The sequence below is a fragment of the Notolabrus celidotus genome, chromosome 4 (genome assembly GCF_009762535.1).
Source record: "Notolabrus celidotus isolate fNotCel1 chromosome 4, fNotCel1.pri, whole genome shotgun sequence".
Taxonomy (NCBI): Eukaryota; Metazoa; Chordata; class Actinopteri; order Labriformes; family Labridae; genus Notolabrus; species Notolabrus celidotus.
The window spans coordinates 20,491,600-20,635,778 of record NC_048275.1 but is presented as its reverse complement, the minus strand read 5'-3'; the positions used below and the strand labels follow the sequence as shown (position 1 = coordinate 20,635,778).

Below are 144,179 nucleotides of genomic sequence, written 5' to 3'. Positions count from 1 at the left end.
CTGTGTGGGCATCGGACTGGCGTACTGTTTCATATTTATACTGCTGGTGGCCAAGGCCTTCCTTCGCCCTGATGGAGACTCCTGGAGACGGAGAGAATGAGGTAACACGTTCAGGTAAACACAGGCTCATGTTACGTAACAGGCAGTGCAGTGATTCAATGTGAAGTAAAAAATTAAAGGCAGAGAGGAGGCAGTATTTCATTCATTATACATCTTTCGTAATGTAGCAAGTGTTTGTTTGTCTTAACTGATGACTGGTGATTTCAACATCCAGAAGAAGAGCTGTGTATTTGGTCACTGATGTCTGACAAATTCAGGGCAAGCTAAAATTTGTGCCCTCCTGCATTCCTCATTGTGAATTCAGCTGCAAAAATCCCTCCTGGTATTTCCTATCAAAGGTCCATGCTTAAGCCATTTTCGCTGTACTCAGAGATGTGCTCTGGGCCAGGGGCTAGCAGTCAAATTGGAATTTGGGAATATGCCACAGACCAGGTGATAAGAGTTATGGAATCAGTAACAGGGGTGTGTGTGTGTGTGTGTGTGTGTGTGTGTGTGTGTGTGTGTGTGTGTGTGTGTGTGTGTGTGTGTGTGTGTGTGTGTGTGTGTGTGTGTGTGTATGTGTGTGTGTTTGTACGTGTGCGTACATGCACAGCGCTCACCAGAGGACAGTGTGTGCAAAATGAGAACTGTCAGAAAGCCTTGTCACCGACTGCTAGATATGGAAACTAAACAGTTGGGGATGTTCCTGCCTTTTGTCTGCCCCCTCCCCTCTCCCACCAACAAATACTGATGGGTTTTAGTCTGCTGCGCGTCTGGCTACAAAAGCATCACACTGTCAGGGAACAGCAGACTGGTTCACCTGCTCGCTGTGTTGATACCACTGACGTACCCTGTCCCTCTTTCTGTTTGGCCTCCTTGGTTTTTTTGCCAGTTCTGTTCGTGTGATTTCGAAAGTGTCATTTTCCTATCAGGCCCATATGTATGTATTTGCATGGCAAGACATTAGACCTGAATCCGACATAAGGATCAGACGTTGGTGCATGTGTCCCTTCACAGACCAAGTGGAATGAAAGCAGCTAGCAGCGGTAAAAAGGAATACATTTTCTGTCTTTAAATCTGTCAAATTTATCTTGCTTCCCTTTTTCACTGCATGGATATAAAAAAAAGAACATATAACACACACCTAAACACACACACACACACAAACACACTTGTGTTATTATACTACAGAAAAATACCTTCTTGTCTCAGCTGTGAATCGAGCCCTGAGGATTCATCCTCTCATGCGCACAATGCCGAACAAAGCGGAGCAGCTCGCTCTCTTTCACACAACACCAGTTTGAGAGCACATATACATATACACATACACTCTGGCGTGTCCGGTAGATAAAGCGATACAAGCTCTTTACATTGCCCCGATTCCTGATGTCTTCACACACAAACACACACACATACACATCTCAGAGGCTTTGGCTCAGTGGGGAAAACTCAATCTCAGCCTTATCGCTGAGGACCGCAGGGTATTCATTCAAACACACACACACACACTTCCACACATGTGGACGGACACACATAGAGTTTGTATCAGTACAGTGAAAAAGCTGTTGGTGAGGTGGTATTAGGGAGGAAATATGTAATCTCCAAATAGACTGAAAATCTACAGGTCAGCCAACACCACAAAACGTAAATGGGTACATTGACATTTAGCATCACTGCCATATGAGCTACATTTAGCTTTTAATGAACTTTTTTTTTTATTTGATGAGTCAATATCATCTATTTCGATATGAGTAAGATTCATAAAGTGAACAAAGCCTGCTGCTGTTACAGATGCAGTCTTTGCTGGACCTTTATTTTGAAAGACGGGTCTTCTAATGATGCTGCACACTTGCAGTAGAGAGGTAGTCTATTCACACTCCGACACACTAGGTGGCAGTAATGCACCTTAACACTAGTCGTCACTCAATGACGAATTTTGTGAATTTGAGTTGCGATTGTCCTAAGGCTAGACCTGTTGAAAACCATTAAAGAGGGTTGAGGTTGACTCCAACATTCACCAGTACTTGTGCAAACAGCTGAATAAAATATGGTGGAGTGATTTCTACGCTCAGCTGCTCAAGTGCAATGCATCCTGGTACATGTAGGCAATGGCAGCACATGCACTTCCTTGGCCAATCTACTGCAGGATGTATTGCATCAGTTGATAAGATTAATGCTTTTAATGTTTTAATGTAAAGCACATTGAGTTGCCCTCGTGTATGAAATGCGCTATACAAATAAAGCTGCCTTGCCTTGCCTTGCCTTGCCTTGCCTTGCCTTGCCTTGCCTTGCCTTGCCTTGCCTTGCCTTGCCTTGCCTTGCCTTGCCTTGCCTTGCCTTGCCTTGCCTTGCCTTGCCTTGCCTTGCCTTGCCTTGCCTTGCCTTGCCATCAACACTGATTGATTTGACATCCAATTACTGTCACAACTTCCCTTTGAAACACTCAGACCACAAAGTGTCACGTCATCATTTCCAATCAAATGCTTTATGATACTTAAGTCAAGGCTCCCTAAAAACAACAAGCATGAACAACTGCCCAGTATAACTCCATGAAGCAGTTCTTCTAAGGCAGGGGTGTCAAACATATGGCCAAAACCAGCCCGCCAGAGGTTCCAATCCGGCCCCCGGGATTACTTTGCAAAGTGAAAATGTTGCAATTTTTCAATAAAAGTAACTGCTATCTCAGATTTGTCCTCTGGGGGTTGCATACAATCACAGTCCTGATGGAGCGCACCTGAACTTTGCTCCGGGACTTTTTTTCTCAAAGTGCGGAAAAAGGATATTTGCAGTTTGCATAATTTCGGTGGAAATTCCTAGACTTTTTAGAGCACTTCACGACCCAATTTTCCATTAATCCATTTTTTGCACTAAAACAAAAGGGAAAAATTTGGAGTTGTCATTATTTATAGGGTTATTATGTTATGATTTTACTGGTCTGGCCCACTTAAGATCAACTCGGGCTGTATTTGGCCCCTGAACTTAAATGAGTATCAGACCCCTGTTCTAAGGGAAACCTTAGTGTACATTTCAGTTTTGTCCTTCTTGTTCACCAGAATGTTTCGATCAATACAAATTTATTTCTATTTTTATGTGTCCTATGTTTCTAGGGATTTTGTAAATACTGCAGATGCATTGATGATCATTCAGCTCTCAACTTGCATGTTGTCATAATGTGGTGTAGTACGTTGTCTCTTTCAAAATAGTCATTACATGAAGAGGAGAGCTCAATGAAAAGACTTTGAATGTGTAACTGATTCATTACACATTCAAAGTCTCCTTTTTGATGTTAGCATTTGTGCTTTTTGGTAAGAAAACAGGCCGAGGATTTCAAGAAGTTCGACAAATGAGGTCAATAAGAGGATAACGGAGTAAAAGCTGAGAAACTCTGACAGACTTATGCTGCAACTTACAAGTGGCCTCAAATTGCTTTGGAAAACTTGCTTCTCTCCACTGTTTTTCTGCTGTTTTTGTCCTGCCTCTCCAAACGTTCATCATCACCCACTGTACAGCTCACCAAACCCTCCAATCCTCCCATCTCTCTCCATCTCTACCTCCTCGCTTCGTGTTCACACCAACAATTAAATTTAGAAAAAACTACTGAAGAAACCAACCGTCTGGCTAGCGAGGCCACTTGACATTTCGTGCTGGCATTTCAGCCTTGTCGCATTGGCTGGGAAACACAATGACATGTCATCACCACGCCGCCATCCTCAACTTGTCCAAGGAACAGCCCATCAGGTGGAAGGAAAGATGGGGAACAGAAGTCTCCCTCTCTACTTCTTATCTCTCTGGAGATTACACTCCGGCTATTATACTAAGCTAATAGCGCATGTAGACACATTATGAATGAATTTGCCAAATGCACCAAACACTTTAGAAGAGGGGATTTAGTTTTTTTTTAAAAAGAAAGAAGAAGAGGAAGAAAAGAGGGGAAAGGGGTCTTGAAAATAGGAAATACTTAAGGATATGCAAATACCCCGGTACAATAATGGAATAACCGTCTCACAAGATTTGAGTAGGGACAGCAAACAATGGAAATCTGCTCCATTTCCCCAGATGCTGCTTGTCAATCATTGTGTGTGTGAGTGTGTGTGTGAGTGTGTTTAAGAGAAAATGAGAAAGGTGTAGCAAGGATTAGGATGACTGGGACGTTGTGACAATGTGTAAAATGAAAAGGAAGGACAATACAGAAGTTTAATTTATTACGGAGGATACGACTATCAATATGCTCTCCCTTTGTGACCCAGAGACTAAATACCTGAGTGAGTGTGTGTGTGTGTGTGTGTGTGTGTGTGTGTGTGTGTGTGTGTGTGTGTGTGTGTGTGTGTGTGTGTGTGTGTGTGTGTGTGTATGGGGGGACACAGTGTGAGAGACAGGAAAGAGCGCACAGGAAAAGAAAGAGAGAGGATAAAGAAAAGGAGGGAGGGAGGGAGGGGTGATGGCTGTATGCTGCCCCCTAGCTGCTTCCCTGCACAGCTGCACAGTATCATTTCAAACAGTTAGCCCCAACTGTAACTGGCACACAACAAACCAGGCTACACGTCACAACACACATGGAAATGGCTAAAACATAGAAGCAAGCTAACCTGAAACCTACCGTCAGTTACTCTGTACGGTCTAAATATCTTTTTAAAATGAGATCAGAGGGCTGTGCGTTTTTGTTCATAATGTGTGTTAGAGTACCAGTCCTGCCCCTCTCCCCTGGTGCCAGCTGGCCCCGGATCGATCCACAGATGCTCCCCTGGTGGGGGGGCAGGGGTCAGGGCAGGAGGGGTGCCCGGGGGTCCTGCTGAATCCCTCTGCCCCAAAATGCCAATGGGACGGGCTCTGGGGGGGGGGAGAAGGGATGGGGATCCTTTTGTCGCTGATAGATGGATTAATTAGGCTGAGTGCTAAAAAGAAACAGCTTCTTTGTATAGGCCTGTTCTGACGCACATCCACACACATATGCAATGACAGAGTGGTGGTGTTAGCACCTGATGAACGAATAGAAAAAGCACTCAAAACACACACACACAAGCACTAATAAGCTAATGGCTTTTCAACACAGGTCACCCGTCAATTTGTTTCCAATTTTATCACGATCGATAGGTCAAACTGATCCATATAATAGAGGCACTTTAACAGTTTGAATATTCACATTATCTACTTTGAGACTGACCATGCTCTCAAATGTTGGTGTGACTGCAAAAACTTTTTAATGAGGACGGCTTGTGATAACTTTCTCTTCTTAATGGTGCATTTTGACCAAGAGATCCGGGGTCTTTTAGCCCCAAGAATTACTTTACCCGGAACTAAAAGGTTCCTGTGCCCTCATTGTTGTCTGAATTTCAACTGCAGACTGAAGTCCCAGATAGATTGTGCAAATCAAGCCAGCGATGTATGGAGAAAAAAAATTATATTATAAATATTCTTTTGAAATCTTAATAAAAACCTAAGCTAGTTTAGATTCCCAGGAACTCCCTCTGTGTTTCAACAACTGTGTTAACTCCACAAACACTGTTACATTCAACTGAAAGTCCCAGGACCTTTGAAAAGTACTAACTCCCAAGCAGGGGCTTTTCAGGGGGAGATTATCTACCCCTGATCTAAATTTAGACCTTGGTTCCTCCGGTCGAAACACACCTAGTTCAGGGGTAAAGTTCCTAGTTCTGGGGTAAAGTTCCTGCAGTCGAAAACCTTATGATACTTGTACTGTAGTTCTGTCATCGATGTGTTTCACGTAGGTGTCAATAAGTGAAGTGAGAGTGGGGAAGTTCAGCACATTGTTGAGGGAAACAGAAGATTAAAAATGACGCTCTAGTATCCCAACAAGGATGATCAGTGGTGAATCACTGGTTCCACATCAAGCAGATGATTATCTGATAACTTAAGCCTGCTGCCACAAAACAAAACAACCCTGAAGTGCAGGAAAGGGACAAGCTGAGGTCAGTTATACTGAGACAATGGACTACTTTAACCCTGCAGAAGAACTCTATTCCTCAAAGTTTGTTACAAGGGGTGAAAGAAAATATCAATACACCTTGGTATCATAATACATTACTTTAGTAGTTTTAATGAAAATATTTCTTGGAGTCCATCAACACTTTTACTGTATTGTAACCACATCAAGTAAGTCAGGAGGATAGAAGCAAATCTTGCTCAACTAAAAAAAATCTACGCTCACCTTAGACTTAATATATCTTTTAAAGCAACTTTCAATAAAGATGATAATCCTCTGTAACTGATCCCCATTTTTTGCGCTACACTTCCTTGTTGTTACACCATCAGCGTTAATGGTAACCAGCGTGTGTGGAAGATGATTACAAAATAAAGTTGTTACACAGAAGTGATCGATGCTGCCAAATCCCACTGTTTTTATTTGTCCACTGATGTGTTCATTTAAAAGTTGTATGCTAAAAAACCCTCAAACCAAAGCAGACAAAGACATGTGGGCTATAGATACTGGAATCTACAGAAAGCTATAAACAGGCCTTTGTAATTTGTATTCAAAGGTTTTAGAAAAATAAAAGCCTATCTCAATTTAACCTACACAATAACCCTGAGGTAGCACCGATTAGCCCTCCAACCCAAAATCAGCTAGCTCTGAATTCAGCAGTCAGCATATTGAAGGTTAGGGGGAGTGCGGCACACAGTGCTATTCCTCTCGCCTCAAGGTCACAGTTATTGGAAATGGAGACATCCAATATGCTCACATCTCTCTTTGAATCCTCACACAATGGAGTGATTCCTCTGTGTCAATTTGGCCTCCCCTGATAACTGATAAGGCCGGCCTTTTTACATACCACCTATGAATACTACACTATAGGTGTTATACACACACACACACACACACGCACACACTCAGATTAAGACCAATTTATTCATCTGCTACAATTATATGTGAGGATTTATTTTTTCCCCCTGAGCAATATGTGCGTGTATTTTTAAAGGCAACAATGGACATAAAAGGCATGCAATACTATCACAGCGGTTATGTGAATTACAATAACAATAGTCTTAATAATGGAATGAACTGTGAAAATGGCTTTCATGTGTGTTGTTGCATTCACACACTCACACACACACACTCACACACTCACACACTCACACACACACACTCACACACACACACACTCACACACACACACACACACACACACACACACACACACACACACACACACACACACACACACACACACACACACACACACACACACACCCATTGTCTCACACAACTAGAAAAAGGACCACCAGATTCCTCCTCACCAAGAACAGCTTGTGGATCAGATTAAACTCAAAACTCCCGATATGGAGACATGATCACAATCTCGACCTTCAAGGTGTATGTGCAACAACAACAACAACAAAAACATTGTTGACAAACAGTTGAGGCAAAGTGAGACATGGATGTAAATGAAGAGAGCAAGAGAAGAGTGATCAGTCACAACGAGAGCAGGATTAGGCTTGTTTCACAGGAAAGGGCAGCAGATTACAGCACAGTGTGAGCTGGTGGTTTTGGCTGAATATGGTTTAAAAAGACAATAAGCTCCAGACATGGAGTCCCTTTTTGTACAACAACAACAAAAGCTTGATGTGGGATAGACTGGGAAGGTATAGGCAGGATCAGTACGACAACATCAACAGGGGGAAAGAGGAGCAGACTGATCATATGTGACTTTAATAACAGATTTTTCATGTTTGGGTTTCTGAGAGAAATAGGCACAATATTACATCTAGTACACCAAGTCAAGCTCAGCCATTTTGCAGCTGAGCTGACCTTTGACCTTATTGTGGAGATAAAAGACCTTTTGAAAAAAAGGCAGGAAACTTTCATTAAAAGGACAATTTATGGGGCGGCGTTGGCCTGGTGGTTTGAGCGCGTGCTCCAGGTACAAAGGCTGTATTTGCTGCATGTCTTCCTCCCCCAGTCTCTGCTCCCCATATTTCCTGTCTCTCGTTAGCTGTGCTATCAATAAAGTCATACAATGTCCACACAAACAACTTCAGAAGGAAAAATGTCCAATTTAATGATCAACGTTTCAACTATAGCATTTCAATTTCCAACATTTGAAGTGAGAGACGATGATAAAGGTATATACTGCAGACAGAGATACACAAAAACCACTAGTAATACAGATACCCAAAGATCCAATTGGTGAAGTTTAGTTAGCTGTTTGTGTTTTATTTTTGTTTGCTTGTGCATAAAAACAATGGAAGAAGATGGAGGGGGTAGAAAGAGAGAGAGAGAGAGAGAGAGAGAGAGAGAGAGAGAGAGAGAGAGAGAGAGAGAGAGAGAGAGAGAGAGAGAGAGAGAGAGAGAGAGAGAGAGAGAGAGAGAGAGAGAGAGAGAGAGAGAGGAATTCCTTTAAAGCAGGGTTGCCTCTGATGGCACAGATGAAAGGAGGGGAGTCACAAACCAAAGGGTCCTTAAAAGGTCTAATCCTAACTGGGAGAGGAGGCTGATTATTGGGGACTAATCTCCTGCTAGCTTCCAGCACCAAGCAGAGCACACACAGACACAGGCTCAAGAGCAGCCATATTCCATAGGTTCAACAACATTAATACAACCTCCAGAAATACAAGCCAGCATCTTTACTCTTAAACAGCCGGAGCAGAAGTCAGCAGACTTAAGGAAAGCTGCTCTGAACACTAATTCATCCCACTTCTTCAGCCTTTCCACCAAAGTCACTTTGACTTGAGCTCATGTTTGCAGTTTACGACGTGCTGAGGTTGTAGAGGTCCATCTGACACACACTTAACACTGACTGCATTGTTACAGCAATGCTGTCCACATTAACATTTAACACACCCATCAATATTTAAAAAAAAAAAAAAACCTTCAAAGTCTGGAAAACTGATAGCAGGAGAGGCAGACTCTTAAAAGCAATTTTGCAGCATGCTCATGAAGCAAATTGACCCCATATAAACCTATTTAAGATCAGATCTAATCTATGGAGAGCTGCAACTAAGGATTATTTTTTAATATCGTATTATCTTCCAATTAGTTGGATGATTAATCGTTTTGTCGTTTAGCCCGAAATGTCAAAAAAAAACTGTGGAGCCCACAATTTCCCAGAGCCCCAAGAAATATCTTCAGATTTCTTTTTAAGGCTAAAACCCTGAACCATTTTTCATTTACTGTCTGAGATATGAAAAAAAAAACATATCCTTACACTTTAGTAGCTAGGAACAACAAATGTTTGACATCTTAGGTTAAAATGTGACTTTAATGGCTTAATCATTGTACGGAAAAAATGTGAGTGATCAATTTTCTTTCAATCAACTATTGATCACCGACTGATTGTTGCAGCTCTTATGAATGCAACCTGGTGATGCAACAACTCATTTTACTATCACTTCTTCCTGTTTTATTTGAGATCAATCTTTTAATGACTAGTAAACGGGCTCAATGTGAAAACGGACCATTTATGTGTCAATCAATGACTGATAATCAAAACTGCTATCAGTTCATTTCTTGAATACTAGGAGCTAACAGTTTACACATCAGTCAGTAATCGTTTAACTCCCCTTTTCTAATGAGTCTGCACTGAATTCTTAACCAGTGAAAATGCTTAGATGGACACCCAGCTAGTATCTCATATCCTCTCTGTCTTCCTTCATTTCTGCCCCCCTCCTCCTTCTCCCTCGTTCTCTCTTCTTATCAGTGTGTCCAGGGTGCCCTCCTTTCTTCGACTCCCCGGGTCTCTCTTTTGGGTGGCCCTCAGTGCCCCCCACACACACTCAGACCCAGAGCATGCACTTCAGACAGGGGGCTAATGGGAAAATAAATTACCAGCAGGCAAAAGCCCTGGCTCTGCACTTCTGCTGGAGAGAGAGAGAGGGAGAGAGAGAGAGGGAGAGAGAGAGAGAGAGAGAGAGAGAGAGAGAGAGAGAGAGAGAGAGAGAGAGAGAGAGAGAGAGAGAGAGAGAGGAGGGGTTTGGAAAGAAGGGGGTGGTGGTCAAGAAATGGAAAGAGAGAAGGGTTCAAAAAGACGGAAATGAAAGACAGAGGTGGATAAGTGAGGAGAGTGGCACAGAGAAATGTAGAAAGAAGAGAACAGATGAAGAAATTAGGTAGAGAGGGTGATGAAGAGAGGAGGATGGAGCCAAAAGGGGGAGGGATGGCGAGAGATAGGTCGTCAGGATTATAGCAGGAGTTCATTCCTAGTCTGTGAAGTGCCTGCTCATCACTTTTCCCACCATTCCACCATGTCTGGCCATCATAGAGGCCTAAAACTGACAATAACATCACCACACACACAAGCAGCCACTGAGCCAATTGATTTCTTATGTACGCAAGCATACTGTTCTACACTAAGGTGTATAAGAATGAATTAAAAGTATATAGAATTTAGGAGCTTATAGGTAATAGAGGAGCATATTTGATGACATGTCCCTCTTGATAAGCCATCATAACCGTGCTGGGCTAGTACTGTGCATCTCAATGTTGACTGAAAATTTTCCATGAAACATTCCTTAAAAAGTACTGTGATGACTGTATGAGGATATCCTTCCCATCCTGTTTCAGCATCATCACCAGATAACAAAAGAGAGAGGATGCTAAGAAGCTTTTAAGGGTTTTGGTAGATAAAAATCCCTGCAGGATTCCAGACCTGAGAGGAATCAAATCAAAAAATCAAATGTTGATTTCCAGGTAACGACAACAACACCAGCATTTGAATGAGATTCTCGATATCCACTCAATTCTCACTCTAAGGATCTGTTTGTTTTAGCAGTTTTAAGAAGGGTGCTGAGATCTGACAGAGCTATGATAGGGCTCTAATCCAGAGCAAAGCTGATTTGTGTAAGGGGGGGGGGGGGGGGGGGGGGGGGGGGGGGGGGGGGGGTTAAGATGGCCTGTGACAAGAAACAATTGCTTCAAGTGAGAGTCTGCCTCTCTCCCACCCTGCTCCATGACAAAGGTGTACTCTCCATGCTAAGTGACAAATCTGGGGAGACAAAGAGCATTAGCAGGGTGATGCTCTGCTTCACTGCCTCTGATTGTGGCCAACTCAAAGAGAATCTAATATGGATTTTAAAAAGAGGAGAGGGAGAGATTAGAATGAAAGAGAAACAATGAACACCTTCTACCAAGGGGGAATTAGTGGAGGGATTGGATAAGGAGCTGGTGTGCCTTGGTGTGTGTGCATGTGTGTGTGTGTGTGTGTGTGAGTGTGTGTGTGTGTGTATGTGCATGGGTGAGCGCTTGTTCTTTGAAATTCCTTTTCCACGAAGGAACAATAGGGTTCCCAAATTGTTAATGTGCATTTACATTTAAGACAAAGTGGGGGAAAAAATAAACAGATGCAGCTCTCAGTCATATCTAAATGTTTACATTGCAGATGAGTCGCTAAGTCTTCAAACGTTCTGGCACGACTGGAAGAGGAGAATAAGCCTTCATTTTCAGGTTCATAGTTGACCTATGAACAATAAAGTTCAAGAAGGGGCACCATACTGCCGCCAGAGGGATTTTACTCTTGCTAGAGCAAGCTTCAGAGGAGACAAATACTGTGGAAATGTTGCACATTACCAGTTTCCCTTCCTTGAATACAGTTCAGTTGAGCGACACACAGAAAATAGCCTGACGAATAGAAATGGTTAGACTTCATTGGCTATTACAGGTATCGGTACGTTTTCTAATATCTCCCAACATATAAACTTACAATGCTGGACGCATTAACTGAACACTAGTGTAATTTCGCTTTTTGGCCTAAGACTTTTATCACCAAAACAAACCGCGGCCAGTACACGCTTGTCTGGATAAGGGCCAACATGTCTGCATCCATTATTCCTTTAATTGCAGCACTAAAGCGTCTTCTAAGCAAAGAGGTTGAGACGGACCAGGGAGTGAAAACAATAAAAAGTACACTCTTAGAGTCTGTCAGCACATGTTTCACTGAGATCTATTCGGATCCTCTGCACTTCATCGTGACTGTACTTGATCCGTGTAATAAAGATCATTACTTGGATGTGGGAATAAAGCAGAGCGCACTAGAAATGATCCAGGCCGTGATGGATGTGGAGAACCCACTTGGAAACGGAGAAGAAGCGCACAGCGCAGGAAGGAGAAGGAGAACAGAGTGCAGAAAAAAGGAATCGTCTCTCTGAACCAGATGAGGGGCATGCACCCTCGTTGTCTGATATGTTCAATGGGATCCTTGATTTTAGTGAGGTTAGTACACAGTCATAGCCATAAATGCAATGGTAGGTTCCACATATTGGCGCCAGAGTTTCAAAACCTTGCTATCGGTATAAGTGTGATTAGCTGCCGTTTTAGACGACAGTAGTGTAACCTCCTCCCACAGCTCCACAGTTTAATATCTTTCATATACTCTTCTTTCTGTCAGTGTATCTCAGTAAACAGGTAACAGGTCTAGATACTTTCATTGCATGTATTACAGGGAAATAGTACCAACAGATTCACACATTTTCAACTCGCTATAAGTTCCTCTGCTGCTTCATCACTCTGTCTGGTGTCTCCTTTGTCCATGCTGTCACTTCTGCGTAATGTTTATGTAGCCTAGAAAAAAATAGCATCAGGGACAGTTGTAACATTTTTGACTTTTATGTCTCTAACTTTGAGCTCTTTTAACCCAGTGTGTTCAAACTGCTATACAAACTAGCTTCAAGTGTGTGCTTATAAATGGCCTAGAAAATGTCTGTGCAACACAAACAGAAAATGCATGGCCTACTTCCTACTAATAATTGGCATAATAATTTATTTCGGTGTTTTGGTTTTCAGCCTTGGTTTCCTGATTTTCAGTTTTCAGTTCTGGCCAATAATTTTCAGTTCGGTGCATCCCTAGTAAATATTAGTGATCATATTCTGCAACAAAACACAGCCATGTAAGTGTTCTTGCATGTTCATGTTGTTGCAATATCAATGGCGGATTTAAATACTTGCAGTCCAACTCAAGAATTCACTGTGTTGATCGCCGAGTCAGTAAGCTATGACATTTTCTCTCTAAACTCTGTATCTGTCAGTCTCAACAATCACTATATCATCACCCCCTTCATGGTATGAAACGTGTCCTTTACCACATCCTCTCAACACCCATAGGTGTACTCCTTTACTGCAAGCCTCCTCAAGGTCCTGACCCCATCCTCTCTGGGTGTGGTGCTCAAAGTACTGATTTATATCCCAAACAGACATGTTTGGGGATCAGTCTAACTGTCAGTGGCCGGCTTAGCACTGGCATCAGAGCACATCGCAAGACCCTATTCATTGCCACTTAGCAGAACAGTTTCCTCGGTTTGCAAGTAAAGTTTGTGTGTGTGTGTGTGTGTGTGTGTGTGTGTGTGTGTGTGTGTGTGTGTGTGTGTGTGTGTGTGTGTGTGTGTGTGTGAAATGCTCACACACAGACACACACTTGCACGTACACGTTGTGGGTGGATCTTGAGGTGAAAATGTCAGATGCGTCACCTAAGAGAAGTTTAACCTAAGTTCATCAAAATCCTCTCTGTATGTACGCGTTCATTTTCTTTCGCCACCACCACCGCCACCGCCACTCACACACATACACATTTTTTTCGAGCAAACCACCCGCCCACGCAGGCCCAGCAGGTCAAGCTTGTGGATAAACAGGGGGATTTGAGGAGGGCAGTGTTTTGCGGGCCACACAGGCCTGTCTCCATCGCGGGCAGCCATCTTAAGTCGCACACAGGAAAAATAAATAACCAAGAGATAGAGATAATAGCTGTTCCGCTGTCATCACACCAGAACTGTCTGACCACCCATCTTCACCAAAAACAAGGTGAGATGAGGACGAAGATGGGGAGGGGAAGTCTGGTTAGAGAGCAAGGGGTGTAAGTGACGCCATTAAGTGATAGAGGACGAACTCAAAGATGACTGATAACGGAGGGTGTGGCGACCAATAACGTACGACTGAAAGCTTCCTGTGAGCTATTACAACTGCAGCCAGGAGAGATGATTTTTTTAATGGAGAACTGGGACACCTGAGCAGGAAAGAATGTCAACACTCACAAACACACACAATTATTTGAAGAAAAGTGACATGCAATGAGTGTCACTGCATTTCCAAATACACCTCAACGAACAAAAGTATCTCAGACTACATCATTCCTCACTCCACTGTTGCTCGTTCATGGTCTGTTTTACACCGACACCCCTCAAAACACCTGATACGGTAGACACCTCTACTGAACCTTGCCAGCCTGCGTGTGTGTGTGTAAGTGAATGTCTGTGCGTGTTTATGAGCGTGTGTCTTCTGGGTCAGCTTGGGGACAGGAGGCAGTAACAGGAGGAGGAGGTGTAGCCTGTTTTTTTAGTACAGGACCAGCCAGTAAATAGTAAGCTGGCAACCCATGCAGGGTACAGACGAAAAAAGAAATGAGCTTCCAATGAGTTATATTCTTCTTCCTGATATTTTGTTGAAAAACCCATCAATGCTAAAAAACTGAAAGTTGGAATGTAATTATTTTTGCTGGCTGGAGTCGAATGACAGAGCCTGACGTTATGTAGATTGCATCATATGCAGTGAGGAGACCAGTATGCCTAAGTTTTGCTTTCATTAACACATAGTATCAGGATCATAGACAAAGAGTAGACTACTACCTATTGGCACTGAGGAGCCATGGGGCCGCCATCTTGGTCCGGTTACCCACTCCACTCATTGTAATCTGTTTGCCAGGCGCAATTAGGTGTCAGCGCATTTAATCAATCATAACTCGTTGAATACTAAACTGATTTTCATGCAGGTTTTTTTTCTTCTGTAAACGCCATACATGTAGGTATGATACAGGACACATGGCTCGGCATATTTTAATATTCAAAGTGGGCTTAACAGTAATAGAATATTCTGATATGTGATATATGTGATGTATGATACGTATTTTGCCGCACAGTGCTTTGGCATCTGGAAGTCTCTGCTGCTTCAGTTTATGTTTACAGGTAAGATCATGGGTAGGATGACCGGACCAAGATGGCGGCCGTATTTCTTGCGCCCCAGAAGCCAAAGCGGCATCTACTCTTTATATGTCTATGATCAGGATGGTCCTAACTTGGAAGATAACACATAAAGTTAGCCATGAGTGCTAGCTAGCTGGCTTGTATCTAACCAAGTTTGATTTGTTTATTTTGCAGTAGCCGTTACTTGGCTTTGTGATTCAAACTTGAAGTTATTTCGGTAGATAGTGGTGCAGTTACACAAACAGATCTGGATGCATAGCGTTCACCTGTCAGCCTAAAGGTCTTGCCACCGAGATATGACCCCCCTACCTTGTTTGGACCTGCTATGGTCTCACTTCCTTTTGTGTGTCAAGTGTATTTTTCTCAGTGGTGAGATTCATAAACATCCATTCAAGTTCTTTCCAAAACATTAAACACACGGTATAATCTGTAGTTTGTAACATCAACATTGCGAGCCAAAACACACACGCACTCACTCAAGCTTCAAGGTCTGTCATGTGAAGGCCACACAGGTGGGGAAGCGGATGTTTCCCAGGTGACACTTGTGTTTTGATGTTTATTTTGGGGTCAAACGTCACACTGTATGAGGCAAAACAAAAACCTGTTTGCGCTGGTTTGGACTCTGCATGTGTGTGCGAGTGTGTGTACAGACTAGAAATGTATCTGTGTGTATTTGTATGAGTGAGAGGTGTATCTGTGCACATAGCGTGAGCCTGTGTTTGTGTCTATGTTGAAATTATGACAGAGGCGCTGCACATGTGACTGTGTGTGTGTGTGTGTGTGTGTGTGTGTGTGTGTGTGTGTGTGTGTGTGTGTGTGTGTGTGTGTGTGTGTGTGTGTGTGTGTGTGTGTGTGTGTGTTTGTGTGTGTGTGTGTTTTTGGTGTTTGTGGCAGTGTCTGGTGACATCTGCTGCGTTGTTGGCTGGGAGCGGAGCACAGTGGGCTGCAGGAGCCTCAGACTAAGGAGATGAAAGCCGAGGTCACAACCCGGACCAGTGGGACAAGACACACTCGCTCACACAACACACAAATACAAAGTCACACATGCAAACATAAAGACGTACACACAGACTGTAGGCACATGGCACTCAGACACACACACACACACACACGGTAAGCATATGTCTCTCACAGGCACACACACACACACACACACACACACACACACGCAGGGGGGGATACAAGAACACAAGGACGAGATACTAAATAGGGCAAAGATAAAATAGTTAAAGGAGACAATATGAAGAGAGCTGAATACCAGATAGTATGAAAAAGATGAAGCAAGCAGAGAAGCAAGGCCTCACTTCACCACATCACATCACCAGGGGCAACAGTTTAATCAAGACACACATGCATGCAGGCAAAAACACACATATTGATAGACGATATGATGCACGCCAAACAACAGTGTGCCAAAGCTACAGAGCAAGTTGTGCCAGTCTGTGTGTATACAACTGTGTGAATATAGGGTAAACAGCAAATAAAGGTAACAGCATGCACTATGAATACATGGCGGGGTTATAGGCCTCTATGAAACTATAGGTACATTTCTAAAAGGCCTCCGTGAAAGAATATAAACCCCACGTTCGCTGTTAGAGTTCCACAGCAGCAAGTAATGTCACTTCTACTGTAAAAATATCATGATGTCTATAATGTAGTGAAGAGAGAAAAGCAACAGATGGTCATGATTACAGAACGTAATTTGGGGATTTTGACTCCCCCTGTGGACAAAGCATAGGCTGTATAAAATATGGACGTAGTATCCGTGACGTCACCCATGTGTTTCTGAAGCGCTGTTTTGAGGCCAATCGGCGGCGGCAGCCATATTGCTGCTGTCGAGCCAGTGTGCTTAAAATAAGCAGGCTTTGAGCCTCCTAGCCAATAGCTGCAGTGTTCCCGCCTGTCAATCAAGTCAGCTGTGCCTTTCATTGGAAGACTCGTAATCTAAATATCTCTGAAATTGCCGCATTAGAAAAAAAATCACCCCCCTACAGTGTGTTCCGACTGAGAAATGAGCTATCCAGACTACACTTGTCTTTTGTACCAGGCTGTAAACATGTTTATTTCTGCTGTAAAGATCGTCTTTTTTGAATTGGTGTGTATGTGGTGTCCGGTACTTCCGGAGCCAGCCTCAAGCGGATCCTTGATGAACTGCAGTTTTTAGCACTTCCGCATTAGACTCATATTTCTAGACCAGTGGTTGCCGCTTGGGACAAAGTGATGTCCTATTTCCTTTTGCTCATGAAGTAGCAAAATAAAATAATTCCTTCAGGTAATTTTCAAATACATGTGCTCAAACACACATGCACACCAAATGAAAATTAGAAACACAAACTGTCCCGATTGGACACCACCCCACTCACACTCAGACACAGATTTGGTCGCACACAAACAGGACACCTGCACAGAGTGCTGGTTAAAGACACACTCATGGTGGTGGTGGTGGTAGTAGTTAGTCAGCAGACCAGTCATGTGACAGGGTGGTGTGGTGTGGATTAGGGGCCAGTAAGCCTATTAGGGTGACAGGAGGGACCACCCGGCCTCCACAGCCACCTACAACCCACTAACACACACAAACACACACACAGAGTCCTAAAATATAACAGACTAGACTTATGCACCCTATTGTATTGTTCTTCAGACACAGGTTCAGCTTCTAACCACAGATACGCACACACACACGCACATGCACGCACACACGCATATACAAAGACACACACAGACACAAAATAAGACTGAGCTACACCAATGTTTCTGAGCTGAAATGTGGAAAGTAATTTGCTGTACACTATTGTAGATGTGTGTGTGTGTGTGTGTGTGTGTGTGTGTGTGTGTGTGTGTGTGTGTGTGTGTGTGTGTGTGTGTGTGTGTATGTGTGTGTGTGTGTGTGTGTGTGTGTGTCTTCATTTTCTTATTCACTGAACAAAAATAATAGATGTTAGCAGCATAGTTACAGAAATGTTCAGAATTCTGAGTTGTAATAGTTGTGTGTTCTTGCGTGCACCTACTGTGTGTCTGTGACATGTGTGTGTGTGCATGTGTGTGTGACTGCTTAGGGAGGGGTCCAGTCATGGGGGGTAATCGCCAGCATCTGTTGCCTCTCCTCAGGGCGATTAATTAGATTAAATAATTTGGAAAGCGTGTGTGAATGTGTGATCCCATACTAAGAACCAACACCCCCCCTTTCTGCAGCAACACACACACACACAAATTTACAGCCTAACCGCTTTAGACTATAAAGCATTTATCATTTAAAATTAGCACTATGAGCACACACATATTGTCACACACACACTCCTCTTTCTGACACAATAAATTAGGCCTTTTGAGTTCTCCAAACTGTTCAGGAAATGAGAACGAGCAAAGGTGAAAACTTTGGAGACACACGCATGCACACGAGTGCAAATTAATCCCAATTTGTCGTCCTCGGCACGGGAGAAACTTTTGGGATTTCATACTTCATACCAGCTTTTGTCACCTTTGCGTGAATAGCCGAGGGCTGAAATAATTGTGTTTTTCTTCCCAGAGGCCCAGTCAGTGCTCACAAGCCACTGGCCTACGTAATGTGTTCCAGACAGAAAGAAGGGAAGGGAAGGGAAGGGAGGGGAGGGGAGGGGAGGGGGGGGGGGTGGTATACACACCATGGCTATGGGTACGATACAGAGAGAGGGTGTGTGTGTGCGTGTTAGAGAGAGTGGGAGGAAGGCTGGCCTGTAAGTGTGTGTGAGTGAGTAGTTGGGTGTCATGGTTTTTCACTGTGTGCCCGTTGAGATGAGTGTGTGTCAGTATGTGACGGTGTGTGACTGTATGAGTGTGTGCAAGTGGGAGGTATGTGGCGTGGAAATGGCCTTAATGGAGTTGGATGTGGTCCACAATAGACAGGACATCAGCCCAGAGAGAGAGGGCTGAAAGAGAGAAAGGGATTGAGAGGAGAAGAGAGAGAGAGGGGGGGGGGGGGGGGGGGGGGGGGGCAGTGACAACATGTGCAGAAGGGGGTGACCGAAACATTATCATAAGCCATGATGAATAATTCCTAAATATATTGCGATCAAAATAAGGAAATATCGGTCGATAATTGACTCAGAAAATCTGACAGATGTTTTTAGTGAGTGCCAGGAGACAAAATATATAGTTTCACATGCTTACTTTGGTCCAAATACCACAATTCAACCTTTGGACATGTGGCTTTATATAACAAAAAATCATGTTTAATATCAATGTGTCTCATTAAACGTGAAAACTTGAGTGGAATAATGTAACAAATGTTTGTTAATTACAGAAAAACTTTTTAAAAAGTGCTAACTTTGCTGTTTATTGTATAAGAGGAAGAACATCACAATTACAGTCACATCTACCAGGCCCCAAACAGTAATGATGAGTGTGACAGGGTAGCACAGCTCTAGATAGTATGTCTGAACCACCTGAGTCAGATTTAAGAGGTAGAAGCCACAGGACTGGAACTTCAGTTGTCACTGAACGCTGAGCTACTGAGTGCTGTTTTATCCATCGAACTCCTTAGTTAGCTACGTATGCTCAGCAGTCATCTAACCCAGGGGTTCCCAAACTTTTCAGCCCGCGACCCCCAAAATATTGGTGCCAAAGACTTGCAACCCCTACTGTCCCGCAACGTAATTTAATGTGGCTTTATTTAGCTGGTCTGCAGAAAATTTGCCTACCTATATGAGTACATTTTCTATTTTCAAGGTTTTATTACAAGTTTAGCTACTATTTTTGTCGATATTTTTATTAGAATGGTTAAAATTGACTATTTTTAGTTAATTAAAAAAAGAAAAACCTTTGACTCGGACACTATATCTCTGTTGACAATTCTTTTGTTTCTGGCCTAAAAAATGTATTTTGCTGTGGTGGTCTACTACCCAGGCCCAGGTTGACATGTGGATATCACAGATCTCTGCTCTTATTCCTCTTGAGAAGTTGACTCATGACCTTAATCCAAAACTAGACAAGTTCTGGAGGATCTGGGAACCACTGCACTCCTTCTTGCTGAAGATATAACTTATCATCTGTGCCTGGAAGATGAGGACTGTTTGCCCTTTCATTTATTTCTTGTATGTGCTCTTTGTTTACCTGTCTCCTGTCGTCTTTTCATTTACTTATTTGTGTTAGTTTGGGGTGGGACTTTTTATGTTTTATGTGTGTTTTCTTCTTTCTTTTTTTATTTTGTTCTAATGTTTGTGTTTATAAAATTGAAAAATCAATAAAAAAAGAGTATTATAAAAAAAGAAAGAATAACATTCTGGAAGACAGCTCACGATCAGCCATTTGTGTCTTGCAACCCCACAGGGGGTCCTGACCCACACTTTGGGAATCCCTGATCTAACCCATGTTATAATAGACTTTAATTCTTTCATTGACAGAACACACTTAACTTGTGAGCAGACTGCTCTCGACATTCAGTCCCTAAGGCTCTGAATAACGTAACAAAGATTGTTTAACTTCTGCATGCTTGTTACTGTGATTGTCTTGTGGAGTTATTCATCAAATGCGGTTGTTCAACTTTTGTTGTATTTATCTTTTTTTAAGTGACAAATTCTTCCTGTTTGGTCGGCAGAAATATTACCCATAATTCAACAATGCTGTATTTGAAACATAAAAGGTGCCGATTCAAAATCAATACCTAAAATGTGGAACTTTAACAGTCAACATGTTAAGGTGTTTATTTGGCAGAGCAGCCACAGATTTGGAAATGCCTTCCTACTGGATCGACATCTATTTAATGTGAATGGAAAAGCTGAAGTATGACTTGGAGGGGGGAGAGATGAGGGGGAGGAGCAGGGGTGAGAGTGTATATCACTGTATATTCAATGTATTCAGACATGATCTTCGCCTGCTTTAAATACAACAGTCCCACGTTTGTGTGTGTATGCGTGTTTTATTTAAATCCTAACACAAAGCTTTGAAGATGATGGGAGCTGGTCATCTCCAGCTTTGGTTGATATGCAAACGCACAGAGAATACACAGAGATATACATACACACATTAACCCCCCCAACATGCACACACACACACACACACACACACACACACACAAAGGAGCCTGTCAGCACAATGCCTTTAAATATAGCCGTCCAATCTTTTGACTCTCAATTTGCCCACCTTTTTGATAATATGCACCTATTTGAAAAAGGGTGAAAGGCAAGGGTAGCATGCAATTTAGAGATACTACTGTGTAGCCATTTTCAGCCTGCCACCTCTCCATCGCTTTCTCTTCCTCGCTCTCCCTCTCTCTCTCTCTCTCTCTCTCTCTCTCTCCATCTTTTGATTATGCGATTCGCCTTGGCAGACGAACAAATAGAGGAGAGAAAAAGGTAGTGTTTGACACTGCCATTTTCAATGACAAAATACAATCTAACCAGGGCCAGTAATTCGACGGGGAGGGATTAGCCCAGTGCAAGGTTGGGCCCCCAGATTAAGACGAAGCCACAGCGCGGGGATCTTGAATTTCATCATCTCCGGCGCTCGGGCACAATGGCGTATTCTTCCCCTTTCTCCTCCGCCGTCTGATGAGGGGTCAGGAGAACTCACCTCTCCTCATCGTCTGTTCCTCCTCGTCCTCAGAGCAACACTCACTGCCGCATTCATTCATCCTTCCTGACTTTATATTAGCTTAGATACTATAAAGGTGGGGGTGGTGAATGAGCAGGGGGGTCTGAGCTGTCAGTCCTCACACACTCAGAAGAAGAATGTCATTTAACATATACAAACATTCAATATGTCTGGATAAAACGATACCTTTTACACTCAGACATCAATGCACACTGACAGTACATGCGTAAAGGGCTGCATAGTGACACCTGACACACATACACACTCACACACAGACATGCAGGTGACATAAGGCAGTGATCAAACAGATTTAAGGGTGAATATTTGAGAAATAATTTTCACAGATCTTGGGGTGGACTGCCCTCTTGTGGTAAATTTATATAGCTCCTTAGCTTCAATTCACCTGCTCTCTGAAAATCTAGGAGCTGGCAGCAGTGTTTAAAATAATCTCATTAACTGAGAGAAAAATAGGCCTCCTTAAAGATTACTGCAAGTCTGAGGTGGGACATTCATGCTCAGTTAACGATTTGTTTTATCATTAGGAAGAGGATGTTTCTCCTTCAAATTATCTATCTGCTTCTTTCCCTTGTTATCCAACATTCAAAGTTAAGTAGAGTTATTGTTTGTTGCTTTGACAAAAACATTCAGAGGCCACAGTCCTCGTCGCAGGAGTCGCCGGTTCGATTCCCAGACGGTCGACCATTTCCTGCATGTCTTCTCCCACTCTCTCCTCCCCACATTTCCTGTCTCTCTTCAGCTGTCCTAGTAAATAAAGGCAAAAACGCCAAAAAAATATAACTTAAAAAAAATAAAAATGTGCATTTATATGCATTATTAAAATCATAAAAGGAAAAAGAATGAGAATGTATCATATTATCAGATCTATTGTCTTGAGATGTACTGATGTTTTGAGGTAAAATACAAGGTAATCAGGTAAGTATCTTTTGGATAAAAAGAGGAACTTCAAAAAGGTTGTAATAAAAAGTGCTGGTGTTTTAGTACTCGAAACCGGTCTTGGTCTCGAGGCCGCTTATTTAAGGTCTCGGTCTTGTCTCGGAATTGAAAGCAGTTTTACTCTGTCTTGTCTAGGTCTCGGACTGGGCGGACTCCGTATTTTGTATCAAGACCAGTCGAGACCATCACTGATGCACTGTGTCCCTGTCATTACTGTGATAAGAGAAAAAACTAAAATTAAGGAGTCATAAGAAAGGCAACAAAGACAAAACCAAACCTTGTTAGTTGCTGTCAAAAGTATTCAAAGCAAACTTAAATAAAATAAACAGAAGTCTTTTATTTTGTTAACTCTCATAATGATTTTTCATTGATATGTATGGCCTTGGTTTTGTCTCGGTCTTGCCCTGCCTTGGTCTTGGTCTTGACTCAGTCTCGATCCCTAAGTGTCTTGGTCTTGTCTTGGCTAAAAAGTGTTAACCTAAAATTCCAAATTTCATCATAAAAATCATGTAGAGGTGAAGGAATAAAAACTATGAGCAATATTCTGACAAGACTAATGAAAGAAAAAAAAGGGGGTAAAAAACTTAAGATTTTCATGACAACAACATGTGTGATACACTTTTGATTCTAACGGGTTAAATAGGCCTTGACCAAAAGGAGTGTATGCTAGCAGATGTAACTTCAGCAGCACTTCATAATGTCAAATCAACTTTATAGCAAACTTTCAACCCCACAGTATTTCTCTCATTTTGGCATTTGCTATCATCTCACTTTCATCCCTATTCTCCATCTGAGCATGTGAGGGTATAAAGTTGCTTCTCCCCCCCCCCCTCATATTTCTCCTCCCCTCTCTGTGCTCTCCATTCCTGCTGTCAGGGCCCTGTTTCCCTTTGATCTTTCTGTGATTAGTCAGGTATGCACAGAAGCAGGCAAACCCACTAACTCTTCCTTTTTCTCTGCCTTTCTTGCTCTCCTTTCGCTCTCTCCCACGCTCTGGCCAGAGAACACCGGCTGACCTGCTTGTCTTCTCGGCTTTCTATCAAAGAGAGAAAGGTAGAGAGCCGTTTCTGCTGTCGTTCCTTTGAGTTTGACGTGTACTGAAAGTGACAGTGGCAAAGCACTCAGTCGGTTCTCTTAAAAAAGAAGGTCTCAGAGGTCTATCCTTCCTGATTACTGGAGACGCACCGCGCTCTCCACAGTCAGGCAGTTAAGACCAGAGCATCAGCTCTAAGGGCGTAGTCATACAAGATTTATTTGCACATCCTGGTCACTTACACTCTTAAATGTCATTTCAGAACATCTTTAACATCACTGAAGTTTAAAGATGAGCTCTCTTCGATGTAACAGCTTATGTTTCTGAAAAAGAGAGTACACCTTTTACTAGTTTGTGTAGGACAGCCGTAACTTTATACGTAAAACAATAAAGCTTCTACACCAGGGGCTCAAACTCATTTCATTTCAGGGGCCACATACAGCCCAAGTTGATCTGAGGTGGGCCGGACCAGTAAAATCATAACATAACCTATAAATAACGACAACTCCAAATTTTTCCCTTTGTTTTAGCGCAAAAAAGTACAAATACATTCTAAAAATATTCACATTTAATGAACTATCTTTCTACAAAAACAGCTGTTGTATTTTTGCCATGATGAGTCTCATAGTGGGCCGAATATTTTACTCTTTAGGCCCTGAAACCTGCTGCGAACACACCAAACACACAGGTTACCCATTCACCTGACACAGAGTGTAATGTTTACAGCAATAGAACAGAGATTGTAATAATGAAGAAGGTAAAGTTGACTATTTTGGACCCCTCATCCCCAGCAGGAACAGTTTGCTTGCTGGACAGTGTTGTATGTTTTATGTATATGTGTTCTAAAAAAGTCTTTGTGAATCTCAACCAGATTATGGAAACAGCAAGTAATCTAAAAGCACTGTTCAGGTGCGCTCCGTCAGCACTATGATTTTATGCGACCTCCAGAGGACAAATTTGAAATAGTAGATACTTTTATTGAAAAATTGCAGTTAATGTCTTCGCTGTAATTTTTTTCACTTTGCAAAGTCGTTCCGCTACGATGGGAACCTCTGGCGGGATGGTTTTGGCCCGCTGGCCGCATGTTTGACACCCCTGTTCTAAACTGACAAGGAGAGTAAACTTTGACTTTCTGTGAGAACTGTCCCTGTCCCAGGACCAGGACCAGGACCAGAACCAGAACCAGGAGCAGGAGCAGGACCAGGACCAGGACCAGCACCAGGACAGACTGCATGGACCAAGTCCGCATGATCACAAGGCATTGCTTTGTAGTAAATATTGACCTTTGACCTTGCAGAACCAAGGATTAAAAGAAACTATGATCATCTGTTTTATCACCCTGTCAGCAACTGATTTTGACACAGGCAATATTTGGAGCTTCTACCACTGACAGTATTAGTCGTCTTTTCTGCAAACGTCTACATATGTAAGCACAAAGACGTCATTTGTCCAACTTGTCTTTAAGTCTAAAGCCCAACAGGTCCCAGAAGTGTCTCCAGTAGGTTTATGAAACACAGAAAATCACTTCAGAGCAGCAGGTTTCCAGTTTCCTGGCAGAGCACTGGTGAATGTAAAAAAAAAAATCTCTCTCTTCCTTTATTACCCTCACTCTCTTTCCCCTCCAACTTTTCCACACTGCGCAATCCACTCCCCTTGCTTCTCCACCTTCCCAAAGTTTGGTTCTTCACAGTGAGGCCAGGTTTCCATTCAGTAGTGTATGGCATGCAAACAGTCATTCTTTCCTCTGCTTCTGTTTTTTTCAAAAATCCCATAGCCGCCGCAGTCGTTCAAATACATGAACTATTTCTCCTGTAATGACTATGAAATTAATCTGTTACAACTTTGCAGATCAAAACCCCAAATTTGACAGGCACATCTAAAGTATTAAACTGCCTTTAGACACACAAACACGCACACACACAAATCAGAATCAGAAGAAGAATCAGAGAGAGTCATTCATGTGTAGCAGCATTTTGCAGGAGAAGAGTTGTTTTCTCTGTATGGAACCAAACAAGCTGAGGGAGCATGTAATAGCAGGAGCTGACCCCATGGTGGCAGAACTTGCACATGAAATCATGTGATGTAAGAGACGTGACCTGGAAAACATCACAGAAAGACTTATTTCTTTCTTTTCTTGTTTAACTCTGGAGTTGTCATCACCAGTCATCCTTTAATACAGTCTGAGTGCTTTTCAGCAAGGCACCCAGTCCTGTTATTCCTCCACCACCCACATTTTTTTTTAATCCAGTACACTTTAACATAACGAGAAAAAAAAATAAGTGCAGAAGAGACTAAAGGACAAATTTGTAATTGTTTACTCACATTTTCGATGACAAACGTCCACTCTTTGTCTTCAAACTCTTCTGCATGGGGGTCCTGCAAGAAAGAGGGAAAAATTAATGCTCTGGTACAGGGGTTCCCAAAGTCTGGGTCGGGACACCTTGGGGGATCGCGAGACATAAATGGGGGTCGTGAGAAAAAATTCTGCTCGTCTTCCAGAATTTTTTTTTAAAGTTATCTAAAAATATGGATTATTATCATTATCATTATTATTATTTTCTTTTTATTTATTTATTTATTTTTTACCTTATTTTCTTATGTTTATCTTCCTTTTTGTTTGTACTGTTAATTAGTATTTGTCTATTATTATTATTATTATTATTATTATTATTATTATTATTATTATTGTTATTGTATTTTTTTGTATTTATTTATTTTTTCTTTCTTTGTTGGTTTTGTATTACTTTTATATAATTTGTTAACTTGTGGGGAACAAAGAAATACTGAAAAAATGCAATAAAAAAGTTGAATGATAAAAGTTATCTAAAAAATTGTAAATTGTATCCATTTATAGTAAAAAAAATATGGACAGAAATAGTAGCTAAACTTTCACCTCTCCTCCGAAATGCTTCTTCAGTTCTGACCAGATTGGGGAAGAGCTCGAAGATATAAGCCACCAACAGTTGTGGGTGTGTCCAGGAGTCACAAAGGGTCCTAAGTGGGGTTGTTACGACTGTATTCAAGAATTTCTACCAGTCCAGTTGCCTTACAGATCAAGCTTTGGATTACCATGACCTGGATGACTGAGAACCTTCACAGACAGTAGCTTAACTTGAAATAAAACCTTGAAAATAGAAAATGTGATGAGTTTTCTGTCTTTCTTTTTGTCAGATGACAGGCATGCTCATATAGGTAGGCTAAATTTCTGCAGACCAGCCAAATGAAGCCACATTAAATCACTTTGAGGGACAGTGGGGGGTCGCGAGTCTTTGGCACCTATATTTTGGGGGTCGTGGGCTGATATGTTTGGGAACCCCTGCTCTAGTACACAGAATACAATATACTGTAGCATACATGTAGACTCACTATGGTCATTGAAAAGTGCAACAAATCTGCACAATTGAAATAATGCGCATCACCTCATCATTCTATGTTGATCTGTTCACCCACTGACTGGGTTCCTGTCCTCTCCACTTCTCAGTGTTTTATGAATAAATCAGGTAACTTTGGATCAGATTTAAAGAGCTGCTTATGCCTTCTCTACTTCCTCTAGAATGATAATACAGCTGAAACAATGCTCCTTTAAAAAGCATGAAAAGAGAGAGATGTATGAACTTCATGAAGCTTGAATATACAGCAGGACGGATGTACTTTTTTGCATTACCTGCAGCATGGTGTACTTAATGATCTGTAATGTATCCATGATAGCTACATAGCATAGTAACACTCACTGCCTTCAAGGAGCACAAACACACAGTTACATATCAGTTTTAGGAGCATACAAAAAATGTGTTGGTCTAACTTAATCAATACCCTGAAATAGGGAGTAAAAACACAAAAACATTGTGCCATTTATTAAACATTGCTAGTCTATTGTTTCAGACATGAACATGCACACAAGAAAAGACATGCACTGATGGCCTTCCTGTCTGACTGCGTCTGTGACACACCCCTGGAAATCAATATTCCTGCAGTCTGGCTTAGCGCTGGAACACAACACCCACATGGGCTCAAGTTTTATAGACAACCTCATCCTTCAAACCATATTGTTCACTGTTTCATAGACTGCTTTCATAAGCAAATAGACCATTAATAAAGTGTTAGAGTAACGGTTGGTCATTGGTATACAATTTTCTGCTAATCATCTGTGTTATGAAAGATTCTGTCCACAGAAAGAGCAATCAGGAGTCTGCTCAGTTCAGTTACTTATTTATTTCACTTCTTTCTTGCCGTTAACTAAGTTTAGCTGAGGGCTCCTGCTGGAGCACATGTCTCTGAGGTACAGGCTTCAATACTGCTTAGCTAAGCCCTTTAATTTCAGACCTTCAGGCCAGACAGGGTAGGAAATCTTCTCCACATCACTGCTAGATTTATCATTTCAGTAAACAGTGTAATAATGTCTACCTTGTAACTTATCATAGAGTTTGATTTTATGGTTCACATAGACATTAAGCTGTAGTTTTGATCATAAAACGGGTACTGCAAGAGTCCTGAAAGACAAATGGTAAAAAAAAAAATTGTGGTAGAGGTTGTCATATCTTTACTTTAAGTAAGGATCATGCTGTAAAAACTCAACCAGAATCATCCTGTAACCCAGGGGTTCCCAAACTTTACCATGCCAAGGCCCCCCAAACAGCATTAGCTTCTGGCCAAGGACCCCCTTTGCAAATCCACAGACAATGCTTCAAAATATGTAAAGAAACATCAACTTTTGGAATGTATTTTCCTACTCTAATTCACTTTTCAATAATTATTACATTTGATTAGCATAGGTAATTATTAACAAACGTGCTGTAAAAAAGAAAAGAAAATGATAATTATAATAAGTTTCTATTTTTTTCCCTTCCCTCCAATTTTCTGAGGCCCTCCTAGTGACCCCTGGCAGCCCGCCGACCCCACTTTGAAAAACACTGCTGTAACCTGTCCTTTCTGAGTTAACTTTTATTTGGAAAAACAATTAGGCTACAGCATCCTTTAAAGGTACAGTGTGTAGAAATGGGAATATTTGGCAACATATAGCATTCAGATTGTAGCAAGATACAAGAAGATCCTGAGTGCATGCTAAGTATGACCCTGCATTTGAAGTCCTACTCATACAAATTATTTCACGTACAACTACTCTCTTGTCTTTTGTCTTCACACAGCTACATTTTTGGCGACCACTCTCCAAATAAAAACAACATGTAGGGTTCATTCTAAGTTAACAAAAAACAAAAACATTTTATATTTGGGGATTAAACACTAATTCAAACCTACTTATTAATATTAATTTCAACCAAATCTGTTCTGCTAATTACTTCACACTGTACCTTTGAAAATGTATCTCATGGCTCCATGATTTGTAAAGTGTTCTTCAGTTGGGGTTATGGTCAAAACATTAAAATATAAGACCAAACCAAGACCAATTCCAAAGTGTACCAGGAATTCGTCTCCAACATATTAAGACCCAACACCAGACCAGTGGAGTCCCGCACTTGATGACAGTCTCACAATAAAATGTGAAACATGCAAACCACAGACACTCCTCACGTTGATCTGAAAAATAGTCTCACATTAAACACCCACGGAAAACAACTGAGATTCTTCAGCTTCACCTCTTTCATTGAAAAAGTTAAAGTAGCCATCACAGTATGTTTAATGATACCATGAGAAAGGTCTTGATTAATAATGAAAGGCATTGAAGCAGTGGATTTTATTAGCGAATAAACACTGTGGAGATGAAAACAGCTAAATCATCTAGAATGAACATTCATCCGCCATATTTCCCTGCCAAACTAGAACAGTTACTTCTATTTAACACTGCTGTAATGACAGTCAGCTTCTGAGTGATTGATTTATCTCGTTCACTGGGTTGATATGCATTTTTCTTCATGCATGCAACACCCAGTGTAGTGTGGGAATCGAGTGTGAATTAGTGAGCCAGAGCGGCTCAATACTTTTTAAACACACAACACCAGGGTTTGGCTTGGTAGGAAGATTTATGTTTGATCAGCAGCTGTGCATTCAAACTCAAAATTAGCCCTCTTACAGTGATGAGTCTGTGCTTAAGGCAAGACAGAGCAGCCAATTCATTATGTACATTTTTCACTGAGGCAGAGGAGCATTACTCAGTCTCTCTTTTCCACTGCCGTGTCTCTGTCTCTCTCCCAAGTGAGGGAGCTATAGGAAGGCTTGGAGCGATTCTTTTCATGCTGACATTTGCTAATGTAGATGTAATGTAACTTTGTGTAAGTAAGCTACATAGCTTTATGTGGCCTGCTTTGCCGTCATTTATGGGGACTAAAAATGTAACGAGGGAAGAACAATTAGACACCACAAATCCTCACAATCTTGCCTCTGGTGAACACTGGACAAAGCAACCTTCTGGCAAAATAAACACTCACATTCAGTATTTATGTCCAGAGTTTGTAGTGCCAGAATCAGACCTGAATTGCAGTCAGTGTCAGTCTTTATAAGTGAAATGGTCAAATATATAACTAGTATGTTGTGTTTCAGTAATACAATGCAAACACAATAGCTGTTTGGCATCTGTGTAAATAAATAGAGGTAGATAGATTGATGTACTTTTTTGATCCCAAACTGGGACATCGAGAAAGCTGTTCCAACAAAGAAAAAAAAAAGTGTTTTTAGATTGAAGGCGTTGTAATTTAATTTGTGGTTTTATCCAGGATGTGCATGTTAATCAGGCCTACAATGGCTTTACTTTGTGTCTCACTACAAAACCGGCTTTATTACCTCCTCTGGGACAGGAAGTGGAAATGGGCCCAGAATGGAGTGACAGTGAGATATACAGCAGTGCTTCACACGCAACCTGGGAAACTGAGCCTGTACACATAAAGTACACCTTTAACTAGTGTGCCATATGTCTTTTTACAAGGTCTGGAGGCAGATCCATTCTCTTTGCGCCTTTTATTGTGCTGAGGTCCACATAAAGCATTGTATGCAACCATGGGATGTTGCATCTCTGCGTCCATGTCAGAAATACAAAAAGTACCCAGGTCTCCACAGAGAAAGGCAGGAGGATGTCAAAGACAGTCAGGAAGGTAACAAGACACTGAGCTCTGTGCTAGTCTGTCAGCACAGAGGCCCAGCATGTTTAAGTAAGCCAGGCACTGTGACAGGAACTGTCTGTACACGTGTGTCAAAAACAGTACAACTACACATTTATGAAAAGCTTCCCGTTAAAACATACTACAACTTTTTGGATCGATGTGTTAAAATGAGTTTTCTGAAAAACATCTGTATTCCTTTTCTGCACGTATCATAAAATACTTGTTTTTACTCGTCTGTGCTACATCAGGGATAGCCCACCTTAAACAGAGTGACAGTGATCTCAATGTTCTCTGGTACAGGCCACACCACCACTCCTCTGTAGGGATTTTTGATGCCAGGTTGCCAGCTATGGGCCTGCAGGACAGGGGAGAAAAAGTAAAGAAGAGTTTATATTTAGAACAGTTCCTTTGTTTTATTTATATTGTATCAGAATGCCACTCATCAAATACAAACCTTGGAGGATTTCCGCCGGCTCCTGCGTGTCCAAACCACCACCAGTTTGTCAGGTTGCCTGAGAAGGACAGAGAGAGAAAAGTCAGATGAGTGGAAAGTCATTGGCGTTTATTTTTTTCTCTCTATGCATTCATAGACCTACACATTAACATGTCAAGATCGCCAGACCAATTAATAACTTGTGTCTGTGTGTAACTCTGAGTCTCTAAATCCTTATGAGCCTTCTGGACACGCAACACCTTCAACACATACACACACCTGCAGTCACTCATGGTTTGAATAAATCATGAGACACAGAAAAACGCAGGCCTTGTCTGGACTGCAGCATACCTGATAGCACACACGCAATCACACACACAAGGTTAGTGTGACAGGAAAATAAGACTGACGGAAGCGACCCAACCCAATCCAGGTCAAAGTGACACTGACAACTCGACCCAACAGTCGAGAAGGAATCAGATTTAATTTAAACTGGAAACGAGTGGGCAGAGGGAGATTACTCCACCCCACAGACAAATAATTGCAGACAACCTTTATGTAACTAAGACAATATCATTCATCAAGGTGCACCTGTATGTCCTATAGAAGAATCAATGTGCTTGTTTACAATATGTCATTGCATACGAACACTTTAATGATGCCATTAAAGGTGTGTTAAGGCTGGTTGACTCAGAGAGACTTTTATACAGAAAAAGTACTTTATTATTCAACATGGGGAGATTCATTTTTTTCACTCCGGTGTTAGACACACAGTCTGATGTACACTCTCATGCACAAACAGGAGCCTATGGACATGCACTAATGGAGAGATGTCAGAGAGCTGCTGCGGACCAGCTCCCTCTGATCCGGATGTTCGGTGCCACGCTCAAGGCAAGGCACCTCAAGGCCAAATTCCACCAGGTCTGTCTCCGATCCGTCACTGCACCAGATCTGGTAGGTTTCTATTCTAGTCAATCTGTTAACTCCCACTGGATCCGCTCCTTTGCGTTCCGGCTGTGTCTCTGATCCGGTAGGTCGGAATGCAACGGATCAGACTTCTATTTTTGCCGGATGCCGGAGCACGACACATCAATTCAGCACAGAGCAGATGGAGCGGGACAGGATGTCAGGCACCAAAACAAAATAAAAACCGGTTTAATTTTCAGAATAAAACACTCTGTGTTATCGTTAGATCGTTTTTAACTTAACTATGACAAAAAAATGTCATTTAGAGTGGAGACAGGCCTGGAGTCATCAGGTCCGAGGTTTTCAGAGGCTGATAAGACAGCATGGATGAGGATTCAGTGGGAAAACCGCTGTGGGAAAACCTTGGTCACATGACTCCAGCTGTCCGGCGGTCCTGCTCTGTGCTGTGTTCTGAAAACGCAACCAGTGATGGATGAGAGAACACAGAGACGGACCGCAGCGGATCAGAGACGGACCGGACATGGATCTGGTGGAAGTCCTGTGTTAGCAGTGCCTAGGAAATAAGCTAGCATCCCTCCAGCCACCAGTCTAAACTTGGTCCATAGCGGGACTTGAACAGACGGCCATCCGGTTCCCAAGCCAAGTCCCTATGGACTGAACTACTGCTGACCACAGTAAGTAAGGTTTTGTATTATTAAAGGGGTATGTCACTTAGTGGATGTTTTTTATGTCATTGTTTGGAAAATTTGGTTTATCAAAGATGCTAACTTAGCAACACAGTGCATAAAAAAGGTAAAGCAGAAATGTAGAACTACGTATCTGTGGTGTTACCATTACCAGTGACATGAACAGCAGTTTGCTAGTACAAAGTAACATATTCTTTTCTGTATGTCTCTGTTATCAGAACATTAAGTGCCAGCTGTATGAACAAAGTCAGTCTATCCGCTATGAACATGTTGAACAGGGAGACTGTGAAAGTTATTAATAGTCTCCCCAAAAACACTATATTTCTTAGTTTACAGTGTGTTGTCTTTTATGGGACACAGCCTCACAGTGAATTTGGTGTAACTTTATAGCAGACACAGTCCTGTCTGCTGCTAGAACAGTGTTTCCCATAGGGTAACTCAAACTAACTTTTGATGTAAGAAATCAACTGTAAATATTTCAGTTACACACACAGATACATTTCTTACAGAAAGTTGCTTTACCAACACAACCACACACTGAAAAATTAACAGACTCTGAATAGTAGAAGTATAAAACTGTGTGGCGTTGTCTAATAAATTACAGATGACCTGCTTCTCTACCTTAAAGTGAAAAAGCAATGTAAAAAAAATTGGCATTGTAAATAGTTATTTTACTTATAATCAGCCTGAGATCCAAAACATAGCAGAGGCAGTGAGCTAGCTGGCAAGTCTGGACCTGCTGCCTGTCACTCCTGCTGCATGTGTTTATCCTCAGTGTGTGCATGTGTGTGGTGGAGGGCGACAAAGCAGTTTGTCGGATGTTTTTACACATTTTACATTGTCATAGTGTATTCTAATGAGCATGGCTGCCCAGGAGTGATATCATCCATCTGTTGGAAGAGTCACATCCGTCTCTGTGCTATCTTTTCCTACATACAAGTTTATTTCTATTCCAAGAAGCAAACTTATTTGTTGTAGTTGATCAGCACTTGGAAAAAGAAGAACAGGTGGGATCAGGTCATCTTCATTCAAGTAAAAACCAAACAAAGTTTTAATTCCCCTCCCTGGATTAGCTTGTCAAAGTGACCAAGCGGCAACCTCCGGTCTAAAAATATAATTCCAGTGCGGAAGTGCTAGAAACTGCAGTTCATCGAGGATCCCCTTGAGACTGACTCCGGAAGTACCGGAAACCACATACACACCAATTAAAATCTTTACAGCAGAAATAAACATGTTTACAGCCTGGTACAAAAGACGAGTGTAGTCTGGATAGCTCATTTCTCAATCAGCACACACTTTAGATTACGAGTCTTCTAATGAGAGGCACAGCTGACTTGATTGAAAGGCGGAAACACTGTAGCTGTTGGCTAGGAGGCTCAAACTCCACCTCTTTACGTCACAATTGCTCGACAGCAGCAATATGGCTGCCGCCGACGATTGGCCTCAAAACAGCGCTTCAGAGACAGATGGAGTGATGTCACGGATACTACGTCCATATTTCACACAGTCTATGTTCATGACATCCAAAACTATAGCTAACATCAAGTATTTTGCTTTTTCAAAGACAACAGAGCAGCACGGAAGGAGATGCCGGTCACTATTGTGTGTCAGTAGTAGAGTCTACTAGAGCTCTAGTTACTGAGCAGACACTAAACCTGAATGTAACCTCTGACCTGACATGGAACTAACACTAAATTGCCCCACAGGGACCAATTAAAACAATTTTATCTCATTGTGTCAGGCTCTGTTACAGCTCAACCTATACTTTGTCCAGCACTTTAACTGGTAGATATATCAGTATCAACAATGAACTAAAAAAAATACAAAATATATAGTTAGTGTTCATCATTTATATCATTAAAGTGCCTGTTATGTGAGTTACAATCTTCTAAAACAAGTCTTAGTGCTGACTGTATTTCTACTTGAGCCATCCTCCAACTCCAATTTCCCTCCCTTAGCTCCTCCTTGTGATGCCTCCTTAAAATGTGCCTGTTGTACTTAACTGTGGAGAAAACAAGTGTGATGAATATATGATTATTCATTTATATAATAATGAGATTACTTCTGACAAGTCAATGCGTGGTACGCAATGTTGAATCTTTCTATTTGTGGTAATACTCCTGTATCAGCCTGTAGATGTGGTTCGTGCTCAACACTGGAGGTTATGTGTGCATGTGCACTTATGTCAAAGGACTCTTGAAGAACATCAGCAAAGCAACCATTCAAGCAAAAGAATGACTGACTGTGTGACGGAGAGGCAGAAAAGACAGGAAAGAAGAAGAAGAGAGAGACAGAGAGGGAAGGAGAGAGACAAAAGAGAGGAGAGAGGGAGAATGACGGCAACATTTTCAGCCTTGAGGAGAGGCTGAACATAGAGAAGCTATTGTCCAACAACACAGACCATATCAGAGAGCGAGCAGACGCACACAAACACCAAGCCCTTCTTTTTTTTCTGTGTACAGAACTTGCTGTGCTATGAGAAAAATTCTAACCATTTGCCTGCAGGCTGACTGACTGGCTTCTTCACACTTCTCGGGAGTCGTTTGCCCTTGTGTCTTCAGGCCGCATCTTAATTCTCTGCTTAGCAGAAATCAATGAGCAACCAGAGAGGAACTACAAAACAAGGGAAACAAATGGGATGGAGTTGGCCACAGAAGATAGACATTTAGAAGGGAGTGTTTGTCATGACATGTGATCCAGAGCTCTCATTAGAAGCTATCTTTAACACGAAAGCCTTTGTTGTACACTAGGATTGAAGCTTAGTTTGAGTAAGGGTTGCTTTATATTTAGAACTAGGGTTTATGGTACTGCACGTGTGTTTTTAATTACCTGGTCATCATTTCATTAGTTTGAGTTTACAGGAGCTAAGATGAATATTCCTTTATTTATTAAGTATATATCAGTACAGAGGAGGATTAGGGCCACTGGAAGAAAGAAAAATTAGGTCAACATTTTTTTATTATTATTATTCTGAGAAAAAAGGAAGAATACTGAGATTAAAGTCAGAATTCTGACTTAAAGTAAGAATTCTGACTTTAATCTCAGAAACGAAAATTAAGGTCAAATTTTTTTAAATTATTATTCTTAGAAAAAAGTCAGAATTCTGACATTAATCTCAGATTTCTGAATTTAATCTCAGAATTCTGACTCTTTTCTCAGAAAAATAATAATACATTTAAAAAAAAAAAAAGTATCTCTCCGGTGGCCCTTATCCTCTTCCGTACATCACCTTCTATGTTGAAAAGCTAAAACTTGTTTTGAGTAATCTAAGAGGAAAATGTTAAATTCTCTGAATTCAGCTTCATTTTCTGGTTTCCACACACAAAAGCCTTTTTGTATTCTCAGTATCTGTTTCTGCAGTGACCGTGTGAGCTGCTCTTACATTTATTAAAAGTCATGTAAAATGAAAGAGAAAAAATCTGAAGGTCTGTATGAGCTTGGATGTGAAAGATACATTGTATTACCGAGTCTAAATGTTCTGGAACAGTTTAATTGCTCTGATATGATCAAATCAAAATGAATAAAATCATGCAAAATAAGGATTTTAGAGAAAAGTAATGAGTTTGAAGGATAAATAAAGAGTCTGTGATAGTGTGTGTGACGGGCTGATAAGAGTGAAAATGGGTCAGCAAGCCCAGCAGGAGCTGAGATGGGACTGGGAGAACCAAGATTGACACAAAACACACAGTTAAACCTTCTTACCTTTACATATAAAAGTGTTTAGCCACAGCTCTAATCCTGACAAACCTGCAATTAGTGAGTTTCTGGGCACTTCTTGTTTTTCTCTCAGACATTTTAGCGTCACAGCAGGTGAAAGAAAAACAAACTGTTCTGAGAGCCAATCACCCTGAAGTTACTGTAGACAACATGTTTTATGTTAGTGACCTGACAGCTATATCACCACAGACAGATTGTTTTCAGAGTTGTGATTTTTTTGCCACATTTAACGCTACCTTAAAGTTTTTGATCAGCTGGATAAGTAACTATGAGATTGTGCAGAATCAAAATCAGGAATACTTTATACTTTTATTGGGGCTGGGATTCCTTCAGTGTTCATTGTCCAGATGGATTTTACTCAAGCTTGAAAATTTGCAGTGGTCTCCTGACGTCAATTTTAATGATTTTACTTAGGGGCGCATCGAAAAATTTGGCCACCGCAAATGTTCGGCCCAAAAATGGCCCAAAATTGCATTTTCGGTTTTCAGCTGAAATACTTTTATCACCGAAACAACACGGCCAAAACAGAATGTTGTGATGACGCAAGCAAAAACTGCAGCCAGTACGCGCTTGTCTGGATAAGGGCCATCATGTCTGCATCCATTATTCCTTTAATTGCAGCACTAAAGCGTCTTCTAAGCAAAGAGGTTGAGACAGACCACGGGAGTGAAAACAACGAAGAGTACACTCATAGAGTCTGTCAGCACACGTTTCACTGAGATCTATTCGGATCCTCTGCACTTCATCGCCACTGTACTTGATTCACATTCTAAAGATCATTACTTGGATGTGGGAGTAAAGCAGCGCTCACTAGAAATGATCCAGGACACAATGGATGCGGAGAACCTGCTTGGAGACGGAGAAGTGCACAGCGCAAGAGAAGGAGAACAGAGCACAGAAAAAAGACTTGTCTCTCTGAACCAGATGAGGGGTATGCACCCTCGTTGTCTGATAAGTTCAATGAGATCATTGATGTTAGTGAGGTTAGTAGTACACAGAGCCATAAATGCAATGGTAGGGGAGACCGGGGACAGTTGTAACATTTTTGACATTTCTGTCTATAACTTTGAGCTCCTTTAACCCAGTGTGTTCAAACTGCTTTACAAACTAGCTTCAAGTGTCTGCTAATAAATGATTTTCGGCCTCGGTATCCTCATTTTCGATTTTCAGTTTCGGCCAAGAATTTTCATTTCGGTGCATCCCTTGTCACCATCCATTGTTCTGATAATTTGCCTCTGATTGGTAAAGTATGACGCTCATGTAAAGAAAGAAACAGCTGAAGTTTCTTATTGAACAAATCACAGGAGTCTCAGTTGGGTACAGCCTTGCATATCACTTAGAATAACATAATATAATTCATAACTTCACTCTTTGGCCTCAGTGTCAATTCACAGAGACAGTTTGCCATTTTGCAGTCAGCCTCATGCTGCTGAGATGCGTGCATGTGGTTTACACTTGGTCTACTCAGTGCAGTGAAAGCAGCGTATCAGCTCAGCCACAGCACTGCTAAGCACTCTGGAGTGTTATGGCTCAACTCTTTACAAAGGCATGTGCTAATTGGGCAAAATTATGGGGGGAAAATGGAGTAAAAAAAAACACTGGGCCAAGAGTTTCACCCCATCATGATGAAATAAAGCAGGGTGGGGGTAAATCTGTTTCATCTGATGGATATCAGAAGGAGTGCTTACAACTTTATCTTCACACAGCTCAAGGGAACACAAGGGTTGTCTCACAAAAAGGAATTCATCCTGGGACTTGTAGCCCTTGGAGATATTGGGTGCCTCCAAAAACACTGCCTTAAGAATAAAGCTTGCTCATCAGAAACATTCGTTTGGCAGCTTAGATTTACTCCTGATAAGATGCACACTGCGTGGCTGGAAGAGCAGGGCGGGTCAGGATGTTGCAGCTGCCCTATCTTTCCTGTAGGCAAGAGGAAGGAACCACTTCACTTCTGATATCACGTGCCCGACACAGACACACAAAAACTAGACAAGCAGAGTATTACAACCTCACATGAAGTTGTGGAGCTCCATTTAGCACTGCAATGAGAAAACATTGAATATTAAGCCTAAATAATCTTTTAAAAAAATCACCCTAGCCTTGTATATATCATCCTGAATAAATGCCGACAACTTCCGAGAGAGGGTTTTGTTGTCTGTCTAACTGTCTGTCAATCACAGATAATAGAGGGAATGTAGATCTGTTTGTGCTGTAATACAGGAATTTTCAAGGATCAAACCTCACAGACTACAGCACTGCAATGCATACTGAAACAGACACTCTGCTGCAGTACAAGCACACTGATATGTAATCTCCCAGACTAATACCACAGACTGCAGCACTGCAATGCATGAGTAGGGCTGGAGACTACTATGTGATGCATGCAAACAAGCCAATAGACTTTCGGGGGATGAAGGTGGTACTTCAATGTCAATGTTTTGTTTTTCTCTCCATTCAAAAATATCTTTAGTTGAGGTGTTTTGTAAAGACTATAAACAGTAAAACACTCTCATATGATTTAAATAATACTTCATTTTGAACCACAGCTGACTGAAAGAAAAGATTACAATTTAAAGCTAGGGTTGGTAGTCAGGGAAAACTAGCATCAATTTGAATGTAGCATGTCCTCAGGACTTCATCTAACCCCTCCCCTTGGAGCTCCTCCAGAACAATACCCCAGCTCACATGCACGAGCGCCGCTGATTCGCAACCATATGATGGTGACTGATTGACTGATTCAAAACCGGTCCTCAGCACATCGTTTGTGTTTTGCACTACGTCAACTCATGTCTCACTCAGCGGTAAGAAAACACCAAAACATTATCATAGTGAAAGTTAAAAACACAAACAAACATGGCTACTGTCATGCTAGCATTATCCAGTTGTACCGGTGACACGATATCAGGAGAAAAGCTATAATACTACATATACATTTTTTGTAGGACTTACTGAATGTCATTAAAGTTTTTTCTTGTCAGAGCTTCTTAGACTCTGATCCGGACTACAGTCATGAGCAAAGCACCTCATCGGGTCAGAGGGGACAGGCCCGATGAGGTGGAGCAAGAGGGGCAGTAAATAGAGGCAGGGGACGGGGAGTGCACGCCAGGGAAATGAAGGCACATGAGGCGGGCAGAACGGCAGGACGGGATTTGATTGGTTTCCCAAATTGGACCCTAAAGGCAGGGATTGGTTGGTGTTTTCCCAGGTTTACCCCGGCTGTAGATTTCGCTCTTTTTTAAGAACACATAATGTATTGATTGCCACCGGGACATAAAGATCATTTAACCAGTATAACAAAAAGTGTATCTAAATCTGACTACCAACCCCAGTTTTAAGGACATTGTATCTTCTCCAGCAAAACCCTTAATCTGCAGTGCTTCAACATCAAAGCCACGGCCCCTTTTTGCCAAAGATGCAGTCAAAACGTTGACAGCACAAATGCTTTCATACTGTTTACTGAGAAATGTAACAGCCCTGTCATGAAAAGCTTAGCTCAAAATGTTTTTCTTTATAACTGACCCACTTGGCAATTCCTGATTCAGCGAAAAACAGCATCAAGAGGATGTAGAAAGTGGAAAGAGACTGGTGACAGAAAGGGAAAAGAGGAGGACAAGAGCAGAAAGAGTGAGTGTCTCACTTTGCTCTGCTATCAGTCAAGCTGTGGCCTTTACTACCTGTACTATCAGGGCAGATGAAGCAGTGCAAACACAATCTGTGTCACTGTCACATCCCGGTCTGTCTGACACACTGTCCAATCACAACGTGACCAGCATGTTCAAGGTTTGGATCTACATTACCTCCATGTATTACAGTGTTGACATGCTTTGATGAGCAAGACAAGGCAAATTGTCTTTCTAATTGAGCCTCTGCAGTTGACAGATTTTACTGAATTCCTTTATCTACATTTCACCACACTTAATATTTGTTACACGTTAAGTCCAGTGAAAGATAAAAAGCTGGATCTTCAGCCAAAGAAGTTTGCTGAGCATAAAGGGGAAGTGGATTCTGCTGTGTTAGTGGTTTGAGAAGTTTCAGGTGCCTTTTTTGTTCATACTCAAAACTTCCAAAAAGGAACATGACAGTCAGTTTGAACTTTGAGACACAGGGATTCAATGTATTCACAGTTCCCTGACCTGTAGTTACAGAACAGTCAGTGAGTGTGTATGTGGTAACTAGGAGCTAGGTCAATGACACAGAGTTAATGCTGACAGCACTAAAACCAGACTGAAGCGTCTGGAATAAGAGTTAATCAAGCTTGCTTGACTGTGTGTGTGTGTGTGTGTGTGTGTGTGTGTGTGTGTGTGTGTGTGTGTGTGTGTGTGTGTGTGTGTGTGTGTGTGTGTGTGTGTGTGTGTGTGTGTGTGTGTGTGTGTGTGTGTGTGTGTGTGTGACTGCAGCTGTAACTTCAGCCAACGATTTTCAAGAAAACTGTATTGAACTCAAATTTAAAATAACTTATTTTATTTCAATTCTCAGATATGCACAGTTGCAATATATATTTCATCTCTTATATTTATTTGTAAACAAAATAATCCTTTTTCATTTTTAAGGTGTGTTGTAACTCAAATAAAACCACTGCACACTTTTTTTCCCCAACTTGCAAAAAAACTAAAATCACCATACAAAAATACCTTGTTGGAAAATTTCATAACAATTATAGAGAAATGGAAAGTGAAAAATTCCCAAATCAAAGTATTAAATATTAAAACAAATAAGGTAAATCTCTTTAAATTAGGGATGTAAATTTCAAATATTGTCCTTGATCGATCTTTGGAAATGTTAACGATCAATTATCGTTTAATCATTAAAAAAAAATGTATCTTTTCCATGTCAAAAAGAATGCCAAATGTGTTATATCCCCCTAAATCGAAATTTTCCTTCATGGCACAGTATATATCATTGATGGTATTAAACAGCTACGGATCATATTGAGGTGTTCAAAATGTTAAACACACTGAATATCAACGTGAGGAGCAGGCTTATAAATAATCTCTGCGGACGCATGCGTGAAGACTCAGACTTCAACATGTGGATTTACTGCAACAGGACAACTGAACAGGATCATATTATGGACTCACAGTGTCCAGTTTTCTCGTTCTTATTGAAAAAAATAAGCATGTCAACGTGGTCATGTGTCAGCCGGGGGCGAAACCGGGTCAGAATCAGTCCAGCGGCAGAGAAAAAAAGCACTCATGGAGACCTGTCACTCAGCTGCAGCCCCCAGCTGAGCGTCTCCGCTGTGTGCAGTCAGCTGATTCACATCAAAACATGCTTTAAACTTAAAACACCTCCACTCAGTTAGTGACGAGAGAGCAGCGCAAGAGACTTAATGATGTTGAACAAGCGGAGTATAATGCAGATAGCGCCTTCAACTGTTTTAAAATAAAATCCCGATACAAATTTCGTTGATTTGATTTTGATCCACCCTTATTTGTATCAATTTTTTACCATCTTGAAATATATCGTTACATCCCTAGCAACTAATGTACTATAACTCTAAAAGCTACAGAACTTGGTGAGAATCTGGACTTCATGATCATTTGCAGTCTTCATGCAGTGATCACAGGGCTGAAGGGAGACTCACACAGAGCAGTGAAGCAGGTAGAATAGACGGGCATAAGTGAAGGTCAGAGGCTCCACCTGCCAGCACGGATGGAGGTCAGGTAAGTGTTATTTAAATCCTATCCTCTGGGAGAGCATAGGGAGTACAGAAGAGGTTACTGTCAAGATAGACAGCTCTAAGTATCTGACTGACAGTCTGGAGAAGAAAATAGTGATGCTATAGCGAGAGGAAAAGTCTCCCCATAGAAGAATTTTGAGAGCTGCTGCAACATTAGTGTCAATGTGTTAGATGCTACAAGAGAAGTGTATACTTTGGGAATTTGAGGCCACTTTTCATCTTGTTGCTTTAGTGAACTGGCTTATCTCCAATTTGCTTTCATTCCTCCCTTATCACTTGATTTCTGCAGTGTTGGGGGAGTCCACATTAACTGTATGTTAAGCCTTTGAGGCTGTGTCAGGGAAAACTCAAAGCATCACATTTCCTATGCAAACTAATTGAGTCTTTGCACAGTTTAACTCTCATGAGAAAGAAGCAAGTCTGATAAACAGAAGCAAAACTCTCACACAGACTTTGGCTTCTATACAGGCAGACAAAAACACAGAGATAGATGATGAACATTGAGTATCTCCAGAATAAAAGGAGGGAATGTGAAGAAGCTGCCTATCTGGTGGGGTAAATTTGATTATAAAATTTCCCCTCCATCAATTTTCTCTCTACAACAGCTTGCTAATGGCCTGAGGGGGAGACCGAGACAGCAGGAATCAAAACCATGATGTGTTGAAGAGCACCAGCAGCAGGGAAACAAGGCGCCCTGGTGAGGACAGCAACATTGATTTCTTAAGGCAACAATACATGAGCAGTAAGCTGATCGTAGCTTCAGCTGTGATCTAATTTCTTACTAAGTTTTTCTGACAGCAACAATGTTTCTTGTTTCTTTCATTTTTTTCCATTAAGCCAGCATTATCTAAAGTAAAGTTTGCAGTTTATGTCTGAAAGCTGAAAGAGAAGGAAGTATGATGTGCCAACAGCAAAATAATAAGTTTTATTTTTGCCTTATCTGCGAGTAAAGTTAATAAGACATGATGAGTGTTTTCCCAAACAGGTTGTTTATGTCAGGCTTCTTACATACAGGGGCCTATCGACAAAATTCCACCGGATTCGTGGTCCGGTCTGTCTCCGGTCCGTCACAGCACTGGAGTTTATGGGTTTCTATTCTCTTCAATGTGTTAACTTCCGTTGGATCCGCTCCGTTCGCCAGATGCCGGAGCATGACCATAGACTGTATAAAATATCGACGTAGTATCCGTGATGTCACCCATCTGTTTCTGAAGCGCTGTTTTGAGGCCAGACGGCGGCGGCAGCCATATTGCTGCTGTCGAGCGAGTGTGTCGTGAAGAGGCGGGCTTTGAGCCTCCTAGCCAACAGCTACAGTGTTCCCACCTGTCAATCAAGTCAGTTGTGTCTCTCATTGGAAGACTTGTAATGTCAATATCTTTGAAATTGCTGCGTTAGAAAAAAATTCACCCCCCGTACAGTGTGTTCCGACCGAGAAATGAGACATCCACTAGGGCTGAACGATTAATTGAATTTGCGATAAAATCGTGATATGATAAAACGCCAATGTGACTTGCGAGGGTAGCGTAGCGTAGCAGAGCGTAGCAGAGCGTAGCAGAGCGTAGCAGAGCGTAGCAGAGCAAAGCAGAGCAAAGCAGAGCAAAGCAGAGCAAAGCAGGGACAGAAGTCAACGTTGCGCTTTACCCTGTCACACATTGGCCCCAGGCTCCACAGAAACTGATACTTCAGAAAGTTTAGTACCAACGAGGGGCAGCACGTCAGTTGTGTGGATTTACTTTGGCTATAAAAAAAAGAAGATGCTGCGCAACGACAGGTATTGTGCAGAACCTGCGAAGGTTTTCAATGTCAAAAACAGTGCCAAATGTGTTACAAATTTCCTTCATGACACAATGTATATAACTGACAACATTAAACAGCTAAAGATCATATTGAGGTGTTCAAAACGTTGACACGCTGAATATCAACGTGAAGAGCAGGCTTGTAAATAATCTCTGCAAACGCGCAGAGTGAAGACTACAACATGTGGATTTACTGCAACAGGACAACTGAACAGATTCATATTTTGGACTCAGTGTCCAGTTTCTTCCTACTCATTCTTATTGAGAAAAATAGCATGTTTATGTGGTCAGGTGTCAGCCAGGAGCGCAACCGGGTCAGAATCAGTCTGGCAGTGCAGAAAAGAGGAGACTTGTCACTCACCCGCAGCCCCCAGCTGAGCGTCTCCACTGTGTGCAACACCTTCAGTCAGCTGATTCACATCTAAACATGCTTTAAACTTAGAACACATGTTTGGCAGAATTTTGTTAAGTAGTTGTGGTGAACGCTTACAAGACTGCAAGTCAAAATTTGTAGTAAGTTTACAACTATAATTCAAGTAGATAAATAAACCGTCTTTCATATTAATTCATGCTTCATTTGCCTTTATCTTAACATTTAAGAATGAACAATTCAGTCTGATATTGTTTATTGTAATACAGATTGATTTATTGCTTGTGTTTGTTGAAAAATACATTAGTAGAGGACCTTGAAAAAATAATAGCATATTAAATCGCAATCGCAATATTCAGGAAAAAAAACGCAATTCGATTATTTTCCCAAATCATTCAGCCCTAATATCCACACTACACTCGTCTTTTGAACCAGGCTGTAAACATGTTTATTTCTGCTGTGTGAATGTGGTTTCTGGTACTTCTGGAGCCAGCCTCAAGTGGACGCTTGATGAACTGCTGTTTTTAGCACTTCTGCATTGGACTCATATTTTTAGACCGGAGGTTGCCGCTTGGTGTAAAAGAACCAGCTTTCAATCCTCTTCCCTATAGGCATGAGGATAATCCTGTGTTGTAAGATCTAAAGAAGTACAAAGATAAGACAAAAACAAGTTCAATAATATAGTAAAATTAAAATGATGAAATCAAAACTGAACCAGTTGAAATGTATTACAGTAACAGATTTATGTGGCTTTTAGAAAGACTATAAAGTACACAGAGAATAAAATTCACGTTGTTCATCTGTACAGGAAATCTAAAAGTATCTAGGAAAACTTTTTTAATCCAAATGTTTAAATAGTAGAACATAAATGATATTGCAACGTCAGTTTTTCATGTATTGTTCAGCCCTGCTATTTTTCACCAGCACCAGTTATATTCAATACAAACAGCTCTCTAAAAATATAAAACCAGTGGACTACATTTGGTTCCTCTGGTGCTTTATCCTGCCATGACACACACATTCAGCACACCTCTACCAGCCTCAGATGCTGCTGCAGCGCTCTGCAGGCTGATAAATGATGAGCATTCTCCAGAGCCATGTGTTTCTCTGCCTGACAGCAGCAGAGACGGACTCACCAGCAGATTTTTCATCACATTTAACACTCCATTGACTGCTTCACAACCCTGCAATGTTTCATGTCTCTTGGTGTGTGTGTGTGTGGGAGAGGGGGTGCGTAAATGCCTGTTTGTGTCCGTAATTGCAGTGCAGAACAAGTACACTTGGGTGGATTCCACTGCAAAGCAGTTAAAGTGACATTATCAGGGAGAGGAGAGAGAGAGAGAGAGAAGTGAGGGGAGGCGGAGAGAGGAGAGATCAAGTAGCCAAGGAGGAGACAGAAAGAGAAAGAAAGATACAGCAGAAAATAAAAAGAGGAGAAGTGATGATAGTGTGAGAGCTGCTCCAATTGACAGCAGAGGATTTGGTGCAAGAAAACAACTGCAAAAGAGGAGGAGATGATGTGCTGCATGCTGTACTGAATGAACAAAACTATCTGCAGAGTTAAATAAAAAGTAGATGTTATCCATTACAAATTAGAACAAAGCAAGTATCAACTATGAAAACACTCCTTTCTGCTCACCATGATTTAGTTTAGTTCAAACCCTCAAACCACTAAAAGACACATGAGCAGTCATTTTGAGGCAAATCTGTTCCTTACAATCAAACTACACAGAAACACTTAAAGAAACCAAAGACATGTCACAGAGCGGGTTATTCAATCCCAAACTAAGAGGTTTATTATCCTCAAAACATCATAATGAATGGTTACACAAATTGTTCCGTTTCATCAAGAGTTTCTGCACAACAGAAACGTCGGAGCACACTATCACCTGGCAGTGAACCCATCTCCTGTTGCCAAACTTACTGTCAGGAATGTGTCAAGGTCTCTGAATTTGAATAGAATGGAGAGCCACGTCAGACGAGTTGGCAGGAAGCTGTTTCTCTGGCAGAGACGTGATGGACACTCGCCAAAACGCACACATGTTCAACAGAAGACGACATGTCACAGCCTGACACCCGCCAGTCACATCCAGTGAAACAGGGAGTCAGGACTCGACTGACAGTCTTTCAGACATTTATGCTTTTTTTTTCTTATAACACAATGAGTGAGTGAGTGGAGATCCTCTGTTTCGCCCAAGGACACAGTGATGGGATCATGCAGGTTAATGAAAAGCTACCGGTAGTTGCGAGAATCAAATCCTTGGAGGCTTTGCCTGTCAAGGTAAAGTACTCTGTCTGTCACTCTTTATTACAAGTGAATGGGCAACAACAACAGAGACAACAGACTGTCTATACACTAACTTAAGGTGTATCAAAACTGCACAGCTGGGAAATCATCCTCTTTCAGAAAGTAGCTGTAATCACTTGCATCTGAAGTTTTAGTAGGGCCCTATGAAATCCGTTTTATTTTTTCCATTTTAATCTTTTAGAATTCTGTCTTTTACCCTTTTCACTTAATTTACCATCATATACTGTGAGCTACTGGGGTCAGTGAATAAAATGTAGGTGAATGAAATGCAAAAATCCTTAAATTTATTGATGCAACACATCATTGCACAATTTTGCCCAGTATTTCTTTTTTTTGGGGGGGGGCTTTGTTTTGCCTTTTATTTGATAGGACAGCTGAAGAGAGAAAGGAAATGTGGGGAGAGAGTGGGGTAAGACATGCAGGAAATGGTCGCGGCCAGGAATCAAACCGGCGACCCCTGCTAAGAGGACTGTAGCCTCTGTATGTGGAGCGCTTAGAACACTAGGCCACCAGCACCCCCATTTTGCCCAGTATTTCAAGTCAAAACCATAGACTGTATAAAATATGGACGTAGTATCCGTGACGTCACCCATCTGTTCCTGAGCGCTGTTTTGAAGCCATTCGACGGTGGCAGCCATATTGGAAATGCGGAACTCAACCAGGCAGAGTGTGACATAAAGAGGCGGAGTTTGAGCCTCCTAGCCAACAGCTATGTGTTCCCAACCAGGAGTCACGTCAGCCATGTCCTTATTTGGGCAAAAACTTGTAATCTTAGTATCTTCTAAACCGTCACGTTAGAAAAAAATTCACCCCCCGTACAGTGTGTGCCGATAGAGAGATTAGCTACGTAGAGCCAAGTCGTTTTTTGAACCAGGCTGTAAACATGTTTATTAATGCTGCAAAGATCGTCTTTTTCCCATTCATGTCTATGTGGTTTCCGGTGTTTCTGCAGCCAGCCTCAAGCGGATTCTCGATGTATTGCAGTTTATAACACTTCCATATGGGCTTCATCATTTGAGACCAGAGGTTGCCGCTTGAGTAGCACTAGCTAGTCCTTGTGAGGTACCATCTCTCTCCATTTACGTTTCCCACCACCAAGTGATATCACGAGGAGAAGGAACATTTGTTTGGGGAAATGTTTCCGGGGATCGCTTATTCGTGGCACCACCCGTGCATATCATCACAAACATTCACCCGCCCCCTCCTGAAATAAACAACATGTCTGAGCGGCCACCAGAGACACCGGCTAGAGAGATTTTTAAATCCCTATGAAATGACTGATGTTTGTGTGCCTTCAGAGTTACTGCTCAGTCCTGGATTGATGTCGGCTTCTTCCTTAAAGCTCCCAACCCTGCCTTCATGTCATGTAGCAGTGAGGGAAGCAGTCTTGATTAGCCATGCTTGTATGGAGTCTGATAGAATTACCATGTAATCAATAGCGTCCCTGTGCTGTTCCAAGTGTGTGATTCTCATCCTCGCCATTCCTGTCAACACACCCGTCAGCAGAAGTGACACTCTTTGCTTTTGATGGTGTTGTCAGACTTCATTTTACCAGGTTGACTAAAAACATATTCTTGCTAAAGAAGCTCCAGCTAAGAGGAATGCTTACGGAGTGACTGAATGTTACATTCATTGGTTGACTGAGTTTCCTAACACTGTAAAAGCTCATCATTATCTTACATTCCAAGTCTAAAATATAGTAATGTAACAGGGGCTACATAATAGTTACTTAACTCAGTCATGTGCCACCCAACAGAGATTTGAGAGAACACTGGCGAACATGAAAGTATGATCCTTCTATTCATGTCCTCACCAGTGATAAGTAAACCTACCAGTCTGATTAATGAGCTTTGCCCTTTTCTCTGATTTCAAGCTAACTTTTAGAGATGACAGTTTCATTTTCCACATGAAGAACAATGTACAACATCAGCCCCAAATAGTCTGAGTGTGAAACATGATGCTGTGCCTTCTAGAGCTGTTTCAAAACTGGATGCTTGACAAAATGCAATTCTGATTTTATCCCACATAAACTAATTTACAAGACAAAAACAGAGGTTAAACAGGGTAAAAAGTTGAGTTTTTCTAAGCATAGACAGCAGCTATGAGCTTTTTCTGGTCTTTAATTTCCATCATATTTTGTCAATGCATTATATCATGCAGGACAACAAAGTGTAGTGCACCTGCATACACATTTTACAACCTGCTTTGTGACTTACAACATCCATATATTGAGTCTGACACTGAACATCCTTCTCATCATATTCTCATTATATAATTGTTATTTGTTGATGTATGCGAAGGTAATGAAAGCACCACTAATGGCAATTAAGAAGTCAGTCAGGCAGTCACATGCACAGTCAGCCAGCTGGCATAAGTACAGCAGTCACACAGTGTAGAAGGCACTCAGCTACTCTGACAGCGAGTCGGGCGGGCAGGCAGGCAGGCAGTGACGTTATCATGAGATTAACCAAATAACAGCCAAGAAAATATCAGGGGGACTTGCATGCAAGAAGGGCATCGAAGTGAGGCGTAAACACCAGAAAGTCCCCAGATTACACATGTTGTTGATCCAAACTACATTACGATTATAGTCCACACCAGCAGTGAAAAACAGTACAGATAGAAGCTTGTGTGCAGGACGTTCCATTATGAGATTTGACATTATAACTGGGGCTGAGGTGGGGGATCCCTTAAACTATAGGTTGAAAAATTGCAGCGCATCACTACTATCACCAAACTTGAATTGATGTTGTTATTATCACATGCAGCTCAAAAGCAGCTCATTTTCTTAATCTAAGATGTTACCACGTTTGAAAGGGGCAGTGCTGCAGCTCTGTGAGTGGTGCTTCATTTCACTGGCAAACACAAACACTGAACTCATTAATGTTTTAATGGCTAGTCTGAATTGATTCTGCAGAATGGGGTGTGTGAGAGGAATGCTAACTCCCTCTGCTCCACAGAGGAGTGGGCTACAGCAACTACGGCAACTGATGAAGACCAAAACTTACTGTATGGACCTAAAATATGACAGAAAACTCCTCCAATCCTACGCTGCTTACCTGTCAACACTTTCCTACCATGGCAGGGATGAAAATGATAATGCTGAGTAAAGTGGCCACTAAGCTGACAGAAGAAAAAATGGATGGAAAATTACACAGTGACTTTCTCCTAAGTGTTCAAATCTTTGATTTATGTCAACAGTTCAGCAAGCTTACTTGCTGATTAGCTCATGATGAAGGCAATCTTGTGTAAATGCTGCCTTCTAATACCAAAAATACTTCAAGCAAGTCTTCAAATTATGCTCAACGACAAATCAGCAGTGCCGGTGTCTGCCTTATGTTATGTCAGGGTAATTAAAGCTGCAACACTTTCTATCCAAAGACGCCATTCCTCTATTCTTTAACCACCGGACTTTTATTCTAGGCACGAGTATGGCATATTGTGCTTGGTTTAGAGACACTGTTTCTGTAAGTGCTCTGTGTTGTAGTGTTGTTCATCAATGTCAATTCAACTTAAGACGTAAAAAAGGGATAGGATCAAGCGGCAACCTCCGGTCTCTAAATATGATGCCCAGTTATAAACTGCAGTTCATCAAGCGTCCGCTTGAGGCTGGCTGCAGAAACACCTGAAACCACATACACACCTATTCAAAAAAGACAATATTCAAAGCATTAATAAACATGTTTACAGCCTGGTTCAGAAAGCGGTTTAGGTCTAAGTGGCTCATTTCTCTATCGACACACACTGTACGGGGGGTGAATTTTTTTTTAGAATGCAACTGTTCAGAAGATATTAAGATGACAAGTCTTGCCCATTTAAGGACATGACTGACTTGAATGACAGGCGGGAACACATAGCTGTTGGCTAGGAGGCTCAAACCCCACCTCTTTACCTCACACTAATTCGATCGACGTTAGGTTGAGTTCAGCATTTCCAATATGGCTCCCGCCGATGATTGGCTTCAGAACAGCGCTTCAGAAACAAATGGCTGACGTCACGGATACTGCGTCCATTAATTATACAGTCTATGTATAGAACCTGTGCCATTTGAAATGAATACAATCCAAAGAAAGACATTACGATTCAAAACCACCCAAGACAATCACACAACATTCAAGCACTGAAATGATTCTGACTGGATGAAAAGCTCACATCCCCCATGAGACAAGATGACGGATATGTTCTGATAAAACCAAACTTCTTGAATCTGTAGCCCTCTTCAAAGTTTTTCTGTCTGTTTTTATCACCAAATGCACCTCTGTCCTCATATTCAGACACTATTTCTCCCCCTCTGTGACTGCCAACTTTGCACTCTCCTTATAAGTGCAGCTTTTCACAATTGGTCAGACTGCTTGTTGTACGCTCAGAGTCTGATTGAGAAATCCCCACCCTTAAGGCACAGGAGTCGCACAATTAAACTTCTGACCTACAAGTTGTTTCAAGCAGCCAATATTATCTTGATCTCAGAGATTATTATACCAAGTTCTTGAGTGTCAGCCAAGTTTACAAAATGCTTTCAATTTTCACACAATGTACATTCAAAGAACCCACAGCTGTATGTGCGACCACACATTCACAAGTGCACAGGCCGTGTTTAGCCTTTCTTCCTGTGACTGCTTCCAGAAATGAAAGAGCTGTTGCTTTTTCAAAAAAAAATCACTTCTGAAGGCTTCAGGATTTGAAATCCACTTGAGCTCAGGGGGACTGTTTCCAGTCTGCGTAGATGGAAAGTTTCCACTGCAACAATAACATACCGTACTGTTGAAGTCCAAGGAAGGCAGAAACGGTGCGCCAACACTTTATTGCGCACTTTGAGGCATGAAGGCGTGCACATTAACCACTTGAAGATGAGAAGACATCCTGGGGCTACACAGTCATTCATTGGAATTTAAAGCATCTCTGATATCAGAATTTAGTCAAGCGTTAGTTTTTTTTACATTAAGTTGTCTACATTTAAAATCCCAGCAACTGGTGATCCCTTTGTAAGAGTCATGTCATCACCATGATCACAAACTACAACAGATAAGGACTATATCATATATCAATGAATGGCTGTTTATATGCATTCCTTGTATTGATCCAACATCAAAAACCCTGCTCAGATGGTAAAACAAAGCAGTTACTACGGAGTGTGCTGAGCCCACCCACCCTTTGCCCTGGGAAGAGATGTACATTTTTCTCATTCCATTCTCAAACACGTTAACATCTGTCCCAGGTCTAAGCTCTGTGGGGCTGTGTTAGTCATGCCTACGGCAAGCTGCCCGGGAATCCATGTCTGCAGGCTACATCTTTGTTTTACAAGTCCTCGCTTTTCACTCATTACAGGACACATACCTGCAGGCTTAAGTGTAGTGTAGCATATATTTACCACCATTCTCTCCACCTATCTTCACCTCTGGAGAACACACCCAATAGCTTGTCCACCTCTTTGCATTGTATGTCATTAGGCGTTTTTCCACCGCAGGAACTTTACCCCGGAACTAGGGACTTTACCCCTGAACTATGTGCGTTTCGACCGGAGGAACCAGGGTCTAAATTTAATTCAGGGGTTGATAATCTCTCCCCTGAAAAGCCCCTGCCTGGGGGGTAGTACTTTTCAAAGGTCCTTGGACTTTTGGTTGAACTTAACGGTGTTTGTGGAGTTAACACAGTTGTTGAAACACAGACAGAGTTCCTGGGAATGCAAACTAGTTTAGTTTTTTTATTAAGATTTCAAAATATTATTTAATATAATTTTTTTCTTCATACGTCACTGGCCTGATTTGCACAATCTACCCGGGACTTCAGCCCGCGGTCGAAAACGCAGACAACAATGGGGGCACAGGAACCTTTTAGTTCCAGGGAAAGTAGTTCTGGGGACTAAAAGACCCTGGAACTCTTGGTCGAAATGCACCTATTCATTCATTCTTTACTATTAAATGTGTTAGAGCCAGAAACTACAAGAGCCACTTTAAACTTCAAAGTGTCCCTGCCAACAAAATAGCTCCCTGCATTGGCAGTACATAAATGTACCAACAAAAATGTTTGAAGTGTGAAAAGTGAGCTGCAAGAAAAACTAACAAGAGTGTCTCTTCCCCATTTTGAGGAAAAACTACAAACTTACAATTCGACCAAGCTCCTGTTTTACTCCCTACACATCATCAAGTGCTGATATTCTTTTGGAGAAAAAGTTCTAATTTGAAGATTCAGTGTCTTATACTGATGCAGGAATGGATATTTTCCTGTGAAGCTCTTTGTGATTTCATTCTGTGAAAAGTGCTATACTAAATAAAATGTACTTACTTACTTACTTATAGCTGCCTAGCTTGCAGTGATGTCAGAGGTCAGATTCTAAACAGCATCACTAGACCTGGTAGGTATTTAGGTGAATTGCTCAAGGGCATTTCAGAAGAGTGAGTGAGGGCAGCTCATGCCCAGTCCTTCAGACTGAAGGGGACTCCTTCTGCCAGCCACCCTCTTTACTCAACACTCAACCTAAACAAATTCACCATTGCTGCACAAGAAAGAAAAAAAGGAAAGAAACATAGCAATTTTACAAGGCAGCTGGCCCCTCCCAGCATGCAGACATGCCTGCACACCAAGGAGACTGAATGTGTGAGTGTGTGTGAATTATGGCCACCAGGAACGAGCACAGCATTCCAGCACAGACAGAGACACACAGTTTTCATGGGGCTTAAATGACAGCACTGTGGTCAAGTCAAAAAAAAAAACTCACCATTTCTTAGTGCATTCCACCATCAGCTCCTGATAGGAAGCCACAAACTGGAATTTGGAAGCATGCTTGCCCACACGTTGCAGTCTTTTCCAAACCGAAGCCATGTTTCTTTGGGAGCGGGGAGTTTCTCTGCACCTATCCCGCCCTGGACTTCCTTCTTTTGGGGGCTCCTTCGCACAGATTCACACTAAACGTTTACAGATATATGAGCATATCCAACACGAGGAAATTCATAGTTAATGTTTCACCGGGAGCACATTAAAAAAAAATGACAAGATTGCACACCCACTCGGGGGGGCTGCTGGTCTTTAAAAATCTTCACGATAAATCCAAATGTGAGGACACGGAATCTCTGCAGCAGGAGTAGTGGACGAGGTCTGATGTGACGGCGCGCATGATGTTGTGGAGAAAATTATTCCATGATCACGAAAAGCAGAATGATTAATCCACTGGGTGTAAAAATCCCTTCTCCACCTGGTGACATTCCTGCAAAATATCAAAAACAAAAGACAGTCAGTAGAGGAACAGCCTCGACACTTCTGAGTATCCTCGCTGATTTCTGATGTCAAAGTAACTCCACTGAACGTGATCCGTCTCTGAACAGGGATGCTTTGTCTGTGTAACAGCTTCTCTGTTATCCTGGGCTGTAGCAGTGTAGATGTTAAAACAAACCCAGTGTATCTGTATCGCCAATGAAACACTTTGTTCACGTGTAAAGAGTCGAAGAGTCCAGGAGCACCACCGCTGCTGCTGCTGCTGCTGCCAGCACGGCGTGCAGGAAGAACTTGGCGTGGCAAGCTAACTTGGGAGATCTAATAACAAAATATGAATGTATGCATTGAAGCAGTGATGGAGGAGCAATGACATGACACACCGTGAAACCAAGTCACGTTAGACACACACTGAATGAATCCTGCTTTAAAACGTGACACCCAAAACTAGGACTCAAATGAACATGTTGTAAACAGGGAATATTTTGTGATATCTGAATCCAGGGAATAGTCAGAGCCGGAATGATTCAGCTGCTAGGCTAACGGTATTACATGTGAAACTAGGTTAACTGTACCGTGACACTCACCTTACAGGGGGATCCAACTCATTATCCGTGATGTGGACTGATCAGCAGCGTCAATAAAGGGAAAAGTGTTCACATTTAACCAGAAGCCGAGTGAACGTAGCCCTCTAGCAGGCTAATAGTCGCCCTCCTTGCACTGCAGCACTATCAAACACAGCCATACAGCTAGCTAGCTAACCCACTAGCGTCTAGCCATCACAACACCGCACCAACACATTTACTCCACAGGTAAGCTCAAGGACCGAGTCAGGACCTTTAAGTTAAGTCTGCTCGAAAAGGAGAACATGAAGATTATTCCATCCCGAGGTGAGAATTTTGTACTCCAGAGTTGACCAATTGTTACTGATAGTTTGACCGCTCTGTTCTTATGGAGTCTGTCAAGTTATCCAACGTGTGATGTGAACATAACACCGTGCAGGGGTATTTAAACTGAGAGCAGAAACAAAGACAGGCGGATAAACGTGGCATGTATTGCTAATTAACATTGTTTGTCAGTGTATCTGGGTTAAATCATTTTTTGTTCTATTATAAAGTCGAATTTAAAAAAAGACTATGGATATGTTTTCAACCATTCTGGGATTCAGTGACTATTATGTTTTATTTTGAAGGCTAATCTTCATGTTTCCGGTTTCCTTCTCCCATTGTCTGTGTCTTGACGCAGCTTCGTCTCTCCATCATTTATTTCGCTCGCTGCCTGGATGAGTGAAGGCTGAAGAAACGCCCCCGGGTATTAGCAATTGGTGGGACTCTTACAATTCACAGATGTTTACAGATACATGAAATGTTGTTGCTATCACATTCGTTAAATTCAAAGACGTTTAATCCTCGACTTTGAATGTGTATTAAAGGCTTCATGGCTTTGTTTTGACACGGTCGCTGCTGTATCAGGATCTGTTAACCCTCCTGTTACCCTCAAATGTACTAACATATTTTATCCTTGGGGTCAAATGATTGTTACCCAGGTTTATGTGTCAGGTACTTTATGTTTCTTTGTTGACTATCTAAATAGTCAACAATATATATTTCAAGCATAAAAACAATTTACAGCATTTAGAAGGACTTTATTTGTAAAACAGAACCTCAAACAGCTGTGAGTTTGTCATGCTCTCGTTGGCCCTGCCTTGCTTTTATGTTATCAAAACGTATGAAACAGGACACATCATTGAATGTCTTTAGAGACATGGTGGCTGTAAATATTCTTTCTCAACAATGTAAAGGTTGGCAGTTCGATCCCTGCTCCTGCAGTCACATGTGAAAGTGTCCTTGGTTATAGTGACCTCAATATCATCCAAAACAACCAAAATAAATGTGTGTTAAATGTTGATATTTCTTATGTGATATACAGCTATAACAGCATGGGGTCAAATTGACCCCAAGGAACACAGATTTGACTCTTTTTTTGACAGGAAATTGGAACATATCAAAATTTTAATTTTATGTTTCCCCAGTTGTCCCCATTAAATTAGGAAAAGTCATGAAATATGAAGCCAAAAAAACTGATCTTAGTCATTAATTTAGAGACATTAAACATTGAATGGGGTCCGATTGACCCCAAGGATAATAGGAGGGTTAAATAAAAGTAAGAAAAATAAGAAGGATATTTTTGAAATCCCAGAGCACAGAGTTGAAGCCAAATGAAATATCATTCAGAAGGGAACTTTATGTCTCCAAATAGATTTATATGGCTAATGAAGGGATGGTTTTCGCGGATACAACCTAAATAGGAAAGTTATTTCAGAGATTTGTGGTGAAAACAATATATTTAGTTCCTCCCAAGGACTTCAGAGAATCTAACAACTCCTCTAAGGTTCGTGCTAATGAGGATGACACTTCCATTTCCTGCTCTTGTCAAATGAATAAGTAAGTGTTAACCTTGTTGCCCTCCATGCCAGAGGAGGGCTTTTTCACATGTTGCGTGGAAATAAAACACCTACCACCTATTAGGGATCAATAACCCCTCTTCTCTACACACACACAAACACACACACAGAAGGAGAGAGAGAGAGAGAGAGGAGAGAGAGAGAGAGAGAGAGAGAGACGTCCACAAGCTCTTACTGCCTGGTTGTGACTCTTAGCAGGCAGGGGAAGCAGGAGGAGAGACGCCAGCACAGCAGAGGAAAAGAGGGGAAAGACAATATGGGGCAGATTAATTTAATCTAAAAAAAAAAAGATATGGCCCTAATGACAGGAAATTGATTTTTCATCCTTTAATATGTTGCTTTGGGTCATATGCTCCAAGAAAGATGGTGGATTTGATTATGTTTTCTCTTTCTTTCTTTCTTTCTTTCTTTCTTTCTTTCTTTCTTTCTTTCTTTCTTTCTTTTGTTTTTGTTTTGTTTTGAAGGGTCAGAATGGTAGAGGGTCTGAAATCAACAGAGAGATGAACAGAATATAAAATAACACAGAGCCAGCTTCTACGGAGCATTTCTAATAGTTATATACACTTATCAAAGAGCCATATTTACTATTCTATTGATCCCAAAGATTTATTTCAGAATACTGAACAATGCAACGTTCCAACAAAATTCCCAGTTCAACCTCATTTCTGACTGTGTCACAAACTGTATAAAAAATCGACCCAGCAACAACCCAAAAAACAAAATTTGAACTTAATGCACTCCTCAATCAGGCTTTAGATTAATTGTGCTAAAAAGTATAATAGAAAGAAAGACAGATTCAATGTTTTGAGGTCATTTCTTCATGCTTATCTCAACATAAAAAAACACAAAGCAGTATTTCACATTCACTGTTATTCAGTTGTTGACTGAGAAAATTTGGGGGGTTAGGGTCAGAGCCGCTTTGACAGCAGGGGGCCCGCTGATCCTGCTGCTCTCTGTCGCCTGTTTACATTTTACTCTGACAGATTACAGCAAGCCCCCTCGGCGAATCCAGGAATGCTTTGATGTGACAAATGACCCGGTGCTAAATGACGCTTTGTGTGTCTGCCCACATGTCAGCAAAAGGCCTCATTTCATACATAACACAGGAGAAAGGACAGGCCTCCCTTCCAGTGTGTGTCTGCATGACAGGAAGAGTGTAGTATAGAAAGACAGTGAGAAAAAGTTGCTAAGGTCAAGTAGAGTCCTGTTTGCACACATCCTTCCTTGTTGTTCGCCCGATTCCTGAAAACAGAGATATTTTGCTTCCTTTGTTCCTGAATGATGATTTCTATTTTTATTCAGCTTTAATAGCTTGACTATTGGGAAAGACAGAGGAGGCCGATCTTCATAATCTCTCACAGCAAAAGTGATTTTATCCCTTAATCACTCTAACAACTTTAATGCTGCACCAGGGGAACGTTTAATGTGCAAATACATTCCTCTCAGCCTAAAACACAAGGCTGGGCCGCAGTACAGAAGAGCGCTATACCCCCAACTGAGATGTGCCCTATTTGGCCCAAATAGATTCTGTCTCTGGATACTGTTCATTTTCCAGCTAGAGGAGATGATGCATCCAAAATGAAGCGACACACAGAACTGTTGATTAACATTTACATGATACAGTGCAGTTTCATAGAGGTCATCTTTCCTGCTTGAGCATTTTTCTGAAACATTTTTTATTCTTGGTTTGTGTGTTAATTTTGCATGCTTTGCCTGCTTCCATAAATCATTTTACATCTCCAGAAATCACAAACCCACCTGAAAAGGGACACGGCTACATCACAAACAGCAATTTGCTTTCCCGTGTGAGTGGGCAGAAGTAGAGCATACAGCCAAACCTGGCAGGGGTGAGCATCAGAGCAAAGTGGCTTCTCACCCTGGCTCTGCCCTGTCCTCTTTGTAACACCCTTCTTCTCTTTTTTTCAGATTGCCTAACACTATGAATCTCATTGCCTTTTCAGCCCTATAGGACAGATGGAATTTATCAGCAGCAGCAGAGTGGTTCTCATTTTAAGCTTCATATTGATTGCAATATTGTCTCCAACTCAGTGCACAGGGTGGAAGTTTCACGCCTTACTTCTCTCTCTGTTTCCCTCTCTGGAGAGCCAACAAAAACACGTCCCCGTCCAGGACCGGAGCCAGCTCTTTAAGCGCAGAGACTCTGGCGTTATGTGTTAGACCACTTGAAAAGAGCTGTTAACAAAGCAGAGTTCTTTAGATATAAGCCAAGTGAGTCTGAACCACTTCAGTGGAGCACAGATAGCTAAAAGTATCACTGCTGACAGCAGCAGGAGGAGAGCCTTTTTACTTTACTGCTTTCTGAGGGCTGGAAAGTGTTGTGATTGATCAACTCTTTTCTTTTTTTTAAACCCATTTAAGCTCCTCAGTGGCTTTCATACTGAACAGGTATTTGTCTAAAGAAATAAACCTTCATGTCTTAAAAGTGTGTTTGTATGGAGAAGACTGGACACAAAACTAATCTTAATTTTAAAACCAGTGAAGTAAAAACTTCACTGCGAATGTGACAGCATGCAGGCTTAGGATGAACTGGAACATTTAACAAACTATAGAGCACAAAATGTGTATTCATCCACAGCCAAAAATAGTACCAAACACATTCACTTTTCCCACTATTTGGAGCTATGTTTGCCCAAACTACAGTACCCAGCTTCTTCAGAAATGACTCAACTGAAAATCTGAGACTACTGAGAGATTGACTTAAGTTGTTTTAGTTTTGGTTGGATTCAACTGATGTCTCCTTCTTTAACTACTATCTTCAATGATTACCAGAGCCAGATGGCTGGAAAAGATGCCTAAATGTTTGTAAGTGGAAAATATTCTGATTGTAACTAGGAGAATATGCCAGAAAGGTTTAGCCCTCATCCGTTTACAAGTCAAACTATTTAAACAAGCATAGATATACCCTGTACCTGATTGTATCAGGCAGCTTTGGTCATCAGGCTATATTCTCCTCCTTCTTTCTGTGCTGGGGTCTCTGTTGAAATGTGAGTGCCATGCTTACAGTGCCCGATAGCAATCTTTTGCTTTGAACTGTTCCACACTGACTCACGGCAGATTGTATGCTGGTATCTGCTGCTTGCCGCCCACTTACAGGAAGTCTGTGCGTTGCCGGGTGGATGACTGGTCTAAAAGATGGATGAAGGGCGTGGTGATTTCCTCTTGGATTGCTGCCATCAAAACCACAGCTGGGTAATATGGATTTGATTTATATTTGATTGAGTGAAACGTTTCAGGTTGGTCATATGATCTGAACCTCCTCCCATATCCTGTTATATTCAAGCTTCGATCACCTCAATTACAAAGTTAGGCCTGTTACAATAATTAGATGATAAATTAACAATGACTGATTGATCGATTGAGTGGTAGTGCTGTCACTTCCTGGTACCAAGGCAGGGGCCTTTCTGTGTGGGTTTTGCATGTTCTCCCTGTGCATGTGTGGGTTCCCTCCAGCTAGTCCTGCACAACTGGTTGTTTGTTGATATGTCAGCCCTGTTATGGGCTAACAACCTGTCCAGGTTAGCTACCCATTGACAGCTGGGATTGGTTCGAGCCCCCCATGACCCAATGGGATAAGAGGTATAGGACATGAAGGGTGGATGTTTAAGTGGTGTTTCAAAAAAAAATGCCACAGATTTGATGGTTCCACGTTTTTCTAATGTAAAAATGTGCACTTTTCTAGACTTACATGCTAGTGAATTTAAGATTTTGGAGATTTTGGAGATTTGGAGTGGTAGTGGGACAAAAAAAAAATCATTTATTTGAAGATGTTGCCTTAAGATTTGGGACATCAGTCTGGGTATTTATCTCTGCCTTTTGTTCATGGACTTAACATAACCAAATCAATGGATGCAGCCTTAGCTCAAAACTTATTATCTTGGTACTACTATAGTATTTGTGTGTAAGGGTCTATTTGGGTCTTTGGTGAGCCAATGGTTAAAAAAGATACATGTTTTAGAGATCTACAGCATCAACGCTAGCCTTCATTTTTTAGTGTCAGTCTTTCACAATCAAAAAGCAAATAGTTATTTGACAGACTGGGCTCATTAATGTAGACATCTTTCAATGAAACCACAAGACTCTTTACATTTCAATAAGGGACTCAGGTGCAAATGTTAAAATATGCCAGAACGCTCACCGTTTACTGGAAGTCCCAACAAGCTCAAACCTGCTCTATAGGAGCAGCCAAATGTGTTCTGGGGAAAAAAAGGGGTTTATCAACTGAAGTTAGAAAAAGTCCAGTGGAAAACAGTAGAGAACATCAAAATGTGAATTTATATTAACTTCTTCATAATGTTTAAAAGGATCTCAAAGGGATATTTAGCAGTGTGAAAGTGGATCAGAAGAATGATTTTTTCATTTTAAGGTGTAAAAAAATTCAGTGCCAAGAATGTCTATTAAGAAACATTGCCTGTACTAAGAGTTTATAGACACATTAAGCTCAGTCACAAAGGTCTTGACAGTATTACACCACCGCAGTCCAAGCACTCCAACCCGTATATCACTCTGAAATGAGAATTTAATTAATTGATTTTGCCTCTGCTGCTGGGGAATGGCTTTTCAGGGAGAGCAAATCACCCATTTACACTCATCTGGGCTGTTATCAGATCCTCGTCTGTGTGAAATTAAACCCACATTCAACCAGCGGAGAGCCTGAGCTATGCACAAACTGAAGCACGATCCCTGGTTTGAAGAATCACTTTTACTCTGGAGGAACATGCTGCTGATTTCATACAGCTTGCTGGCTGCTGATAGTGAAAGGCAAAATATCACATTCACATTTTATGCTGACTGTGAGAGCGGTACATATATGCAGGGACCAGTAGTGCTTCACAAAGATTACAAAATAAATGTTTACTCAAGCTGTCATGGTTTGAAATCCCATCGTTTGCTGAGTGCAGGGGATCTGAATTATTTGAATGACATGCAGTGAGGAGATTGAGGAACTTATTGTCCGAAGTATTACTGGAAGAAACTAAATGCATTTGCAAATCTTGTGAAATTTCTGCACTTTGTCTTTTAAATTAATCAGTATTATAATGTATGAGCACAATAAGACAATACTGAATAAAGTTGGAGGCTAAAGCTTTTCGTTTGGAAGCAATTTACACTCCCATGCTTCAAAATATGGAGGTAAAGGAGAAGGGTCAGAGAAATTCTAATAACTTGAACGCAAATGAGTGAATTCACAGCAGTGTATTCCTGCCCTGCTAACCTTCCCATGTTATAAAAGAAGACATAAAGAGAACAACCCAGAGAGATGTCACCGGATCAGCACACTGCTGCAAGATCATTAGCGAACAAGCGTCAGCCAGTATCAGCTCAGTGAATGAACAGCGACAGTCCAGCAGACAAATCACTCTCCAGTTACTCTCCCCGAGAGAGAGGGAAGAGAGAGCGAAGAGAGCTCTCCACTTCCATTCACACAACCTGAACAAAGGATAAATTAGTCCCTGGATGGCTGTCTGGGGGCTTTTTGGAGAGCTCAGTCAGGCGGGTCGAGTGCAGAATGACTTCCTCGTGAGCTCCAACACCACCAGCCTAGATGAGACACTTCCGCCTGCCTTTTTAAATAGCTTGTTAATCAGCAGCAGGGTGGCTGGATGTAGTCATTAAAGGCTTCACTGCAGGAAGTAATTCATCAACACCACAGGGCCTGTTTAATATGCTGAAATCAATACAGATCCAGCTTCTCTGTGGTGGTCCTTATTGGTTTACTTCATGTGGAACAGTAGCTGATATGCTACAAAATTGGAGACACACTCCGGATGTTCACTTGACAGTTTAATGTGGTCATTTCCTAATTTACTATCAAGACTTAAACCATTATTTGAGTGATGACTGGCTGTTGGTGGGCCAGTCCACAAGATTATAAGTGGCAGGATTTGAATATCTCAACAGGTGGATGGACCACCATGACATTTTGTACAGAATTCATGGTCCTCAGAGGATAACATTTTTCTGACTTTTCCTCTAATGCCATTGGCAGATGAACCTTTTCAGCTATCCAATGAAATATATAAGACAAGATAAGAGAAGATAAGATGGTCCTTTACTCGTCCCACAACGGGGAAATTCAAGTGTCACAGTAGCAAAGTAGACTGCAAAAAAATATAAAGCAAACAAGAGCCTATAAAGTAACAATTATTAAAAAGTTATTAGCAATTAAAATGAAATAAGTAAAAATAAGCATATCTTACAATATATATATATATTATTGATTATAGAGTCTGACCACTGCAGGAAGAAAAGACAAACTTCTTCACTGCGGGTGAAGAAGTCTGTCACTGAACGAGCTACCTAGTGTTGTTATAGTCTCCTGGAGGGGGTGTGACATGTTGTCCATCAGAGAAGATAGCTTTGCTATCATCCTCCTGTCAGCCACCACCTCCACAGGGTCCAGCGGGCAGAGCTAGACTTCTTCACCAGTCTGTTCAGCATCTTCCTGTCAGCAGCAGAGATGCTGCTTCCCCAGCAGACCACTCCAAAGAAGATGGCTGATGCCACCACAGAGTCAAAGAAGGCTTTCAGAAGAGCCCCCTCCACACCAAAAGACCTGAGTCTCCTGAGCAGAAAGAGTCTGTCAATATCTACATGACGTAGCTCAATCTTTGTTCAGTCTTGGCCCTAGAGGACAACAGGTCTTCAGGTGGAAAATTCAGTTTCTCCAATTCTTTAGTTTGTTACTCAGTACTCCCACACACACTCCTATCAGCCTTAGCCTCACTATTAGTGTAATGATAATCAGAACATGTTACACTGATGACAAGCTAAACTTAGATGGAGAAAAGATGGTCAAAAAGTCTGGGCACATCCCTACATGTAATACTCATCACTATACATACTTGGTAAGCTTCAATATCAGATCATCTGTGACAATATGAACATGTTTTTCCTGGGTAATGAAAGGCATAAAACATGAGTTTGAATGTAAGGGCAATCAATGTGTGTTCATGTGAGCGTCTTTGTCATCCGGATTTTTCACTCATCATTCTTCATTATCTGATTTGTTTATAGTCCTCTATCCTTTTAAATTAGCCTGTCTCTGTGTGGTAGGTCAAGTATAACACAGCAAAATTTACACTCATGGATGGAAACACGTGACACTTTGACAAATATCCTGCATTAACGCCAGCTATTAGGGGTTTAACTGAAACGCATTCAGATGTGTAGATCCTGACTGACACTACAAGGCCCTCAGGGCTTGTTAATGGTCTTTTGTCTTTAAGTACCAGCAGTAAATGATGACTGGGTGCACATTCTGTTTGAGGAAGACATCTGTTCATATCAGCTTGTGGAGGCTTTGATTGTGATAGTTATGGGAGGTTTCATGTTTCTTTTTAGAGGAGAGGAAGTGATACCGGTCTCACTTCCACCACCCAGATTTTCTGCTGATGCGCACTGGCCCATTTCCCCCCTATTTCTTTTCTTTCCCTCGATGCAAACACACGTTTATAAAGCATTAAAGGATCAACACTTTAAGTCGGAGGCGTTCCAGTTATTATCCTCCTGTGTTTGTTCATCACTGAGCTCAGACACTGCGAGGTGAGAGGGTTGCTGCTTGAGGTGAGACAGAGTTTAAAGCCCCCATGCGTAGACTCTCTGAGGTTCAAAACAGAGCAGCAGAGGGGAGAATCACAAGAATCAGATGTCAGCTGTGTTTATTTATTGCTTGGATGTCAGGCTTGGCGCAGGTGGCTGTGAATTCCCTTTTCTCTTGTTGCAATGAACTGAATATAAGACTTGTTCAATGTTTCTCCCCCCCGGCTGGTTTGTCAGAGAAATATGCACACAGGAAGAGAACTTAAATTTCTCCCCGGTGTCAACAAAGAGATAAGAGCAGCATGTGTCTGTGTAGCATTAGCCATAAAGCATTATTCCAAGAGACAGGGAGCAGACAGTGATTTATGATGTTCTGCAGAGGGGAAACAAATCGTGTCTGTGCTGCATACAAGTCGAATCAAAGGGAATAGATATGAACCAACAGATCAGAGCATTTTCCCCTTTTCCATGGTTTCACAACAGTTGTGAAACATGCTGGCTTGTAGTTTCAGGGAGCAGCTTGTTTGTAAGGTCAGAAGATCACTGTGAAACATCTGGTTGACAGTTTCATTTCATGAGCATGCTTCTTTATATTATGTATAACAGATTTTATTCTGTGACACCTCCATCTGTATCTTTATGAGAATGTTCGACAGCCTGCTATTACTACAATTACACATTAGGAAATTAAGCTCCCAAATTTGTTGCTGTAAGATAACAAGGCTGTTTAAATGTTAGTAGTCTTTCATTTTGACTCACCAGGAAAAATAAAAAAGTCAATTTAATTTATTTTTATCTACACATATAAACACAAAGTGAACTAATTTAATATTTTTGCATATTTTTGTAATAGAAAAAAGATTGGAAAAATGTATCAATTTGTATGGATTTTCTATTATATGCTGATGAAACAAATAAATACCCTCCAATAAGATGTTCCATAATGTCTGACTGACTTGCTAATTCACTATAAAAAAATCCTGCTTCTCTTATGCTCAGTCTGCAAAATCATAAAAGTTGCTGATCTTGAGTGAAAAGCACCCCCTCATCTCTCTCTCTCTCTCTCTCTCTCTCTCTCACACACACATGCAAGCATGCACACACACACACACACACACACACACACACACACACACACACACACACACACACACACATGCAAGCATGCACACACACACACACACACACACACACACACACACATGCACACACACACACACACACACACACACACACACACACACACACACACACACACACACACACACACACACACACACACTCAAACACACAAACACGCAGACATTGGCACAGGGATAATTGATTTGTTCTGGAGTTTATTATCAGGAGTTTTTTCTCCCTGGCTGTCCAAACATATTGAAGGCAGGAGTGAGGGCTGGAAGGCTTAATAGACTTGGCAGTGTTTCTCCACAGAGAATGGGGAAGAAAAGGGGAAAAATATCAAGTCTGACTTAATGCGTTAAAGAAAAAAAAAAAGTTTTACTAAGGAAATGAGGAGCAAAAATAAAAGCATAATAAATGGATTGGGCTACAGTCAATTGAGACCCCTTTACTGTCAAACTGCTTTGAGCCAGACACTCAACCCAGAATCAGAAAATCCCTCCCTATCAAGCTCCCTTTGATGAGGTCTAAAATAAAAATAATAAAAACATGGAAATAAAGCCAGCTGGAAGTAAAGTATAAGAGAAAGAAAAAAGACAGATAAATACAGAAAGAGTTCAGCACTGAGTAGCCAAATACTCTCTTCTGGTTGATCTCCAGTGCGCAGAGGAGCTGCTGGCCCACTCATTGCTTGCAGGTGTAATAACACACACTGATCCAGCGCTCCTGCAGCTCACAGAGCAGATATTTCTGCACCCCTCTCGTCCCTCTCATCTCAAAAACAGCAGCTCAAAAATCATTCCAGGCAGCTCTGCTAGTAAAATATCTAACTCCTCCGTCTCTCTCTCTCTAACACAGACTGTAGCCATTAGAGAGATGAGCCTGCACTCCAGTCCTGTTTTATTATTCCTGTTATGGCTTTTCTGCTGTATTCAATCATGTTCAGTGTCCTCATTTGGAGTTGAAGCCATAAAATTGCAATCACATGATCTCTTGAGGAGCTCTGATGGGCAATATTGAAAAAAACAAAACACATTTTGAAATCTAATATTAGTTGAGTGGAGGTTTAAAGTCCACACTTATTAAGGTTGAAGCTGCAGATATGAGGAGATTAATGATGATATTTTCACATGTTGTTCATTGCAATAGGGGATTTCAATCCTCCACTGTAGCTCAGAGGTCAAAGGTCAGATTCAACGGTTCATTGTGTTGTTTTGAACCATTTCAGCTGCACAGATTAACAATGTGTTCTACATAGATTGCAGTAACAGTGTTCCTTACTGTCTATCACAGCATGTGCAAGTTATCTGTGTACCTTCCCCTTTCAATCATTACCCACAGAAGGATGAGTATAATTCTCTGCACTGAGACAAAGTCTACACTCAGCACAAAGGCTAATACCAGAGCGTCATTTCAGCACATCTCAAATCTAAGTGTCTTGTTTCTAAAATAACTCAGGCATGAAGAGTTAAAATGTGACTCAAATCAGATAACCAGTGAAAAAACACCAGAGGAAAATTTAAACCAGATGGTAGTTGTCTCTGGTCACTGTGGCAATAGTTTCTCATAGCCAGACCTTCCCTCACACTGCACAAAGGTAATAAAAAGCTCTGGGATCTTCAAATTTGCTTGCAAATAACTGTAGTTAGGGAACTTTATTAGTCAGGTGGTGGGCCCTGGCAAAAACATTGCTAAATGATAATAAATAAAACACAGCATATAACATTAAAATATATTTACAACTTGTGACCAGAGGACAGAGTGCCTGCCTTTCCCAGCGTTGAGTCCTTCCCATAGATTTGTTGTTTTACATAAGCCCTTTTCCCATGAGCAGATCTGGAAATTTCTAGAACATTTCAGAGAAGCCTACCTCCAATCCTTTCAGAGTTGCTTACTCACTCATGTGAGTTACATTGTGATGTTTTCTGCTGTTGAATGGGGGGGGTTATCACAAGAGGCAGGACGACGCAGTGGTCATCATGTTGAGTTTTTAAGATATCCAGACTGGCATTTAAAGCACAGTCTGATGCTTTGTTGGCAGTTTTTTTACTTTTATATCAATGCTTTATGTGATTGAGGACATTTAACATACTGGTAAGCAGTTGATCATCCCGTCCCACTTGCTCACGGTAGCTTTTACCTTCGGCATTCTCACATCAGCTCATCTCAACTTCTTGTGGTTCATTTATTTTTAGGGGGCTTGTGGTAGAAAAATTGTAATAAAGCTGGGTTGAAAATGTATCATTTGGCATTTGCACATGCAGCATACCCCAGAAAATCCTGGACATTTTCAAGAGTTTAGTGCATATGTGAATACAGCTAAAGTGATGGTGATATGGTGAAGTTAACTTACAGAGAGAGTAAGAGGAGCAGAACTCTGTCTGACATACACAACCAGTAGTTTAAACGCAAAGTTTATACACAAATGAGACCACTCAATGACTGAGTTTGAACCTTTAATATAGAAGCACCAATAGGGCTTAATAATAGTGTAAAAAATCAAAACATGATTTTGTGCCTGGTCATCAGCTGGCCGTTATTCTTGTAGAAGTGCAGAGTGTGTAGGCAGCATCTTTCCTACTGTATGCTCAGACATTTAATATGATGCATGCTCTGAAATGGTCAGAACAACATCTTATCTGACCCTTACATTTGTCATACATAGTGTTTTAACAATGTTTTACACACAGCATAGAGCTGAAAAACAAAAATCAGGCATCAGGTTTTTGCCTCCATCAATAATGCATAAATGTTGGTTCCTCTTTTAACTCAGTCCCACAAGACTGAATTAAAAGTGTAATCAGCTGCTAACTGTTGTCTTAACAGCCTGTTTGTTTTAGGCATGAATTCGATCTGTATCATCAAGAGGAGCAATTTGATACAAGGTCTGACTATTGGACATAGAAATCATGTTGCCATGTGGCAGGGTGCCTCAGAACCATGCTGCAGATTTTGGCATCACAAGGACCATGTTTGGCCAAAGACACAACCTCACCATCTGACCAATGTTTGCAAGGCTTCCTCCTTTGAGTCAGATTGCTTGATGCTCATCCAGGTTGCAAGGCCATTGGAAGACAGATGTTATGAGATAAAATAGTTCCTACCAATGCTACTTTTGGCAAATAACCTCCATGATCAACCCACTCAACGCACATGGTTCCAAGAGCTTGTGTTTTAGATTGTGTAAGTTTAGCTTCTACAGTCTGGTAGCACACTAGTTTGACTACTTTGCTCATTATGTAGCACAGTGATCACACAGGTCATCAGCACACTGTGTATATTCACAGCTGGGCTACAGTGGCTGTGTCCCCAATTTAGCACTGTTTAAAGACTGTGAGGAGCTTTAGGTTGATTTTAAAGCCACAGAGTAAATTCTAAGTAATTCTAAGCGACAAGACTGGTTATTTCTTTTGGCTGAATTTTGCCACGTTTAGAGCTTCGTGGTAAAGTTTGACAGTGAGAGGGAAGTTAGAAAACAGGAGGATGTTTTTTCATTTAAATTATTTTCTTTGTATTCATGGTTGATACTGGGGCAGGTTTAGAAAAAAAGACAAATGATTTTCTGTTAAAGTATCGTTTTAGACTTGGATCTCCACAACCAGTGGTTTGCTAGTTAAAAAAAAAAACTAAATGGTTAACAGGATTTAATGTTTACCCTGGTGTGAATACTTCAATGCTCTTCAAGGACAAAAAGTCTTAAACCGTGTTCACATTTTTGTTATTTGGACATCATTTGGGATGACAAAGCACACACAGTGACACCAAGGCTGTGACCATCAATGTTTAAAAGATACATCTGATCACTTTTTGTAAGCTAACTCATGATGATAAATCAAAGTTTTGTAGTTATTTTACAAATAAATATTTTAAGAAGCTACAAATCAGTACATTACAAAAGTAGTTTTAACTCTCCTGTTACGTTTGTTTCTCTGGAACAGCAATAATGTTCCTGGGTCAATTTGACCCGGGGCATATTCAATTATCCAAAAGTGTCAAAACCCCTAAAAATCCTGCTGAACATTTTTTTTTAAATCGAATCCTTAACTCCATTACTAACCATTTAAATCAAGATTTAGTGCATTGGTATTCTTTAACGCTCATAGATCATGGTTCAATAAGGATAAGTCACTCGTTTTTCATTAAAATTAATGTTAAAACTTTTTTTTAATGTGCATTGGAAAGCCCTAAATATAAATACAATATTGCCTAAAATAGACTTGGAAGACTCTGGGTGAAGGTGCTCATGGGAAACGCAGTTCTCATGCTCAAAAAGACTACCAACTTGAACTAACGGGGTCATCAGAATCACACAACATGAAAACTCCTCACAGTGCCTTTGATTCACAATCTCTCCATTTTTAATATGATATGAGTGTACATGAAGCAGGATAAAAAGTAGTTCTCCAGAGTCTAACAGACTTAGCACACATTGTTAGACAAAAATATTACATTAGTGGTCTCTTTTTGTGAGTCATGATCACTCTGTTATGGACACGCATTATTAAATAAGGGGGGCTGAACAGCTCCATGCTTTTATCAGTTTTATCAGAGAGTCTCTGAGATCCAAGTGATGCTACAGAGTCACTGTGCTTATCTATCAGTGTGTGTGCATGGAATACTAGTATATACACTAATACACTTTCATCTTGAAAAATGATACAAACCTTTTAAAGCAGCACTTATTGAGCTGCAGACTTCCCTGCCTCACCTTGTGTTCCTCTGAGGAACAACAATTGAAGCACTGCAGACAACAAACCAACACAATTAAGTTCAACGAGCAGCGTCCTCCTGAGTAACTCGATCAGAATAATTCAATTCATTACTTCTCCAAACAGTCTGCTCTGCTGTAAGTGAATTTAAATCAGTTTACACAACGTTATCAACAGACTGCCGATACAAACTTGAAACAAAGTTGCCTTTAGTGTCACTCAGCAGATGCTAATGGTACACAAAACACAACACTGTAAAACACAGAGAATGTAGTTTGACTTCAAACAGGATTTTCACATGAGCAGAAGGTTGTTAACTTATTTTATATTGTAGTGAAGGGATGTCCATTTAGATATACCTCTTGCAGAAAAATGCAACAGTTTTCATAACTTGAAATTTAAATAAAGTACACATTTCCATCCATATGTCATTGGAGTGGGCCCATAAAGGCTTTGGAGCCTTTCAGCTAATTATGAAAGAGACTGAAACTAATATCCATGTCTTTATAACAGTTGTTCTCAAAGTGGGGTCCTGGGACCCCTGGGGTCCGTGGGGGTCCGTGAAATAATTTGAATACATTTCTAATAAATTATATAATTGTGCTGGGTCATTACAAAACTGCATATACACCATTGTTATGATACCATTTGGTGGCTCGAGGGGATATGTGAGTCTTGCTACTGTTAATTTTCTGAAAGCGTTTAAGATCAATTACTTGAAAAGTATAAATGTTGTCATGTTGAGTCCACAAGGAATGAAATGACCCTCTGTTTTAAAGTATACAAGTGGTATTTACTTGATTCAAATTGAAGTCTTATCTGTTTATCACTATGGTACAGGTCTGAAGTATTTACATTGATACGTTTTACAATAAAAATAGTTCCAAGGGCAACTAGAAATGCTAATGGTAGTAAGCATGTGCTGAAGTGTTGGGAAGTTCGGCTCTTTTCAGAGAGAGCCGGCTCTTTTAACTCGGCTCCCAAAAAAGAACCGGTTCTTTTGACTCCCGAACGGCTCTTAATGTGGGATCTTTTGTAGCCGTATATTTTACCTTAACTTTGCAAAAAATAATGGTTTGTCTGTTCAAAACCCTTTTACCTACAGTGTTTTTATGAGAAGCCTTAAAATTGCCCAATGTTGTGCATTTATTCTGTTACAAAACCATTCTTACCCTAAAACCTAGGATTATGGTTAGGGTTAGGGTTAGGGTTAGGGTTGTGATTAGGGTTAAGGTTAGGATTAGGGTAAGGATAAAGGTTAGGGTTAAGTATAGGGTTAGGATTTGGGTTAGGGTTAGGATTAGGACTTGGGTTAGGGGTACGGTTAGGATTAGGGTTAGGGTTATGATTAGGGTTAGGATTAGGGTTAGGGTTATCATTAGGGTCAGGGCGAGGGTTATGATTAGGGTTAGGGTAAGGGTTAGAACCAGAACTGAACTTAAGTAAACCGAACCAGAACCAAACTCATGCAAACAGAACCAGAACCAAACTCAAGTAAACAGAACCAGAACCAAACAGAACCGTGACCAGAACCAAAAAGAACCAAAAAGAACCAGAACCGAACCACAATCGAACCAGAACCCAACCAGAACCGAAACAGGACCGAAACAGGACCGAAACAGGACCGAACTGCATGAGAAGTCTGTGCTGAAATCCGGTTTTCCATTTGTGATTCCGTGCCATCACTTTCCTTCATAGCAGCAAAAGAACCAGGGCACTGCATGAGAAGTCTGTGCTGAAATCCGGTTTTCCATTTGTGATTCCGTGCCATCACTTTCCTTCATAGCAGCAAAAGAACCACATCTGTTTTTACTGAGAGAGATTTAGATTCAGCTCACTTTACTGTGTTTGTTTGCTTTGATACAGTGAGAAGGCTGTCTGACGCAGGTGGAGCTACGCGATGAGAGAGCGATGGCAGGACAAACAGTCCTCACAGCCAGCAGGTCAGACCATCAGAGGGAAAGAGTGGAGAGAGGAGAGAGGGGAGGCACGAGGTGAAAATAAACACAGGATGGCTGAAGGGGTTCAAAGAATTTCACTCAGGAGGAGGAGAAGAGATAAGAGGTGAGAAGAAAGAGGAGAGGGTTTACTCTGGCAATAATATACTGTAGATGGAGTGAGATTCAGGGAGTTGTGCTGCAAATTAGAGATGAATAAAGGTGGAAATTACACCAGATTATGGACAAGACTCCTTTGCTTCGCATAAGATGTCCTGCTCACCCTGTCTCTTCTTTCATAACCACCAGCTGCTTATACATCATCCCTTACTTATGGCGTGACATGTGATGAGCAAAGTCTTCAGATCCAGTATTAAAAGCTAATGAAACATTATCTTGACTTTGCCCCAAAATAATTCAAATGTATCTCCATTCAAGGTAATTATACAGAATAAAAGCCACAAACAAGTTCCCAATGAAATTAACAGATTGGACTGATAGTGAACCAAATATTATTTATCTGAGAGGGAGATTATCATTCTGAAATGAACATGGATCATTGCTCGAGAGTGTCTGAATTTCTCCAGGCTTCCATCAATCTCATTAAAGAGACTCAGATGTTCACAGAGGCTAAAGAGCTACAAGTGCTTACTTTCTTACCCTAGTAGAACCTAAATGCAAACTGCACACTGCAGGATGACTTCGGAGATTTGTGGGGAAATAAAGGCTTACAGGTCAATCTCAGAAAACCCAGGCTATCATCTGACAACCATAAAGCCTCTGGGAGGCCGGTTTTGGGTGGCTTCCAGTGTAGCCAGTGGTTTTTGGGGATAAGGGATCAAAGGTTTGTGAGGCGAAGGCTTCCTTTTCTCATTCCTTATAATCGTTCATTTTCTGTGTAGCAACTTGAGATGTGAGAAATGTGTGAGAGTAAAAGTTAAGAGACATCTACAAGTAGATTACTAGGTGCACTAACATGCATATGTTTGTTTATACAGATTAATATATTGCTTAATTACACCGCGCCTCATCTACTTTCCATAATGACTGTTTTCTTGCATACAGCATTCAGATATGCTGGAGGATGATGCTTCCTGGATTACAAGAGGTAACCAGAATGCCTCTGACACTTTCCTAACCCAGGATTGAGGGATCTGTTTTCATAAATCATTTTTAGTGCAGTTGGACCAGAGGGTAGGAAAACAGGTAGCAGTTAATGGTGTTGAAAATATCATGAGGTAATTGGCCAATTATGGAACATGGGGAATGACGGTGATGAGGAACTCTGGGTGTTGGATGATTGCAATGACCTGGCAATGGTTATTAGATATCAGAACAAAGAGGAGGAACAGGAAGATAGACTTGGACATGGAGATGACAATTGCGATGAAAGCATGTACGGAGCATTTCCCCACGTGATACATTTCACCCGTGTTTTGTCTTTAGAACATGTCATCAATCATGAGCGCATGCCCACAGTGTGAGGTTAAATCCGTTCTTGTTCTTGTGCTTTTCATTAGTAAAAGAATATTTTTTGATAAGAAGAGATGCAGTTAAATGACAATTTTCTGTAAGCTTTAAACATACCGGAGTGTTTAACTCACCCGTGTGCAGCAGCAGGGTGGAGCCATGCCAGGAGCACATTGGTAGTCTGCATTCTGTGCTGCAGCAGCACTTTGAAATGCAATTTTGCATTTTGATATTTTTTTCCTCAACATGTCAGTGTGATGATATCCTCATCTACAACTCTCCAGGGCTGCTAGACTCATTTCCTTCCTCACACTTCCTCCCCCCTTTCCTCACTCTCTCTCCACTCTCCATATGCCCTGGATTGATTTGTCCTGATTTGTGCTCCTTTTTTATCCTTTTTTTTCCTCTTTCCTACATTTCAAAGATTGCTTAGTTCCTCTACTTTGTTGCTTTTTGTTCTTTTGTTTTAGCATTCTTTTTTTGCCCTTCCCTTCTCATTTTTCTTCTCCCTAAAGGATGCAGAGAATTAGAGAACAACTTCCTACCTTAGACTGGAGGAGCCGTAAGCTATCTGATCATTAAAAGCAGGAGTAAGATCATCCATCACATCTCCCTTCACCTCCAGGACCCTGTTTCATCACTGTAGTGGTGGTAAATTGCCCATCTTTCTGTGTCCTTCTGTGAGGAGAAAATGCTGATTTCAGAATCAGGTACCACTTGGCAAACAGTGCTGAGTAAACAATATATATCCCAAGGGGTTTGTACTAAAACAGGATATTTATTTTTATGACTGCCACCACTTAAACAGTTTTTGCCTTTTTAATCTCTTTTTTTGTGTAAAATATAATGGGACTCACTGTCTTCAATTTTCAAACTTACATCAAGGGTACCCTCTTTTTTTAGACAGCTGAAATCAAGTATAAGGTTTGATTCCCTTGATGGAATAATGGGTGGATCAAGTCACCCGAACAGGCTAGCTTTGGGGTATTTTGGGTATCGTGTCGTATCGTATCGTATTGTATCGTATCATTTCCCATCGTATCGCATCTTGCCGTATCTTATATTATCTTATCGTACCTTATCTTATCATATCTTATCATATCTTATCTTATTGTATTGTATCATAACATATCGTATCGTATCATAACGTATCGTATCTTGCCGTACCGTAACTTACTATCATATCGTATCGTATCGTGTCGTACTGTATGGTGTTGTATGGTATAGTATCTTATTGTATCATATCGTATTTTATCGGGTATTGATTGTATCATATCACACAGTACCGTATCGTACCATACCGTATAGTATCATACCGTATTACATTGTATTGTATTGTATTGTGTTAGGGGATAGATATGTATAGAAAGAAAGGGGATATTAACAAAGGAAAGAATCAACATCATTTAAAAGAAAGATTTAAAAAGACAATCAAAAAATGTATTAACTTATTATATTAAGATTAAATGTCTGAATTACCTATATCACATGCATGCTATTATACACAATTATATTTGCTATCAATTCTCTACTTTAATATTACCGATATATTGCTCTGCACATCACTGTTTTTGTGTGTCTTATTGGATTTTGATTATGATTTCTCAGACAGACCTTGTACTTTGTGCATATGTCGTTTACTTGAATCCAGTCTAATTGGACTAACCTGGCATCTTTATTCTTTGTTCTGGTCAAAAACAAAATCCCTTGACATTTTTAAAGGATTGTGAATAAACTTGTGAATAAAGTCAGATGCTGATCTGAAACAAAATTTCTAGCTAGGTCATGCAAACATCTTCAAAGAAAGACTACCTGCACTCTGGTGATGTAGCTGGAAAGTGAAGATTTGGCTCAGGGCGATGACTCACTGCCTCCATGTCACATCCTTCACCAGGAAAACCTCCAGGATTACTGTGTCATTGTTTCCTCCACTTTCCTTTCCCTGTGTGGAAGAAGAAGAAAAAGCTATAGGTTTCAAATTCTGAGGCTCAGTATATAAACTTTAAATGTCAAAGTTTGCTGACAAACAACACATGATATTTTTTAAATGTGAAGAAATGCAAGAAAAAAAAGTATGTGGAACATCAGTATGTGTGTTTTTTACATTTTTATTCAGTATCAGGTATGAACATTTCCTGTATTTATTTTGCTTTTTGTATCATTTTATTTCCTGTCACTAGATGTGGAGAGACATAACTGACTAATGTAGGACACATTCCTTCATAAAAGTGCTGTGAGACATGGAAACATCCGGCCCAAAGGACTCATCTTCTTTAATCTTCAGGCATCAGAGGCTTTCTAAAAGCTTTTCAAGTATGTTTGTGTGTGTGTGTCAGTGTGTGTGTCAGCGTGTGTGTCAGTGTGTGTGTTTGAGGTGGACAAAAAGCAATAGGTGCAGCATCTTTTCCCAGAGAACAGGAGAGTTTAAATTTGTTTCGATGATAGATGGGGTAGTGAAGCATCCAAGGACCCTGAGGAACAGATCAGCTCATCAGTGTGTGTGTGTGTGTGTGTATGTTTGTGAGTGTGTGTGTGTGTGTGTGTGTGTGTGTGTGTGTGTGTGTGTGTGTGTGTGTGTGTGTGTGTGTGTGTGTGTGTGTGTGTGTGTGTGTGTGTGTGTGTATGAAATGCTGCTCCCATCAATTTCCGAGAATAAAAGCTCCAGTAGTTGTCGTCCCGGCTTCCTGGCAGCATGCTGATGATGTCATCTTGACTCAGGATGCAGTCATCTCATCATTGTGCTGATTTGATCATCGACTGCTGAAGTCACATTTTTTTCAGTTTTTTATCCAATCATATATAATTGAAAATCTTAAACCTGTTTTCTTTTTACAGCTGTTAGACTCTCTGTGTATTTTGTTATATTTTTTGCCTCACTTAGATCAAAAATGCAATCCCTGATGAGGTTAGCTGTTTATGCTTTCACATGTCATCTCTCTCTTTCTCTCTGGATCCCTCACTATTTTTCTGGACAGCATACGGTACATAGACATTGTATTGCTAATGGAACATACTCTGCTATAACTGGGCACTGCTGCAGGGGAATGGTAATACATAATGATTTATTTCAATGGATCTCTTTGTAGAATTTGTAAAATATTTGCAGTTTCCCCTCTGTGCTGCAAAACAACTCCCTTTTGGATTAATTAAGTTCTTTAGCTGGGTTATTACCTCAAATCTGTCCCTAGATACATCTCATGATGGTCCCCCGCACTTTGAATTGCTCTTTGTATGGATGGTGCTTTATAAATAAAATTGCTTTGCCTTACTAATACTGAAAGTATCCAAAAGGGGTTCTGTTCCTTTGCACTTTCTTTTTTAGTTTAACAAGTGCCAATAAATATGTTTTGGAAGTTGGACAATGTGCAGTATTTTTGTAATTTTGCTTTAAAAAGTAACCCAACTGAGTGGCAACATTTAAATCTTTTTAGATTTAATCTTTAAGGACCAAACAAAATATATAGAATAAGATACAAGGAATACAAAAACATTGTACTCAGATTTATAGATACATTTTCTCTACTTTTAAAGAACTGTCAGTATTTTACATCAAGTGTAAGACAGTTGTAACTGATGAGTAAAACAAACCAGACTAAAACTAGAACAGAGAGAAACTTTGCTTTATGGCAGCGTGTAACAAAACCAAGCAGAAGGTTAAATTCCAGTAATTTAGTCAAAAGTTAAATGTGTGCTGGAGAGTAAAACGGAAAACAGCTCAGTGGTCAGAGTGACTCAGCTGTCACTCTCACATTTAGACCTGGATTAGAGAGCAGTTACACATGATTCCTGCTGTTTCTTTTACACTCTAAAGCAAACCAGGTGGGTGGGGTTTGTTCTATATCCAGAAGCTTTAGGCACTTTCACTCACAGAGGTTGAGAATGTATCAACTCCTTATGCTTTCTTGTGACAGAAGTACTGTGCCTTAGAGTGCCTCTGTTTTTCCACCTCTTGTCTCAGTTGGAATATCCTATAACCCTGCACTTTCCAAAGAGGGTTTGAAGAACAAGAGTGAACCATTTTAAAACTCTGGTTTTAACTCTGGTTTGAAAAATCATTTGCAGCCTGGAAAATCTACATTTTCTGAACTGAAGCTTTAACCACAGCATGACTTTGCATCAAGGATGTGTAAATGTCATCACTGTAACACATTCTAACTGGGGAAATGTATGATCTAATGTATGAATATACATAATGAGGGGCGCTGGTGGCCTAGCGGTCTAGGCGCCCCACATACAGAGGCCATGGCCCTTGTCGCAGGGGTCGCCGGTTCGATTCCCGGCTGGTCGACCATCTCCTGCATGTCCTCCCCTGCTCCCTACTCCCCACATTTCCTGTCTCTCTTCAGCTGTACTGTCCATTAAAGGCCAAAAAATATAACTTAAAAAAAAAAAGAATATACATAATGAGTATAAGTAGTATATAGTATAAGTATAAGTCTAAACGTAATCCATTTTTACTTGCCTTGTTTACATACTTGCATCTAAACGAGAAAAGGAAGGGGGACATCCTCTCATCTGCGTTTTCATGGAAATATAGCATCTTATGGGAGGGTGAAAAGAGCCAGGAGAGCTCTATACAGAGCGAGTGTGTTTTATTTTCCGATATGTAATAAAACCACCTACACAGCAGTTTGAAACTGTGTAGTAAACTGTAGTATTCAAGAGGAATATTTGTGTGTTTATCTATTTTTAATACAGCTTATTAAGGGTCATAGACTTTATCTGATAAAGTGGATGTTAGACACTGTCTCAAGTCTGAAGCTTCACGTTCAGTTTTTTGACCTGGCCTTATTATTTTGTTGGAGGAGGAAGCTATGATAGTTAGCAGACAGAGGTAGAGCACACAGCCTTACCCTGCCGTTCAGCTCTAGGCTACTCATCCTGGCTCTGCCTTTCCTGTCCTGGCAGCTGTGGTGGTGATTTGTCAATCAAAGGAAGCCACACCCTGCTTTTTTTTTGCTGATTCCTCTTTATATGTTATGTTATATAAATGATAAATATCTCAATGTATTACAGAAGATATAAGACTAGTCAGAGAGGACTTAAAACACAGCAGGCAATTGTTTTCTGAAAAACTAAAGCAGCTGAGAAGTTGGCTCATTTCCCCCCTTGCTTCCTACAATTCACCATTCTTTTTGAAACCAGCTCCCCCAGCTGGTCATTACAGAGAATGCAGGTTTATGATGCTTTTGTATTGGCTTCACTTTTTTTTTTTTTTTACATCCACGTCTAATGTACAGTCTCTGATATCAATACTTTCTGTTTCAGACTAATGTAGAATGCACATTTATAGAGTCAGTATCTTTCTGCTTGACTTTAAAAAAAAAAGACTGTTTATGAGTTAAAGCAGGATGTCAAGACAGGACATGACACACACAAGCAAGGAACATTAAAAGTTGGCAGAGAAATACTGAGATACTTCATTTTGAGATGCTACATGTGTTGAAGTCTTGCTCTGGATACATTTCTGCCAACAGGATACAATAGAGGAGGCTAAAAAGGAAAGGGAAGTAGTTTTTCAGGGTGGAAACCTAAAAATACACCAAAATACCACAGTGCCACATCAGCCAATGAGACAGCTGTGAGGATTTAGATCAGTCGGATAATCTGTGAACTCTAAGTAAGAATGACGTAGTGTCAAAGATGACTAACATGTAAGTCAGCTTGTTAAGTTTTAATACAGTGAAGCTGATGTAAGCTGGGTATGTTCACTCACAGGCTTTTCATGAGAAATCAGGTTAAAATGTGCTCTTATTCAAATAGATCAACACATTAAGTGGACATTGGATGACACTGGCTTAATATTATCATCCATCTGTTTGAAGCAGACGCTCACAGGGACCCAGAGTTTAAGTTTCTTTTGGTTCAGACTGTCTTAAAACATGGATTATGTGTCTCCTCTGGCAACAAAATAGAATCATAATTGGTAAGTCAACATTGTACACTCTCTCACACTCGCTCTGTATAGTGCTCTCCTGGCTCTTTTCACCCTCCCACACCTGCACCAGATGCTGACGACCACTGCCTTAGAAACATAGTCGTCATGACTACCATGTCCCATGTTGAACAAGAGGAGTGCGAGCACTCAAGAGAAAAGGGCAGGGAGTTTGTCTCTTGAGTGTGTGTGTACTCTTAGTCAGCTGGTGAGGGTCTTAAGGTGTGTGTGTGTGCAGTAAGTGCATTGATTAATCACAGAGACTCCACAGAGAGACCCACTAATGGTTCCTCAGATTTAATACCTTTCTCATGTTTTATATTTGCTGAAACTTACAGGTGTGAGCAGCTCCTTTATTCACTTAGTGCATTGAACTATGGGAGAATAGTGTCAGACAGCATAAAGGCTGTATTTAGAGGACACTGAGTATACTTTATGTGATCACTCCTCTAGAGTGAACACACTGCAGACTAGAAACCTGCATCGAGTCTGTGCTGTATGGAGTTAGGAGGTTCATATGTTAACTCACTGCTGCCCTCTGCTGTTTAATTACTTTCATTGCTTTTCATTACATTTCTATTTGTTCCAGTTATGGCAATGTACATGTAAAAGTTCTCCATCAAAAAATCACTTTTCCCTGCCACAATGAGTCCAAATCATGTGTGCTTTGATACAAAACTAGTTGAACCTAAATCTAAAATTGTTTCTTCTCTCTCGCTTAAATAAAAAAATCTCCTGCTTTATGTGTCACCCAGGAAAAGTGTCATGTAATCATTACCATGGACTACATTTAGAGGTCACAAAAGTAACATAGAATCCTATTTTTTCTGTTTTTGCTTACTTTCTGAAAACTTTAACAAACCTCATCAAACCTCTTAAAATTTTCCAAATGAAAGAAATCAAATAGGATATTCCTGTTCAAGTGGGGATTGCTTGTTCACAAATCAATATGTGGTGTCATAAGTAGCCATGACTTCATTATCTCATCAATTGAATTTTTTTACCAAAAAAGCAAAAACTGCTGAATTATTTACAAAAGCTAAAAGGAAACCATTCTTCTCTTTCCAAACCCTCTTGACTTGTGCACTTGCCTTCAAAATCTGTCCTATTCCACCACTTGATCCAACCCTCAGTCCCACCACAACAGATGGCTGCTGTTTACAACCACAATCATGCATAAAACATTATGCAATAAACTCTGGAAGGTTTTATGATAGGTGGCAATCCTTTTTGTCCTTCTTAAATACTCAGATTTTTTTTTTTTTTACAAATTAGTATTTATTTTTGATTATTAATTAATTTTATTTAATTTAGTTTTATTAATGTATTACTATTATAACATTACTACTATAAAAAGTAATTTTTTGGGAGATTTGGGTTTTTTTTTCTCTATGCTGATTCAAAAAATTAAAATTTGTATTATTTTTGTACTTCAATACTTGGGATGCACCGTATTCCGTTGCAATAGTCACTCACTATACATGTCTGCTTTTGTGACTTCCGATGTTGATCTGTCATTGTAAATTTGCCATATTTCTCAATGAAAATATTTATAAAAAATAACTAAAAAAAGAAATTGCAATAATACTACATTTTAAAAAACAATTATCATAAAAGCTAGAAAAAATTGTCATATTCATTCAGCTTCATCTGTTACAGTGGTAAAACAGGATATACAAAGAAACCACATTCTACTGAGCTCATCCCATTTCTTGTTTTAGACAGATGGACATCCTTCTGCCCGGCATAGAAAGGAGGTTTAGGACCTTTCTACATGGACAGTGCAAGATGACAAGCTAGAAAACAGCTGTTTGCATCAACACAACAAATTTCCTGACCACATAGTGCAGCTGGAGGGTCAGGCTAAACTATGTAAGATGTTGTAGGGGTCATGTAGGGATTTAAAGACTGCATTCCAAAAAGCATGCTGAAAAGGACAGAGTCAAAACATGACAGGTGCTAATTTACATGACTTCATGATAACAAGCCACACAGGTAAAAAGCCTCAGATTAAGTGGATGCAAAGTTATCTGGCACACAGAAAACTGGACTTAAGCTCTAGTTTAGCATTTAAACAACGCTAGCGGATGTAACCGATGTAGTCTATATGAACCATTGAGACATTTTTTAAACAAGCTTTGTAAAACTTGTAAAATACACAGAACAAGCCCCCTTGGATGTCACTCACACTAATAATGGTAATAAATTCCCATATTTTCCAAGTGTAAGAAGTCAATCAAAGTTCAATGTAATTCTGATTTCAATGTCATTTGCAACCTTATTGAAAATGTATTATTATTTTACTTTTATTTAATATTATTATTATCCTTTTCATTGGTTGTTGCATATCACCTTGTCCATCTGTCTTGTTTTGGTTATTATTACCATATGTAATAAACTTGAAAAATAAATAATAGTAATAATAAATAAAAAATTAAATAAATAATAAAAAAAATACACAGAACAGCAGAGGTGGTCGGACAGTTCCATCACTAAAAGGTCAGTGGGGAAAAAAATACTTTTCCTAACAAACACTTCATTCTATTTTTCTTTTTACCAGTCCATCTTCTTGTGGGGCGAACAGATACACATTTACTCCGGTCTTATTTCACATAATTTATTTATTTTCTTACAAAATAATGCATAGAACAGATAAACAGAAAAAAATAACTTTATTGAAATAATCAAGTCGTTCTGTATTTAAAAAAAGCAATCACGCTAGACATACAAACAGGAGGCACAGATTTGGTGATCATCTCTGACTAGTGCAGGTGTGGTGTAACAGTAATGACGTTTTCTGATATCCATGTGAATAGGGGCTTACTGTGGACAGTCAAACATAACAACAGAGTTAATGTGTGAAGGCGAAAAGCGAACAAAGTAACTGAGAATTGGGTTGAATGTGTTCCCTCAGGGTAAATGACACACAGCTGTTTGATCTAATATTATTACACATAAAGAAGACATGACAATGATTTAATACTCAGCTTTCTGTTGGTCAACTTGAGGGATGTAAATCATGAATCCAATACAGGATTTTTCTGGAGAATTTACCCTGTTGTGTTGGCAACATTGCCTTGCTATCACATTTCTTGAGCAGATACCAGATTAATCAACAGTATCGGGACATTTTTTAATATTTACCAACTAGCTGTCTTGCCTTGAAAACAGCAGCAGCTCATACAGAAGCTCAGAAGACAACTCATCCTGCTACTGAGCCCAGATAAACACTGACTGTGCAAACATACAGCTAGAACAAAAAAAGAGAATAGTACAGGTCATTTTAAGGAAGAAAGTGAAGCAAGATTACAAAACAAAGCTCAGTGAGGGATTAAATACAAACATACAAGGCAGGAGGACAGTAAATCAACAGAAAGACATTAATCTGTCATCAGACAAACAAAACAGTGATAAAAATGAGAGATGATGCGCTTCTAAAGCATGTAAACATTTCAAGTAGCCCCAAACTGTGCAGCAGTGACAGAATGTAACCTGTTATTTGGATGTGAATGGTAGGACTCCACAGAGTAGATGTTGATACATGACCCAAGGTAAAAGGTAAAGGTGAAATCTGGACTTTAATATTTAAGGAGGATGAAATAACCTCCACCAACTCTTTACTTTATTAAAAGAGTCTTTAATCCAGATAAAAATGCACACAATTAACTCTGTATTGAGAACTTTGCTGAGATTGTCAAAAAAAATGCCAGACAATGTTGAAGGCAATGAACAAAAAGCGTGTAGAATTTTCACAAAACAGTGACACAGACAATAAAGTGGAGATAAAAAGTCATCAGATGTAAAGATTTGGAGTACCATGAGAATAGAAGATGTAAGTAATGAATGCTTGGTGTAAATACGACTCATAAATTAGGCCCAGGAGAATATTTTAGGGTCGTGGAGTTGCCAGTGTCAGGCAAGCTTAAGCTCACCACCCTGACCAGCAGGGGGAGCTCCAACAGAGGCGGACAAACACACACAGGCTGCATTCTCTCAGGTCAAATGTGTAACAAACCAGGTTCAGGATCAAAATATCTGAATGTTTTATGGACCAGATTCTGATTATAAATACTGAATGAAGGCACATATCAGAGCAGATTGATCCTAAACGTGCACAATGATATACATTCATGTAACACACATCTCTTATTGTTTTTCCTATCAGACAGAAGCAGAGCACCTCCCGCTCTGTAATCATTCAACTCTTTTGAGACTTGTCCAATCATCACTCAGGGGGGGTCTCAGATCCCTGCAGTCTGACGGCCTCACACACAGCTGATACAGGCACATCATGTAACATGGATGTAAAGTAAATATGAGCAGTACTCCTTTCATAGAACAAGACCAGCATGTGCTTTAAAGCCATACAGCAGTGAGCTAAGCAATACGTTTAAAATCATTCCAAAATGTGTTATAAGTTATCTTCATGAACAGAACGTGAAGATAAATCCTTAAATGGATGTAATATTTGAAATTACGTCTTCATAATGACCAGAGAAGACTGCAGAGCTCATTTGTCAAGTAATGAAAGCTGACGTGTCTTAGACACGATGGTCCACCATGTTCCACCTGTTTTAAAGCATTTAACTCTTTTACACTGACAACACAAAAAAAGCAACAAAGAAGAGTATTCAACACTTCCACACAGCAGCTGCAGACACTCATGAGGCACATTAAAGCTTAAAAAGTAACAAACATCTCCAAAAATTCTACTTCTACATGAGTAGTTTTGTTTTTGTGTAATGCGAGATCCTGAAGCAATATTAGACAGCATTTGGATTTTTCCATTCATGTCAGAACCAAGTTCAGACCTGCAGCGCTGCACAGAGCTCAACTCAAACTCTCCCTGTGTTCTTAAAGCAAAGTGAATTCACTCTACCAAACAGCCCAACTCAAACTTTGAAGTGTTTTTGAATCAGATCAGGAGACATCAAGAGACATCATGGGAACGCCTCATTAATCAAAGGAAGAGAGAAACCCGGGGGTTTCAGGGAGACTGTATGATTGAAATAGCTTTCCAAAGAATAATGGGGTTGTAAATGAACTAACATGAGTTTATCTGAGTTATTTGTAGGAGAAACTGGTTGACTTTGAGTTGGAGCAAGTCACATGTGAATACTTTTAGGGAGTGTGGATGGAAATAGCAGCACAAACTAAGCCACCAGCAACAACATTAGCAGAGGTGTTCACCAGGACGCTCTTTACAAGCTAGCAGCAATAAACTGCTGCATACAGAAACTGCTGATTTAAAGTTTAAGAGCTTCTCTCTTTTGTTTACGTTTGAAATATCTAGACGCTCAATAGTGCTGAAAACATTTCAGTTTTCTTCAGTGTCAAAAAACCTGACACAGTTTCCCTTTGCCAAACAACAAACAAGAGTCTGAGGTGGACATGTCCACGCTCTTGGTCTCCTAATTTCTATAATACAGCATGGAGACGCTCCATCACAGAGCTGACACACAGTGTTAAAGCATTTTATAGGCCATATAAATAGTTAGACATAAATATGTGCACAAACAGACAGACTCGGTCACTTTGACAACAGAGCAGGGTTAGCTCATCAGTGGAAGTCTGGTGTCAAGTCAAAATACTATGGTGGCCATTTTTAATTAATGGAGTTAACGACACGTCCTTCCTCAGTTCTAGAGGTATGATGCAACAGCTGTTCCACGCTGAGGCTCCGAGTGACCATGACAGAAGTATCTTAACTTCAAGCTGCCGACTGTTCAGTCATGACCCTGTTCAAATATTTGATTTGTCTTTGGCCTCAACCTCATAGCATCCAAAGCGCCTGCCTCAGAGCCATCACTGGCAATTTAAATCTGGACTGCTGAGCCAGCCCCAGATCTGGTTCATCTCCTGCGGGGTCCTTGGATGAACCAGCATTAAACTTTTGTAGGCACAGGGGTTGGACCTGTATTTCTCCTCTATGTTAAAGGTCCTGAAGCCTTTGTGCTTCTCGGGGGCCAGCCCGAGCTTCCTGAGACACATCCCTGTGTAGACGTCATCTATGGGGTAGAGCGCCACGTGTTGTGATGCATTATGAAGGCGAGCGGCAATGTCACCAGAGTAAAGGTATCCGCCTCCTCCTGCGTACGGAGGGTACGTCCCGACGTACATGCTCTCTGGGATGAAATATTTGACCTTTTTGTCTCGGTGAGGCCCCGCGTTGGTGATCACGTCGCCCACAAACAAGTCCCTGGCTTTAGGCGCCGAGAGGCCCTTCAGGAAGTCCAAGATGCGGTAGGTGTTGACGAAAACGTCGTCATCGCCTTTGAAGATGAAGCGAGCACCGGAACATCGAGTCTGGATCCAGTCCAGGAACAGGACTTCTTTGACAGTCAAGTTGAAGAATGAGTCTCTGTAATCCCACTGGATGATGTCTTTATAGCTAACGCTCTCATATTGCAGCATCCCGGAAAGATCTGGGTGATGGTCCCCCGCTGTGGCGTTGCCAAGTAGAAAAATAGTAACTACTGTCTTGTTGGCTATGACACCCGCCCGTCCCCAAGACTCACGAATTGCTTGGCGACGGTCAAAATGCGGCACCAGGGATTTTACCGCCAGGAGCAGGAACGGCGGCTCCTTACAGATATTAGGCTGGTCCACCGTGAGTGGGTAGGAGCGGCACTGCATGTAAAGCAGGAAGTCCTTGAAGCGGTCCGGCAGGGAGTTGTAGTCTTTCACCTGAGTAGTAACCCTGAAGTTGGGCTTGCAAGGGTCAGAGGTCACACTGGTGTCATTAAGCCAGTCGGGCAGCTCTCCACTGCTTGAGTTGGCCATCAGGACGGGGTTGTTCTGCAGGTCCAGAACCTGCTGCTGGCGGTTCCAGTAAGCCGCGCTGGGCGCCACTTTGGCCCAGAAGGGTTTGGATGGGATGTTGACCTTTTGGTGCCCGTTTTTGTCCTGGCTACTGCTCCGGGAGATGAGGATGAAGATGAAGAGGTTAACCATTGTCACTGTCACCACAAGCTTCAGCCTCCTCCACAGCAGCGCCATGACAGTGTCCTGCACCCGTCACCACCTGAGCAGAAGAGAAGATGTTAGCCAGAGGAAAACATACTTGCATACAATATCTATGATGACTGATAACCTGGTCGAAACATCAAGACCTCTCTTTTGTCGAACTATATGAAGTGTTCAAGGCTTTAGTTTGCTCCTTAAACTTCAAAGAAAGCAAGAACTTCTTTTAGAGTAAGTTAGGCAGCTTTGGAGAAACCAGTGAGAGTCCAAAAACCTAATCAAAAATGTCTTTTAAAAAAGTTCATGGAGGTTGTCACCATGTGCACTTCTCTAATGGATCGGATGCGTCTTGGCCTTTAAGAGCTTGGTCAGTCTTGATGAAAAGTCTGGATGGAAAAAGCAATTGATTTTTCAGGGAAATGATCATGTGCTTTCCATTTCAGGGAATACAAGATCATCATCACAACGGTTTACGACCAGTTTTGGGGGCACAATGGTGAAGTGTGTAGTTTTGTCACATCTCTCTTGCATGAGAAGGAACAAGGAGAAAAGGGAGAAACATTTTTTTTTTCCAACTACAAGACCACTGTGACATTTAGTCATATGAAGATGAGCAGGCATTTCATTCACAGCTGCAGGGGGAAAATCGAAAATGATGAGAGGTGTAATGGTCTGGAAACTGGAGACCCTTCTTCATGTTTGTCCTGAAATGTTGTTTTGCTTTTCGTATCAGACTTCTCATAAATCACACACACTGATTAAAAGACGGTAAGTGGTAGCTGCAGAGAGACGTGAGTAGTTCTTCAATGTCATTGATCTCTGTGAGGCTTCCTTTCTGTTTCAAACTACAGGTCAAAGGCCAGCTGACAAAGTGTTTCCATGGAGCAGAAAATGATTCATAGGGTAATGATTAAAAAAACAGTGACGCTAACTTGACACTCAGCTTGGATTAATGCATCATCCTAGAGCTTTACTTTGGCTTAAATCGATGAGTCCCTGTCTGATGTTTGCCTTCATCTGTGTATTCTTTCGTTCTGCGATCAGATATCACACACGCCCATTGCTTGCGTCTCTTGCACACACTACAACAGAACAGCATTAGCGAAAAGGTTTTAAACTTGTTAACTGCACATTTACACCACAAAGTATTTCCTCCACAGCCTTTTCATCTCCCTACAAATCAACAACCAGTGGGTGCCATTCAGTTTAACCAGCAGTGTGTGTTTGTGTGTGTGTTCATGCATATCTGCACTGACAAGACTGGCAGTTATCACCATCATTGAGCTGCACACACACATAAACCAGTAGTTCTGGCCACACTCCAAATTAAAGGCAATAAACACATTAGACAATTATCCCTCATAAAAAGGTTCACCTGAGGTCATGCTTCGTGGTTATCCTGTAACAAAGAATACTATTGTTTGTTAGCCTTGAATCACAGCCATTATGTTAGCCCGCCCTGCAATCACAGCATAACACTATGCGTCTTTGTTTGCTGGTGATTGTATCTAGCTTTGATGGTTACTTAATTGAAATGACATGATAACAGAAGACAGTGATCTGAGGATGGATTGTCAAACTAAATAAAAAAGGAGGACAACATGGAAGACAGCACAGCCTTCAAAAAGGTATGACTGACTCAGGTTTCTGCTCTGGCAGTCTCACATCTTCAGGCCCAAGATTTTCTTTGGGAAGCTTCCATTTCTCTCCTTGTTGTGCCAAAAATGTCTGCACTCCACTCTCTCTCTCTCTTACTTTGTTGGTCTCTTATTCTCTGAGACGACCTTCTTTTTTGCACTCCTGCAAGAACTGTATGCAGACGGTATATCTTGAGCCATGGAGGGTTTTTATGTAGGAGGTGAGAACTTATTTTTGACTCGCTGGTCAAAATGATATGAATGATGATAACTGGACAATGATTCCTACACTGTAAAACATTATAGCCCCAATTAGTTATACCCATTAACGTTTTTCTTTAACTGAAAGAGCCTAGAGAAGCTTTAGACTTTGAACTAGGCTATACGAGTTTTCAAATGTAAAAATTGCAAGAATTAATTGTTTGGACGATTTAGATATTTTGTCATACCTGAACATGTTCAATGAACTAGCTGTTTCAAGTTCTAAGTTAAAAAATAAAAGAAAAAAAGAAGCGGGAATAGGGGCTGTTTTCTAATATTTTAACTTTTTAAAAATTGTCCTCTTTAATACTTTGCAAGGTTTAAGAATGGCTGAAAACTACCAGTTACACACAGAATATGTATCATGTATTTAATTTCAAACTTTAATGAGGCAGTTAATAGTAAACAACAGAGGACTACTTTCACAGGCGGAGGAAGTCTGTGCACCTGACAACAGAGTTTGAACAGTGTGAAACAGCGGAGAGGACGATGTGAGGAGGAGATTTTCTGTGGAAATACAACGTCAGGATTTTGATATAAGTTTATATCTATTTATTAAGATGAATTTATTTTCTCTCTATTATGTTCTTTTACACTTTTCCTTTGGCTGTAGGAGTATGTATGTAGTGCTGTTGATAGTTTAGTGAATGGAAAGGTTGGAGGCTTTTAAGTTAAGCCAATTCTTCTTTGTCCACCATCCTGCCCACAACCTTTTTGGATTGGTTCCTTTAACATTTGTATCATATGAAAAAAAAAACGTAAAAGGGTGCATACTAGCTAGTTTGCACGGTCAATAATGCTACATTGAAAACCACAATGTTCGTGGATTTTAACATAGCCTACTGGTATCCATACTTATAATCATTTGTCAAAATAACTGATGCAGCTAAGTTAAAAAAAAATTGAAAAATAAATTCTCCGAGCTTATAAAGACAAGTAAAAACAAATTAGTCTATTTAATTTACCTTAAGAAAAACTTGAAATTAACATTGAAACAACAGAGAAATGTGTGTTTGTTCAACTAGACAAGTTTTATAACAGCAATAAAATATATAATTCATTGTTTTAACTTGCAGTATATTAAGTTGAATCAATGAAATATCAAGAAGTTAATTAACATGCATAACTTAAACTACAATATTGTGTCAACTAGTACATTATAGTTAAATCAACTTTTTGAACTTTAATTTTGGATTTAAGTCAAAGCTAGTTTGAAGTTGAATTTACTTACATTTCCAAGTTAAACCAGCTTGAAATGCCTTACAGTGTAGACCTGTCGACTACATACTCAATGCCTGAAACCCTCATGCTGCAAAGACGCTGTACACCCATTTTGTATGAAAACATTTAAATACCACCATGGGATTGACAGCTCAGGCAAAATTCTATTCAACATTAACGCAATAACCCCCTTCCCTTTGCTGGGTGCCTTGCATTCTGGGCACAGTTGTTGTCCTGTACACTTATGTAAGCTAGTTTTACCTGACAAAGTTTGAACTCGACCTCAGTTTTCTTTCTCTTTGACGGCTCAAGAAGTCTCTGCAGTTTTCTCCAGTTCCAAATCTAATAGAGCCACACCTGTTTACCAGCACAGTCTGGTGTTTATGCTTTCTGCTGGTGGGCTACAGCCACTATATGGGGCTTATACCGCATTACAGCCAGGCCCTTATAAAAAATAATGGTAAAAAAATATAAAGTTTCAAGATGAGATAGAAGTCACATGAACTATTTTATTCTTTATAAATAGACAACTCTTTGATGATTCAAAAGTATGACTCAGAGTACCAACGAAACAAAGAAATAGACGATGATAAAATCTTAGAAAAATGCAATGAGTGTTCAAGTTTTGCTCTGAAACTGAGCCAACAAGCCAGAGGACATGCTCTGAAAGTCCAAGGTCTCCACATCTGGGAATAATTTTGGTCTTTGAATGCAGTATACATACTGTATATTGTTTTACCCTTTTAGTGGAACCCTAGTCAAAACAACAACAACAACAACAACAACAACAACAACAACAACAACAACAAAACAGACATGCTTGTTGCACAGTGAGGCTGTGCTCAAGTAGGGGACAGCAGGAACTGTTTACCTTGTTAACCATATTTGATGCATGTGAGGGAAATCATAGCATGCCCACATGATCCTGTGCACTGTCTGTACTAAATTTCACAGCAAACATTCCACAGAATATTTTCTAGATTAAAAACAAATATATAATCTAGTTTATAATACATCCAAAATATCATATCCCAGAACTCAAATGTGAAGCCCTCAGTTTCTTCTTTTATAATATAAACAGTTCAAATTCATGATTCTATTTTATTTACTGCCATGTATTAAAAAAAGCATGAATGCCTTTATGAGATCTGGAATAAGCAAATATTTGTCTATTTGTTTGCAAGTGACAGGAAGTATTAGCTTCATTCGCCAAATGAATAGGAATAAGATAAAATGCTAAACTGAACAGTTTCAAGTTTAAAAATGGAGCTAATAAGTGGAGATCAAGAGCAGAAACACACTCCAGTATGTTCACCTTCCTTTGCATCACTGCCTGTATTTTTCTGCCTCTGTATCATGTTGCTTTCTAGGCTTCCTAGCAACAACTCTGCTCTGCTGCCCCCCTGTTTGCTCTCTTTCCTACTCCCAATCCCTCGTTTACCCATCTTTTTCCATCATCTCCACTGCCTGCTGCTCTCACTCACCCTCCTTGTTTTCAACCCCTCTTCTCTGCAGTGTTTCCTGTATTTACATAACAGGCCAGGGACATATACACATTTATATCCCCACAAGATGATGCTACGTGATCCTGAAGATATATTACTAATATAACACCAACACAGACAAGCACAGACAGTGTTTTCTCTCTTTCCCGCTCCTTTCTCTCTGTGTTTCTTATGAGTAATTACTCTTCCCATCTTTTGCATCATTGTACAGACAAGGAGACTTCTGGGAAACAAGTGGATGGGGGAAGGGATTCTAAAGAAGTAAGCTAAACAACATGTTGACAAGGCTACAGCTTCCGGATGTCTAATTAACCTAAAGTGGTGCATTATGAAACTCACTTCTAGCATCTATCACTACTAGCATTAGCCTCTAGCTGTAGCCATTTGTTTTCCCCTAAAATATTCAAATTCAGACCCTGTCTCTTTGCCGTGATGCAGCTGCGGTTGACCTTGTGCACACTTTGCAAAAACCAAAATGCTGCAGCGAGACGTTCTTCATATAAAAATACATACACGCCTCCCCCAAGAAGAGACGCAGTGGTTGAAAAGTGGTGGGAAAGAAAGTGGTGCAATTTATAATGGTCCAAAGAGCTCATAAAATGCAAACAGAGGAAGGAGGAGAGAGTGGTGCATCTGCTCGAGGGAACATCTTTGTCTTGTTAACTGACTTTTTACTGCATGGATGCTCTTATTGTTTGATTCATGTGCAGTAATGCATGATAATGGAAATCTATATCACAAATCAGAGTGGCGTCTACAACTATGAGTCTAACCATAAGTTGTTGCTGTTGCTGTTATTGAGTTTAGCATTACTGTGGAACCATCAGTATTTTTATGTGTAGACTAATGTGGGCTGGCATTTCCTGTGGCAGAAATGTTCATCAAGACTGCAGAGAGCAAAACTGTGCCCTCGACAGCTGCACCTCGCAGACCTTACTCACTGAATGGCTACAAAATGTCTCGTCAGCAAGCGAGAACTGAAGTTCTTCTTCTTTTATTTTTCTAAAAGTGATGGCCTGTTTGTTCAATACTGCTTTTCAACCTGTGACTTTTTCTGCTGACAGTTCCAACTAACATGCACCTTTAAAAAGCTTCATGAGGCGTTTTTCAACCAGAGGACTTTACCCCGGAACTACGTGCGTTTCGACCGACGGAACCAGGGCGAAAAAGTAATTCAGGGGTAGATAATCTCTTGGGGGGCACGGCCTGCAAATGCTGAACGTGTCTGATTGGTAGATTAACCGCAGTGTTTTTATTCCGCCCGTCGTCCACAATAACATCACACACACGTGATTCACTTGATTTCTCTTTCTTTAATTTGTTCTATCTTTTTTGTATGTGTGTACTTTTCAAAAGAAGAAGCTGTGATTCACTTGATTTAGCATTATGTAACAGTAGTCTTCTCTCAACAGGTATCAAAACCTGGTGATAAACATACACCATGTTTTGGTACCTGATTTTGTCAACAGGTTAACATACCACTGAATACTGCCCTGATGTCAATGTAATGCAGTTACTTATTGTCAAATGAGACTTGCATTATTACTTTTTAAGCATGTATTTATCGTGATCATTCCAGCTATAAAATCAGCTACAATGTAGATAATGTTTATGGATGCAGGGAGACTAACAAGCATCAGTAAATGTATGAATGAAGTATATTTTTTTTCAAAGTGAATCCTATCTTTTGCTTGTCTTTAAGTTCTGTCTGTTGCATCCTGAGTCATTGCATTTTAGAATAGATTTTAAGATTGGTTTTTAAATCTCTTAATGGTCTTGGTCCTTCTTATTTATCAGTTTTGCTTTTATCATATGAGCCGGTGAGAGCCCTCAGGTCTTCAGGTAATGGACTTTTAATTGTACTAAAAGTAAGAACAAAGACTCACGGTGAGGCCGCCTTTCATTATCACGGCCCATGCCTGTGGAACACCCTGCCTGGGGATCTGAGGGCTGCACAGAGCATAAATATATTTAAAAGTAAACTCAAGACCTAACTTTTTAGTCACGCTTTTCACCGAGTTTTAATCGGAACAGTTTTATTTATTTATTTATTTATTTTAAGTATAGCATCTTATTTTCTTTTAATGGTTTAATATTTTAGTGTTTTATTATCTTAGAAATTTATTTTATTTTGATGATTTGAATTACCTGTGTTGAGTTTTAACATCTTATTTTACCTCCAGTGTTTCCATATTAAGATATCATCATCAGTTCGTTCAGCAACTTACTTTTTATTTTTTATTTATTTATTTTATTTTTTATTGTTTTTATTTCTATTGTTGGATATATTGTGTTCTTAACCTTAGGATTGTTGGGTTGGTTTGGGGTCGGGCTGGGGATGGGATCTTTTTCTTAATTATTCTATTTTAGCTTGTTTTTATGTACAGCACTTTGTGTTAAAATGCCATTGTATGAAAAGCGCTTTATAAACAAAGTCTGTCTGATTGATTGATTGATTGATTGATTGCTAGCTAAACATTTTGATGAACAGTCTACCAGGGAAAAAAGCAAATAGCATAAAAAGCGACAAGCAGAAGCTGTCCATAACTGTGATGTGTTTTTATTTTTCATAAACACACTAATCTTGATCTGAGTAAAGGTTTGGGATAAATCCATCTCTTCCGCATATAATATAAAAAATTGCTAAATGCTTTCACAAATAACCATTTTGGGAATAAATAAAAACATTTTTACGATGTATCACCAACACAGGTTAGATCCTGGCAACCACCAGCTGGACTTTTGTTGCTTCGAGTTTCATTGATCTGCAGTGAGCAGCTCTCTGATTCACTGATTATATCTGCTACTAATCTTCTGGACAGTGCCCAGCTGTGTTTGAACCTTTTATCAAGTGGTAACCACATGTAGTCAGTGGGGTGTGGTGTCTCACCTGTGTGGGGGGATGGGTGTGAGACCGCAGCAAACAATAGCAAGAGCCAGTAAAAAGCTTTGTTTGTGTTTGTGAGCTGGAGCGGATCTAAAGAGTTTCAAGCATCTGTTAAACGTCTCCATGAAGACAGGTGCTGGTTAAACTAGAGGGACCTGAGGGAACTATTGCTTGAAAACAGAACTAATGAGAGAACTTCCAAGTTAAAGATCAATTTGAGAACTAATGTTGGAACATATTTATTCCATCAAACTTTGCAGATTTAAAATGTTTTGAAGTTGTATTACCTCTGTGTGTGTTTCCCTTTAACTTACTCATTAAAAAAATGTGTCACCTTATCATATGAGGCATTTATAACCATGCTTTTGAGGCTGTGAGTACATTTTGTTTGATCTTACCTGTGCAGGATAGAAGGCCTCCTCAGCTTGAGTCGTTTTGATGTCTCCTCTTGGATCTCTTAACCCATACTTAGCCCCGCCCCCTGGGGAACAGTAGCCAACAGGGAAAAGGGATCAGGAAGGGAGGATGATGAGAGGGAGGGGAGTGTAGCCTGAACCTGAAAACATATGAAACAACTCGTGAGTTGACAGCTGCAAGGAGCTTGAGCTGAACAAAGCGAGAAAACACACGTCAGCCACAGGAGACAAACTGCCCGTTACTACACATGTTCAAAGCAGCTGAACCATTCCCTTTGTTATTGTTTGGGGTATGATATGTGAGAGCACCGCCATAGAACTGAGAGAAAGTGCAACTGAGCTGATATAAAACAAGAAGAAGGGATGAGAACAAATTGTCTAGCACTTGAATACAAAATAGTCTACTTATAGTGTCATTTCATAGTCAACGATCTGCCTTACCTATGACGTGAGAGAGGTAGCTATGCAGCTCTAAATACAAACAGCATACACACAATGGATCCAAAGAAAAATTCTGATGCTGTTTTCTTGACATTTTAAGACATTTTCAAGCAAACACATTTTGTTATCACTTGAAACTGATGCTGTCCAATGAATATTTTAACTTTCAGATTATTGGTCAGACAAAATGATTAGGAGGATTCTTGTATATGTATATAAACATAATAATTAACCAAACAGTTAACTGATTGAATGATATGAAAAGCAATTAGGGTAAGTTCTAAAGTACAGACATGTTTATGAATCAGATGACAATATAAGTCATTATGATGTTGAAAAAGCAGCTCCCAGATGACAGCATAGTCTCAGTTAGATTTACATGGTTCAGGCTGTACTTTAAAGCACCTGTGAGGAGTTTTTAGCTGGTTATGAAACAGACTAAAATTAATTTTGTTATCTCTTTATGACCAAAAGAAACCATGTGAGACAAGATTAATAGTTTTAGTACAGGTTTTTAATGCTTGTAACCACTGTCGCAGGGTAGGCATATCTTCTACAGCTAAAATTCACAGTGAGTGATACGTTTGACTGCCTAAAGGCAGAACAAGATTTTTCCTCAGGCAAACTGAACGTTCCTCACAAGAGGCGGGCTTTGAGCCTCCTAGCCAACAGCTACAGTGTTCCCGCCTGTTAATCAAGTCAGCTGCGCCTCTCATAATGGAAACTCATAATCTTAATATTTTAGAAATTGCAGAGTTATGAAAACATTCACCCCGCGTACAGTGTGTTGAGAAATGAGAAATGGAGAAATGAGCTTTCCAGACTACACTCGTTTTTTTGTACCAGGCTGTGAACATGTTTATTTCTGCTGTAAAGGTTGTCTTTTTTGAATTGGTGTGTATGTGGTTTCTGGTACTTCCAGAGCCAGCTTTAAACAGACACTAGAGAAACTGCAGTTTTTAACAATGAAGCATTGGCTTCAATTCTCACAGTTGGAGGTTGCCGCTTGGTAAAAACACGCATCTCCACAGAAATAAGACTTTTACGGATGTCAAATATCTATACTATTCCAGAATACAGATATCCTACTTCTATGATCCGAGCACATACTTCGGCATGTAAAAATGGATTAACCCAGCTTTAATTTTCAGATTTGAAAAAACAAAACACATTTTGAGTACACTGTCATGAAAACAAGCAGGGACAACAACACATCAGTACATAACCAAGAAGTAAGTTTTCTCCTCAGAATTCTGCCTGAGAAAATTAAGTTTCTCTGTCTAATTGTAGAAAATCGGATTTCTCATTTATTTAATACTAAAGAAATCGAATTACTGTAAGCAACCAACTGGAGCCTGGTTACTTTACTGTGTGGAAACATCCTGACTGACAATTAAGCACCAACAGGCACAGCTTCAATAAAGACAAGACATCATGTTCTGTATAGGTCTAAAATTATATAGGTATAAAACAGACATGACCATATGGAATGTATGATGCAGACGCCTCATTGTTAACTGGTGAGAAAATATAAGAGTTGTTTTGGGGGATTTTGATTTGTTTGCAGACATTTGTTTTGCCCATGACATTTTCCCCCTCTGAGTTAGATTGCGTTGCAGCTTGCACACATGCTGCAGCATGCACGTCTGCTCAGACACAGGAAGTTGATCACCTTCACACAGGCATCACCATTCTCACGAGTTTTTTTTTACTTCACATTAAAAGGAAAAAAAAAAAGAAGGTAGAAGCTTTGAATCTGGTGAAACTTTCACTTTCCTACAACACCAGAGAGGAGGATTAAAGAGGCTTTTCTCTATACTTAAAAACTTTGGTAATGGGTTGGTTTTCAAGGCTGAGCCACTTGTGATCAAATAAAAATAAGATGCATTTTAATGCTGTGTTCATAGAGAGCTGAAGCGAACAGAGAGGGAAACATTAGCAGGGTAAACACCATTCTGGCAAACCCCCACCTAAAACATGTATTTAAGCCTGACTGCAAACCGTGTACACATATCCCTTTCGCATACTTGTCATGCTGTCAACTAGCTGTAAATGGGTAATACTTCTTAACACAAGAGAACATTAGTGAAACAAGCTTTATTCACATCAGACAAACGACAAATAAATGCACAATTTGTCTTTGCTTGCTAAATCCCTGGAGCTTTAATGCTTTAAATAAAAGCAGAAATCTATAACTGTTAGCTTTTGTCAGGACACTGATTTGGAAAGCTTCTTTTATACACATGACTGAGTTCAGTTAATAATTAAGCAGTGTTTGGATAAGAGGAGTCACCTTATCACCTTTCACTGCGCTGTGTCAATATGGAAACTGCCTGAAATATTCACTTAAAGATTATCCAACACAAAAAAACGTTAAAGGTAAGTATAAGTTAATCAACAATGGAATGTCTGAATGCATTCACTGACTCAAAGCTAAACATGACCTGTGTACTCAAGATTCCACTTTGCTTGTGCTCCCTTTCCTTACAAAAGAATGGTATTTCGCAGACTCTGAATTTATAGGTAACTTTTCACCTTTTCCCCCCTGAAATCTATTTCCACTTCTCAAATGATGACAGCAACACTGATGAAGTATGATCTCTCCCTTAAAATAGATGACATGTTGGACTTTGAACACACCAAATTATCTTTCACACTATTGTCCCTTGTAATCGCTTAATTTACAACATAATTAAATACATTACTTGAGAATATTCACAAATCAGCCGTAACATTATGACTATGGATAAGCTTGATTTGTCGACTTCACAATTATACGCCAGAGGTTTTCTTGTCTGATGATCGATGATATCTCCAAGGCTGTTAGTCTAGACTGTAAACACGTATAAGAAACACATGCATGTGGACGTTAAATAGGTAGGATTGAAGGTTGGTGCTGTTAGCTCTGCTTACATTAGCCACATTCAACAACCCGTTTACACTGTTCACCCGCAGACTCTGTGATCCCTGTCCAGCCATGTTGAATTACACTAGTCAGCTAGTCGGAATTTTAATTTCAGTTCAAACAACTAGCAAATTAGTCGATCCAGAATATACCTCAATATGGCCACCCGCCTAAAAATGTGTAGGCCCCCTTCTGGTCAGGTCGAGGCCAAAACAGTTCTGACCTGATGAAACATGGACTCTACCTGATCTCTGAGGGTTTGCTGTGATATCTGTCACCAAGATGCTGACTGAGTCCAGCAAAAGTTAGAATGAACACAATTCATAAAACAAGGCTTCACACGAGGTCATAGAGTCTGCAGGTAAACAACGTCAATTGGTTTGCCAAGTGTGGCTAACATTAGCAGAGCTAGTACTAGGGCTGGGTGATAATTCGATAACGATAATTATCGTGATATACATTTTCTTGGTATAAATATAAAAAATGTTTGATGAAAATGCAATATAAATAAAAATGTACACTTAAAATGGAGGGGGCGCTAATGAGCCTTAAACGCTAGTTGCCACCCAACATTAGACAGAAGAAGAAGATGGCATTGAACAGCCAATCATGTCGCAGGGTGAGAGGTAGGCGGGGCTTAAAGACGTTCAGAGCTGAATGTAAGTTTACACAGCTGAGGCGAGGGACAGTGATGCTGAAGAAAACTCAAAACCTAACGGCTCAAAGCAGAGTCGTTAGTCTGTCACTGTGCTGACTCTGAGTTTATTATTAACTTAACACACTTCATATATACTTTCAGGATGTGGGTAAAGGAAGACCACAGAGACAACTTCTGCTGTACTTTTCTAACACGTTTAATGTCCACCGTGACCGTAGTACAACTGAACACTAAATAACGGCGATGCATTCACTGCACTGTGGGAAACAATATCACTCTGCCTGTAACCCATAGTAACCTTAAAGGGGAGAGCACAACTCAAAACAATACTCTACTAAACTGATACACAGACCACAGTTTGACATATATTTGTTGTAAATGTAAATCAAGTTATGGAAATAACCTCAATCTGAGAAAAATAAGAATATACAAACGAAAACTTCACGAAAATCTAATTTTACACAAAAGACCTGCTTCCTGTTAGCACCGTCAGAAATGATGGATTCAAGAAGTTTATCAGAAAACTAAATCCAGATGCAAACTAACAAACTGTCTGGTTTCTTCAACTTTCACTCAGGAGCAAAAATCAGCATTTAAATTTAAATGAATGATTGATGATATTTATCATGATAATTATCGATATGGACTGATATGAAATATTTTATCGTGATAACATAATTTTCAATATTGCCCAGCTCTAGCTAGCACCACCAGCCTTTGGTCCTCCTTGCAGGTTAATGCCCACATGACTACACTGATTCAGTCAAGGGGTTGTATGCGAGTTTATTCAGACACAGCCTACAAACGACTCTTATACAGCACTGTGCTACGAGATGCCATCTGTGATCTGTGCTTGTTCACACCAAGGTAGTAGAGCATTAGAGCATTAAGGCAGTAGGTGTTAAATGGAGCTACAGCCCTCGCCAGTAAGTCTGGTGCCGACTAGTGAGCGGGACAGAGTTTAATTGTTAAGTCGCCTAAACGTGCACATTCTCAATTATATTTAAGGCAGAAGATTTCTGAGCAATCAGATAAACATCAAGATATAAAAGGCACAAATCAAATACCACTGAACTGAAATGTTTCAGTTTTGGTCTAAGCATAACCATGTGTGTTGAGCACAACATATCTGTGGGAGCTTTAACTAGACAAGAATTATAACAAGGGTTGGCTAAAAGGCAGACTAGGACAAGCTAGAAATGCAACAGCTTGAAAAATAATCACCATAAATATGTCCTGCAAAAGATTTGTATCTTGACTATATAGAATGCTTCTGGAATGTTCAGTGACACAAACTGAGACAATCATTATTCATTCATTCTGGTTCAGAATCACTTTATTTTCTGGAGCATCCAGAGGTTGCTTAACTTCATCTCTGTTTCAGCTTTACAATCTCTGCATGTTTTATTTCCTGTTTTAAAGGTTAACTGTGCGTATAGACTGTGATACATCTATGAACTTTCCTCATACCCGTGTCATAATATGTTGCATGCTCAGGCCATCAAGCATTTTTGCAGATAAAGGCCATCAAAGTAGTATTTTTGGGCAGTACTTGACCCATGTCAGAGGAATATAAGGGGATTTTTTGCCATGAGGGAATGGGGGCCTATTGGTAACATGGTGCGAAGAGAGAAAGCACCATAAATAGCCTGAAGGCCTCAGCATAGAGAGGTGCTGTCTGAGCTGGAGTCTGCCCACCAAATATCGAAAGTCAACACCAGTATTCAAAGGCTAAAGGTCCCACCTCAGTGAATGCAGATAGCTGCAGACACGTGGGCCTGACTGCTCATTTCTTTGGCTTTTCAAAGTGGTTCTAGTGGGTTGACGCTTTTAGTCAGTAACCTGTAAAGCTCACACACAACAGGGTCAAACTGAATTTTAAACATGCAAATAGCTGATTCAAGGTTGTAAAAAAAACACACCTTTTCTGATCGTTGCATATGTCTGATAAAATACCTCAGCTGCCTTGATAGGTGGTGAAGATTAGTGATGGTATAGTGTTGTGCAGCTGATTGTGTATGACTCAATGGCTTTCAGCACTCAAATGCAGACAACAACCCGATGTCTATCTGAAGAGTGCTGTAGCAGAAACAACCCAGGATCCCTTAAACAAACCTGTTAAAGTGACAACTTCCAAAATAAATGTTGTATCTTATAGGTGGTGACACTATGTGGATGGAAAAGAGGAAGCTGAAGTAACTGATAACCCTGCCACACACAAACACACACAACTTTAAATAGAATGGAATTTCTAATTATCAACAAATACCTGTCAGTCCCACTCCGCACGCTAAAGGTCACCTCACTCTTTGACGTGACTCTTCCACTCACACTCAACGTAATCTGAACATAAAGATGTGCGAGAGTGTGTGTGCGACAAAAGTCAATGCAATAGATCAACATACCAAATTTAATCCTGACACATGACTCACAGTGCGAGATGATTGAGCAGAGACATTGTGTACATACTTCAGAATGCAAAATTCATCATGCACTATATATAGTCATGATTATGGTTCCTATCTAATAACCGGCAGTGGTGATGCTCCGATCAGGTTTTATGCTGCCGATTCCTATACCGATCAGCCATGAGTGCCGATCACTGCCGATCACCGATACCGATCACATGGATTTTCTGTACATTTTTCAATTTAGTTATGGTGAGTGCTACATCATCTGGGAAAAAAGGAACCATAAAATCACCTTAATTTAGAAAAAAAAACCCGTCTTTTTACTAACTTCTTCAAGAGAAAAAATACAAAAACGTTGTAGGCACAATGCAGCAACTATTCAGTCAAAAAGACAACTGAAAGACACTTAAATGTACCTGCTATCAGTAACCCAATCTTTCACAGATTGGAAACGTTAAGGCTCTCAACAGGCTAAATAGTGCAGAAAGTCAAATAAATAAAAGACAATATGTCTCACAACTTTGTCTTTCGGAATATGCCATGTTTGAAACTTGTGAAACGTACAGAGAATGAGACTCCTTCTTTAGGGAGACGTTCGATGTGAATACACTGTCTGGTGGAGCTCTGGCAGCGCCACGTCTGTGAATTATTTACGTCCCAGTAGCACGTAGCGGGGCTCCAAGTGAGAGAGCAGTCGGCGGAACCCGGTGTCTTCCACCACTGAGAAAAGCTCATCTAGCCCGATTCAATTATTTTTCGGGTTACTTGCTTAGCCTTCTGACTGTCACGCTCATACAGGCGAGTGTTGCCACCCTGGGCTGTGTTAGCTGCCGTCTGACTGATGCTGCTCCGGTTGTCTTCTTTTCATTCACTGCCGTGAGCCTCAAAAACTCACCATACTCCGCCAAGTGTTTACTCTTTAAATGTCTTATTAAATTGGTTATGTTGAAGCTTTTTTAACGTGCTTCCCCTGCAAGGTATTTTTTCGTCGCATGTGTTGCAGGATGCAAACTTTACATCACTTTCACAGACTGTATAAAAGTTCCACACGGCAGACATGTTTGTTGTGGTTTGCCGCTGCGCGCCTGTGCAGTGTGAAGGAAAGGGGGAGGGGGCACATTACACACAGGTCCTCTTCAGGCTGCCAAGTATGAGCTACAGGTGATGATTTTGTGATCGGCAATGAAAGGCATTGATCGGCATACGCCGATCACATACTTTTTCTCAGAAATCGGCCGATAATGATCGGTGGCCGATCGATCGGAGCATCCCTAACCGGCAGTATTAGAGTTGATGACAATATGAAGTGGTGTTTCATCCATGAATGCAGAGTCAATCCATTATATCATAAATACATTACATTTCTTTTAACTGTAAATCATACTTGATGTTTTACCAATCCTGTGATCACATTTCAAGAAACCCTCAGATCAACTCTGTAATGTTGGGATGATCCCATCCTCAATCTGCCCAGCAAGACGTGCTTTAGTAAGTCATGCTCAAAAATTTTAAATGTTAAACTCTTATTTTTACACATCTATACCACAAGTGTGGTTGAGCCAACAGAGCATGTAGCCTGTCACAGTTGCTGGGTTTGTTATAAGAGCACCTGCAAGTCGGACTTTACCCCTTGGATATTAAAAAAAGCATTTTTGATTCTGATCTAGCAATTACTGAGGAAAGCAAGCATCCAATCTGAGACCTGTTGTGCCTGACTACCTAAAAAAGTAAGTCAGATATTTACTCCTCTTGATGCTTTGTCTTAATCTCCTGTAATGTTTATGTTTTAGTACAATCAGTCAATAATCCTTTAAATCCACAAGCTGGCAATAGCTGAAGTCTGTCTACTGTCTGGCCAAGTAGTGTTGGGTGGGCATATCAGAGCGGTTTTCACTAATGTAATGAGTCATTTCTAGATAATTCTATGGACTGACTGATGTGGTCTATAAGGTTGTTGGCAGTGGATAATAGCAAATTAAAACTAACGACAATTCATGTCAAATGGAAAAGCGGTTTCAATGGAGACGATCTAAGGTCTCCTAGCGGAGTCCGTCTCTGGAAAAACAAAAGCAGCACAAGAAGAAACAATCAACAAAAAGGTGATGTGTAAAACAGGAAGCCTGTGTCCATGAGGAAAATAAACACTGGCTTTGTTTCCAGTAATCGTTTAACTTGTGCTAACTCAGTTAATGCAGAAAGGAAACAAAAGTCTCATACAATTTAGGGATGCACCGAAATGAAAATTCGTGTCCGAATTTGAAAGCCGAAAATGAGGACACCAAGGCCGAAAACTGAAACACTGAAAGAAATTATTATGCCAATTATTAGAAGGGAGGCCAGGGACAGTTTCACTCTCATTTCACTCCTTGGATTTGAGATTAAGCCATGCATTTTCTGTTTGTGTTGCACAGGCATTTTCTAGGCCATTCATTAGCAGACACTTGAAGCTACTTCGCAAAGCAGTTTGAACACCCTGGGTAAAAACAGCTCAAAGTTATAGACAGAAATGTCAAAAATGTTACAACTGTTCCCGGTCTCCCCTACCATTGCATTTATGGCTGACTGTCTGCTAACCTCATCAAGAGAGATCAAGGATCTCATTGGACATATCAGACAACGATCTGGTTCAGAGAGACGAGTCCTTTTTTCTGCACTCTGTTCTCCTTCTCCTGCGCTGTGCGCTTCTCCGTCTCCAAGCGGGTTCTCTGCATCCATCGCGGCCTGGGTCATTTCTAGCGCGCTCTGCTTTATTCCCACATCCAAGTAATGATCTTTATAACGTGGATCAAGTACAGTTGCGATGAAGTGCAGAGGATCCGAATAGATCTCAGTGAAACGTGTGCTGACAGAGTCTAAGAGTGTACTTTTCATTGTTTTCACTCTGTGGTCCGTCTCAACCTCTTTGCTTAGAAGACGCTTTAGTGCTGCAATTAAAGGAATAATGGATGCAGACATGTTGGCCCTTATCCAGACAAGCGCGTACTGGCCGTGGTTTTTGCTTGCGTCATCACAACATACCGTTTCAGTGATAAAAGTATTTTGGCCGAAAACCGACAATGCACTTTTGGGCCATTTTCATCCCTAATTGAATTGCATTCATCGTTTGAAAGTCAATATATAAAGGAGCATGTTTGAGTTAACGTCTGGTTGAGTTGTGTTTCTCGAGGTACATGACTCTCTCACTTTGTCAATTTGGTTTTCTCGATAATAATCTCTCTCATCATATGTCCTTCCCTTCTTCCAACAAACACACGTGACCGCATTTCAAAACAGGATACAACACATGGTGTCTGTAGGGTGCAGTTTACTGACTGCTATGGAAAGTCACTTGTGTTTGTGCAACTGTGTTCCATCTCAAACAAGATCTGAATCACATTATAAGAATCAGATTACTATTTTCCATGCGCTTCAACTGTGTGTGTGTGTATGTGCGTGTGCGTGTGTGTGTGTGTGTGTGTGTGTGTGTGTGCGTGTGCGTGCACGCACCCGTGTGCGCGTGTGTGTATGTAATGCAGTCAGGGAGAAAGTGACCATTACTCACAAATTATGATGCTGTATCCTGAGATAAGCTTACAATGTCCAGGCTTCTCCTGAATAACTCAGCCTGCAAATACTTGTAACCAAGAGTCATCTGGGAACAAGTTAAGGAGTTCTGAGTGGTTCCTGTGCAGACATCAGAAAACTATTATATCTGGCATCACATCTGGGCTATGAACTATAAACAGATAAGTTAAACATCATCAGAAACTGAGGCAGGAAGAGGGTATGGGCTACAGACAGAGGAAGCGCAGACAATGGTTCAAACTAAATTTCAGTCAGAGACGTGAGCAGAGCCAATGGAAACTTCTTTTAACACTTGGTTTCTACTTTCTTTAAACGTTCTTCTAGTTTCTTCTTAATTACTTAGATCATATCAACTATATCACAGCAAATCATGGCTTTGCTTCATGGCACATTTTCATCGTTCCCTGTACTTCTGGAGTCAAATTAGTTCCTCTGTCTGAGTTGTATCCCTGTTCATGTGCGTGCAGTGAGAGCTGCTCACATGTCCCAAAACTTCAAGCAGTCATATCCTGTTACAAAACCACTTAAAGCTGCCACATCCACCCAACCATGTCATCTCCGCAGAACTAAAGAAAAGGATGACACATTTTGACTGACACGACATGCTTCAACTGAAATGAATGACTGAAAATCAGAAGTCGACGCAATATGAACTCCTGTCCATCGCAGCTGCCCCAAAACAAGGAAAACTAGCAAATAATTGCATTACTACTTTAAGCAAAGGTTAGCTTGTGTGACTTGTGCTTAAAAACAACAACATTTAGTCTGTTGATGAGGTCTACAGTTGAGGAAATGGCATCAAAAAAAGTATAAGAGGGAAAAAACGTTTTACATCCTGCCTGCTATGTTGATTGTAACATTTGGATGATTTTTCCTGCCTGGATTTCTTATAGGGCTTATAATGCCCAAAATCACAAGAACAGTCAAACAGAAGCAGAAGTGATGATGTTTGCAAAGTACATGATGATGTACTTTTGTATGCATTCTTGGTGTGGTTAAGTCTAGTTTTGGCTACTTCTGCAAACGTGCAGTCCTTCATGAGCGACCACGTTTTTGTGACTTCTTGTGGGCCTGATTCGATGTGAGTGAAGCCAGTCAGTTTGAGTGAGGTGAAGCAGTCTAAATACCACAATCAGACAAACTGTCTCAGATATATGTCAGTCATGTGACTTTTTTTTAACAATCAGGGAGTCTGATGCTTGTCGGTGTCACATCAGTCTCACACTGTGTCTTCCACCTACGTACACTGCTCTCCCTCATCAAATGTTCCTTTTCCCCAGCTAATCTACTGTACTGCCCAGGTACATTTCATTTCCTCTCAGTGTGGTGTTTACTGTGGAAAGTGACTGAACCAGATGGATAAGTAAAGCACCACGTTCCTCCTTTGCATGTCCACCCACAGACAGCATTACATTTTAAATGGTATCCAACACTTCTGATTTAAAGTGTGCAGAGGCAGCACAACAAGTGAGTCAGGGTTGTGATTCTGTCTGAACATAGAATTTTCTGGGACTTGCTTTTGCTCTGTGTACTGAATACATACAAGGTACCACTTCCATAAAGTCCCTGTGCTGCATTTCATCTCCATTAATGACTATGAAGGAGTTTAAAGTCTCTGATGTATAGTCGGGAGCAACTACAATCAACAAAATGACTGTAACATTAAGCACCAATTATGTCCATGCAGCAGTGTATCCCTGTAAGCCCTTTTTAATGGATCTTGGAAATCAGTGGCAGCCAAGCACTGTAAAAGCAGCAGCTGCCTCTGGCTTTGGAAAATACATACTTGGCCTTCTTGGCTTGGACTCCATAAAGACATTTTTAGTGATTAAACAACAGAGCAAAACTGGCATTTTAATCCTGGCTCTCTTGCGTCTGATGAAATCTGGATGGACAAATCACATAAGAACTGCTTTGATTTCATTATTCTGACATACACTTTGCTCCTGTAGTGTGTCATCAGACAACAGGTACATACAGTACTGGAAAAAAGTACATTGAATAGCAGTCTTCTTCTACTCCTCAGTCAGTGAATAGGGAACTTCAGCAAGAAGAACATCCAAAAAATTAAGTAGAAAGAGTGGGGAGGACATTTTTTTGGTCACAATGACACATAAGTTGTGAAATCGTACTTCCTACCACACTGCTACAGACCTCATGTCTATAGGTGGCTGCGGAGACCAAAGATAGGATTTTTATCATTGCACAAGTTTTCAGTCTATGAGAATGATAGCAGTTTTACAGTAATGTGTCCTGTGCGGTGATTCACCAAGGATGTATTTAAGCCTGCCTCATAGGCTTAAAGATAGTGAAAACGTGTCCTCTGAATTCAATGCTCTGCTCATCCTGAATTTCAATTTATCATTTTATTTATTTGCAGGAAAAAAGCACAACAATCAAGAGATCTGTAACTGAGCCAATGAAAACAAGCTAGTCTATTTGCAACCACTGAGCGAATGCTTACAGTTTACAGATGCCTTCTGTCTAGATTCATTAAATGCTGAAAGACGCCACAAAACCAGGCAGCTATAGTATCAAAATAAGCTATGCTAACAAAATACATGATCACAAGAAAATGCATTCAATAAGCAATGTAAGAAAATGAGCATTCAAGTTTACTAAAAGTTGGCTAGGATAAGTAGCTCAGGCTAATTGCTGATGAAACACTGTAAGGAGAAACTAACACTTCTGGTGACTGATGTTCAATCTGAGCAGCACAGAGCCAATTTCTGTGTCAACATGAATGACGACAATATGGTTATAGTACAGACCTAATTAGCAGCATCTCTGGGTATTTCAAGGTCTCCCATATGTGATGTGCTAAATTTCCTGACCTTGAAAGGAAGGAATGAAGGAGGAAAGAAGGGAGGAATGATGAAGGGCTAGACCTCTGAATCATTCATCACTTTAGAAAATGTCACTTATTTTACATGCATAACCTTTGCTTATTGATTTGACATCATAGCTATGATATAATCTGAAAGTGAAATCTGTCAACTCGCCTGATTTATACGATAAAGTGCTGCTAAGATTACAGTTCCAGGAAGACATGCTGCGTCTCACGTAGAAGGCTTTTAGAACGACTCCTCCTTGTTCCTCTTTACATCCCTACAAAACATTAGCCAATATCAGGATGTCTGAAACAGTAGGAAGGATTGGTCCACTGGTAGCTGAGAACGTTAGAGTATGAAGAGAAAATGGGCTACATGTCAAGATGTCATAGGTTTGGTTTGAGAGGCGAATGCACAAGCAGAGACATTTGAGTGTCGTTGAGAGGGAAACTGCAGCTTGTGCCTGTCGCCTGAGTGCCGCTGAGTCTGAGTAGAAAGCAGCAGATGCCAAAAAGTAAGCACAACACAAAGAAAATTGAGAAATTATTGGTTATTAATGTGGACGCTGGTTGCATCTAAATGGCAAGTTGAACTTGAACCAAAGATGAACCAAAGAGACTCTTTAGCCTCTGCAAATGGATTGGAGAGGGAAATATAACACACAGCACCAGTTACAAGCATTTGAGCTCTGGGTACATTTCATGGAAAACCGAAAAAAACCCCAACATCTCTATCCCTTACACAGCAACTTGATACAGCAGATTCACCATCACCCTAATCACTTTAAGAAGTGTTCCCCTACCGCCTCACACAATTATTTCAACCTAAAATATGTGTCAAAGCACATGTTACACACAGCCCTGTATTGGTGTACTTACATTTCAACCACGCATGGCAGTGATTAGATGCAGTGTAAAGAAATGGCATCCCAGACTCACCGGAAAATAAGGAAGTCATCATGGCTACGACCTGGCATGCAGAGAGGAATGCTCTAAATAAACCGCCTTTTTCAGCTGGGGTTATTGTTATGGTAGAACAAAAGAGCAGATCAACTTTGTAATGAAATTAATGACCAGCTAATGTGACAGAAAGGACAGTAGATTCATCTCCTAATTGTGTGTCCTGATATATTCCTGTTTTTTAGTTTAATTACCAGCAAGGCAGACACTTCCCCTAGCCTGGGTGAAGGCATCTCATGTGTGGTTTGGACTTTTCAGTCTAAACATAGCTGGGCTGCAGAGCTGACACACACACATCTGTGCGAAAAACTCTGGAAAATTTTGCTCATGTGATTAAGAACTTTTTTTATCTTGGAAGGCACGCTTCAGAGAGAGGCAGAGAAGAAGGATGTAGATTGAAGAAGAGATCTCAAAAAGCTTAGGTAATGGAATATGAGGGTACATTATTTCCATAATATCTCTTTCAAATTTTACATTATTATTAGGCTGTTTTTCTGCTACAAATATGTTATCCTCTTGGTTCAACGAGGTTTTAAGGACCCTAGGTAAAGTTACTGTCTGTTAAAACTGATGAGGGAATAAACTATTGATTATTTTCATTACTGATTAATTCCTTGGGGTGAATTTGGATGAACTGGTAACTTAAAACCAGTCTGATAACAGACAAAAATGAAAACTCAATGACTTCAAACTTCCTGTTTTGTCCCAAAAGAACAATAAAATAATTATAGTTAATGAAACAAAACACAGAGAAGCAGCTCATGGTCACATTTTGAGATGAATTAGATAATAGATTACTTTAATTGATCTTTAGAGTTAGTGATTAACTGGCTTATTAATTAACTAATCAATTGGTAGGACTGGTTTCAGCTGTGCATCTCATTACAGTAAAGATACAATGGAAACTTAAATGTTTGTGAACTGCCTCGAAACTCGTGCGTACCATATGGGTAATTGCTTTGTACTTACTTTTCTTGAAGTTTTCCTTTTCTTTCCTGCTTTTTAGTAATCCTAATAATTGTGGCCAACAAAGCACACTACAAAGTCCTTCATAATAAAACATAAGGAGTGAAATAAGCACTTTCAAGGAGTAAGACAGGACCGCTAACTCACGGTGTGTGTGTGTATTAGCTCCTGCGGGCGGTTGTTAGATGGTGGCCAGATATATGTAACGTTAAAGTTAGCTCGCCACCCCTGAAATCCAGCCTGGGAAATCTCCTCCGGTGCTCGGTTTACTCACTTGTTTTTCACAGTCCTCGTCAGCCCAAGAGTCAACTCGTGAACCGCGGAAAACGTAATAACTCCATGTGTCTTTGTCGGCGCTCAAATGTCGTCTTTTCACCGTGACTCGTTCCTGTTTGTGCTCCACACAGCCTGTTTAAAAGGACCGACTACTCCTTTCAACAGCTCCACTGGTAATGACGCTGCGCCGCTGGCCTGGGCGGAGCAAGGCTGTCTCCCTCTCTCTCAAACACCACCCACACATGACTAACACCGCCCGATACACCCACCAAGCGTTCGTGGGTTCTCACGGCTGAAACCCCTTGACTTAATAATTCAAGAGACCACTCATAATGGAGATGGTTAATCTACAATCAAAGTGCATGCGGTAAAAGCTCATCCTTGACTCTTAACTACCTGAGGAGCAACCCAACAGTCGTCATGGAGACGTCATCTTCTACAGGTGAGTGGTGAGGTGTGGAGGGTGAGGAAAACTCACCTTTGCAACAATAAATATATTTCCTGCAGAGCTTTCATGTAATTCACTGCAAAGAAAAATAAATCATTCCCAGTTGCCTATTTTTAGCCTAGTACTTTCTTTCTAAGTGGTCGTGTAAAGTTTGTTTAGAGCCCCCAAGCTCTTGTCACGTGTTAGGCCTCATATTGAAACTGCAATTAATCGAGAATCCACTTGAGGCTGGCTGCAGAAACACCGGAAACCACGTAGACACCAGTTCAAAAAAGAGGATATTTACAGCATTAATAAACATGTTTACAGCCTGGTTAAAAAAAACAAAACAGCTTGGCTCTACCTAGCTCATTTCTCTATAGGCACACACTGTACGGGGGTGAATATTTTTCTAATGTGACGCTTCAGAAGATATTGAGATTACGAGTCTTTGCCTAAATAAGGACATGACTGACTTGACTCCCAGACGGGAACACATAGCTGTTGGCTTGGATGCTCAAACTCCGTGTCTTTACCACTATGCATGGTTGAGTTCCCCATTTCCAATATGGTTGCCACTGTCGATTGGCTTCAAAACAGCGCTCAGGAACAGATGGGTGATGTCACGGATACTATGTCAATATTTTATGCAGTCTATGATTGGGCCCAAGCGGCAACCTCCAGTCTAAAAATATGAGTCCAAGTGCTAAAAACTGCAGTTCATCGAGGATCCACTTGAGGCTGGCTCTGGAGGCTCCGGAAACCACATACACACCAATTCAAAAAAGCTGATCTTTACAGGAGAAATAAACATGTTTACAGCCTGGTACAAAAGACAAGTGTAGTCTGGATAGCTCATTTCTCAATCGGCACACACTGTAGGGGGGTTGAATTTGTTTCTAAAGCGGCAATTTCGATGATATTGTGATTACAAGTCTTCCAATGAGAGGCACAGCTGCCTGCGGGAACACTAGCTGTTGGTTAGGAGGCTCTTTATGTCACAAGTACTTGACAGCAGCAATATGGCTGCCGCTGATGATTGGTCTCAAAACAGCGCTTCAGTAACAGATCATCACGTCACGGATACTACGTCCATATTTTATACAGTCTATGTGTGAGCATGATGTGTAAATTTAGCGTATATTCATATTCTGATTCAACTGGAAATGCAGAAAGTGTGTATATTCCCTTTAATCCTTACTGTATCATTATGTAACCTCATATGAATGAGCCTCAAAGAAACCACAATTTGGCTCTTTACATCATAAAACAGGCAAAAGAAAAATTAAATGCAAAAGAGGAGTATGACTCACCAAATTTACTTTTTCCATGGATACTTTTTGCTCCTCTTGACTGACTCAAGCAGTCTTTTGTCCTTTTGCAAAGCCAGAGAGAAGGCCTTACATGACAAGTCACAGTTTACAGATATTTGAAGTTCATTTTTGATCAGCTCTGTGCTGCATCTGTTTCTTTATTCAGACCATTTAATGGCCATCAGAGAGAAAATCCTCTGTGATTGGATGATAGACGGTGTGATTGGCACATGGTCTGCCACTGCCATTTTATCTGATCTAGGATCTGTAGAGTGCAGTCTGCTGAGTTAATAGTCAATATACGGGACAATTGAGGTCCTGTATGAAACAAACCAATTTAGCGGGATGTTATGTAAAGTTGGCAACCCCAGCAACAACCATCATGTGGGCGTCATTTTCTACAGGTGAGTGTGGAGGGTGAGGGTGAGTAAAACTCACGTTTGCAAGAATAAATACATTTCCCACAGAGCTTTCAAGTAATTGACTGCAAACAAAACAATCATTCCCATGTTGCCTATTTATAGTGCTTTGTTTTTAAGTGGTCGTGTTACGTTTGTTTAGAGCCCCCAAACTCTTGCCACGTGTTAGGCCTCATATTGGGCCATACTAAGAGCTAAAATGACACACTCAATAACTCATAAGCGGCTGTTTAACAATAGCTGATTGTTCAATTGATTCATAGTTGATTATACAGTTTAATATTGTATCATAATGTTACTATTTCTCTCTCTCTCTCTCTCTCTCTCTCTCTCTCTCTCTCTCTCTCTCTCTAATATAAATATATATATATGTATACAGTATATAGTATATATACAATTTTCTCTTCTTTTCTTGGTCTCATCGCCATGGTGCAGTACTTAATGTGCAATACTTAAGTCGCCAAACTGGTCAGGTGCAATATTCATGTAGTGCAATATAAGCTTGTTAGTGGCACTGACACTAACACTGACGTGAAGGGAACATTACTGGTGTGACAGTGTGGATCAGCAAGTTTTTTTCTATGCGTCTTCCTCTGATTGTGTTAATTGTCATTGTAAATTGTGCTCTTTGTGTGTTGTGTGAAACAGTATGATGTATGCATGGACTGTGATTGCAGCCACTGGTGGTACCGTGTCCAAGACAAATTTCCCTCAAGGGACAATAAAGTTTATCCACTATCTCCTCCTACCCCCAGTACCTTGGTTATCAAACTTCTTATTTAAACTTAAAGTATGGCCTAATTGATTGATATAAAGCACTTATGTCAAAACTTTGTAACTATCATATCTTTTGTACAATTTACAACCTGGACCACGGAGGTAGGCCACAACATTTTAACACAGTGAGCTTCCGGCACTGGGCATGATGTCAGAGGAAAATGGCTGCTGTATGAATGTGATCCAAAATATGTGACTATGGTCCTAAAACAGTTGGTAGACAAATGTGTGCCCCAAATATTGCAGACAATGTGATAAACTTCACTCTGCATGCTGTGGAGAAAAATTAAAATGACATAATGCACTGAATCGTTCCTTCCACATTACGCAGGGTGGGGAGCTGAACTTGAAAAGAGGATCTCTTTGTTGCAGGTTGCAAATAGTGTCAAGGCATGGAATCTTAAAAAATCTTAAAACGTTAATTAACTGCTTTCTGATCAACCAGCAAGTGAAAGACTTTGGAAAGGGAAAATCAGGCCATGCTTCAAGTCAAAACATTTCTCAACCAGTAACCGTAAAACAACAGCTACTGTTAAATTTCTTAACATTTTTCTTATCATATTGTGTAACACTATGTAATGGTAATTCTAGCTTGAATGATAAAATAAATGAAACGGATAATTAAAAAATGCATGGTATAACATCTTTTTTTGCAAGTCCTAATAGGTTCTGGGCCAGGCTGTAGTCTGGTCATAATGCTCAGCTAAGCTAACTGACTGCTGGGAGTGGTATCTAGTAAACTCTAGACACAAAAGTAAATAAATGTTTTTCTTATAATGTCAAACTTTACTGTTAATGGTAAAATGATAAAAAACAAACAAACATTTTCTCCATGTTAGCCAGAGTCACTTTAGTAATGGATGTAGCCCAATACTACTTTACCAGTTCACAGTTACCTTTACTGTCACATACAGTCTTGAGTTGAACAATGAAGTGAATAAATGGCTGGAAAATCACAAAAAGAGCAGTCTTCTTCATCCAACCCAAATCACATGAACAACTTATTTTAACCTCTAAATGGGTCAAATTAGATAATCAGAGGTTCCCTTTGAAGTTAGAACTGTCAACTGTGCCAGGATCCCTTCAGCAGCTCAAGCTCTCTAAAAACACAAATCAAGCTGTTTTTAGTCAACAGTAGCCATCCTTTTTCACATGGAGAATTTTGATAGTGAAAAATGAAAAGATCAATACCCCTCCTCTGTCTTTGCACTAACTACAGACTTTGACGTGAGTTCATCAATGCTAAAGGAGTATCCCTCCGGTCTTCACATACTGTACTTGAATGAGTCACTGATCAGACTGCCTTGCCCATTGTCTTTGTGTTTGCTGAATTACTAGGGAACTGCAAATGTCAACAGTCTGTGAACTGAATTGGACCAGTTACAATACAGCTGAAATGGAAAGGAACACTTTGGTAGAACAGTTTGTACCATGGCCTGTTTAGATAATTCTAAAACAGTGTTAAGTCATCTTGTTTATCATTATCATAAATAGTTTTTTTTCAAATACTTTTATTGGTTTAGCATGCCTTGTCCATGAACATCATGACATCATTGGTGTCTGGATCACTTATGCGCCCTCTGTTTATTTTCCTTTTTTCGTACCAGAGACTTCCGTGATAGAGAGTATACCAGACATTGCTGTACGGGACCAAACAAGAGGCACACAGATGGCAGTTTGGAAGTTTGAGGTATGTGTTGTGTGTGAGCTATGGGTGTGGGGTCTCAGAACAGTAGGGGGCCAGTCCCCAGGCTGTCCTCTTTTAATGACACTGACCACAACAAAGAGGGTCTGCTGTGTGGAGGACTGGGGGCTCTAAGTCCTTCTGTGTAACGTACCCACAGCTGGTCACCCCATGGAAACAATGGATGCCCATCCTGTGCTCATAAATAATAATCCTGAGGTTCACGTAAGATTATACAGTGCATGCAAGTCCCGGCACTACATTGTAAGTATTCAGCTTCTGTCCCATACTGCACTGTATACCTTGCAATGATACAAATATGTCTTTAGAATTTCATCCAAACAGTAAGTATACAGTTAAAGAAAGTATTTGCAGATACATTTCTGACAACATTCACATATAATAGTTCCAGGGAAAATTCTGTTGTGATGCAGTGAACACAGTTTCATAGCTGTTGAAGATGCACTCTTTTGCCATCTAAAAAGTGAGCTGCTTCCTTAACACTGGTGCAGCCAGTATACTAGTATTAAATGCAGAGGGAGGTATACTGGGGTACGTTATCCAAAAGATGGCCCTTAAAGAATCAAGCAGCTGCTTTGCTGCACAAAGCATGCTGGCTACATAGCGAAGCGGACCAGTCAAGCAGTGCCATTTCCCCTCATTAGGGTTATTGTCATACATAAAAATAAACATGGGTTTACCATTAAGCAATGAACTGAAAAGTGCTGGTTTGATTGAACCGACACTTCAATTTAAGACAGCAAGTAACCAGCAAAGAGGGATGGCGTGAGTCTCTATCAATTGTTCTCAGGCAGCTGGTTCATCTGAACTCACAACTATCAAGGCTACCATAGCCTGAGCTCAACTATAGTTCTGGTAGTGGTAAAAACAGACTTTGTCTTATCAGTGTTACTTATACTCTGGATTGTATGGTATTTCAGTTTTGAATAAACCCCTTCTAAGAAAAGAAGAAAATCAACCAAAGACGAATAATACTTACTTATTCCTTCATGCTGTTAGGCTCCTTTGTTGTCAGTAATCTTTTAAATACACTGAAATGAGCTATATCCTTGCACAAGGTGACGTGGTTCTTCATTATGGTGAACCCATCTGTTGTAGTTTATTAGAGATCAATGCCAATGACACTGTACCGCCATTATAAATGTACCCCAACTCTCCAGTTTGGATTTATCTATGGTTGAAATAGTTCCTACAGTAATATGTATTTAAACTGACTGATTGCTAGAGTATATTTCCTTGATTTCCTACTGTGGGGTTTCTTTTGGCTGAGCTAAGATATATACAAAAACAGAGTAATAGGGACACAATGGATCACCAGTACATCAAATGACACTATCCAAAAGGAAATTGGCTCCAGTCACTGATATTGACTTAGTTATCCTGCATGTAATTACCTTAGGGTGGTAATAGCCTCATTTGTCTCATTACTGTCATAAATGTGAATACATGAATGCACATACAGTCCACACCCTGCTGTGGGACAGGTTTGATTTTACATAAATTGAATTGTGCATTAACGTCCTCAGCCAATCACTGTCATCTGAGCAGAGCGCAGGCTGATAATCCTGTCTAACGATGTTAGCTAGACAGGATAGGATGACCATGGAGCAGCAGGGTGTGAAGAGGCCCAACGACAGCCAGGACTCAGGTGTCTCTTGTGTCTCTGCCAGAGTCTCAGGTGGTCAGTGAGGCATTGTTTGCAGTGTATGTGATCACCCAAGGGTGTCTGTAAAACACATTGTGGCTGTTCTGCCACTGCTGCCACCCAGCTGCTTGTGCACTAGGTTAAGTCAGAGTGGGACTTCCACGCACTGCTGGTAATGAGGTACAGGAAATTAGTAGGAGGAACAAAGCTGTCGCTGCACGCTAAACCTTTGGATGAAACAATCGATTCAGACAAGACATGCTTTGACAGACTGAGCTGTTTTCTTCTTGGTGTTTAAGATGTATCAGGTTTTACTCTTGTAAGGTTTGCTGACATCAGAATTGACTCAGAGGAAGACTTTCGCGAAACTAGATACGACATGGAACAAATGATGTGAGCAGGACAGATAATTTGCATTAGTGATAAAGTCTAGTCTTTTAACAACAATAATGAGGATGTTTCAGCCACACAGCTGTCCCATATGTTCCACATGTCCCACACAGAACATCCTTACTGTCACAAACAGGAGGACAAAGAGTTCAGATCATTGTGCAATGACAATCCCCTTGATTACTGATTTTCAGTTTGGAAAAGCAATATTCAATCAATCAATCTGTATTTATTAATAAAGCACCTAATCACACAAAGATCAGGTCCCTATTGTTTTTAATATTATTTACAGATTTCTTACATTAATCCATCATTAGCAACAATAGCTTGTTGCAATAAGTGTTTATCATGTCCAAAAGGGAGTGGTTCTCAAAGGGGGAAATGCAAAAAACTCTCTGAAAAACGAGGAAACTGTGGATAGCAAACCTTCGTTTATGGTCAGGAGGAGCAGAGTCGGATCATGCCCGTGTGTGTGGTGACCACTTTGTCCAGGGTAAGTTAAAGTAATGTATATATGCTGTATATATGTCTTTGTTTAAGTAAACTCCAGTTGAATTGACCGTTTAGAGTGGTTAACCTGCGGTAAGTAAACAAACATTACTGTTGATAGCATTGTGGCGAGGAGGACAATTCATATGGAAATGAATTGAAAAATATTCACGTAAACGTAACGACAATCGTTGTTGAGCACCTTGATACCCAGGTCGTGGACCCAACCACTCAAGAAAATTGTCAGCCTGGAGGCTTTTGAATGCCTTCATTTGCCTGGTGGTGTAAAATGAAGTCTGGAGGACGAGGTAGTTAGTGATGTCAACGGCTAATAAAGCTCGGGCCAGTTAAAAAATCTGAAGTCCTCATGAGAGGAGGATCTCTTCTGACATAATCCAGAATTTTTTTCGGTAGTGCTGTCTTATTACGATGTCTAGAGCAGCACAGTACAGGCTTTCCTCGGTTGCGTCCATTCTGAAATGTACTTCCTGATCCCCATTTGAATTCCACACGTCACTGGCATGGCGTTATTGCAAACGACCTATTGGTTATAGTGAACCAAATATTTCCCTTTAATTGGCAGAAACCTTGAACTAAACCAGAATCATTGGTGGACAGCTGTCTGCTGCCATATTTTAGTATTTGTGCATGACAAATTGAAATTCTTGCAGACTTGGACTCTAATAGAGTATTTGGCAGCTCATAATGCTTCTCTGGTTCATGAATTGAAGTGCCTTTTGTCCTTAAATGTAATGTGAGCTAGGTGCCACTCCATTCTAGATGATGCCGGTGATTACGGCCTTCAGAGTAACTGAGCCAAGACTCAGCACAATGCATATTTTCACAGATCAGCTAACAGCCAGGGCCACATACGCAAACCTTATCACTTCATCTAAAAGTAAACACACTTCCTTCCAAACATCTAGAGTGCAAGAATTTGCACAATTTATTCAAGATCTTGGATTTTACTATTCTATTCAGTTCAGCTCTGTGGAACTGTGTCACGCTGTGGAAACACTGGGTTTACCTGATCTTTCTCATGGCATGTGCACCTGCACTGTATCAGTGTTTTATGAGGTAATAAATCCACTGTTAACAAGGGAAACACGAGTTCTCTATCTTCAATCAGAGATATTAAAATACATTCACCGGCAGACAATGTTAGTCCAGCAGTTTTCTCAGAAGTGCAACAGTTTTATTTCCTGGCTAAGAGTTCTTTGATCGGTGGAGTGTGTAAAAGTTCAACAGACTTTATTAACCATCAGTCAACATTATCTTATCTTTAAAAAGCAGTAAAGTGCACTTAATATAGATTACTCACACAGTAACTACTCATTTAAAAAGTGATATTCTAAACACTGAAACAATATTCGTGTTGGTGTGTTTGACTTCACTCATGCAGAGGCAGTCGTAGAAACCCTTTGTTTACATAATAAAGTAGTTATTGTGCCAACATGTGACAACAATAGAAAATGAGAAACCTTAGAGCAGTGAAATGTTGCAGTAACAACACCAAACATGTAGGTACAAATGACACTCAAAAAACAATTTCCTGGCTTGTAATTTCTGCAAGCGAATGCTGAGAACCAAGGCTGACATCATAGAAAAATGTGTTTGCGTCTCAAGGAGGAAACCATCGTGTGGTGGTTGAAAAAAAGAAACGGTGAGACTTGCAAAATTCTATTTTAAGCTGTAGACGCACAAGCTGCTGAATATGCTCCTATTTGCAGACCTCTAATAAATTGTCTGACTAAGGTTAAAGTTCCTGTGTGTTGAGTGTTCAGTTTTAAATCAGTGAACAAGACATGAAATTAACAGTTCAAGTTAGTAGAAACAAGATGTGATCATGCTGATGAGGTGAACTTGTTTGTTTACAGTTACTTATTGACACTTTAAGCAGCAAAGGAGAAACATTATCATGGATTTAGATTTGTGTTTTTCGTTCAAAAGATGACTCTAAGTTGAGTTGTTGTTCTCTTTTAGCTCTATTTTTGGGCTCTACCAACAATTGAGGGAAATAGTATGACTTATTGGTTGTATTTTTGTATTCCATTGTTATAAAAATGCATGGCTTTTGTTGTTTAGGTGATCTTTGGGAGAAAGCCTAACACAACCTTCCAATAAAATTCCCATGGTCACAGACGTTATCTAACTCACAACAAATTTGTACTAAATTTGTACAAATTGTACTCTAGCTTTATTTATCTATTTTATTTTTATTTTTATTTTTATTTTTATTTTATTTTATGTTATTTTGTTTTATTTTTGTTTTATTTTTATTTTGTACTTATTTTGTACTTATTGAAACTTCTTTCTTGATTGTACTTATGTCTGGGTTGCTGTAACTACTGAATTTCCCCCCCGGGGGATCAATAAAGTAATATCTTATCTTATCTTATCTTAACAAACTGCTCTAAAACAGCGGTCGGGGGGCTCATCCAAGTTTATGATGGGAAATTCTGCAGACATCTCTGAGTAGCAAGGACATTGTTCATCTGAGTCAGGCTCTTAACTAACTATGAGATCTCAGAGGTGTCAGACACACTTAATAAAGAGACATCCTCTAACCTTCATGTGAAACAAAAAGGACACTGTGTCTGCAACAAGCAGTAGCTCAGTTGTATGTGCAACAGGTCAAAGTCATGGGAAAATGTCTGAGATAATGCTGCACGACGAATGGCACAAAATACCTATACATTAATTCTTTCATGCTAGCTACCATGAAATATTAGCCATTCAAGGGCTTTCACTTCAAGGAAATGCTCTAGTAGCATTATTGTGAACACTTGTGTAATTTCCTCTGTTTTCTACTAATACCAGAAAAAAAGATGAATATATATTTTATTTTTGTGTAAGTATATGTAAGACCCCAAAATGACAACATTTGATTATATCTAGGCCATTATAGTTCGATCTTATTGACATAAAACCAACATTTGAATATGAATCATCCTCATGCTTGTAAATGCAATCAGCCTAAAAGAAAATCAGACAATACAATTTAACATTTAACTTGATAGATAAAATATGAAAAATGTGACAAACATGTAAAAACTATTTTTGGTGGCTAGTTATGATTTCAGGGAGTTGGGTGGGTTTTCAAAGCTACATTACTCCTGAAATTCTGGCTGCAACCCTTATAGATATGTGGATACAATATCAACCAGCTGACCATACAGTACATTTACTTAATGATGTTATTGCACTGTAAAACTAGTTGAGTCTATTTTTCTCTACAAAAGTTATTTAGGACACCTGCAGAGAAATGCAACAGCTATAAAATCAAAAACACCCAATATTCTCAGTAAGTCAGTCCTCAAGTCCATATGAATATTACAAATATTACAAATATTACATTTAAGTTTGTACCTCAATACAGTTCTGTCATGAAACACCAACAGCTTTTAAGAGGAGTTTATGGGTGGGAAACTGAATTGGATTAAAAATCTGCAAGAGAACACAGTCATCCTCCTTCTGTGTCATCAAACCAAACATTTTGCAGGGAATGTACGCATGTATACTTTAAACATAGTCTGAATTAACTCATGAAAACTTATCTTACATCACGCAGCAAGTTGTGGCATTTAAGTCCAAAAATTCAAAATTCTGATAAGCTAGTTCCTTTTTTCTCCTCCAGTAACTCGGGTTTTATTTAAGGGGAGGGCTGGTTGAAATTCTTTGTCATTTGTCTGCTGGAGGTTTCTCTCGGAGCAACAATAGCAGCTTTGTTGCTCATGCACAAATCCTGGCAGCGATGTCCTTGAGTCCTGTGACTTTGGGTCCTGGGTGTCCGTCTCTTGGTTCCTCTCGCACAATCCAAGCCCTTTTTTTTTCTCTGACTGGTGCGGGTTGATCAAAAGGCCTGTAAGGCTATAGATAGCTGATGAATTATATCACTGATTAGACGAATAAGCCGGGAGGTAGATATGTTAGATATGATTATGTAAGAGATCATTTACAGTGAGCGGGTTGTTCTAGCAAACTGGAATCCTGCCAGGGTGAGGAGGATCCTAACACAAAGCTGGGAGTCAGGTTTAACCCTGAAGGAGTTCTTCATTGCCACACCTCAGTTTTTCTACCTTGTCACTGGCAGTCTATGACATTGTCTTTTCCATTTATAAGTTCACTCTTTCGCAGATGTTTTCATCTTTTTTATTGGGTTTCCCACAATAAACAATAGGTCATCAAATCAACTGGTCTTCCTTTGGTGTATTTATATGATTCCAGTAATTATCAAAGCTCTATGATTGGAGCTGCATCCCCGGCCTGTATTTCATAGCAACGGTCTGCTATTTAAAAAATAACAGTTCATTGTTATGACCAATCATATTTAAGACTGTGTGATAAAAACCATGCAATCATGGCATATAAAATAAATTCATACAGTTTAAAGTGTTTTGTGTTCTTAGTGGTCTTGTCAGTTGTTCTGGTGGAGTCCTCTGGTCAGGCTGACATCGGATGAATCTACAGGTCTTTGTATGGGAAGGATTTGGACACTACTTTGAAAAGAGGAGCCAAAGTTTGCAGCAGATTTAACCCCCTCCCCTTTGCAAAATTCCTTTAATTTCTTTTAACCTTTAGTGTGAAAGAACATTTAAAAAAAAAACAGAAGCAGTCATATAGGAGTGATAACTCATTCACATCAATCTTGTACATCATGATTACAAATGTCTTTTGAATCATTGTTTACCTCTTAATAAGTCACAACAAAGTTTAACTTACATCATAGAATTACTGTAATCGTGTTAGTATCTATCAGTGGATAAACTGATGAGTGAAGAAACATGTTGCTCAAATGGGCTGTGTGTACATGACAGTGATAAGGCTATTACCCAAGGCCAGAATGTGTTAAATTGTTAATCACTAGCTATGACAGCAGCTACTGTAGATAGTCAGCTCTGTGCATCAGCAGCACAGGATGTTCCTCTTTGGCGGATACAGTAGAAGCAGCTATCACGCTTGTATCTTGTTTGAAAGAGAAACTTATCCTACCATAGTGATGTTTCTGTTAATTGATTGTGCATATTTTATTTAAGATAACTTTGTATCTTCATATGTTTTCACAACAGAGATCAACCCCCTTTTGCCAAATTTCCGCTGTCATTTTCATTGGATTTTAAAAGGTCAGGGTAATTAAAAAACAGTGGAAAACTTAACAGATTTTATCTCTCACATTTGACCCGCATGGTCATGGGACACGATCAGATGCCCTGACGTGTGGAACTGCTCATGACTTTAGTTTTGAAGTGCTGCATGTGTGAGCCTGTTTTCGACAGTTTGTGGAACTCGTCCTCTTTCAAAAAAAGCCACACAGTGGGGTCAGACACAATGCTGCACAAAGAATGCAGAAGTGAAAGTCAAGTCAGTCATGTCATTCAAACAGACAGAAATATAACATGATCACCTCACAGTGAGCAGTTATCTGCTCCCCTTCAGATGTGCTGTGACAGTTTCAGATAAATGCATTAAGAAAAAAAGGAACTTCTACACCAAAGGAGCTCTTTGAAGTATGTGAAATAGATGTTACCACAGTGATGACACCCATTGGTTTGTATACGCAGCCTTGAGCATGGGATACTGGCCAGTGGCCACGTTGGTTAGTTGTTTAGAAGTTACCATATTTGGATGAAAGGGTAGTGCATGAGAGAAGTGGGGAGTCAGCAAACATACATTTCACTTGTGCTTTAAGAAAGGATGAGCGCTCAGTAGAGAAACCCACCCCACTATGCCCTCTGCTGATAAGTTTAGTCGCCTATCACATGGCTCCTCGTGCCCCCAAAGCCCAAAATAGTTACGACAGATAGGCAGCGAGAGCCAGCACATCACTGGGGTTATCCAGTGGACTCCTCCCTTCACTTATGACGAGCAGAAAACCACCTTTTAACAACCCAACCCATACAGTATTGCCATGTTCAATATACCCCAGCACTGTACATGCAATAGTACTAGACCACCTGGCCCCCTGGCAGCCCCCACCACCCAATACACAGCCAGAACAGTCTGCAGCAAGATGTTGGAAGACCAGGGTGGCAGATCCAAGATGAGAAGCCTGTTTGGACTAGAACTCGTCACCACCAGGTTAGGCTGTACCTATCCCCTACTCCCCCATTTTTGAGAGATATGAAGAGAGAAGAAAGAGAGAGGGACAAAACAAAACCTTGTGAATATTTTAATATTTTCTCATTTCTGTTTTGGCCCCCAACTAACATAGAATGTGGAATGTAGTAAACCGGCCTTGTCAGTCCTATCCACGTCAGTCGTCTGTCTGAAAATTTAAAGCTTACTGGTGAGTACTATAAAAAGTCACCCCCTGTGCAGTGTGCTTGAATAGAAAAATGAGCTGTCAGGGCCCAAACTCTTTTAGTAACAGACTGTAAACATGTTTATTTTGTTGTAATGGTGGACTTTTTTTATGGGTCCTAATGGTAATTTTGTGGCTTTTGGAACCAGCGTCAAGTAGACGCTCCATAAACTGCTGTTTGCACACAGAAGTTGTTCCATGTATTTTTTTCTGTACCAGATATGACCAATAGATTCAATGCAAAATGGTACTTTAATTTGTGAAAGAGAGATGTACTTTACTGTGCAAACTCAGCCATCTTTTTCTTGCTCTGTAATCAGATTGACATCAGGTTTTTATGTAAAAAACAGCTGACTGATGTCGAACAACGCATTAGACACTCTAGTAATAATAACAAACCACTTAAATGCATACAACATAAACTATTGAGCCAAAAACCTTTTTGTTAACTTACCATCAGAGGTGACTCATCCATTCAGATCCTATTTAATCCTGGCTGCTGGGGGCCGAGCTTTGAAATATGTTCTTTGGAGAATCTGAAATCTGTTCAGGTGTTACTGAGATGGATGTAGAGATTAAACGAGATAACAAGTTGCATCACGACTCAGTGATCAGCGATGACTCATATTGTTACAGGTTATTTTAGCCTGATGTGACACACAACTAGTATTTACTTACAATGCAAATACAACCCAGAGATAAGTCCTGTTGAAACTGTGAAATATGCAGAAATAAAACCCAATACTCACCATAGATGTTGCCAAGTAAACCAAATGTGTTTCCTTGAGCCAACAACAAATCTGATAGATTCATGCGATAACATGCCTGCCTCCAACTGATGCATCAAGGAAATCAACAGTAAGTTAAACAAACACTGCAGTTCATTTGCAGATCCTATTTAAACCTGATTTTTTTTGTAATAGATGACATTATGAAGCATTTGAGATGCAAACCACCTCAAGCTTTTTATTTTCCTACCAGTCCGATTCAGAGCCCTTAATTGTTGCTGATTTGGATAGGAAAATGTGGGTTTTGCATGCTTGCACTGCTTTCTGTTTGGTGAACTGTAGCAGAGAGGAAACATTTTCCATAGAGATTTAGTCATTCATTCTTGGTTAAAAGAGGGTTAATTTTTCAGTGTCAGGTGACAAATGGATTTCTAGGTACTAAGAAGCCAGACATTAGTTACACTTTATAAATATATTTAGATGTTACTCCAAAATCCATCAGCAAATGACGCAGTTTCTCAAAGATATACAGAAAAATAATTGAGTGACAAAACATTTTTACCATACAATGTGAAAGTCAACCTCACTGGGACAACATAATGTTTCAGGAAAATACCTTTCTGGCCTTCATCCCATTTTAACACAGTGTCTCAAAATCTTGTGAAAAAAATGTAAATATTTAGTTCCGCTATAACCACAGGTCTGCCACATTCTTGTGGACCGGATATCTCTCAACAACTACAAGAAAAAGAGATTCCCTGTTGTTGTTTTTTTTTATCTTTATACACCCAAATGAACCGCAGGCTTTTAATGCCCCAATTATGATTTTCTTTAGTGACTAATCCCCTCCTAAGCACTATACCCAGGACTTGATATCTGCAGAATCAAAGCTGAAACTCTAACTCTAACCAGTTTCTGATAAGGTTAGCTCTGCAGAACTATGGTGTTCCAGTTAGGTCAAAAGAGATCCAAGTTTGTGACATGGAAAACTGGTTTTAGGCTTAGGAGACCCAGCTTACTCGCTTCATGCTGCTGCTCCATGCTCCAGCCTTAAATCAGATTGTGGTTACATCATCATTAAAAGACTCATTTAGTAAAGCAGCCAAACAGGTTGGGCAGACCCTTAGCTGCGCGGCCATGCTTTGGGGAGATTAGAGTAGATGCAGCCCAGAAGCCTGGGCTTGATCACGTTAAATCAAATTAGCATTTTAGTCTTGGATGACTGTCTTTACTGGATTACTGGCTGGATTACTGACTGTTTGCAATGTCTAAATGGATCTAAATCAACACCGCATTGATTTATAGTGAAAGATATAAAAACAAATAAACCCAGATATAAATCATGTTATTAAAACAGAAAACCAATGTAGATTATTTCCTTACAAGTTATTTAAGCATAATTTGAACAAGTGAAATATCACTATCTAGCTGTTACAATTAGTTTGTTTCATCACATCAGATTTACCAATGTTAGCAACATCCTTTAGTAGGTGTTTTTAAAAGAATTCAAGCTGTCTTTAAGGACAGTTTCTTCAGGGGAAAGAGTAAACAGACACTTCAATTTCAACCTTTGCTGCCATTAAAATACCTCCTCATGGAGGAAATGCCTCAGACACAACCTACTGTAACCCCCAGGCTGCATGACACTGTCTGCATCTGTGGTCTTCCCACCCTCCTCAGAGCTATGCAGTTATCCGTGATGGGTCTCCACCACGGTTATCACGTGTGTTTCAAGAATGTCATTTGGAGACAGAGAGGGAGGAAAAAAGGAGACTTGTTTTTTAGTTATTTTAAGTCACTGTAGACTTGAAGCATGACTTTTTAAGTGTGTTCCTCTATCGTGTTCACTACAACTTACTTTATTGTCAAATAGCTGGGAGTGCCAACTGAATTTACCTTGTTGTGAGATGCATGAAGATAAACTAAAGCTGTGACATAACCAAATGTGTGCCTGCAGGCTAGAAGAGGTAGAGACTAGTGCATGCCAGGCCTTTGTGGAAGTTATAAAAAACATGGCATGGGTGTTGCAGTTGGCACGTGATGATTTCTTACCTTATCGTACAGTTATCTGAAAAACAGACAGACAACGGGCTGTTTGACGGTGATTACACAATGCAATGTGACAGTGCACCATCAAATGTCCCAGGGAACAACTACATCCTGAAACACAGGTTAAAAAAAAAAAGGTTTGCATTTATTTGTATAAATTTTTTTTGGCAAAAGAAAATGTAATTTTTTTTTATAAAAGGAAATCATAAAAAAATGCAGTGTAAGTGTAAGAATTATATCACAATTGTATATTTTTTCATTATTTTGATCAAAATGTCTCTTTTGTATGATATAAAAACACTAAGTGCACTTATAATGCCATACTGCTTAATTGATGTTCTCTTGGTTCATTCTTTGTGTTACTAAGATGACTTGTAGTTGAAGAAACCCAAACAGTTGGATCTGAACATGACGCTGACGCATTGTGTGGAGCGTGTATACATGTGTGTTTGGTCCTGCTGTTGTCTTTGAAACAGGCTCTCATGGGATCAACAAAGAAAATCAGCTCAGCCCTGTGCCCAAGAGACACCTGAGCTCAGGTGCAGCTACCAGAGACTCTGCTTTCATAATACACAACAACCACTCTGCGTCCCCTGTGACTGTGTGTCTGTGTGTTTGTGTCTCCTCACCTATTCCTCACCTGATTCATCACTAAAAGGCTGAGGATTATGAACAATGAGAGATCACTGAGACGTTATCACAACTGACTGGTTGATGTTGAAAACAATGAAAAGGGCCCGTGTCGAGCATCTGAATGATCAAGTTACGGCAGTAAATGTTTTACTAAACTCCAGGGTTTAGTTCATTCTCCACTGTGACATGCATAGAAACCTTAAATTAAACCTAACCTAAATCTAAACCATATTGATATTAATATTTGCTTGTTGTCTTTATTTATTTTATCGTGTTGTTTTTATTGTGTTTTTAACCTCTCTGTAAAGTGTCCTTGAGTGGTTAAAAAGGCGCTTTACATAAAAAGTATTATTATTATTAATACAGGTATGTTGGAAACTAAAGTGAGGCTCAAACCCCTTTCAAGCTCTAAAATAACCTGAAATGTTCAGCCTGTTTTCCCAATGTGAGAACATTTTGTCTTTTTCGCATGTGCCTAGCAAAGTATCCACAGCGTACAGCTAATACAAGATCAGAAATATGCGGAGACATACAAGAACATAAAAGAACACAAACAAGCAGAGACACGCCTTCATTTCTTCCTGAGGGAGAGAAAACGGGTTGGTTCTGTGTAGAAATCCAACAGTTTTATTTTGCCTCATTTTGCTTTCACTTCCTCAGAAAAGAACAAGCACAACCCTTCCAGCAGCTGCCTTCAACTTTTTTTGTCCTTTAAGCAGACAGTGCCAAGTGCATGCACCGTTTTTTAACCGCTGCATGAAGCATTACTTCTTTTTGCCTGACAGCTTCAAGCATGAAAGCGGTGAAAGTAATGTGATGCAACAGCTCATACATGGCACAATGATCAAATTACATCACAATGCATCTGAGCTGTCAGGGAAACATGTACATGAGCTCCATCATTAAAGCCACTTTGAATATGCCTCGAGGCAATACATTTGGAGGACTAGACAAACCTGTCTGTGTCTGCCACTTTACATTTCTGTTTTTCTTTCACTGTCTGGATGTGTACTCAGATTCAAACACTGTGGGACACACATTGAAAGGGTTTTAATATCATGATGCACGTATAATTCAAGAAGGGTTTATCTGCAGCCCAAAAGAGAAGGAAGCAATGTAAATGTTGAACATGTATTTATGGGAGCAGTATAAGTGGGTATGTGCTTTGTGCTGCTCGGTCTGATCAGTGAACAAGAGTTGTTAGTGCAAACTGCTCATGTTATTTTTGTTAGTGATATTTTCTCCCTGAAGTCAAACCGCAGAAGTCAAGTAACAATGCAAACAGTGGCCCATTTTGGGGGTGAAAGACATACACAGGTGTGGTTGTACATTTAGAATTTTTTTTTACAAAGGGGGTTAATCTGTTGCTGGACAAACTGCTAGAATAGAAAAGTCAAACTAGGACATAAACTAGGAGTTTATCCACTTCTTGGATATTGCCATAATCTGCAGCAGCCTCATAACCTGCCTACTGTCTCTGTGCTTTTGGGACATATAGAATCATCCATTGCAGCCTCGAGTACTGTATATTTCCTGGTATTTTCGGGCAACAAATAGAATTTTTAAAGTGAAACAGATACAGGCAGTCATGAGTCAAAATATATACTATATATTTAAAAATGTCTTCTCTTATTCTGCTCAGGCTTATCCCAGGCATAAATCTTAAAGCTCCAAATGGGTCATGTAAACCAAGGGAAACGGAAAACAGAAATCATGATACCAAACGGTTTATAGGAATGAGATGCCAGGCAGAGACTCTGATGGAAAGAGCAATAGAAAAAACAGTAAGGGAGCAGAGGTTGGGTTACCAGACAGGAATGTGTTATTTAAAACGAGCAGAGAAAACCAAGAGAAGCAGGTTGGAATTTTGTTTAAAAAGAAGGGGGGAAAGCCACATGTAGTCATCACCTGGTTCACTCTACCTTTTTGTGACCTTTGCAACTTTATCTAACCAACAAGGAATCAGAAATGTGAAACCACCCGGAGCATTACGGTGCAGAAATGCATTGCATGCTTTTCGGAAAAATGCTGACTGTGAGGGAACATGGGTAATGCAAGAGAGGAGCTTCTAAATCACCTTCCATAATGCTGTGTAGTAGAACACACTCAAATGCTAATGTATACTGCTGGTGAGATGCTACCTGCCCCTGACTGTAATCCATTCACCCTCGGCTGACATAGACGACACAAATTACTGTAAAATTGTAAAACAGTGGTGTACTAATGATAAATAAACTTTCTGGAGTGCTAGTTTCATAGAAAAGACTCCATAATTTAGGAGAAATGATCGGCACAGATGGGTGGCATGAGTCTAGGCAAATTGGTTGTGTGTTGGGCTTCACAAATGTCACAAAAGTTACCATTGAATCAGCAACTCCAATACTGGTAGCTAGCAAGATCACACACTCCACATACTGAAAATAGATGGCACTAGACACAGCAACACAGCTGCACAGACGCTGCATGATTTTTTACTTTCAATAGACTACAGAGACCTGAAATCTTCTTTTAAAATTTCCCCAGTTAAAACGATTGTACGGGTTGTGGTTGCTCATTTTCTTTTTCTGCAATAACCTCACTTTATGTTGTAAGAGCAATACATATTTTCCGTGAAAGTGATCTGCTGTGGTGATAAAAATGCTGTTGTAAAACCAGTGAAGGGAAAATGAAAACACTTTTCTGGTTAAAACTGTTCACACAGACGTCACAACATCTGTGACAGGTTTGTGGAACTGACTAATTACCCTTAAATGCTGCTTCGTACTGAAATTATTTCCCCTTTGATGTCCTCTGTACTGTTAAATGATAGGGACCCAACCCTTTGCCTGAGAGAGAAAAAAAGCTCCAGAAAGATAAAGTATAGTGTCCTTAATTGCCAGCAGTCTACTCATGACTCACCACAGCAAGAGAACAGGAGGGAAAAACCTCTTTAGGTTTTGTTTTCTCTCAGAATGAAATTTGAAGTTGAGATGTGCTTTTTACCTGCTGACTTTTTTTGTGGTTTCGTTCTCTGAGTGGTGTGATGGATATATTTGACCTTTGCTGGAGACAGTCCGTAGGGGGGGCTCCAATTCTTTTGGCTTAATATGCAGTTTATGGTTGTGATAAGGCAACCCAACTGAGTCAAGTTGTGCCTTCACCTGAAAATATTGATATACTTTTCAGACAGTTTTCAGGATTAAAATGGCCCTTTGATGGGACCAGCATTTCCAGAGGGGTGGCATTGACCTTCTTTGAAATCTGTTTGCTTAGTTGCAATGTCAGAGGTTGGACTTAAAATAGACTATTTCGGATGTGTTAAAGGTGACATATTATGCTCTTTTTCATCAAAATATATTGGTCTAAGAGGTCCCCAAAACATGTCTTTAAAGTTTATTGCTCAAAAAAACACTTTGAAATCAGATTTTGGTATGCTTGTAAACCCCTCTTTTTCAGCCCTGCTCAGAACAGGCTGTTTTCTGTGTCTGTGCCTTTAATTGAGAATGAGCGCTCTGACCACGCACCCTCAGGAAGTGGATGTGGCCTCGGCTCTCCAGCACTGATCTAATGTTTACATGTTGGCTGCATAGACATGGCTGCTCACAGACCTGCGTTACTTCAACCCTCTGAATTTGATCCAGAATCTGATCCTGACGGAGAGGCGCCTGCAGCAGGACCTTTCTGAACGATTGGTCGATGTCGATGTGTGTCTTGGTACACGGCTACGAACATGTAGCTATGTGGCTATGTGGCTATGCTAACTAGCGCTAGCACTTATCCATGAAAAATTAAATTTAATCAACTGGATCTTCAAATCTGCAGACGTGGGGAGTAAAACCGACCTTTGTGTTTATTAAGACAGCCTACAACTAGCATGCTTCCCTCCAAAGCTCCTTGATAGCACACGTGTGTGCAGGTAATGAAAAACGGAGGCAGAATTGAGGGCTGAACAAGCTCCGAGCTCCGACTTCCGTTACAGACCGGAACACGTTGTGACGTATGAAATTCACGAAAATTGGATTGGCTCGTTTCAGCACACATTTACAGAAAGGTGGAGAAATCAAAACAGGGGCAGAATTAATTTTTTTCATTGTCGGGGGATTTGTAGACATGCCAGGGAAACATATTTCAGGTAGAGAACCATTAAAAAGTCAATTTTGCATAATATGTCACCTTTAAAGCCTGGCAGTAGCTTTCTTTGTACTTAAGTGTAGCAGTTTTTTTTTTGTTGGTACCTTTAATGTGGCTTTGGACAAATTATTTTATTCCTTATTTAATTGAGAGATGAAGATTTATGTGTGTATATATTTTTAAAGTCAAATTGATACACAGGAATGTATCTACTTAAATGATAGTTGTTAAAGTAGAAAGTGAAAACAGAAGGTATAAATGCCACTAAGTTGTGTGTGGGCACACATACCTCCATTCCCCCTTCCTCTGTCAGAGCCAGAGTTGGGCCAACATGATGAGGAGAAATACATTTAAAAGCAAGTAGACAAAAGTCAGAGCAACAACAGCACAGCTTGTCCGATACATCTCACAATATTCTTCTTCTGTATATTCTCTTCTTCTGTAGACAGCAAGATGACACAAGCCAAGCACCACAGACACAGTCAGTAGGTCTATGTAAGAGATTAATAATCCTCCAGTTGTGTCCAGACTTTGTGTCTCTGCCAGCAACACGCAGTATGGAGCCAGGCGGTCTGATCGGAGCAGGAACAGAGCGGTCAGATTGTGTTTTAAAGATTAGGAGAAGAGATGAGAGGAGCAGCTCAACTGGACCCCAGCGTGAAACACCGCTGGAACAGCATCAAGGTCCCTTTGTCAAGAGCCACAAACACAACAGAACTGCAGGGGAAATACAGTACACACACTGAGTTCACGTGTAAGCACACACACAGGAAACGTTAGCATCCTCCATGCAGATACACAGCAGAAACACACATTCCAAACATTAGTGCATAAACAGTTTCAAATCAAAGCACCACCCGTAATGGACCACTTCCTGTGCAGTAAAACCAAAGACAAACTCTCTCAAACTATTATTATCAACAGTGTATGGGTGTGTCTGAACAGAGTGTGTATCTATGGAGGGACATCACAGGAGGAGATACAGTGGATAACGTCAGAGCTCAAAAAACATCACATATAATATCAAGGGACAATAGTATTTTCTCAAAGAATATTAGAAACAAATATTCTATTAACAAACTCTGCACATTTAGGATACCTGAAACAGAACATACACATCCAGTCATACTTATGAATAAGTTATGGCATTAACTTGGGGTATACAGCCTTTTCTGCTCACTGCTGAGTTGCATGTAAACTTGTCAACAAATGTAGAATCTGTACTCATGGGTTCAGATTTGTTTGAGTTTCTGTTGTTGGCAAAGTAGGATTGACCAATTATGTATCAGCAGACTCTAGTGTGTGTTTGAAAATAAAATTCTGTGGAGAGCAAAATCAGGCAGAAATCAAACTGCCATATATCATCATTGTCAGATGATGATAGATTTCTATGAATGACTCCTGTTATAGCTCCTTTCAGGAAAAAAAAAGTTACTATAAATAACATTCATAACTTTCACATGGTCTAGTTTAGGGCTTGGGTATGCCTGGAATAGTAAACTCCTGAACTTCTGCTGCCGTCTGGCGATTTTGCATAAGAGAGGTCATTCAAGGATAGTTGAGAATTGAAAGATATATAAACAAAAGCAGCACAGAGCAAACATTCTTAGTAAATATGGAGGGGAGAAAGCATGGGATGATAGACTGCTCCTGCCTGATTCATTTATATCTGACCCCCACTTGCTGGGATGAGCTACAGTGATGCCTTTAAAAGGGAAAAAGGAATCATACACTTCCGTCTTCCCTGGAGAGGCTGACCACAATGGAAGGAGAGCGGCTCTCTCTGTCTTCACTCACACACAAACATACAGACCAAAACCACTTTCTGCAGGCTATAAACATCTTTGTTGATAAAATTGGGCATTTTGACACAGGTGTTAAAGTCATCTGCTCGGCTTTTGTAGCTAACCTCTAGTGGACACTTCTTGGTTAGCTTAATTTGTCCACACCAGAGGTTTCTGCTTGCTCTCAACTAGACATAGCTACTATAAAGCAACAATTGATATTATCTTGCTTTTTGTCAACCTTTAAGTGGTTAGGTACTGGGATGTAGTTCATGCTTGTGTTTTTTTTAGATCTTAATGAGTGATAGCTGCCTACTCCAACAAAAACACATTGCTGTTGCAGCAATGCAAGTAAGAAAATGTTTTACATTTCAGAGCCAACAAAACTAAACAGGGATCTGAAAGAGAGCAGGAGTATGTGAGACCATTTTTGATCCATTATTGATCATAGCTGCTATAAAATGAGGAACAATACACTAAATGTCAGTAATATTGTATCCTCTTTCCCAGATTTGGTTAGTCAGAGATCACGTGGCTCAGGCCATTGCACTGATTTTGGCGACACCAGAAAGTTGCTCAACTTCCTCCAAGAAAAAAAAAGTCTTTATGTCCTTACATCTATATTATATGCAAACATTTTTCAGTATGTTATCATGACGTATGAATTAAAAATGTGCTTTTCTGGACTATTCCATTCATATGACATGTTTTGCATATCTCTACTGTCTTGCTTTTTGTGAGGTTTTCTGCCATTTTTTCTCTGTCAAAGGATTTTTCAGAGGAATTTTCTAATCAAGTTAAGTTTTATTTTTTTGTACAGTTTTTATGGTTTCTTTTGACTAATTTATAGTTTGCCAGATGGGCACTTTATGAAGCCTGACTGTATAGATTGCTTGTTTAAATACCATCTGAAGCAAAAAAAAGATCTGCTGCTTTGTTCCATTTGACTTCAATTTATGAACTAATAAAAAATGTGACCTCTGTCTATATGTATTCATATGGCAGAACTTGCTGCAAAAGTCTGTGTGGTTGATTACAGATTTATAGTGACAGTTTAAGACCTCAGTGGACGATACATTTTACAAACATTATTGAAAGATATGAAACAAAGTTTGTTCCCTTTATCTGAAATGTCAGAGTTTAGAATCAAAGATCTTAGTCACTCACTGAACACATACTGTAAATATTGTGCCTCTTAATAAGAACTCTAAATTCACATTATTCTGTCACCCTGTTTCTCCTCCTGTAGTTTGTGAACATGTACAAACGTTGCCTCTTTTAAACATGCATGTTTAAAAAAAGTAATACAGCAAGATATAAAAGCCAGCACAACCACTAACTTAAAATACAGAAACCGCTTCATGCTGAGTCCAAGACTTTCACATAGTAACAAACTGCAAACCCTGCTATCTACTTTCATTTTCTAGTGAACGTATGAGCTTTATATTTCACATTTTTTGGTGTAAAACTTAAAATGTTGGGTAAAGGATCACCTTAACCACAAACAGGAAATTAAAATTATGTTTTATTTGGTTAAATTTTTACTTTATCTTGAACAACAGAAATTCATAGCCAGCTGATTCTGACTCTAAGTGCATATCATTGGCTAAAGCTGTCACGTTTAGTCCAGTACTCTGTATACTTGCATTGTTTACAGAAGCTAAGAGGCCAAATATTAGCAATAGAGTAAGCATGTTATGCTTGCTTTAGCTTTCCCTGACATTCAATAAGTAAATCAGGAAGTAGTGATCTGGCAATAATACTTTGGGTCTTAAAAAGTAACGCAGTCACCAAAAGCTTCTGATATGTTTTGTTACAGATAGACAAAGTGTTACAGATTTGTTTTGTACATGCTCTGAAAAGCAAAGTGCTTCTGTGTTTGTAAACCTGTAGAAAAACCTGCCTGACCTTCTGCAGAGGAAGAATACATCCTGCCATTCTCCTTCAGTCACAAAGTAAACACAAAGCACTTTCTCTCAAGCTTTCACAGTGACAAAGAGAAACTTAAACAATAAGGGTGATGTGTGTCTTGGGAGTTGAAGGCGTAAAAATGGCAGAAACCTGTTTCCTGGCCCTCAGTATTATCCCTCAAGAAATGTAGTGAATAAGAAAGAGAAACAAAATGATTTACTGGTAGACTGAAATAACCACGGTAAAGATACATGCTAGTATGTGCGTCTTTCCACCATTAAAGTAAAAATAATTGTGTGTGTCTGTGATAAGGCTTTAGTATTAATAATTACTCTCTTATGTTATACCACCAGCTAAAGTTTCTAGCAGTTATATTTGCTCTCTGAGGGCTTTTGCCATGCATTCTGGGAAATGTGGGGGGAAAAAAAGCCACGGAAGCAGAGATAAGTAGATAAACCATAAACTGCAAACGCTTCATCCCAAGAAGAATCCCTGGAATGTGTTTACCAAGACAGATAAAAATAAGACCAGAAAATGGATGTGTGATGTTATCAGTTACTTCCAAACACCTTAAAACTATTAGTAGTCTATGACTCTGTTTCATGTTCCACAAACACACTGTTATGATCTCATATGATCTCATCACTCTAATGGACTTAAATAACACTAACAATTAGTCACATGAGCATGTCAATGATTGTGTTCTTATTGGATACTTTTAGATTACTTTTTAACTTTTAAGCACACATTCTAAAGTCACACCCTCACTTCTAAGTTTGCACTTTTATGTGCACACTTTATGGCAAACACTTATAAGTGCACACCTTGGAGTGCACACTTCAGAGTGAACACTTTTAAGCGCACACTTTATAGTGCACACTTTATGGCAAACACAAGTGCACACTTTGAAGTGGACTCTTTTAAGTGCATACTTTTAAGTGCACACCTCAGAGCGCACACCTTGGAGTGCACACTTTAGAGTGCACACTTTTAAGTTCACACCTTATGGTGCACATTTAAAGCACATTTGTGTCATTGTATCTATTTATTTATATATTTAGAACAGGTGTAGACCAAAACCATGTGAGCAGGGTCAACATGCTAACCTGCTAAGATCTGCATTTTACTGGACATGCATTACAGAAACATGTCATGGTGAAGACTATGGTGGGTGCGAAACTGTATACATGGTGTAATTTAGGTGGTCCAGTGAAAAAAAAGTAACAGATGGAAGATGGGTGTAAGAAAATGTGAAATAACATGAAGTTATATAGAATTAACCAAAATATGTTAATTGTTAATTGTTTATAAATCTGTTTATGTGATTTTTATAGAATACTAGCTTTATTTTGTTATAGTGTACTTTAGTAAGGCAGTCTTGAACATCTAAAAGAGTAAAATTTTCTACCCTGCCTGAATTTCCTCACTGAATGATTCATCAAGCTTCAAAACACGCAAATAGAGTACAGAGTTTTCATTTACATTTGCCCATCGTTTCACCCCATTACGTCTGTCCTTAGGGCGGGCAGCCATGTTTTTCTGTCTCATATTTAAGCTGCAATCAGCCTCCTATTCAAAAGCCAGTGTGTGTGTGTGTGTGTGTTTGTGTGTGTGTGTGTGTGTGTGTGTGTGTGTGTGTGTGTGTGTGTGTGTGTGTGTGTGTGTGTGCGTGTGTGTGTGTGTGTGTGCGTGTGCAACAGAAGTGGTTTGAGGACTTTAATGAGTGGGGCTTGTTGATGAGAGGGTGGAGTATCTTCTCTTTAAAATGTACAGGTTGTGAGAACCTGCTGTGAAGTGGGCGGTCAGCAGAGGAGAGAGCCACTCCACTCCACTGTTTGTTCCTGTGAAGGGCTGTATGTGTGTGCCCACGTGCTTCATAAGGAAATGTGTGCACCTATGTTTGAGTGTGATTGTAAGTACTTTGTGGTTTTTGTGCTGTGAGTTGGTGAGGTGACGTTGAGTTGCATGGGGTTTGCGTGTGTGTGGGGTCATTTCCTCTGAAACATGGGCCTCTTACAGGAAAGTATGTGGTTGTGCCATTTCTTTGTAACATAACTTACGTGACTGTAAGGATCTTGCTGTTAAATGTTTTTTCAGAAGTTCTAGGTTTATATAAAGTTGAATAATAAAAAATCCTAAAAATTACAACAATAGAAGAGTACAATATCCACCAAAGACATAACGTAAAGTTCACTTTTCTCTCCACCTTTTCTGAGGAATAAAAACAACAACCAAGGTGGGCGAGGAGACTCGTGTAATTGGTCTTATTTTTACCTGATAACATAAAATAAACGTAACGGGGGGACTATTAACAGTAACTCTAATAATCGAGCAAGGAGAGAGCTCATACTTAAACAGACTTTTATTTTATATCACTTTTCAAACTGCTTTTTGAATGGTGTCTCATGCATTACATTTTCACCTGAAATAAAAAAGCTGAATATCTGAAGAATACAAAGACCAGGTTGTATTTTTGGAACCACAGAACACTTAAATCTAGATCATAGAGCGATTCGATAACATGCCCCTTGAAATGACTGAATATCAGCACAAGTTGTATTATGTTATTATATATTTTCTGGGAATATTATGTTGGTGTGCCTTTCTAGTCAGCGACAGACATCAGAGTGACATCAGAGTGACATATGAGTGAAGTCCAGATGAGTTATAGGTCAAGTTTGAAGAAGCTTTTCTATATCATCTTGATCTGTATCTGTACACACATCAAATATGCACTTAGTCGAAAACTTTATTTAAAGCATATTCCAAACAGAAATGAGTGAATGGAAAAGAAAGTGTATAAAAACAAAGTTAAGAAGTGGTTTGTTTTGTGTCGGCTCTCTTAAATCCTGTTTTCTTAAACAGCCTGGGTTAAAGGTGTAAACATTATTAAATATTAATATTATTTGACATATATTTTAAAATGTTTTCCTAAATGATTAAAAGGCCTGGTTAAGGTTGTTAAAGGATCAGACCTGACCCACAGGCTGTCACTAGATTAAGTTTGCCTTGAAAAAGGCTCATGGGCTGATAATGACTTTGATGTTATAACACACATGAAGATATAAGTCACTTAGTACTTCGATGTCTTTAACTCATTGAACATAGGCTGATGGACTGTGGAGGGTTGTGTTCATTTCTTCTAATATTCTACCAGATGAGGAAAGAATTGACTTTAAACGATCCATGAAGTGTTGCATGATATCAAAGGTGTTCGACAATTAAATAAAGGACCTCTCCGTTATTTTGTGGTTTAGTACACCATGTTTGTCCCACAAAAAGCAGTGCTGAACTGTGGCTTTGTGCAGCCGCACCGCTCTGTGAGGCGGACGACGGCCAAGCTTGTGATGACTGTTTACTCAGCCCCACTCTGACTGAACACTGCCACTATTCATCCCACGCCAACACACTGAGAAGACCAGTGGAAAACTGCACACACATACCCACGATATACAGAAACATTTAATATCTCACAGTTCCATAAATCTGTGATATTTACTGTTTAGACTCAAGGGTCTGTCTCAGTGGGAAGGAAAGGACAGGTACACATTGCAAATTAATAAATACAGCAACAAAGTAAAAGACTTCTAAGAAGCTCCTTTCTGTTAAGTCTATTGTACCATCCTCAACAGGTGCCATTTTATCTACAGAACACAAATACATGGACATTTGAGTTTGGATTTCTTAAATTCTCTCTCTCTTTCTTGTACACATACACACAGTAACACACACAAACACAAAGGAGAGTCTGTACCTGGAAGGAAGTGGGGGGGAAACTTTGTTGAACTTTGAGAGGAAGGTGTTCCAGGAAATAAGAGCATTAACACAAATACCAAAATTCCAGAAACGACAACATTAGAGGCAGCAGAGAGAAAAAAAATCAATCTCAAATTAGATGACTGTCAAACCACTGAACAACAACTTTTTAATACCCAAAGTTTATGTTACAGTCAAATACTGTCTGTGATTGTTGAATATAACAGCACTCATTTAAAAACCAACAACTTCCTTCTATTATACATATGCACATGATCATGATGTTTGAGCCAGGTAAGTTAATATTACCTGAAAATTACATTTGAATGTAAAGGGAGGTTTATGTTTCACTAAGTAAAATAGCAGAACGATTGTCATGTCAGAAACAGTACAATAACTCCACCATGTGGACAAACGTTGTATTGCACAAACTACCTTTCTCAGTAAAGATCAAGAACACAGTTAGATAGTGTTAGTTCTGCTGCCAGGATAACTTACCATATCAGATATTATTATTCCTGCTACTGGCCTCATTTTTAATAATAATTAGGCACTAAATAAAGAGGGTTTTTTTTCCACCTTCTTTGTGGTAAATTCTATAAAAAAGTAAAATAGTGGTTTTTAAGTTCTGAATGCAGAAGGGAAATGGAGATGGCAACATGTTTTCATTATATGCTGCCTCACAATGTCTTTTGGAAATAAAAAATAAACAAATCTGAACAAATTGTTGAGATATCATTCACATAACAAATAAAGAAAAGAATAATATATAAGCAAACTTGATTAAACTAAGGTAGCCAAAGTACTTTAGACTCACAGGATTGACTTGACAAGGCTTGCCTGACATATCAAGCCTTCACCGAGCCAGGACCTTCAGCAAGGCCTGGTTTATCGTGGCTGACCCGTGCCATCCTCTTTTTCTAGAATTTCGCCGGCTTCCCTGAGGCCGCAGATTTGCAATGCCCAAAAAGCAGGACAAATAGGAAACGAAACTCTTTTGTACCGATACCAGCTAGCCTGCTTAACGATGCCGCATAATTGTTGTTTCCATGTTGTTACTGTTGTTACCGTTTTTAATGTTTTGATGTTGGTGTGACTTGTACTGTTTTGTTTATTTCACCGCTGACTGAAAGACAAATTGCCCCCCAGGGATAATAAAGAAACCTTGAACTTAAACTTGAACTTCATCATGATTACAGTATTTAAATAATGAATAATTATTATGAATGATTATGAATAATACAATTATTTGTATGCAAATTGTGCCCCCTTGTACTGTGATATCTTTGTCTACAATGGTCAAATAAAACGATACAGTCACCTCCAATTGTTATATTAACAGTTTGCTTCTCAAATATTTAATACCTTCACCCCTTTGAAATTCTTACAATCCGACAATTTGAATTATGGTGGAACATTAGCTCATGATCATGCTGAGATATGAGGAGACATATATAGATATTTCTACCAATTAAATGGCATCAGCAAGCAAAAGATGGGAATAAGCTCCTTAATCCATGCTCTGACATTTTACTCTGCAATATTAAGTCTCCCTTTTCAGTGTGTGTTTCCTCTTATTCATTCTTGTGTTTTTTTCTTAGACTTTGTATTATCTGTTTTTCATGCTCCACTTGCCTTGGTTCTTCCTTTTCCAGTATGTTGTTCCTTTTTTCTCATTGTTACTCCTCTGGTGATTTTGTTGTTGTTCTTCTCTTCAGACCTCTTTGTCTCAGGCTCTAATACAAGTGGATGGGAGATGAAATAAAAGGAGACAGGAGACAGATGGAGAAAGGTGCTGTAGCATGCACTGAGGACTTTGAGACCTGAAGACTTGCAGTGACAGTGATGAGAAACTTAAGTAAACAGATTAGCACAGTTGGCTTTGGTATGTCACCAACAGTCAAATCCCCCCCAAATCCTGCAGCTGAACGAAGGTCAGGCTACACTCAACAGTGCCAGAGTGTTTGGAGGCAGAGTAGTGGGAGCTCTCCATGTATGTCACTGCAGCAGAGAGGTCAACAGTGCACTTATTTATTCATATACAGCAAGATGACTAATTATTTGCAAGATGACTAATTACTTGCAAGATGACTAATTATTTGCAAGATGACTAATTACTTGCAAGATGACTAATTATTTAATTATTGTAAAATATTTGGGTAGAATAAAGTACAATCAAAGGGACACTTTTAGGTTAATTTTTCTGTTGCTTAAAACAACCAATCTAAAAACAACTGTAAAGTTGTATTCATAGAAATGCAGTTTACTTAAGCCAGGCATTTCATAAAGCAGTGAATCGCAGTAAGAAATCAATTAGCAGCGTCATTCCATTGGTATTCTTGAAGTGTTGTACTGAAAATCAGCCCTAAGGTGCCTTTTCACTTCTTCATCTTCGCTGATGCTGCCCATTTACAAACTGCAACAGGTGCAGGATGCTGTATATAGGCCCTTAATCAAGAAAGTTAATCTGTAAATCAGATTGGAAGCATCCACACGAACACCTCCTTGACTTTGAATGTTGTTCTCTGTGAAAAGCTACTAGACCATATGGGCCATCTGTCCAACAACTTACATGAAGACAGTAAAACCAAGACTCCGCCTTATCATAAGAAGATAAACCCTCAGTGTGTGTGTGTGTGTGTGTGTGTGTGTGTGTGTGTGTGTCAGTGTGTGTGTGTGTCAGTGTGTCAGTAAAGCGGTTGCTAATCTTTTCTGATGTCCTGCTATCTGTTCACCAGGTCAGTGTGCACACTGCGAGACACGGCTCTACATTAGGCTTCAAGAGTCTTTTGTTGGAGAAAAATAAGAAGGAAGATTGCAGCGATGTATCGATCACCCTCTCTGGAAAACAAGGAATTGATGGCTCTGTATGGTGGGGAAAGAGAGCACTTCTTTGTTAGGGATGAGGACTGTGGCAGTGAGGTGAGGCTTTACATTTAAACATTTTGAAATTGTGTGTACGTACTTTAGATAAATGCAGATGACATCTGCAGCTTAAATCAAAACAAGTAACGATTCTTCAACAAGTCTTATTTTTTTATGGACTTTTCAATTGCATTTAGTTGCATACATTGAGAGTAATGTGAAAAAATGTCCTTCATGTTGTTTACAGATACTATCAGAAAGTAACTGTTTTGTCACATTGTCAACAGAAAGAGGTCAAATCATAAGCAGTATACTAAATGTGCCGGAGCTCCTTTCCGCGGTTTGATTTAATAAGTGTTAGATGTGTGATTAGGTTTTTCTCAGAGTTGCCTTTGCTATTCAGAATTAATAATATCAAAAAGTATTTAACACAGCTGGGTTATAAGTAAGAAAGCCGGGTAACAATGTGGATCAAACTTCCTCCTTTCAGCACTATGATCTGAATTCAGAGTGTAACGAGGAGACTAAAGGGTGCAGGAAGGTTCGCAGGTCTCTGTCCCTGGAAATCTATGGCCTTCAGAGGGAACCGCACGTAAACTTCTCCAACCAAGAGTACTACAGAAGACTGGAGGAGCTGAAAAGCGCACACCTGAGGAACATGGCTGAGCTGGAGAAGATGTACATCAGCCAGGGCAGGAGGGATGATAATGAGGGCGTTGGAAGAGAAGAAAACAGAGAGGCCAGACTGTCAATCAGGTTCATAAAATCCTACAGTCTCCAGTGTCTGCTTTTCATACCCCAGTATCAAGTGTAACCTTTTACCACTACAGGAATGTTAGATAGACATTGAAGTTAAAACTATGCGTCATGTGGTGATGAGGCTTTGTTGGATTGTAAATGAGTGTTTGCAAAATGATTTAAACTTCATTTCATGTGTAGGAAAATGAATGCGCATAAAAACTGGATGAAGCTCATATTAAGATAAGGAAAAGGCATAATATTAGAGAAAAAAATCAGTAACCACAGGTAAAAGAATAATATTTTTAGAAAAATATTATGTATAATTATCAGAGGATGTGCTTCACAGTGATATATAGCCATGGGAACTGTTGTGTTGGCAAATAGATGTAAAAGAGTCGATTCTACAAACAAATGTTACCAAATATTTTAACCAAACATTTTCCTGCTGTGACAGTTTTCTTTCGTGTGGGTACTTTCCTAAAACAGGTCATCCATTTTAGGCCTTTTTGCAGCATACATTTGACAGAGTTTTAAAATTCACAGGTCAGCATATTGGTCAGCAGTTGGTCAAGGAAGATGACACTAAAAACCATATTTAATGATGTCTGATACTCTTTGATTATCTTTAATATCAACTCTCTTGCCCATGTTAACTTTATTATAGCCGTAGAAGTAATTTCCATGCAGAATTAAGCAAAGTTGATCTAAAATTAAAAAAAAATGGTATGGGAAACTTAAAGCTGCTGTGAGGAACTTTTGGTTTGTATAGATTCTGGCGCCCCCTTGTGGACAACATGATACCTCTTATCTCTTATCCTGTACATGCAAAATTTGAATCTTCAGACAATAACCTCATCCTGTTGTCAGGCATTAAGAATGACAACAGACAAGCTATCAGTGTTGTTGTGGATGGTCTTGTTTGCTTTAGAGGGTCATAAAGAGGCATCAGTATCAGTTTCAGTCTGTTTCTCAACCACTTAAAAACTCCTCATAGTGCCTTTAAGAGGTGGCTTCTGTGTCATTACAAGTACAGATACTACAAAGGTGTAATCATGCATTATTTTGCCAGGAAGTTTTATGTCTCTTCTTCTCTGATATTTACTTCTGTAGTAGCGGCCCTTTGAGAAAACTCCAGAGGATCAATTCCCAGGAGGAGCTGGACTTCCACGAGACATCAAGTGGCTCGGACCAATCAGAACTCTGCGGAGCGGACAGCACAGGGGAACTAGAGCTGGACAATCCAAGAAGGACTTACAGCCTGGACCAAACCTTTGGGAGGTTGGTGAAGTCTGACAACTTAATAGATCTCTCTATTGACTGTATCAACATGACAGCCATTAGCACAAATTACATGCTAGTGACACAACAAGCTAAGGAGCAGCTACCTGCTAACATAACCTTTTGATAGTGTGATAGAATATGATAAGAATTTGAACATTTCTAGTTAATGGTACTGTAAGCTTTGACGTTATTGAGTACTAACATTAGCTCTTGTTTAACATTAGCTAATAGATCGTTGAATTTCTAGTAAAGCCCATCAAGCCAACTGCTTTAACACTATTTTGACAAACCACCTTGAGGTTGATGTCAGTGAAAAAGCGTCAATGTTGGAAGTGAAGTGAAAGCCTGTGTAATGAAGCAGAGAGAGACTTTCTTGAAGCTGTCTTGTGTCTTGCCTCCTTTGTTAATAATAATTGAAGTTATCCACGCTGTATTAGCGAAAATCCCTCTTTTCTATTTTCCTCCAGGGATATCCTGCTGAGCCCTGAAGAAATGAATACCCAGAAGCAGTTTCGATTCCAGCCCAAGTCCTCCTTTCCTAATTCTCAAGGAAAAGTGTCCCGTCAAAGTGGGGTCAGGGTCAGGCCAAACTCTAAGGTTACTGTGCCCAAACCCTTTCAGATGATGCTGCGAGAGGAGGAGAGGAAGAGGCACCGGGTGCGAACACGTTCAGAGATAGAGCTGGAGAATTCGCTGCTGAGACAAGAGTTGGAAGAGCTCCGAGAATGCCAGAAACAATTCAGGGCATCACCTGCACCAGCACACATATATCTGCCTCTCTATGAAATTACCAGTCGCAGCTCCAGTCAGCGAACCAACTGGTCCAGAAGTGACAACAGTAACAGCAAAAACAAGATCTCTAATGCTGCTTCACAACAGCCTTTCCATTTCCTAGAGAGAGAGAGGAGGAAGAGGGAGGCGAAGATTGTGGCAGAGCTGGGAAAGCACAAACCTAAAGGGGAGCGACAGGCGTTCAAGGCTCGGCCTATGCCCAGTTCGGTGTATGGTACCAGACACAGAGCAGGCACCAGGACAACAAGCCACCAGCCCAAGTCTCCAACCTGGACACAGGAGAGGGAGGTCACTGAAAGTGATCTAAACTCAGACATGGAGCCAGACGTGCTGTGGTCAGAGTCCAATACTACTCCTGACTCCTACAGAGCTCAGATATGTCCACACCCCAGGCCAGTGAAGAGGCAAATTGAGCTCTCCATTGAAATGGTGAAGGAAAGGCAGTGGTCCTAAATCAACCCTCTCTAAGCCAGTGCTGGAAACACTTACACCATGTTTAAAAGACAGTGTTCAGAAAAAAACAGAGAAAGACATTAAAATAACAAAACAAATAGCTACATGTAAACTTATTTTGTTGTACGGTAGACTATTGAATAGTCATTTATTGTACAGTTATTGGTAAGTAGACCTATGCTTTAAAACAGATGGAATAAGTGTTGTATTGTGCAGCAGGTTCAGTGTTCTTAAAAGTAATTTATGGATATTTTAAGCTCTTTTCTTCAAAGTTCTCTGCAACTTGACTTTTATTCATCTGTTCAAACACACAGATGGCATCAAGTTACGATGCTTAACAATCAGAAGCTGGGGATCGAACCACCAACATCACAATTATTAAAAGATCTGCAGTCACTTCTGAGCTGCAGTCTCAGTGATAATTTCTTAATATTTCAAATGTAACCATAATTGATTCACTGTTCCTCATTAATACATATTCTGTTTCTGGATTATTTTGTAATTTTTCTTCTCCATTAAACTTTTTCAAATGACTCTTGCAAGAATTTGAAACTTTTCTTCTGTTTATCCCTTGCAGCCTTGGCCTGTGTGTCCCTTGTTAGTGCATTGCAACAGTTCTGGGCACATTACTGATGAGACTTGACTGCGTTCACCCAACATACTGTGCAAGTTTTATGGGTGATGTAGGTTGGGACCTCTTGTGGTTGAAGCAAATATGGCAGGAACAGGAAGGATGTGAGATGATATACAGAAAGTGGAACACAATTTGTACTGGTAGAGAGTTTGGGTGGATGTGTTGTTTAAAAAACAAACAAAAAAACCAAGACTTT

The 144,179-nt window shown here is 40.2% G+C and overlaps 3 protein-coding genes across 7 annotated transcripts in view; 1 reads left to right on the top strand and 2 right to left on the bottom strand.

The window, feature by feature from the left end:
• Positions 1 to 54,679, bottom strand: part of ehbp1 (EH domain binding protein 1) — a 169,927-nt gene extending 115,248 nt beyond the window's left edge. For 4 of the 5 annotated variants that reach the window (XM_034681770.1, XM_034681772.1, XM_034681771.1 and 1 more), the window contains exons 1-6: positions 54,270 to 54,679; positions 53,192 to 53,677; positions 31,014 to 31,071; positions 30,819 to 30,914; positions 25,830 to 25,883; positions 1 to 81 (exon numbers count right to left, since the gene is read on the bottom strand). The exon at positions 1 to 81 is cut by the window's left edge and continues 101 nt beyond it. In XM_034681770.1, the coding sequence (XP_034537661.1) occupies positions 1 to 81; positions 25,830 to 25,883; positions 30,819 to 30,914; positions 31,014 to 31,071; positions 53,192 to 53,295 (393 nt within the window). In that variant the 5' untranslated portion in view covers positions 53,296 to 53,677; positions 54,270 to 54,679. The remainder of the gene's footprint in view (positions 82 to 25,829; positions 25,884 to 30,818; positions 30,915 to 31,013; positions 31,072 to 53,191; positions 53,678 to 54,269) is intronic. The other variant, XM_034681773.1, reaches the window with a different exon arrangement.
• Positions 54,680 to 81,532: 26,853 nt separating this feature from the next.
• On the bottom strand, positions 81,533 to 109,218 carry b3gnt2b (UDP-GlcNAc:betaGal beta-1,3-N-acetylglucosaminyltransferase 2b). The gene is made up of 3 exons (XM_034681240.1): positions 108,779 to 109,218; positions 93,752 to 93,909; positions 81,533 to 85,903 (listed from the first exon to the last, which is right to left on the bottom strand). The coding sequence occupies exon 3, from the start codon at positions 85,876 to 85,878 to the stop codon at positions 84,685 to 84,687; it is 1,194 nt and encodes a 397-aa protein (XP_034537131.1). The 5' UTR covers positions 85,879 to 85,903; positions 93,752 to 93,909; positions 108,779 to 109,218; the 3' UTR covers positions 81,533 to 84,684.
• On the top strand, positions 108,685 to 143,881 carry LOC117811149 (protein FAM161A-like). The gene is made up of 6 exons (XM_034681239.1): positions 108,685 to 109,222; positions 113,324 to 113,406; positions 139,956 to 140,139; positions 140,573 to 140,838; positions 141,934 to 142,101; positions 142,572 to 143,881. Exons 3-6 carry the CDS (start codon positions 140,041 to 140,043, stop codon positions 143,347 to 143,349), a joined length of 1,311 nt encoding a protein of 436 aa, XP_034537130.1. The 5' UTR covers positions 108,685 to 109,222; positions 113,324 to 113,406; positions 139,956 to 140,040; the 3' UTR covers positions 143,350 to 143,881.
• Positions 143,882 to 144,179: the final 298 nt, after the last annotated feature.

Coding starts and splice junctions, on each gene's coding strand:
- b3gnt2b (XM_034681240.1), bottom strand. CDS start 85,878: ATGGCGCTGCTGTGGAGGAGGCTGAAGCTTGTGGTGACAGTGACAATG.
- LOC117811149 (XM_034681239.1), top strand. CDS start 140,041: ATGTATCGATCACCCTCTCTGGAAAACAAGGAATTGATGGCTCTGTAT. Junction 140,140..140,572: donor ATGAGGACTGTGGCAGTGAG/GTGAGGCTTTAC, acceptor TCCTCCTTTCAG/CACTATGATCTGAATTCAGA. Junction 140,839..141,933: donor GAGGCCAGACTGTCAATCAG/GTTCATAAAATC, acceptor TTACTTCTGTAG/TAGCGGCCCTTTGAGAAAAC.